Consider the following 124,289-nt stretch of genomic DNA (forward strand, 5'->3'; position numbering starts at 1 on the left):
ATTCAATGTGATCATGCAGAGATGTACACCAAGAACATGACAGAACAAGAACAGTCTTCTTTAAACCCATTAAGAGATGTTCACAGGACAAAATTGTCCTCCAAGAGAGGATACAAACATTTGGGCTGATCATGTGGTTTTGGGAATCTGTAGATTCAGTCACATAAATACTTTTGAAAATCTGGCCCTACGTATATTCAATTAAAGAAAAAATTATTTAGGCTGCCAGAAGTCAAAGCAATGTTTTCAAATGGCAGCTGTTAAATATCCTTGTTCTTTTGGAATTAGCAAGCTCTGAAGAGCTGTACCTGATTCAATCACTAAAATCAGGAGAAATTTCATTTGGGGCCTTTATTTATTTATTTATTTTTCCCCTAACTGCATTTGGTTTTCAGCCACTTGCTTTCACAGACTCTTACTCTTGTGAATAGATCAGTGATCCTAAAGTTTTGGGTTTGCAAGACAGGACCCTAAGTGACTTTTCCAGTCAAGTTAATCCAGCCTACATCGGGTCAAATTGAAGACAAAAGTGAATTTACTGAAGAGAGATTAAAGGTTTGCTGAAGTGTTGGGATTTGACCACCTTCTGGAAATGCGGCTTAGTTCTCTTTGATGCTGAGCTCACCTCTGGGCTGCCTTTTCTCTTGTCTATAAATAATTCAATATAGCCAACCCCAAATCTACATTCTATGAAATTCTGTCTTATGATTGATAAGCCTTTATTCATGGTGCCCAAGCCGATTATTAAAGATCAAAGTATCTCATTCAAACTAGCAAGATTGCAAGGAAGGTTTGGGGTTATTTTTGTTTGAAGTTTGAAGGACAATAGCACTGCGTCAATCCCAAGTCTCAGCAGAGACTTGCATTTGTAACATATATTTCCACCTGCGTCTGACAGGCTGCTCTTTGTTTTATTTTATTTTGCTCTCTTGGTCTACATTCTTAAATGTATAGTGTAGAAGAATTTTAGTTCAAAACTAAAATATTTGAAGAAGAATATTTGGAAAACAACTTCCCCTAGCAATTCCCCTCACAGAAGAGAAACAAAGAAAATACTCTTTAACATACCCCATTTTAAAATCTAACCTATGAATTTGATCTGAATGTTAGAATTAGAAGACAAATTAAACCAGCAATTACATGATATGAAGCTTGTCTGCAATTTCTTAGGGAACCCTGCCACCACCTCCCAACAAGCCAGTCTGTATGAGTACTGAATTTTGTCTTTAGCGTTTCCCTGCAAGCACAAAAAAACATACTCACTGTACCTGGTTCACATAGGAGAGAAGCACTTAACAGAAGCATCCAAGTGAGACTCACTTGAAGGTCCATTTTCTTTGTGGTTGTCTGTTCTAAACCAGTGAAGATTCAGAATTTATACTAAAGGGGTTCTGGTCTAGACCAAAGGTGTGTGCTGTGTAATTTGATCTCCCTGAAATTCCAGATCCATGCCAAGGAAGTGATTTACCAAGTATTTTCATTTCACAGGGTATATCCAGACATCCGGATAAGCAGATCCAGATCACACCGCTGTTCCGGACTGGCTACCGAAATCTTCCCACTCTACTGACACCTTTGCAGGCATGTATTGATGTGTTTTTTTCCAGGAAGCAATGATTTATTTTTGGAGATTAGGCTGTTTGGTAAGGAAAACTTAACTATTTTTATTTTTTTTTTACCATCAGTTAATTTAGTTTCCAACATACAACTGTGCTAAAACAGATTAAATTGATGTGATAATTGTGTCAAAGGATCAGTATCCTAAAAAAGAAAGCCTCAACCAAATTATCTCTGTTTTGTAAGCATTATACCTCTAAAAAGGAGTTTCTACACTTTTCCATATCTCTTTGTGTCCTCTTTAACCTAGGATTCGATCCCTACAGTATGCTCTGGAACTGCAGTCAGTTCTTTCTCACTTGCAGCCTACAGAGCAATGAATCAGCTGTAAGAGATATCGGCCAAGGCATGGTTGAGAGGGACAAACTGTTCTGGGGGTACAGCAGCAGGGCAATTGCTGAAATACAGCAACCAAGGAGAGCAGGATAGGGACAGAAGGTGTTCAACTAAGCTAAAGCTGTGAAAGTCAAAGAATCTGTATTTAAAGGCGTACAGAGAGGCACGACCAGCTGCCATGCCCTGCTGTGGGGAAGACCAGTAGACTCCACTGACAATTTATTCCCAAATTAGTCTGAGATTTTCCCCTTCAAAGGACAAGGAAACGTGCTGTTTGACAGTTCTCTGTGTTACATCCCTCATAAGCTGACTGCACAGAGCCAAAGGAAGTGCAGCCTTTGTGTGCTAGGACTTACGAGACATGGTTTTGGGTCTGTGAGACACTACACAAAAGAATCGAGGCACAAAATAATTTTCAGGTAAAGGGGAGAAACTACTAGTAGGTTTTTATTCCACTAGTAAGAGATATGAGACCATGGGATAAGAGGCAGAAGATATTCTAGTGCTAGTAGAAATACAAATTAGTAGAGGAGTAAGTGAAAACATTAAAATAAATAAATAAATAAATCATTGTGAATAGGAAATATACACCAGGACTTGCTGAAGATAATAGTTTGCCATTTGGTTTCATGCTAACTTTTCAGATTAGGAGGCTTGCATGGAAAAAGGGATTCCCACCTAGAAAGGCCATGCTACACAACTGGAAAAGATTTGCCTCTAGCAAAACCATGAATCCAGCAGGATCCCTCCAGCAACAGTTTTCTCCCTGGCACGAGGTGGTGGGGTCAATACCCTGTGGCTGCTGATATCCCAAAGGATGCCTTCAGCTCTGTCTTACTCAGTACTGGCAAGGAGAAGGTGGGCCTCAGCTAGAGAGAGGGAAAAAGCAAAGCTAGAGGTTATTAGATGATTTGAAAATGAACATCAATTGATTCCTTTGTTCTGTGAATGCTTTTCTTATTTTCTCAGCACACTGTGATGCATTGTATCTATCTAGATGTCCATGGTCTTACTTTTCCACTACCTTCTTGAGCAAAACCAGTCATGTCAAGTATTTAAAATCCCATTTCCGCGTGTGTGGATTATTTTAATTCTGCTGCCATTTCCTGAAGTGACTAAGTGGGTTTATGGTAGATCCTTATCAATATTTCTATCCAAATAACTGTACGCTGGACCTGAACAGTACAGTATATACCATTTTTCTTTCCTAACAGCAATTAAACTATTTTATACAGACATTTCTCAGTTCTGAATGAAAAATTTCAGAAACAGTCCAAAACTCCAACTGAAATCTCATGAAGTTTTTATTCCCAAAACAAAGGAAAACAAATTCTTTATCTCTTGTGATTTTACTCAAGTCTGGATGAAAAGGTTTGGATTTGAACATTATCATATAGAAGACACAGAAGTCTATTACACACATGCTGTTTCAGAGCTCTTCATATTCATCCCACAATGAACAAATTCAGAGTTCGGCTGATGTTGGACTTTCAGTAATCTTCTCCCTAGGAAATGTAGAGGCCTGTAGAAACAGCTAATGCTTCATTCTGGTGACTCAGGCCAGACAGTGTGGAGCCTAGTTAAGAGGACGGGAAGATACGGGGAACGCAGACTATTAGCTGTCTAGCCTGTGTTAGATGCATGACTGAATTAAAGTATCTCAGCTATGAAGAAGCATCAAGATTTGCTTTTTCAGCATTCCTTACGAAGGAATGCTGAAAGAAAGGTCACAAAGAAGCCACTGGTCCCAGCAGACGTGCCTGGGGCTGAGGACTCCACATCCCTGCTCTTGCTCAGAGAAGCTGGATCTTACTGCAGGCTATTTTACGCCGTATGCAAGAAGTAATGGAGGTAGGTACAAATGCTAGCGAGGGCAGCAGGTTTGTACAGCTAATCCATAGTTACAGGTGACAAGGAACAAGCAGCCTCCACATTAAACACTGCAGCCCTTGTCACTGACATTGAAGGTGCCATTAAAAGGAAGTGGTAAGCCTCCAGTCCAAAGCTAAGCAAGCAAACTAATCCCGTGTGGCAGGAAGCAGCAGTGATGACAGTGGGGGCTGACCTTTGTGGTCTCGGCATAGCAGTGCTGTTTCTGAGAAAATCTTCTTAAAGAAATCTCTCAAAATTCACTCTGAAAACAAAGAGTATTTGTTTTCTGTGATATAGTGAAATAGCTTTGTGCTGGAAGGTGGGTGTTAAGCTTTCCTCACAGTGCTGGAGCTTTGCTGCCCTGGCAAAACTACCCCTCCCTGTTCAAAGCTTTTTTCAGCCTTATCAAACTACATTCAATTTTCATGGAATACTGTAGTGGATCTGGTGGACATAGTTTGAGGGGCTAAAAGCAATCAGAAAATGTAAAGCTGTTCTGGAGGCTATTACCACTGGAGGGCAGTGAGGCACTGTCCTTAAGGAATGAGCAAGTTGCTGGATAAGATAGATGGTGTAACGCACAGTACTTTTGTAGGGTCCATAAAGAGGTCTCAATTTTAGCAAATACCTTAAAAAGTAATAGAGACAGCAAAACAGATTGTGCATGAGACAGCTACAAAGAGCAGGACACTTGTTTCCATTCCTCGGCTGTCTTCTGCCAATGTCAGAGGATATTTCTTGGCCAAATGGTGCTCAGGAGAACTGGCCTATTTAGGTGGAGGCCTCAGGAACCTCTTCCCTTGCAACTCTTTACACATTATCACTTATCGAGGCTGTAAACCATGACATTTGATAGCTCTCATAACTAAAGTTTGCAAGGAATTTCTTTGAAATATCTTCGAAGGAATAAACTAGCACCGATTGAATTTCTCCTAGACATGTATTTCTTGTACAAATACTTATTTGTATTTCTTCTTCCCTGACAAAGAAAACACCTGTGTGTGAAGCCAAAAACTGGTGCACAGGTCTATTTTTGTTTTGGGTCACGTTAATAACTTTTTCAGTCAATTGTCCACTGTAGATTACTCACTAATGAAGTGTGCAACTGGAAGAATTTACTGAAATGCCCCACAAGATTACCACTTGAAAGCTGCCGTAATACTTGCCATATACTCATCCTTGACTTCAGTCAGCCTGGGGATTTGGCTGATGTAAGCCCGTGGCCCGGTGTTGCTTCAGGCTGCATTTGAGGAAGACAGCATATTACAGATAAGTGTGCAGCGCTTGTTTATGGTTCACTGCACATTGCTCCGAGGAGAGATGTAATGAAAGATTCCTGCTAACTGCAAATATACTTACTATGCTTTTGAGAACATTTCTTATGCAACAAATCCTGGTTTTCTGCTGAAACCATCACATTCCCAACAGGCTGTTTCATTGGTTTTACCTTCTGTTTCTAAAAGCAAAGAATTATGAACTTCCAAATAACTTTTGAGACCTTCAAGACACATATGTAAATAAAAGTTCCTTATTTTTCTGCATTGAGAAAAACCTTGAAATTAACATAACAGTGAAATAGTGTGTTCACAAGAAGCATGCCCAAGACAATAGCAAGGGACACAGCAGGAGATGATGATGATGATGATGACGGTGACAACGATGATGATGAGGATGACGATGATGATGATGATGATAAGGAGGCACAGGCTTGTCTGGAAGAGACAGGGCTCCAGTACAGCCTGGACTGAGGAGCAGTGGGCAGAAGCTTTACGTGTCAGGAGCTTTTAAAGCTCTCTGCAGGCGTCGTGGCTTGGAAAACCTGCACAGTCTCCTTGTTTGGGTCAACGTCTCTCCCCAGAAGCTTCTGAAACATGGGATGTTCCTTCCATGAGGAGAAAAGTTTGTTGGCTGGTTTGGTTTTCCAAACCAGTCCCTGATGCCATGATAGGGCCTGCTCTGTACAACGAGAGGTTGTACGCTCCTCAGAAGGAGTAATCACTTGTCATATCATGCTGGTTTACTCCTATTGTAATGCTTTTTACTGTCTTTCAGTTGCATGTTTAACTGAAAATGTTTTTTGCACCTTTTATCCCATTAGGAAGCAGTTCCATGTTCTGATCACGTTGAGAATAAAGAACCTTCTCTGAACTTTGACCCTAAATGTGCATGTTATGTATGGCTATCCACTCTCAAATTGACATTGTCCTCTGTCCTAAGCAGTGTCTCCCACACCTCAGGGTTTACAGATTTTACTCATTTCTGACATGTGAAGTTTTCCTGGAATCCTGATGGCACTGAAAGGATTTATCACCCTAAAAATACAAGGGGGGAAAGATGCAGTAGGAAAAGTAACTGAGCAAGGGAACCAGAGACTGTCTTTTTTCTGATTTCTCAGCCTCAGGCCCTGCATCTGCTTCCCTCAGAGGTAGCAGAAATTACCTGATAACAGCAGTCCTTACTCCTGTGTACACACCTATCTAGTGGATAGGTGTGTGACAAGGGATGATGAACAGGTGTTGTGCAGCTTTCTGTTACGATTTACATCTGGAAATGCAATAAGTTTCAAGAAATGCATTCACATCTGGAAATGCAATAAGTTTCAAGAAGTTTCAAGACCCTGAGGATGTGCCTGCTTGCTTGCTCCTAATGAGGCAAGCCCATGATATCATATTTTCACTGCTGCTGTTACCCATTCTGTCTGTATGAAGCTACCATATGGTAGTGTGTGGTATCCTAACATCTGTTGCTTAGCTATCCAGACATATTCTCGATTATAATTAAAATGTATATTCTTTCAATTCTTTCTTTTTTCATGTTTCCTCTCTGCCAGCCTTTCCACCAAAATCAGCTTCAGCAGGTTCTGAATTGCATTTTGCAGACTGAAGAATGTATAGAGAAAAAGGCAAAGCCAAGCTGAAATAGATCACAGCCCTGACCATATAACCTTTAATGGGGTTTCCCACATTTATAGTGAATATCTTGGTAAACCAAAGTGGAAACTTTACACATGAAGTCATCTTCTGTGGACAAAACTGAGTGCAGCACTCTGATTCTTGTAGACATACTGTCTTGGAATAAAGATGTCACCACCTAGTCCCTGTAAGCCCCAGTCCACCCCCATGAGTCCTGTGAGGGAAAATCTTTGTCAGAAATGAAGGCTCTGCCAATGTAAATGGGTATCAATTATTTTGGCTCTGCATACAGTACTACAGTTCATTTCATCCTGTTACCCAGATAATTTAATTGGCTAACGCTCCATGTCAACATAGGTTGCTTACCTTGGCATGTGCTATGTTCTTGCAGCTTTTCCTGCTTTTGATGTTTACATGGACAATGGTATAATCTTAATTAAGACATTTTCTTAGCTTCTTTCTCCATTTCAAAGCATATCCCTTTGATTTCAGCAGGTGCCATAGGTAGGGATCACATAGAGTATCACCAGTGCCTTTTGAATAGTTCTTGCTACAAAAATAGAAGTGATCTTCTGGTGTAATGGGAGTGCCAGGGGGTGAGGTGTGACTGGGACTGCCTTTAAACTTCTTTTACTTAGGTTTTGATAGTGTGTAAAATCATTGTAACAAGGTACATGGATAGGTGATGGTCCAGCCAAATCCTAAATAAATCAAAAGCTGTTTTACTCTAGAAATAAGATCAATTTATGAAAGCTACATTTATTTTGAGAGTTTTATTTCCTGAGAGTTTGGAGGGATCTGAATGATTTCTGACGATTTGATTCATAGACACCTCTAAGTATGAATAGTCAATACACCACTGATTAAAAAGCTGAACAGAGACAATGCAAAATCCAGCACATAAATGGTCAAACCCCAGCCCAATCAATTCCTAAATTAAAGTCATCAAAGTTCAAATCATGGAATAATTGAGGAAAAATTCGCATCTGCTTCTCTGCAGGAAGCACTGGAGTTATGCCTGCATAAAACTCCAGGATTTTTTATCCACGTTTTTATGCCACATTAGAGCTCTGGTAAAGGATCACAACAGGGCCCTCAGATGGCTCCTGCCCCAGTGACACCCAAGGGACCCAAGAGAACAGGTTTTGCATTTTGATTTTCCTCAGGAAATTCATGTAACATTCCTCTGGGTCTTGATTCATAAGATAGCTGTTATTAAACATACCAGGTGCAGGCACAAAGCAGCATCAAATTTTGATACATATTCACTGGATATACTAATGATAAATAGAACTGATGTTGCCCTAGCTTTTCTTTATTAGCTACTAATGACAGATAATGAAATAAACTGTTAACAAAAGAGCAAAAATGAATTACTAGAAAAATGAATAATAAGAATTAATCAGTCTAACTACATCAGCTAATTAGGAAAGCTTTCTTTCCTGCATGAGTCATCAGTGGCTGGAAAGTAAAAGGAAAAACAGGACGTAAAAGAAAAGCGTAGGTTGCTTTTGTTTGTACACTGATTTTTTTTTTCTTTTTTAATTTGACAATGCAGTCATTCACATGTAAAGATATCCTAACAAAGTTGCAGTTGGTGTAGCACCTATTAAGTGACCAACAAGGAGTGTTTCAGTGGGACATGTTGGAGTGACAACTTCTCCCGCCCCATCTGTCAAAGAGAACCACGTTGGGTGGGGGTTGGTTGTGAGAGGCTGGCTAGGGGTGACTCTGCTTTCCACAAGCGTGATGTGGAAAAGCAGGTGTCCTGTTTAACTGTGACATTTGGACAACGAATGCAGTCAGAGTCTTGGTATGGAAAAAAAGAAGGATGAGTAGTAATCAATATTGTGCAATGAAAGCATTTATTACTAATTGGTGATATCTTATTGTCACATCATTTAATATATTCGCCTTAGGTATGTAAAGAAAATATATCTGACTATCCTCAGACTATGTATTAGAGTGATTTGTGCTGATTCTCTGTCACTGGAAATGTTTCTACTAGATCAGGTTGTAATCAGGCTTTGTGTTTATTTGAATGTCTGACTGTTTGCAAGCATGAGAAGAGAATTAATGCACAAAAACGGTGCATTTCCAACAGAATAGGGTGAGATTACTGGAGGAAAAATTTATTGTTAGATGGATTATACAAATATATTGTTTTCTAGAGTGTTTTGTCATGAGTAAACAGCACCATTAGCTAAAGTGAAAAGTATAGAAGGGTAGCAGTCTTCAAACTTCACATCTCCAGAGGATCCTCAGTCTCAACCCAGAACTGTTCTGGTTCCGTGGCTGAGGCCAGCAGCCTGTGATGGATGGCAATGGAGCCATTTTTATCTCTTCAGATACAGGAATCAGAGGCATGGAGTGGTGGGAGAACACCACAAGCACTACTTCTCCGAGGAGCTGTCCTCTCCAAGAGAGGAGACTGTTGTGGACATGGGTGTGCCAAGTAGATCTCTACAATGGAGGAAGGTCATCATCCTTTTCTGACTCCAGACTGAACAAACCTCCTGAGTCAAATCTCCTGTGTCAATTGTGCTGTGTCAAATCTCTTTTGAGACAAACTGTTTGTCTTAAAGTTTTCTTACTGGGTACACCAATCCTAGTGGACTCTATAGAGCAGAAGGAGTAGAAACAGCTTATACATGTATTCTGCTATGTGAACTAAAGGTTGAAAACACGAGTCACAAGAGTCAGCTTTGGGAGTGTCAGGCAGGTAGAAGATGCAATCACTGAGACTTTGAGTTTGCAACAGATAAAAGTGATTGGAAAGAAGCTTTCCTCATTACTCCACATTGAGAAATCCCGTTCTCATGGAGACTTTGCAAATCTGTAAGGTGAAAGTGGCTGCTGAGATTTCTTTAGATGCCTCAGAAATTTGCAAGCGTTAAAGGCAATGCAAATCTTTATCCATTCTGCTTATGCTGCAGGCCCTGTAAGAATGAGCAAAGAGAAAAATGATCAAATGATCTGGCAAATAGCTATGAGATTCATATTTGTTTAGGTCTCTATTAGTCCACAAAAGTGAAGAAAGAAATGATTTTTCAACACGGGCTCAACTGCTAATGATTTTTCAACTATACTTCAAGATGTATCTTATGGGAAATTCTTGAAATGAATAAAACAAAGCAGAAAGTACCTGAGCAGACAACGCTGGCATCTTCATTGTGGCCACAGTTATGTCTTGACCAACCGTTGTGGGAGCATTCCCATAGGTAAAATTCATTGCCTTTGCACTGTACATCATCCAGGAAAATAACTCCAGAGCCTTCCCCAAACTGGGCAGCTCCTGGTGCTGACATGGGCTCGCCACACCCAAGCTGTCTGCAAATGACCTGAGCATCATTGATATCCCAGAAATCATCGCAGACTGTTCCCCATTGTCCTTTGTAAAAAATTTCAACACGCCCCTCACATCGATTATCACCATTCTCCAGCCGCAGAGACATTTCTAGCAAAGACAGAGCAGAAGCAAATTACACACAGCCCTAATTCTAACCTCACGCTTGTGCCAGATGTGGGATTGTGTTACAAAATGACTAGAGAAAAAGCAATTCTGCAGAATGGGGCTGTTCGTGCAGCCTGATGTGCCTTTTGGAGCAGGAAAACCTCCCTCTGATGCTCTCACCATACTCACCACACTTGCACCATAATTAAACAAGGAGATACAAAGACCAGATTTTTATAAAAATGGTGTTAGTGGCCATTTGCTCTGTAGAAGGTCAGTGAATCTTTGGAGCACCAGAATGAATTAAGGAAGCCTGAATTCCCTGAGAACTACTCCTAGAGAAGCTAAGCAGGCACATGTGACTGACATTTTGCTCTTCTGCCATGATGAATTTCTTAAAGTGTGTCCAAGATTTTCCCTCCTGGCATTGTGGTTTGTTGAGTGGTGGGGTAGGCTAGGGGAGTCTGATTTCCAATCAGTAACAAGTTACGCATTACACACCTTATACTGTTTTAAGGTGTTTTCCCAACATTTGAGCCATACATAATCATCTACAACTTCTGAAAAACTAAAGTATGGAATTTGTCCTTCCTCCTCAAATAAATGTTATTTTTTCCCCAAGACTTTCCATCAAACAAAAGCAAAATGTGTTAACAGTACATACCCAGTTTTTAGAATGATCAGTTAAAGAAATGGTAAGACTTACCAGGAGTCCTGTCTCCCCTAGAAGCTGTGGATTAGGAATAAATATGAAAATTTTAAGGTTATCATCTTCAGTTGTATTTCAGCAGAACAAAGATGAAACAAACTTTGCAACGTTTGGTGAGAGTCTCTCTCTTATATTATCTAATTTGTTCTAAAACTAATTTATCTTTTTATAACCTATTATAACCAAGGCAAACACTTCAATTTGCATTGAAAAGTCAAAGCAAGAGTTAATCCTTTAGGAATGGCTTCTGAGATGAAAAAAATAAACCAGTTAAAAATTATGTTCTAGAGAGGCATCCTGGGAAGGGTTCAGTTTGAACATGCTCTGAAATCTGTGTATCTGCGCTGTACCTGCTGGCATCCAGCCGCTTTAGAATACTTATGGGAGAGCCATGCCCATGAAGCCCAAAGTGTGATGTGCCTGCCAAGCCACCAAACACTTCCTCCTCCGGTACCATGTGTGAGACATACTATGCCCCCTTTCTGCCCTCCCATCAATGTCTTCTGAGCATCCTAGACCAGAAGACATGCTGCCCTTCCTCTCACCAGTCCTCACTCCCTGTAACCACCTCTGAAGCATGCAGAGGAGAAAGGAGGGAGGCAGTCAGGCTCTCAATTTCTGCCCTCACTGTGCTTTTCGTGTGTCACACTCCTATAGCTCTGCTGGCTTTGTTGCTATAGCCTTTGCCTAAGGCCGATGATGAGATTTGCAATTTACACAATTCACAGTTTTAATTTCATAAATAAAAACATCCCAAATGTACCTGAGCAACGCACACCAGCATCTTCTTTGTGCCCGCAGTTATGTGTTGACCATCCTCTATGAGAGCATTCCCACAGGTAAGATTCACTTCCAAGGCACTGCACATCATCCAGGAGAATGTCCCCTAGTCCTGGAGAGAAGTAGGCATTTCCCAGTGCAGAGAGAGCTTCTCCACATCCTAGCTGCCTGCACACGACCTCTGCATCATTGAAGTCCCAGAAGTCATCACAGACCGTCCCCCAGCTTCCTTTGTAGTAGACTTCCACACGACCTTCACACCTGTTTCTACCATTTATCAGCCTCAAGGACACTTCTGTGAAAGAGAAGAGAGAGGAGATAAGAGTGACCGAGAAGCAAGGTTCATCAAGCCAAAGCAACACAATGGGACTAAGACTTTCTAATAACTAAATTATCTCTTCTCCCTGAATTTTAATATCACTTAAGGGTTTCTGAGTTTTATTAGAACATGGAAAAAGTTTATCTTTTAAGAGTGTGATGTAGGTCCATCCAACAGGTGGAATTATTGAAATACTGATTTATCTAATACCTTTTATTTTAAAGGACCTTAGACTTAAAGCAACCTAGTCCAGTGAATCCAGTGAAACTCAGAATGTCCTGTCATTTCGGTACTCTACAACAAACAGGTGTACATTTCACCTTCAGTTATGAAATCTCTTTAAAGATTAAAAACCCATGGTTATGTTCATAAAAACTGTGTAGATCAGTATCGCTACTTTCATTATGGTCAAAATACACTACATTTTAAGAAGCTATTTTCATGCATAAACTACTGAATAAACTAAATGAGATTTACATTTTTAATAATTAACAAGAAGTTGCTTTTGCTATAGAAAATTCCAAATAAAAATGATTGAATATGAAATTTAAATTACCAGGTATTTCAGTTCCTGTAGAAGCTGTGAGAGAAGAAAACAGAGAAAAAGAACATTTTAGCCATCAGTGTTTATAAAATTAACTAAATTTGTAGAACATAATACTTCTTTACAAAGTCTACTTTTATTTCAGAAAGCATTCAACATCTAGTTAATTCAGCTGTTTGCAATATGTGCGTTCGAAGATGATAAAAATGATAAGACATGAGATTATAAACTGACTTTCCTTACTAACAACTTGAAAATCAGTGGAGAACAGGATAAGACTTTGAAACTTTTGTTACTATTTGACAGATGTAGAAAAATTTGTCAGGGTTACAACTGGCTGAGTACCCAAGACCACCAGAAGTCTAAGTACATCCTTCCTCAGAGGGATCTGACAGAGCCCTGGTTCCTTCTCCTCCTTGCATCCTGTCCCCCAGACTGCAGAAGAGTCACAGCTCTAAACCTCTGGATTTGGTCCTTAGTATGAAACTCAAATAATTATTCTGCAGACATTCAGTAGAAGCTTTGTCAAGGAAAGGCATGTGGGATTAGGACCTGAGCTCATGAGATGTCTCCTGTGTGAAAACCTGTTAGTGCTGTAAAGGCAGAATGTGCCTCGGGATTGGATTTTGCTGCTCTGCTCTAGTCTGGTGGCAAGCAAATAGGATTGGTTAATGCAGATTGCAGATTATTTAAATAATATGATTGTTGTACAAAAATACTGGATGTACTCTGAGTGACACTGATTAAAATACTCTAAAAGTTTTCACAGCTTATCTGTGCAGAAGTTTGCAATAACTGATTTTGATCAAATTAGGAAAGAGGGAAATTCTCTGTGTAGGAAAGAGCCTTGTTACTTGCAACAGAACCAAAATTCTTCTGAGAAAAGGGTTTTCTAGTTCAGGGGAGCAATTTTCAATTTGACAAAATTTAAAATTAAACTTAAAACCAAAGCGTAGTTTTAAAGTTTAAAGTTAAATGAACTTAAAAGCAAAATTTAAATTAAATTTAAATTAAATTAGAGTATTTCTTATCGTGACTCTTTTTGATAAAGCAAATATATCACTGTGTACCTGAGCAAATGACACTGGCATCGTGCCGGCTGTCACACTTCTCTCTATACCACCCCCTGTGAGAACACTGCCACAGGTAGTTCTCATCCCCTCTGCACTGCACATCATCCATGACAATATATCTCGGGCCGTGAGTAAAGGTGACATTTCCTGAAGATGATACAGCATGTCCACAAGCCTGCTGGTTACAGACAACGTCTGCATCATTTATATCCCAGGAATCCTCACAAATGGTCCCCCAGGTTCCTCTGTAAAGTATTTCAACACGCCCTTCACACTGGTTCCATCCATTCACCAACCTCACTGACAATTCTTTGAAAGAAAAAAGAGAATTTCACTGAACCTGGGATATTATTAATATTATTATTTTTTGCTAAGGAGGAATTAAGGTGGAACACAGCAGGTTAGAGGACAGACAGATTTCCATGCCATGATTATTTCACTAGTTAGCCATGCACACACATTTTCAACCTACCCAGAAACTCCTGCTTTTCAGAGTCCCTGGGGTAAAACCATGCTCCTTAAGCTACTGCCTACCCTATCTGAAGACAGTGAATCCTGAATAGTTCAGTCTCTGCAACACAGGATCCACAGCGCTGATGTTCTGAATAAACTGTAGTTGTGAACTTTCACGTAACTCTGCATGTACAAAGCCATGCCTCATTTATCCAGACCTAACATTTACATGGGTATAAGTTGTGGAAGATCTTGACTTTGTTCCATGTTTCACTCTAACAGAACAAAAATGTTGAGCATCTGTTTGGTACCTGGGCTACAGTGTTGTATTATTTTAAAGGGAAGTCCCTTCCAACATGAAAAGAGCAATGTCCAGGCTTCTTGATTAACATCCATCAGTGTTTTTAGCTCTACAAATTCAGTTCTAAAACATCAAAACTTGTTGATATTAAAGGTAATGACACAAATTTAAGAAGCTTACCTGTTGTTTCAGATCCTGTGGAAGCTGCAGATGAGAAAAAAAAAAAAACACAGTTCATTTTTAGGTGGAATTTTCAGTCACTGCAGTAATAATTGAATCTATTGATGAAATATGAGAAATTGCACATTAAAAATACAGTAATACACATAATAATGTTCCTTTTGTCAGTACTATTACACAGGCCAATAACAGAAGCTAGACCAGTTCTGAGATATATTAGCTTATGATTGTAAGGAAAATATGAATTATAAATTTATAAGGTTGTTAGTGATTAAAAAAAAAAATGTTATAAATGAGACAATGTAATCACTAGGGAAGAACTCCAAGGTAATCAAAATAAAAACAAGGGATTTGATTTGATGTGTTTGGAGTACTACAGATGTTACTAGAAATGTTACTAGAAAGTAGAAATATTCTCAGAATTTGAAGAAGCAGTGATGGCCATTGTTTCTTTTTTTGATGGTTGCTTGCTGGCTTTCTGAAGACTTAGGCTAATGAGGAAGCTCAGGTAGCAGCAGAGAAAAGAGAAAAGCTAAAGGTCTAAGCTATTCTTTGAAGTACAGCAGTGAATCCTATGTCAAGACCAGGGGTTTCTTGTAAGGTGTAAGTTCAGGGTACTAATTTCCTTGTAGACCTGTAACTGACATACATTTTGGTGCGGTATGGGTTGCGTTATTACAGTTAACCAGTAAAGGGTGAGGACGGGCTGTTCAGAGTTCAGCCGATCGATGTCCAGGCAGGCGGTTACTCTCAGTGACTGCGTGAGCCACTGTTTGTACCACCGCTAACACAATAAAAACTTTGTGTTAAAATTTGCAAAGATAAGCTGTGCGGGGTGGCTCAGACACCAGGCTGGACCTGCCCTCTGTGTCTGCTCTGGCACTTCTCCCATGGGGTGGCTCCCTTTGCTGCATGCCGGTTATCAGATAACCAGGCATCAAAGGAACCTCCACATCAGGAGGAGCAGGAAATAATACCAGGTGATATACAGAAGCAGTTAGCTAAATGGTTTTACTGCCCCTGGTAGCTCTGTTGGACCGTTAGCCCATTTTCACTGAAAGATCTAACCTAGACTGAAATACCAATGGGGCATACGTAGCAATTTTTCAATTTATTTAGTAGATTTTTTTAGTTCATCGATGTGGAAATCATTAACAAGCACCGCTGCATAATAAGAAAAAACAGTTATTACACTGGACTGCTGCAGGAGGTGAAAAAATAGCTTCAAACATGCAGGTCCTGCCTGGTTTGCTTGGGGCAGGCAGCAAAGCAGCAGGATGCCCACCCCGTGCAGCTCGGCCCTTTGGCTGGCCATAGCTGTGCACCGGGCAGGTGAGTGGAGGTTCTGGATGAGAGGAATAAATCAGCAGGTTTTTGAAATAGTGGGATGGTTTTTTCTGCCTACATTCAGCTTGTGGTCTGCCCGGTGAGGTAAGGCTGCTAAACACACCTGAGCAAACCACGCTGGCATCTTCCACGTGTATGCAGTTGTGGACCGACCACCCTCTGCTGGGGCACTCCCAGAGGTAAGCCTCGTTCCCTTTGCACTGCACGTCGTCGAGAAGGATCTCTCCTGAGCCTTGACTAAAACTGGCATTTCCAGGGGCAGAAAGAGCCCTGCCACACCCCAGCTGGCTGCAGACGACCTCAGCATCCTTCAGGTCCCAGGAGTCATCGCAGACGGTGCCCCAGCTGCCCTGGTAATAGACCTCGACACGGCCTTCGCATCGGTTCCTTCCATTCACGAGCCTCAGGGACAAGTCTTTGGAAGGCCAAAAATAAGAGAGTTATCTGTGAGGGATGCTCCCACACCACCAGGCTTTAAGTGGGCTGTTGCAAATTTGAGGCAACAATAAGAACTTCTGATAAGTAAAGTTAGGACATTGACCAGAAATATTAACAATCTTTTTTTTTTTTTTTTTTTTTTGAACTGAAACTTGTGAAATTTGACCTATACATTAAAAACTTAAAGAAATAAACTGAATACATTGAAAACTTAAAGATACAGCATATTCCTAACACAAAAGGTTGGGATTAATGTATGATATGATATGTATGATATACTTGCAAATACTCCTCTTCATAAACTCTGTACATATACTAAATAATTATATTAGGCAATTATTTACTTTGTCAGTAAAATCAATTACCAGGAAAATTACCAGGAACTTCAGACATCAAAGAAGCTGGGAAAAAAAAAAAAAAAAAAAAAAGAGAGTGAGAAAGATTAGTTTATAACAAATTGTACTAAACACAGTGAGCAGAAGTTTACCTACATGGCTAGGAAAAAAAAAAAAAAAAAGACAACACAAAACCAACCCTCAATACATTGGGATTTTGTCATTATAAGCTAATTTATAGTTTTAAAATGTACAGTAGTATGTATTTTCACATTCAATAATATCTCCAAGGAAAGACCTTTTTCTACATCACATATGGAAATTGCTAGTTATTTTCTCAATGATTCATAGGAATGACTAATTGAATTTATCCTTTAGGTGAGAAGCAATGCCAATAGCCAGATGGACAACCTTTGAATGGGGCTTGGAATAGGCTATACTCTATCAGAAAAGAAAACATAACCATTCTGCTTCTTATAGCTTATTATTAAAAGATTTTGAATGTGAAGGCTAATGCGTAGGTTACAGTACTCTCTTAAGAAGTATTTGTTGAATTGCAGAGGGGATATCCTGTAAACCTCAACAGTTATTTTAGTAGTTCAGTTCCCTTTCACTGAGCACCAGGACCTCAGTCTGGCTCACATTTATAGCACATTACTGACCACGGATGTCAATAAATCTAGTTACCTGCGCAGATGACACCGGCATCTTCCTGGTGAAAGCAGTCATTGGCGAACCACCCGTCATGGGAGCACTGCCAGAGAAAAGCTTCATTCCCTTGGCACTGCACTTCGTCCAGGAGGATTTCTCCTGTGCCTTCACCAAAGAGGGCTTCTCCCACGGCCGCGGTGGCTCTGCCGCACCCGAGCTGACCGCACACCACGTCAGCATCTCTTCTGTCCCAGGAGTCGTCGCAAATTGTTCCCCAGACTCCGTTGTATAACACTTCAACACGGCCCTGACATCTGTTCTGCCCATTCACCAGCCTCAGGGAGAATTCTTTGGGAGACAAAAGGAAACCAGACCAACCCTTAGAGTAGCTGCTATGCTTCCAGGGACACCTGCAGTCTCAGTCTATCAGAGGAAATGCTTCACAACAGCTTCCCAAGGAGCACATCAGCAAGGGAAGCATGCTCTATCCTCTTTGGCTCACCAGACTTGAGCTCCTACGGGTTCAGAACTGAATTTAAAACATCTTCCAAGGGTGATGCACCTGAGTGCCCCTATGGCAATTGCATTAAATTAGCATTATACTGACACAAAGCCATCACCGTCTGGTGGGGACTCTGGCACGTCATATCGTGTTTCCTCTGACCACAATGAATTAAACAAGGCAGTGCTCAGAATAGCAAAGCAGAGGGTCACTGGCCTCATTATTTCTCTTCTGAAGGAAAATTTGAAGGCACGTGGTCCCTTGGGGATTATTTTTGCACTAGGTACATGCAGTCTGAAGCTGAAGAGCTTCATGAAGACCACCGAGTTACCCCTTGCCACTGAGTTGCTTTCAGTTTATTACCTGCATTTGTTATTAATAGTGTCAAAGTGAACAGAAACCCTCTGATGGATGAGAACCTTACTATAAGGAACAGGTATGGTGGTTTTTTTGTATTTTTTTTTCCTACAATACATTAAAATAAAATACATTTTCTACATCACACTAACAAAACCTTAAAAGTACCCGGTGGCATCATCAGTCCTTCAAGCCCGCTAAACATGCAAGATGTCTATTTGAGGAGGCTTTGCTGCAAGCTACAGATTTTGCCAGCATTGATTTTAGAGGAAAACATAAGCGATAGGGAGGTAGGACTGAGCAACACTGAGCACAGTACCTGATGCCTGCAGACCCCCACCATGCAGCAGTAGCATCCACACAACGGTCAGCATGGGTTTCATTTTAACTGCGCTCCTATAATGCTGATAAAATGTTTCAGAATTTATAAATGTGTAGATATAAAGGGGTGTGTTCTGTAGCTTGATCAGCCTTATTTTTTTTTTCTAAGTACGTTCATGATTTCATACAATGGAGATGCTTTTAACTTTTAAAAACATCCTCCTGATTTTTTTTGGCAAGACTTTTGTTAGCTTGATTTTTTGGTTACCTTAATTATCATTTCAATCCCTTCTCCTTTATGGAAACACTGGCCAAACCCTCCCCTTACCAGACCCAATGGCAGCCACTGGTTCAGGAGGAACCGGCTGCGTGCAGCCAGGGAGAAAATTACTGATACCAAGTGGAAAACAATGGCAGGATTCTTTCACCTCTCAGTTTCTCCCCTGTCCTGAAATGGATGCAGGTGTCTGTTGTGCTCCCTGTCCCCTCATGTCTGCTGGACCCAGGTGTCCCCAGCTGGGTGGCTGTAGCCCCATTGCAGCCCTGGGCAGGAGAGTGCCTGAAAATAAAAGCATCATTGGAGCAATGGACAGCCTTGGCTGCTAGGAAACAAAATGCTTTTTTTCAAAACTCAATGCCAGACATCCCTCCAGAGTGCACAAATTCTAGCCTGAATTTTCAGATTAATTGGGCCTTTGAAAATTGTTAATTTTCAGTCTCGTACTGAAACAGAAGGCTGAGGGCTGAAATTTCCAGCTTTCTTACTTCCCAGCCTTAGGAAAGCATTTCACCTGATGCCTGGATTAATCCGTGCAGGCTTGGCAGAGAGAAGGGCACTTGTCTTCCTCAACAATACGTGCCTTAGAGACATCCAACAAACTCTTATGAAACAAAGGGGACTTGTTTCATGCTGGCATGGCTCAGATCGAGAGTTTACTTTACATGCACAGGGTGCAGCTTCCAAATACAACGCTGCCCAGGAGCTCAAAGAGAAAGTGAAGCAACAGGTTCTTGGCTGCCCTCCTGCATCTGGGGCTTTGCAGTCAGCTTTCTGAAGCTCCAGGATCCAGCATTTTGGAGAGGGTGGTTTTGCTACATTGATATTGTCATGCTCTTTGCATGGGAGAACAGGGCCCTCACAGCAGCCTAATTCAATTCTCATCAGGTCTCATGCAAAAAAGCTCTGCTCGTATCCAGGTTGAGCAATGAGAGGTGGTGATGAATGCCAAAAGGTGGATGCTTTAAGTCAGGTTTTCTATGGATTTTTACCCAATACCTACAGTAAAAAACAACAAGCAGAAATGATGAAGGAGATAAAGCAAGGAGTAACAAGACCTTGACAGGTGTTAGGAAGTTATTTGCACTGCCTTCGAGAAGGGAGAGGAGGGAAGCAAAAGAAACACAAAGGGAAAAAGCCATATGGGCCATCTACTAAAAACATAAGGACTTCATCCCCAGCCTGGTAGATGGGCTGATGTGCTGCAGCTGTTTAAAAAACACATTTTATCTCTTCTGATTAGTGACTCATCACCATAGAAAACTTCCTTACTCTCAGCAGGTTTTTATGATGACAACTGAGGACAAAAAAAAATCGCAGCCCTCATACAGAAAGAGGAGGAAAGGGAAAAGCTTTCTCTTGGAAACTACAGTTTCTGAAATTAGGAAAAAAAATAAAAATAAAAATAAATATTACTGTCATTCAAACACAGTGTGTTCTTTAGTACAGTGGCAGTGCAATTCCTTTCTACTTTACAGCCTGTAACTAATTCATTTATTTGAGAAAGGAAAAAGCTGCTCGGATGGGTACTAATTGGTTCAGGGCAAAAGAGGTAATCCAGGGGTTATTCTAGCAAATGAAAACAAATGCCACTCCCAGTGACCCAGCTGGGTTTCCTCAGCTAAGCAGGACTTTGTAAAAATATGTTTTTCATGTCAGAGTTCTTGAGCCTGAGATAGAAAGTCTCCCAAAATACACAAACTACTGTGAGAATTTCAGTATCTCCTTGTTTGTTTTTTTTTTCCCAGTTAGATTTAAACTGCCAAAACAAATACAAATTAAATTAAAAACAAACATGAAAACAAAAGCAAGCTATCAAAATAAAGAAAAATAAATTGCAAAAATCAGTTCTCCTTGTAACACAAGCCATTTAACAAAAAATGTGCAAAAACTGATGTTTGTGCTCAGAGATGCTTGACAGCAAAAGCCAGCAATTATTCTTATCTTGAAATTGTTGCAGACAAAGGGCAATGGTGAGCTCTCTAAGGAAATGTATTTGCTGTTTCCCCTGAGTTTATTAAGCATAGTGGGCAGGTCAGAAACCCAGCTGCAGCCTCTCTCTGCCTGACCTCCAACTCAGGTTAGATTCTGGTGCAATCTATGAAAAAAAAGCTTGGTTGGTGAGACTGTTATTTAAAACAGGTGAAAGTGATCTCTGCACTATATTCGTTTAATGATTTAATTAGAACATGGTACAAGTGTGGGTATTAAAGAACATCTAAGCTAGAACCCTAAACAGGTTAACTGCTTAGTTCAGTCTGATGTCAATAAGTATCTGCCGGCTTTTGTGGCAAGGCATGGGAAGAAAGAAGTGAAAACAAGAAAAGCTGTGTTTCTTACTCAGACCCTGCAAAAGCAAATTAGCTCTTTTTAGTTTCAGTCTACAAAACATGGGGATTTATTATTAAAAACTGGAAAATGAATCTGGTAGCTATGGGATCCAGAAAAAAAAAAAAAAAAAAAAAAAAAAAACAATGTTTATTTATACCCTATTATAAATATTTTTATAATATGTTCCTGGGAAGGAGGCCTACAGAGTTGAATTATTGGTCCATACTCCAAAATTAGAATAGAAGGATAAGCAGGACAGCAAAGCACAGGAAATTCAGCATACAAACAAACAAACAAGAATTTTGTTTCTAAGACCTGTTTTAACCCCAGTGTTGGCCAAATATGTTGCATGAGTTCACTGGGGACAGCACGCTGGCAGGAACTCACACAGTCTGTCAAATGTCTTTTTTCCCCCCCCCAAAAAAAATTGCATATTTGAAAACAGATTGCTTTGACTCCATCCTGTTTCCATGAAACACCTTCTTAAGAAGTGCCACTTTGGGAGAGTTGTTCAAGAATTTGCAGTTTCATCAGCGTTACAAGCACTTGTACCTTCATGCTGTGTATAGGTTAGTTTTAGTTCAGTAATTATCCCCTCCTGACTTAGCTCATACTACACTGCTTGGCACTTTTAATGGATATTAACATGTTGTTTTTTATGTTCTGGGTAAGTCCTGAGTAGCCAAACTCCTCTCAATCACAAAGCAAATAACTGTGGGGAAAATAATGATAATAATAATAATAATTAATAATAATAATTTCATTGCAATCAGCAACCAAAAGTTTTAAACAATGAACAAAATTCTTCCTTCTGGGAAGCAAATACAAGATTTCTTTTGATCCTTATATGATATCTTGATGAGACCTGAAAAATCTCCTGATTGAGATTCAATCTCTTTAATGAGATTTACAGTTTTTGTCTGGTTTAGGATGTATCCAAAAACCCATAAGTCAGTGTGAAGGCTTCCAATTGATTTGACAAGCCCTTGTATCAGATTATATGGGTCAGCCTTAAATATTGGAAACAGAACACCTTTAACAGCTCAGTGTCTTTTGAATTTGGAAGTATTTAATCTAGAGAATTGGAAATGTACTGGAAAAACACCAGCAAAATGTACCTAAAGAGAAAGGTGAGAAGATTACTTTGCATGGCCAGGAAGGACAGGGCAAGAAGTAAGGGGCTTGAACAGCAACAGTGAAAGACAGGGGAAGGCATTTTGAAAAGCCTTTCCAACAGTGATGCTCATTTCAGTAATGAGCCTTGGGCAGCACAAGGAGAGATTGTCTTGGCTGCAGTGGAGGTTTTAAAGTTTGGGCAGCATCTGCTGGGAAGATGTGGTGGTAGTGATAAGGGTGCACCCTATACAGTTCAGCTCCCTTACAGTACCTTGTAACCACGCACTCAGAGGTACATCCAGCACTCACACGGCACAGAGATACTGCCCTCATCTTCACAGCACTATGTAGAAGTGTTTCATGATACAATGGATGGGCAGAACACAGAATGCTGGAGGGAAAGCTTTCCCTCCAACAACGTGAAGATACACACCTGCACAGGTGTTCATCACGGGCACGCAGTGGGCTTTTTTCCACATACAGTGAAGAGTGAGATAGGTATTTGCAAGAGCCCAGGTTGCAGTGGGCATGGGGGCTGCTTGGGTGGAAGATGATTCTCAGGGACTATGTCAGCCACATGGTTTGGAGGGAACTCAGGGTTGAGGGACATACCGATAGGTAGTTCCTTTGAAGTCCCCAGTGGGTTGTGTAGTGCTTGTATGTGACACTGGGGAGAGGGTAACAGAAAACTCAAAGAGAAGTCATTTCTCCACCAGGCATCACTGATCTATTCTCTGGCTTCCCACGGCCAGAAATTTTCTGTAAATTTGCATGTGCCTGGCAAGTTTTTGATCCAACAGACCACACTCCAACACAGCAAAGCATTCATTAGTATTTTAATCACAGAGATATTCATTCAAAACAAAAAAATAAATTATTGTTTTGTAAACATTCCTTCATTCAATTTTACAAAAGGCACGTATGGGACTGTTGCTGCTGAAGCATCCTGGCGGCTCACAGTATGTGACTGTCCTGTAATCATTTAGCAGATGATACTGATTTTCGGTCTCACATTATCCTCTGCAAAAGCGGTTTCTTCAGTGCAGGTTTCACAAGAAAGCCAGCAAGAACTAAAACGATGATGACCAGGGTGGCAACAGCACCAGTAAGTGGCCCAAGCACATTCCCAGCTGCAGCAGGAACCGCGTGGGGAGGAGACGCGGTAGAGTCCAGCTTTGTGAGGGAAGGCAGAAGGGCTTGGTCTCATGCCAAGGGCCTGGGCTCAAAGAGCAGCTCTGTTAAAAGGGGTGCTCCCTAGATTGCAGCCAGAATTAAGCTAAAGTCTAATTTCATTGCTCTTTGAGCAGGCTTTGTATTAGCAGGGATTACAGCTTAACTATGCAGATGTCATTAGCAGAAGACAACTGAGGGAATTAAACATTTCTGAAGAAGCCTGGGAGCTTGTTTCTCAGGAATAGAGCTGGCAATCACATTACACAATCAGATTGAGCTAATTAGTTCAATGGAGTGATAGCACTATTGGGTTTATATGTGCCCTCTGTTTTGGTGCCACCAAAGCGGTTACCATTATTCATGCATGCAGGTGAAAATAGTTTGCAAGGTGTTGAGAGAAGAAGGATATCATAGACATTAGAGTTAGCCAAACAATGCCTTCCTGTTTACAGTGGAGTTAGCATAAGCAGATTTCAGGGACAGATGTCAGAAACAAACAGAGCTATGGCATTTTTTCACGAAGACCTAAGTAGTCTCAGAGTAAATAAGAGAGAAATTTATTCAGCTTCACCGGTGTTCCTGCTCTGAGCACCTTCTTCTCGAAGCTTCAGAGGTCCGACAACAACATCTACTTTCTCCTGGGTAGGGCTTGTGTCTCTCTTGAACCTACTCAGGCAGCCCTGGTAGCAGTGGGAGGAGTAGTCCCCGAGCCTGCACACCACTAGCTGACACCGCAGGTAGACTAATGAGTAGCGGTTAATGAACTCAAAGGCATTAAATTTGAACCGAGCAAAGTGGCTGTTGGGGGTGTAGTATACGGCATAGGAAGAATCTCTAGCACATCTGAAAAGGAATGAGGAAGAGAATTAGTCACCATGGATTTACACGTGGACATTCCTGAAAAAATGCAGTAGATTAAAACATAACCAGGCACTGAGAACACCAAGGGATAATAGTGCAACTTTCAGAGTATCTCAAAGTATAATTAAGTCCATGAAGAAGCTAGAGCAGAGCTGACTCATTTTTTCCTGAAGAAAAGGACACCAAGTGGTGAAGAGGGGAGAATGGACCCTTTGCTGAATGTCTGTGGCACAAAAAAATGGGCCTGGTGCTTGACCTGGTTCTGGAGGTTTTACTAAAACGTTAATGCATGTGGTAGAATAGATTTCTGCTGCCAGTTTTCACCTCCTAATCTAACTCACTCCCAGCACTTTGAGTTTTGCATATAGGACAAGGATGAAGTTAGTGAAGCAAAATTTTAGTAATGTTTAGGTGTTGTTTCTTATTCCCAGGCTCATAGTGTAAAAATAAATAAATAAATAAAAACCTTTTAACTTTCTATTGATAATGAGATCCAAACCAATTCACATTGTCTCTATTCTCTTAAAATAAATTGTAGAAAGGATATAACAGCTATGCATCTAATGACTTGAGAAAGTTCTTACCCATTCTCGACTATATCATAGGATAGAGTGCTAAAATCCTGAGGATCAGGTGATGCCACACATGTGTCCACAAACAGCATCAGATTTGGGTCAGAGCTGTGAAGATAAGCTTGAAGGTACAAATTTTGGTTCAGGTCAATGTAGTATGGAGAGTCATGCACTGGCTGCAGGAATGATGAGGAATCATAAAACGTGATGTTCACAGCGTATCTTCCAAACTGATTTTCATTAATGTCTGCAGTATCTTCAGCAACATACATGATTTGTATCCACGTGTTTTGTAACATCTTGCAACTGAGGCGTAAGTGAAGATCCTTTTTCCTCTTGATTATATACTCAGAAGAGGTAACTTTGATCATGTTGGAATAGTTGATTGTACCATTGCTTTCCTGTTTAAGGTGTAATTTAAAATGAGGATTTGCGTTTCTGTCACATTCTATATTCTAAGTTTTGACATAGTAATAAGCAATTAAAAATGTAGTTTCATATTAAAGATAAGCTGCATCTTGGAGCTAAGAAGCTTGATGATGGTCTTTTCTGCTCACATGGAAATAAACCTGCTGATATAAAGTATTCAATTAAACAGAAATTGGTGTAGAAAAGCTCTGTTAAATTCAAGGCAGAGCCAACTCATTACATTTCTGTACAGAACACCGATCATTTAATACACAATCATCCCAGACCTGCATGGCACTTAAACTCATGAGCTTCCTCCCTAGACTCTCATTTCTGGTAAGGATGGGGATTCCCTACAGCAAGGAAAGCTAAAGGCATTAAAACCCCTGGGTCTCAATTCACTTCTTACCACTGAGGACCACAATGGTCTCTCTTGTGTCTCACTTCAAAGTGTGCCCTGCAATTCAGTTCTCCCAGTTCAGTTCAGTTCACCCAGTTTAGTTCAGTTCATACCTCTCGTATTGTCCCACAGCTGTCATAGGGAACGCTGAACACCACCTCGTGTGCTGTAAGTGTTGGCTCACAGTGAGTGTCGTTCAGGGTGACTGTCTCTGCAGAGTAGCCTTGTGACTGGAGATAGTCCCTGCTAACCACCGCATGCATGTAGTCTGGCAAGCACGTAAGGGCTGGTAGAAGAAGATACGATATAACAGTTAAATCAGCAATTTGTTAATGATTGAAGGTTTTAATTGAACTAAACGCTGCTTTTTTTTTTTTCTTAATGTAGAAGGTAGGCTGTTCGCATATCAACCCAGCATATTTCGCATGCATCACTTCCTTTCCCTTGTATCCTTAAATACACACATATATTTATTTTGCAAACAAAAACTATAAACAGGCTTGTCTGCTGAGAAACAGAGTTTCTGTTCTGAAGGGGAACTCACCAATGTTGTGATCTGTTGGGATGGAGGAGTAGTGGGCCTGGAACCCTCTAAATGTGTATCTAGAATCGCTGTGAAAGTGAATGCTCATTAGGTTTGAAGACGATGTGTATGTGAGGAAGGAACCAGCACAAATTCTCCCAAGAAGTGGAGAAGAGTGTGGAGGCCCATCATAGACTTCAATGTAGTCATACTGGCATCTGCTGTTCTGCAACCTGGGGAACAAACATCAGCACCTTGTCAACATGCTCCAGAAACTCTGATTTACCTGCCTAACACGTGATAAAATATTTTAACAGCACATGCTTTATTCATTTTGCATGTAGTTACAAGGAGAAAATACTTCACTAACCCAGTGTTTGTTCAAGCCTTCCAGCTGCTAGATGGTATTGAAAATATCTTTAAATTTGTGAAGGCTGCCTATCTCAAATAAGTCTTCAAGTTTTTCAAGTAAGTTTTGACTCTGTTTTTTGCCCAGGGAATCAATGTTCTACTTACGCAACATCTCTAAATGTGAGCGTAACACGGAAATTATTCTCTACTTGTATTTCCCACACACAGTCAGCGTTGTTTGGATAATTTCCAGGGTAGTTTGGACTCTGCAGCATCCCAGAGGAATTTGAAATTAAGCCACCACAAAAATAAGGTGCTGCAGAAAGAAATAGAAGAGAATTTATTTATAGTAACCTTTAAAAATGGTACTTTTGTTGTACATGGCTAATCTGCAGCTGCTGAAAACCAGGTTTCCTGCTGTCCTCAGGTCATCTTCAGTATTACCCAAATCAAAACAAATATTTGGTTTTGCTGTAGGTTTAATTTCATAGCACATGCTGTCACATCTATGGTGTCAGATCACCATCTTCAGGCTGCTCTGGTGTCTCCTTTCTGTAGTTCTGGTTCTGGGACGGGTTATGACAATCAACATGGAAACGCCTTCCTGTACAGACAGTGTCCCCTCAGACTGCAATAAGCACTCCAGGCAGCTGGGCAAAGTAGGAGATATAATATCTCTTGCTCTACCTATGAGAGTGGCTGCAAAAAGTGTTCATATTCCTGCCAGCATGAGTGCTTTCTTATGCTAAATACAGAGATAATCCTAACAGCTTCCTCACAGGAAGGTGGGCATGAGTTCTGAATTTAATCCCTACAGCATGTGACATACAAAGGAAACCCCTTCCCCACCACTACCACCATTTTAAGTTGCTGCAAAACATCATAGCCCAATGCAGCACACTCCTGGGTGGGCTTTTGGGCACATTCACATCCACACTGATTTCTGATGTGAGTGGTCAAGCTCTTCATCTGAATTCTGCTTTACAATGCAAAAATAGCAGGCTGGATATCGTAACACCTCTAATAAAGGCAAAAATTACCGATTGCATGCCACCTCACTGATAAACTACCTGCTACTATAAATACAAATGGGGAACTCTTCAATTAAAACAGAATTGTTTTGGAAAATGGTGTAAGAGCGCTGTATAGAAATCATGACCTAAAGAAAGCATACTACACACAAGCAATTAATGTCAATATAAGAGCACTGTGCGTGTACAAATAAAAAAGATTCAAAGAACCATGGGAGAGCATTACCTTCTGTAGGTGCTGGGGTGGTCATGGCAGCTGTGAGAGTGGAGGAAGAAGAGCCATGAGTGAGATGTAATGCTCTGAAGAAGGGGTCCCGGGGTGCAGGGCACCACGATGGGGATGAAGGGCTGGAGGGGACAGAAGGCCGGGAGCTCCACGTGGAGCCGCTCCCCTACCTGCACAGATGACACCGGCATCCTCGCTGTGGGCGCAGTTGTGCACGCCCCATCCGTTGTGTCCGCAGAGCAGCAGGGAGGCCTCGTACCCATGGCACCGCAAGTTGTCCAGGAGGATGTGGCCACTGCCGGCGCCGAAGCGAGCGTTGCCTGGGGCGGCTATGGCAGGGCCACAGCCCAGCTGTCGGCACACCACCTGCGCCTCACTCAGGTCCCAGTAGTCGTCGCACACCGTCCCCCAGCTGCGTCCATCCCACACCTCCACGCGGCCCTCGCAGCCGTGCCGGCCGCCGGCCAGCCGCAGGTGGGCACCTGGGACATAGCACGGTGAAGGTGGTCACTGCGTGTCCTGCCTCTCCCACCCACCAGCCCGAACTACCAGCTTGACCCCACACTCTGCTCGCATCCTCCCTGCAGACCCTTCTGTGCCGTCAGGTGTGGGAAGGGCGATCAGGGCTCGGCGAGTGACCCTGGGTGGGTTACCTGCTGTGCTCGTCTCTACTGCGGAGGTGATGTCTGCCAACCAGACTGCTGTGGAGGGCACTGGCTCTGTGGAGGTGCCTTCTGGCAATACAGAGGTCATTGTCACTGCAGTAGTTGTCCCCAGAGTGGGGGTCGACAAGGCGGTGCTTGTCTCCATTTGTGTGGTTGCTGGTGGTAAGGAAGTGATCTCTGTTGACAAGGTGTTTGGCATTGAGTTGGTCATCCCTACTGTGGAGGGTATTGGTGTTGTAGATGTCCTTTCTGTGAGTACAGGTGTTGTAGATGTCCTTTCTGTGAGTACAAAAAACATGACCCACATGAGGACTGTGTTTGTGCAGTGGATATGTCTTTGTGTAAGCTGCAGACCCAGTTCCTGGGGAATTAAGTGAAGGTGGGAGAAATTACTCTTTTGGCATACTCCATCTTGATAGGTCAATGGAGAAAATGGAGGAGGGAAACAGCCAGTTTAAAGTTGTTCTTGAAAGTGGTGTTTACAGATGGTGACACCGGAGAAAGGTACTGCTTGGCACCTGCTCCAAGTCACAGACACCATGGGCCAGGTGAGGCTGGCAGCTCTGCTCTACAGGTTCCTCCTAACTACAGGTGCCAAGTAGGAAATAAATGCCACTTAAAATGTAAGGAACCCAACATGCATGCAGCAACAGAGATATCACAGCAAGCTTTTTGGTATCTCAGGAGGAGGACGTCTGCATATCCCTATGCTGACACAGGTATATTGGGTGCAATTTATAGAAAAAGTATTTAGAATACAAAAAAAAAAAAAAAAAAAAGTGATAGCACCTGAACAGACAACACCAGCATCTTCGTAGTGGTTGCAGTTGTGTCTCCCCCATCCTCTGTGTCTACAATGCCACAGGGCAGGCTCATTTCCCTCGCACTGCAGATCGTCCAGCAGGATGTTGCCTGAGCCTTGGCCAAAATAAGCACTACCCGGAGCTGAAATGGCCTGGCCGCATCCCTGCTGCCTGCACACAACCTGGGCATCGGAAAGGTCCCAGAGATCATCACACACAGTCCCCCACTGTCCTTCGTAATAAAGCTCAACACGACCTTCGCATCTATGCCTTCCATTCAGCAGTCGGAGACCAGTTCCTTAGGGAAAGAGGGAATTGAGCACAGAGTCAGACAAATAAGATGGAAGTGACCTTAAGAAGTTCCATTCTCCTGCCCCAGGCTACCATCATTCCTAGGAGGTGTTTTTCTACCTTAGTGTTAAACACCTGTGAGGACAGAGATGATACAGGCAGAGACCCCACTTTTTTTCTTCCTCTCTGCCAGATCTCTAAATCAGCTGCACATATTCCTGTGATATTTCATGCAAGATTTCGACAGAAAACTTAGACAGATGCAGCACAAACTGTTTCAGCAAGAAATGAATATTTTTGATAGGAAAAACACATCAGGAAACGAAAGAAAATAAATTTCACTATCAGAATGAAATGTAGGTAAAACTCTGTTAAGAAAAATAGCACTGAAATTTTTCACATAAGAAAATACATGTGCTTTAGGAACATATATCATGGCTAGGTGTTTCCTTTTTTTACATTGCCATCTAAATCTTTTATGGTAAAGAACAAGGAGATGTAGCCATTTGGTTTGAATCCTACAGGAATTTAGGAAGTTTGGAAGAAATATCAAACAGTGTGCTACTTTGTTTAAATGATGTCAGAATAAGACCAAACGAATTCTCCAGGAAAAATAAATAAATAAATAAATAATAAAAAATAAACTAGAGAACTTTTAGGAAAACAATAGCCATTCTTACCTTTTCTCCTTGATTTATGTGATTTAATTGGGATTTGTCTTCCTGTAAAATTTTTTAAGAGAATTTTAAAGACCTAAGGTCCACACATCGCAAACAAATCCTGTAGTTTTTAAGAGTAATCTTACCAGAATAATTCTGCAAAGTGTTCAAAAGACTGGACAATGAACTCAATGGGATTATAAAAATTTTGTTAGGAAACCACTGGCTTTTACGTTCTTAAATACCTATAAAATTGTATCAGAGTTAGAAATAAAGAAATACTCAATAACCTTGCATGAGTACGCCTGATATCTGCTGTTACAATGCATTCGTTCAAATAAAGCCCATCTGTTTTTCAGTTTGATTAATCTTTTTCATAATTTAGACATTCTGCATAACCGCATGAAAATACCAATTTTAAAAGTTCATTTTTGGTGAAGAAATTTATTACAGACTTTACCCCTAAGTCTAAGTAAGTCACCACATAAATGTTAGTGTAACTTAAGATCACAGAATCACAGAATCACAGAATTTTCTAGGTTGGAAGAGACCTCAAGGTCATCGAGTCCAACCTCCAACCTAACGCTAACAGCCCTCCACTAAACCATATCCCTAAGCTCTACATCTAAACGTCTTTTGAAGACTTCCAGGGATGGTGACTCCACCACTTCCCTGGGCAGCCTGTTCCAATGCCTCACAACCCTTTCAGTGAAGAAGTTCCTCCTAACATCTAGCCTAAAACTCCCCTGGCTCAACTTAAACCCATTCCCCCTCGTCCTGTCACCAGGCACGTGGGAGAACAGGCCAACCCCCACCTCGCTACAGCCTCCCTTGAGGTACCTAAAAAGAGCGATAAGGTCGCCCCTGAGCCTCCTCTTCTCCAGGCTGAACAAGCCCAGCTCCCTCAGCCGCTCCTCATAGGACTTGTTCTCCAGGCCCCTCACCAGCTTCGTCGCCCTTCTCTGCACCCGCTCAAGCACCTCCATGTCCTTCTTGTAGCGAGGGGCCCAAAACTGAACACAGTACTCGAGGTGCGGCCTCACCAGAGCTGAGTACAGGGGGACGATCACCTCCCTAGCCCTGCTGGTCACGCTGTAAATACTGATCTACAGTATTTACACTTTGGAAATCAAAATATGCATGCTGCATATGTCATGCTTTGCATGTCTGCCAAATAGATATTTAGCTTGTTATTAAACTCTGAATAAATCATCCAAAGCAAAAGAATTCTGCAGAATTACCAGCTCCAGAATTTCTCACTGCATCTAATTCATTGTCAAGACAGTATCCAAAACAAATATTTCCCTATTTGTATACATTTAACTGCCAGTTCAAAGCAAGAAGCTACAAATCTGCTCCTTGACTTATATCAAAATTGTTTCTTCAAGTACTTACTTGAAGATGCATATTTTTAGACTATACTTGTAGGATTTTTGAGAATTGGAACAGCAAACCTGGGAAAAAGTCACGTACTGTGCCCAGGGGACAGAGGCAGGGGCTGGGAAATGAAGCCAAAATGGAGAGAAGGACTACAACAGCAAGAGTAGGATGGCAAGCAGAGGACAGATGAGGAAAACTGGATGAGGTGGATGATGGCAACATAAATTAACATAATGATCCTTAAATAGGAATTTAGAAAAATTATCTGTAGTTATTCTAGGATTTACACTTACTTAGCTCAAAACCATCTAAGTCACTTAGGAGATAGAAACTATCATGTAAGAAAAAAGACAATGACAAGAAGAAAGTTGAATGAAAATCATTTCATGTCTTTGATTATTTTTGTCTGTCACTCATTTATCCACAGTGATAGATTATGAAAATTAAGCTCATTATATTTCACTGAATGGTATGTCAAAGAACATTCAAATAATGCAAGCAATATTTTATTCGTAGTGTATGTATGCATACATATAATCTGGAATAATTATACATTTTAGTGAAAAACAAATCTGTTCTTCCATAATTCTTGGATCAAATTTCTGTAACTGGAAGAATCACTCATGTATAACATACTCATAGACACAATTCTAGCAAGGATTCAAGACACTAAGACATGAACTATCCCTCAATTAAATGTTTTAAATCATTATTATCTTTTACACTGATTAAGCACAGTTTCATTCTACTAAAACTGTTAATTTCTCATTTAATTTAATTTCACCTTTAATCTTTTGCCCTAACTGATACCAGCATGAATGCCATTTCTATTTATGGAATCAACAGTCCTTATATTTTATTTTCTATGCCAGTTATATCTATAAAATCAGCAGTCTTTATATTTTATTTTCTATGTGCCCTGGAACAAATCTAAGTGCTTTACCTGATCTGGCCTCCAGAACTGCTGGGCCAAAAAAGAGTAGGCTCATCAATATCATAATGGTACCCATCTTATCAAGAGTTATTGATAGAAAGGACCATCAGAATTTATAGTCTCTATTTCTAAAGGGGAGTGGCTTTATCGGTCTCTTTTTCTACAGGAAGATGATAAAATAATCATGGTACTATGATCTGAAACAAAAATATGTTTGATTTGTTATTCAATATTTTGTAACATCCTGGTTTCTGCATTAAGATAATATCTCAAGAGTAACATTTTCCACTGCCTGGAAGGAAATATTTATGCTACCATAGGTGTTACAATCATCTCATTGTACAAACAAAATGAGCTCTTATCCAAAGATACCTTGTTGGCTGATGAATCTCATATTTTTCTTTTATGGGAAGATTTCTTGGCAGGTCTGCGGAAGGTAGTGGGAGCTTAAAATTGAAACATGCTTCCTCCAGCAAAGTAGTTAGAGAACTTCATAACTTGGTTCCAGCTAGTAAGACAAGCTAGCCATGAATGAGAGCCATGAATGTCTTACAGCTTTGGCATACTTCAAAAATAGTAAGATAACACCATGTTCAAGCATGACTGGGGGGTCTCTGAACATAACCCATGAGAACAGTGGCTGTTACTGAATGCAACGTGATGACCAAGAGACACCTAATGAAAATACTTTGGTCTATCAAAATTGCTAGCTACACCACAACATCAATGCTTCTGCCATCAGCAATAGATCCAACAAGAGGGTTAAGGTTGCCACTGGAAGGGAGCCACTGGTGCTCTCTAGAAGCCCTTGGAGAGGCAACATGGTGGAGACAAGAAGAAAGGAGAGAGGGAAATTAGTGGTCATGGGCTGAGCTACCAGTCCAGGACATGGGGAAAGAGAGTTGATACAAGGAGAAGCAGACCTCAGAGATGCATGAAACCTTGCTTGCTAGTTTACATGATTGGGAACCTCATCCACAAGCAGAGAGGATCTCATACCATAGTGTGCGATACTATGTGGGCAACTATAGTTTGCCATACTATGTGGGCAACTTGCTCCGGACAATTAGAGAGACTGACCCAAGCCTTATAAGCAAATCTTTGAGACATCTGAAGAATCTTTGCAGCTGAAGTGAACACATGCAGCCCCAATATTAACCTATTCCTTTCTGACATGTTAAGTTCAAGTCAAAACTCATACACTGTTCACTGTGGAACTTAGATGGCAAGAAACCGTCAAGAGAATCAGGATCAACAGATAACTTTTTGTGAAAGCCAGGCAGAAAAATCAGTGGATTCTATGTATATTTAGGTAAATTACATAGGTTGCAACTTAAATCTGTTCTTAATTTTCCTTTTATCTTTTGAACCATTAAATGAAAAAAAAAAAAAGATTCAGATCTAAGAATTTCTGTTAATATATTCCTTGTTTAATTTTGCACAGGGACAATTACTTCTCTGTTCTTTGCAGAATGAATCCAAAGCTTTTCCATAGCATAAAATAATGCTTATTTCTCACTCATAATTCTTTTGCCAGCGTGGCTACTTTCCTGTTTTCCTATTTTAATTATTTTCTATTTTAACTCTTTTCCTGTTTTAACTATTTTAAGATAAAAGGCTGATGACTATCCTAAGATTGCAGAGCCAAAATATTGTTCTTCATCTGATTCTTACTTCTACGGCCACCATGGCTTGGATGGCATTACCAGGAGTCAAAATCTGTGGCACAATTCTTGTCATGTACAAATTTATTGCATCCATGGACAGTCATCAAGGAAGAATATTGAAGTCAAGGAGCCCAACAGAATGACCGAGAAGGTCTTTCCACAAAGGCCAGCATTATTGGAATGGAAGAAGGAAGTGCAAAACACAAGAGGCCAAATATAATGTTGGAAGCCTTGAAAGCAAACGTAAATGAAGGGTAAATATATTTATTCTTTATCCAAATAACCACATTTGTACTTGAATGAGGAAATGTACCCAAGACTTCGTATTCACTATTCATATTCTTCTGGTTTTGACAACTTGGCAAGAAGCAGAAAAAATACAGTATATTGGCTGACCAATCAAACACTGCAATCAGTGAAGCAAGAAAAAATGATGGATAGCAATTCTTCTCCAAACTCTTGCAATAACTGAAAAGGCAGGGGAGGAAGGGGAAAAAAACAAATGATTCCCAGATGGCTCAAATGGAAAAAATACCCGTGTAGCTGTCCAGGTAAAGGAACAGCACAGATTACTTATTTCTCAGTACATTCTTCACTAATTAATTCTTTGCTACAAATGTCAAAGATCTACACATTTCTAGAGATCTTAATTATCAAGCAATCTGCACGGTAGGAGTAGATAAATGTAATGTTCATATTAAATTGAATTAATTAATGCAAATACCACACAAAGCATGTTTTCATCCTTCCCATTGGTCTCTTAGGTCTCTTGTAATAATGCATATTTTCTCTGTAGGACCTGTAGGACTTTTCTGGCAGCTTGAAATGTTTTTGTTTTTGGTTTTGGTTTTTTTTTTCAGCACATTAGTCTGTGAAAGAAGATCCATTAAGCTTTGAAAACACTTTCTGTTCTGCTGCCTGTTTCTGCAGGAGACTTCTGCAGACATACTGACTTTTGTGAGGTTCAGATGAAAGCCATTGAAAGGACACAGAAGACTAATCAGCTTTCATTCATGACTACCCAAAAACCATCTACAATGGAATGAGGGTATCCACAGACTTCTGCACAAAGGAACAACAGTCTGAATGCTCAAGTTAGGATCCAGTGAGGTGGCGTAGTTGAATTTATTGGGTTTCTTGATGACCTCTTGGGCTCTGTTGCCTGTGTCACGTGAAAAGTGTCATTATAAATCCGTTTGCATTGGTTTAATGGTGAAGAGGCAAGCAGATCAAAACCATCTATAGGTGAGTCAAATCAACTGGATTTACCACTAGAAGAGCTCCTGAATGTGGTGGGACAGGAGGGATGGTTCTTAGCGGAGGGGCCTTTTTCTAAGCACGTTTACTTTAGAACATGACCTTTTTTATAATACAGGCTGAAGTGATTATTCCCACTGAGCTGCCCACATCCTCCACATCAGGACAGGATGTTACACTGGAGTATAGGTCACTACCTGGTCTCTGGTCCACCTCAAGCATAGTACATTATGTTGCTCCCAACATTCATCTTTCACAGCTCAAAAGAAAATAGGAAAGTCTGAAGAGGTGCATTTCTCAATCGAACACCAGTGACCTTTCCACCATGGTGAGTGAGTTCTTCCAAGCAGGTTCTTCCTTTATCGCTGTTTTTATTGTGTTTTCACATGGGGATAGGAGATCGGTGACACTTCCTTATGGTAACTTACATACACTCTCTCTTCCACCCACCACTACAGGTTTAGAAATGCGTAAGAACGAGAGCACGTATCATTGCTTGGCAAATTCACTTTGTAAGAAATCATGTTCTTCAATCTGAAAATGTTTGAGCTCCCTGCTAAAACACACAGGCGGCGCATTTGCAAATACACAAAATATTGCTCTAAATTTTTTTTTCTCTTTTGTTTTTATTAATTACACGTTTACATAGCAGGTTTGATCTTATTCTATACAAAGGCTCAGAAACGGTCTACATTTTCTCAGAGAAACACCTACGTGTGAAGAACCATGTCCCTCAAAACAGGGAAGGTTGTACTGGAGCAATTCCTTACGTGCAAAGTGTATATTTTTGCTTATGGCTGATTACGGAGATACTTTTACCCAAAATAAATATTTTTCTTGGATTAGTCTCCAGAGTATCTCATATCAGTAAGACACTACCATATGCTTTATATGCATATAAGCACGGCAAAAGAAATCACTTCTTTCTCAAGCCACCCAAATCAGTCTCTTGAGACAGACTCTCAAAGTAGGAGCTCAGCTGAGATGCGCTGTAATGTTCAAATTGCACCCTCCACCAGCAGATGTTTGGTCACCTCTCACATTATCTGGTACGGGGTGGGTTCCTGCAGTTTGCGCTTCAGAAGAAATCCTCCCACAGTGAGGACGGCAGCTGCCAGCACCACGGCAGTCACAGCCAGAGGAACATGAGAGCTGGCAGCAGGCGCTGAGCTCTCAGACTCCCCTCTCTCCTGGGTGTTAGAGGCCAGATCTGTGCACAAGAGAGCAAACAGAGTGGTTTGCATTTTCTTACTGAGCTGGTTAATCTCAAAGTCAGTGAAGCAAAGAGAAATTGATATAAAATGCTGCAATGTGGATCTGATCAGAAAATAAATTGCTTTATCACACATTGTTTAACAAATGATCCTGTGGCCGTACCAAACAAGTAAAGATTACGGCAAGAAATGATAAAGCAACTAAGAATTTATAATGATTACACTTTAAGACCATAAGATGCTATTTCCTGACAGTAGAAACACCAGTTATAGGACACTGGGAAACATTTTCAAGGGGACCTATAGATTGTTCACTAATAAATAAGAAATGTGCAAATCAGGCAGGGACAGCATTGAAAATTTAATACAGATCCTGCAGGTAGATGGATTACATCTCATTTCTCTTCCAGAACTTAATCAATTGCCATTTGACACATGCAGAATAAATAGTTGATCTAAGATAAAAAGGAAACAGTCTGTAAACATTATGAAAAATTTTATATCCACTATGAAAAAAAAAAATCACCCATAATAATTATAGAAGGGTTGTGAATAAACCAGCAAAGGCATATTTCAGAACTAGATTTCTGAACTGATATGCACAGCAACATGGAGAGTCCTGCGTGAAATACAAGTGGAAGTTATTTACCAATACCAGCATTTCTGTTCTCAGCAGGAGCCTCCTGAAGCTGGATAGGTCCAACAATAACACTCATTTTTTCCTGTGAAGATCCTGCATTCCTCTTGAACCTGTTAACACAGCCTTGATAGCAGCGGGAAGAATAGTCATCGTGCCTGCACACCACCAGCTCACACTGCAGGAAGACTGATGGGTATCGTCCAACAAATGAAAATGCATTAAAGGCAAACCGACTGACACTTCTGTCTGGTGAATAGTAAGAAGAATAGGTAGAATCTTTGACACACCTAGAGAGAAATATAAAAGTAACAGATTAGTTGTCTTAAATAGAAACAGTATTACATTATCTCTGTGCAATATGCTTCAGGTTCAGATATAAAACCTTATATATATATATATATATAACTCTTACCTATATATATATATATATATATATATATATATATATATATATATATATAGGTAAGAGTATAAGGGAACTCAAAAGGATTTTTAACAAAAGTATGTTTTTAGCGAGAGAAAATAAAAGGCAAAAATATGTAGCAGTGCCAGTGATTTCAATCAAAATATATACGTTTCATAACTCAACAAAGTTCTTGTAAACATGAATAGCTGAAAAATAACTAGTAGTTCTGCTGCCTTCTGTGTTTAAGGTACAGGTGAGGATCTGTTCTGCAGTTGCTAACAGGGTTACCTGCAGGTTGTTGCAGAAGAAGAAAGGGCCTATTTCTACTCTGGAAGAACAAAACTTATTCTGATACACAACATCATAGACAAGCAATAGGCTCTCTAGTCCTTCGGTGTTTGTAGAGTACTGTGCTCAACACCTGTCCCAACTGTACCTTGCTCAGCACTTGTCCCAACACTTGACAGATGTGAAACATTTCCACATTTCACAGAGCAAGTTGCTATATTAACTTTCTTGTCACTGAGTTTCTCTTCCTATCAGTGACTAGCCTTTGCAATTACCCAAACTAGATCTTGGTCATTCCAGATAAATTTAACAACCGTGAAATGATTCACCCACAGTTGTTACCCCAGAATATTTCAAAGTTGTCATTAGTTACTTTTTTAATCTCCATAAATATTTCACTGTGCTCATTTGCCTAACAAAAACCTTACAGTTTTCACAGCTTATTTTAGACTGCAAGATATCCCAACACCCATATTTATAGATGGATATTGTTGATTTAAAAGTCAGTCAATATATTTCCCTTTGACACAGTTCCATAATATATGAACAAAAACTAACTGGAAAAGTCTATTTGCTCCATCTCCTGTGAGAGTGTCCTGCTCACAAGGCTTAAAGAATATGTATTTTTACAAATAAAAAGAAAAATCAAAAGAAATCCCAACAAGAGGAAAACCTCTCTCAGATTCACATTATGTGTGAAAAGGAAGCCATTCACTTGGCACGCAATAGACACTGGGACATTTAAGCCTGATACACGCTGTAACGTTCCAGCCTAGTGGTAGGTTACTACACTCCTATCTTGCTGAGGTTACCAATATGAACACCCTCCCAGGAGGCAGAAAGATTCAAATCCTACCAAGCACAGGAGGGAAATAAATAAGCATACACCTATCCTTCCTAGAAGAAAATGGGACTCCAAGAGTCACACTTTTATGCTTCTATCTCTTTGTCTGTTTTGCATTCCTTACAAGAGACACGACTGTTTTATCAAAAGTCACATTTTGTAGCAAATCAAGCAAAATGTCCTAGATGTTTGAAATAGCAAGAAAAGTCTAAGGAATTTGCTTTCTTTTTGAACAGACTATGTTGTGTTCTAGTTATCATTATCTAGTTATCATTAACACTATTTGAATAACATTGTTGCTAAACAGCATAACAGAAGGCTCCCGTGAGCCTTCCAATACTTAAAGGGGCCTACAGGAAAGCTGGGGAGAAATTTTTTGTCAGGGAATACAATGATAGGACAATGGGTAATGGCTTTAAACTAGAAGAGGGTATATTTAGATTAGATATAAGGAGGAAATTCTTCACTCGTCTATGTCAGAAACAAGTTCAGACCTCAGTGCTTTACTGCAAATTCTGAACAGAATTTCAATTGTCATATTTAATTTTATTCAGGCTTTGCTAGAAAGTCTTTCTTAGAAGTATATTTGTACTGAGAATTGCAACCAATGTATACTGGCACTAAATTACTTCTTTCATAAGCGAAGCACTTTAAGAACTGTGTACACAGATTTAAAATAATTCCTAAGAAAATTCTTACCCACTTCTGATTAATTCATAGTTCAGTGTTGTAAAATTATTAGGATCAGGTGATGCCACACATGTATCCACGAACAACACCAGGTTTGGGTCAGAGCTGTAAAGAGAAGCTTGAAGGTACAAAACCTGATTCAGGTCAACGTAGTAAGGAAAGTCATGCACTGGCCACAGGAATGATGAGGAATTGTAGAACGTCAGGTTCACATCATATCTACCGTATTGGGTTTCAGCGACATTAACAACGTCATCAGCAATGTACATTACTTGCACCCAGGTGTTCTGGAGCATTTTGCAGTTAATGTGCAACTGAAGATCCTTTTGCCTCTTGATGATGGAACCAGAAACAGAGGCTTTTATCACATTGGAATAGGTGATCGTTTCATTGTCACCCTGTTCAACACATTAGATAAGAGCAAAATTAATACATGTAGTCATGTTCACACTGTGTAGTATAAACTTATGTATGTGACAGGTCTCATATTATTCAGAAAGAACATGCCACAGAATCACATAATCACAGAATGGTTGAGGTTGGAATGGATGTCTGGAGATCATCTAGTCCAACCCACCTGCTCAAGCAGAGTCACCTAAAGAACATTGGACAGGATCACTCCACCACCTCTCTGGGCAACCTCTTTCAGTGCTCTGTCACCTTCACAGTAAAGATATTTTTCCTCATATGTCATACACAAAAACCCAAGGCATCCTGGATGGGATTGTTTGCTCAACTCTATCCTACATTTTCTTCTCTAGAACATCACTCTGAAATAGATACAGAGACTACCTAATACTTGGGAAGGACACGTAGGAATGTTTAACAGACCCTAGCCTCCCAAAATGCATGATTATTTTCTGTGTTTTGAATACCATTGGACCACAATGCCCCTTGTGATTCTTGACAGTTTTCCAAATGTCTATCAAATTTCTATGCCCAGGCCTGGAGACCTCTCAAGAATACATCAACACCCACCTGTCTACGTGTACCACAGCTGTTGTATGGAATGTTGAATATAACCTGAGTCGATGTAATTGTTGGTCTACAAGAAGGATCAGACAAGCTGATGCTCCATGCTGGGTAGCCTTGTGACTGGAGATAGCTTGTCTGTATAACTGCATGCATGTATGTTGGCAAGCACACAAGGGCTAGTGAAGAAAATATGAATTATTAGTGAATTCAGGTAATTGATAATGCTTACATGTTAAAACTTCACCAAATGCAAAAGCTACTACCGTTTAGGGGAGAGAGTTTATAAACCAGAACACTTATTTTTACACCTTACACTTAGATATGAATAGTCTCTTACAAACCTCAGAAGCCTGAGGTTTCTGAGGCTTCAATTTTGCCTTCATCGATAGATAAATGGTGTTGATATGGTGTAGGTAATAGCTCTGCTTGGAAAAGTTGGAGTAGAAAAATTCCAGATAGTCTTTCTAACCAATATTTCTATGATTCTATGAAAATTTGTCCACAAGGATAAAAAAAAAAGAAAAAAAAAAAAAAGAGTGCAAGTAATGAGGTGATAAGAAGAAAGATAAGTTTAGACTGACCATCACAGAAAACATCTAAGGACAACTAATTACATAATTGAAGGTTTTTTAAAGTAAAAAGTAATTGTTTTATTAAAGTGATCAGTCAGTAGCTATTTATGAAATTAAAGAAGGAATATCATCTTTGTGGGAGTGGCTCAACAATGTTAACAAATAATTATCTGGCAAATAAAATCAGGGTATAAAAGCCTTTTAGCAAAGAAAACATTATTAAGCGAAGGAAACTTACTGGTATTCTGATCTGCTGGAAAAGAATGATATTCAGCATAAAACCCTCTACTTGAATATCTAGAGTCACTGTGAAATCTGATGGTCATTAGGTTTGAGGATGATGTGTAGGCAACATTATAACCAGAACAAATTCTTTGAAGCAGAGGAGAAGTATTGGGTGGCCCATCATAGATCTCAATATAATCGTTCTGGCATCCACCTTGCAACCTGAGGAAACAACATGAATATAGGGTAAACACATTTGGTAAACTTCAGTTTGTAAGTGCTGAACAAACAATAAATAAGATACTGCGCTCACACCATTTCCAAATAATATTTAAAATTCCTTTATAAGTTTTGGAAATACGCTTGGGAACTGTGCTTTCAGTTGAGATTTGGGCCCTATTTATTGCCCAAGCAACAAGAAATTTACTTACTGAATGCTTCTAAATGTGAGTGCAATGCGGAAATTATTCATCACTTGTATTTCCCACAAACAATTTGCATTATCTGGATAATTTGAAGGATAAAGAGGACTCTGAATTGTTCCGGAGGATCTTGACAATAATCCACCACAAAAATATTTTCTAGCTGAAAAACAAACAAACAAACAAACAAAAGTAATACAGATGTGATTCACACAGATTTGCCTACGAACAAATAAATATACATTTTATGTACCCAAGCCATAGCAACAACTGGTAAAGTCTCTAGAGAAACTGGATGGATATGCTCTTGTAACTGAGACTACAAGGGTGATTTAATCAAAGTATTCTGACTCTTCTGTGGTACTTTGAAGTTGGTGGACTTAAGACATATATGTGTACAAGAGACAGAAAGAGACACTGGCCCAAATAATATAAGGTATAGAAAAGATCAGAAACAAAATCAACAGAGGCTGAAATCTATCGCCAAAAGAAACTGAGTCATAGAAGAGCAGTGTGTGGGATTCAAGAATAAAAAATAATTATATAGAATAAATTAAAGCATGCAATTCCTACAATTCCAGTCTATGCATTAGTAACTAACACAAAACAAAATACATGCAGAGGAAAATAGTGAAAAATGCAAACACACATAGAGTAATTAAAACTGGAATAAGAACAGAGTTTGAGGTATTTATCCAACCACCAAACTGGGCTATTAAAAAGTGTAGTCCAAAATCACAACGGAGGAGTATTGTCCCTGAAGAGATACATGTTGAGAAACAAAGCAAAATTTCTTGTGAAGATTTCCAATCTCCATGCCTGCAGGCAAGGCACACGACAGCCCCAGGGGCAGCACCATGCCCTGTCCTGGTGCGTGCAGCTCTGAGAACTGCCTCCTCCCCATCCAAGCCAGGCACTGGGCAGTGTCAGACCGCCAAGCTGCTTGGGCTGCTAACCAGTGCTGCCTGAGAATGCACAGAAAGGAGCCACAGAAAATACAGATGTACCTGGAGTTGTGGTGGGATATGGGCTCGCCGTGGAATTTATAGCTCCTGAGGAAGAAAGAGAAAGAAGCAAGTGAGGGACTTTGGGAGGAAGGAGACTGACCAGGTTTTCTACCAAAAATGATGAATTTGCTGCTGCCTGGTCGTGCTGGCAATGCACAGCGTGGGGGTCTCAGCACAAGCATCCAGCATGGGAACAGAGTAAAACAGAAATGGAAAATGTGGCTCTGAACCATCTCCATGTCAGGCAAAGTAGGGGCAATTTATGAAAACACAATGTGATTTATGGACGAAAACCAATGGTACCTGAACAGATAACACCTGCGTCTTCATAGTGCCCACAATTGTGGACACCCCAGCCAGAGCTCCTGCACTCAAACAGGGAGGACTCATTCCCTGTGCACTGCACATCGTCCAGGTAAATGCTGCCACTGCCTTGTCCAAAATAGGCACTTCCAAATGCAGAAACAGCGTAGCCGCATCCCAGCTGCCTGCACACAACCTGGGCATCACTGAGGTCCCAGCCGTCATCACACACCGTGCCCCAGCTCCCATAGTGGTAGATCTCAATGCGTCCCTCACACCGGTTACTGCCATTCACCAAGCTCAGCGAGACACCTAGGAAAGCAGAGGAGAAGGAAAATGTGGGAAAAGCTGCTGGCACACGGGCACCTGCCCTTACCGTTGCACTTCATCACCACACCACTTTCAAGCCACCAGGATCACCACACTCTGCTCTATTAGACTGTGCCTTTTACAGAATCAGAGAATCACAAAATGGTTTGGGTTGTCAGGGACCCTAAAGACCATCTCATTACAACTCCCACACCATGGCCAGGGACACCTTTCACCAGACCCCAAAGCCCCATCCAGCCTGGCCTTGAACACTTCCAGGGATGGGCCATCCACAACTTCTCTGGGCAACCTATGCCAGGGACTCACCACCCTCCAAGGGAAGAATTTCCTCCTTATATCTAATCTAAATCTACCCTCTTGTAGTTTAAAGCTGTTACCCCTTCTATCACCTCTTCTACAACCTGACAAAGAGTCCCTCCCCAGCTTTCCTGCATCACTCTTTAGTGCTAGGTAGATAATGGAAGGCTGTAATAAGGCCTCCCCGGAGCCTTCTCTTCTTCAGGCTGAACAACCCCAACTCCCTCAGCCTGTCTTTTCAGGAGAGATTCTCCAGCCCGTCTCCAGATCATCTCTTAGTGGCCCCTCTCTAGACTTTTTCCTGTACTTCGATATTCCTTCGTGCACTGTGGTCCCACAGCTGAACACAGGACTCCTGGTGGGGTCTCACAATAGCAGAGCAGAGGAGGAGAATCCCCTCGCTCACGCTGCTGTCTGTGCTGCTCCTGGTAAACCCAGGCTACAGTTGGCTTTCTGGGCCGCAGGCACACATTGCTGGCTCATGTAGATGTTCTCATTAATCAGCAAAACTTCTCCTCACAACTGCTCTCAATCTGTGCTCCGCCCAGCCTCTATTTGTGCTGGGCATTCCCTGATCCAGATACAGAACCAAACACTTGGCCCTGTTGAACCCATGGAGGTTCACACAGGCCGACCTCTCAAGCATGCCCAGGTCCCTCTGGACAGCATCCTTTCCCTCCAATGTGTCGACCACATGGCATAGCTTAGTGATATCAGCAAATGTGCTGAGAGTGCACTCCATTTCACTGTCCGCTTTCCCTTGGCTCGGCTCTCCCATCCTTCTATTCTGTGACTCTCGTGCTTCTTCAAAAGGGATTGGGGGGATTTGGTGGATGCGAGCTCAACGAGAGCCAGCAACAGGCCCCAGTTGCCCACAGGGCCAGCCCTGATGTGGGGTGCACAAAGCACCACTGAGCTAGCCGGATGGAAGGAGTGCTTGCCCCACTCTACTCAGCACAGCTGCGCCTGCACGTAGAGTCCTGTGCACAGTTCTGGGCTCCAAGAAAGAAGGATACAAAAAGATTGCAGTCATTCCAACGGGGGCCACAACAGCCCCAGGGGCATCACCATGCCCTGCCCTGGTGCGTGTGGCTCCCAGCACCGCCCTCCTGACCCTCCACACCTGGCACTGGGCAGCATCAGACCGCCAAGCTGCTCGGGCTGCTAACCAGTGCTGCCTGAGAATGCACAGAAAGGAACCACGGGAGATGCAGACGTACCTGGAGTTGTGGTGGGAGTTGGGTTTGTCGTGGTTACTGCAGCTGCAGAGGAAGGAAGAGAGAGATGCAAGTGAGGGACTTAGAACAAGTGAGTTCCGAGCCTTCTCCACGTCAGGCACATAGGGGCAATTTATGAAAATGCAATGTGATTTATGGACGAAAACCAATGGTACCTGAGCAGATAACACCTGCATCTTCATAGTGCCGACAGTTGTGGACGCCCCAGCCAGAGCTGCTGCACTGAAACAGGGAGGACTCATTCCCTGTGCACTGCACATTGTCCAGGTAAATGCTGCCACTGCCTTCTCCAAAATAAGCATTTCCCACTGCAGAAACAGCATAGCCGCATCCCAGCTGCCTGCACACAACGTGGGCATCATTGAGGTCCCAGCTGTCATCACAGACTGTGCCCCGGCTCCCATTCTGGTAGATCTCAATGCGTCCCTCACACCGGTTACTGCCATTCACCAAGCTCAGCGAGACACCTAGGAAAGCAGGGGAGAAGGAAAATGTGAGAAAAGCTGCTGGCACACAGGCACCTGCCCTTACCGTTGCACTTCATCACCACACCACTTTCAAGCCACCAGGATCAACACCCTCCACTCTATTCGAATCAGAGAATCAGTAAGCTTGGAAAAGCCCTCCAAGATCATCTGCTCCAACCACCCCCTACCACCAATGTCACCCACTAAACCATGTCCCCAAGCACCACGTCCAACCTCTCCTTGAACATCCCCAGGGATGGTGCCGCCACCACCTCCCTGGGCAACCCGTCCCAATGCCTGGCTGCTCTTCCTGAGGATAAGTGGCTCCTCATTTCCAACTTGAATCTCCCCTCATGGAACCTGAGGCCGTTCCCTCTGGTCCTATCACTAGATACCTGTGAGAAGAGGCCGACCCCAGCTCCCCACACCTCCCTTTCAGGGAGCTGTAGAGAGCAATGCGGTCTCCTCTGAGCCTGTTCTCTCCAGACTGAACACCCCCAGTGCCCTCAGCCTCTCCCCATAGGACTTGTTTCCCAGGCCCTTCCCCAGCTTCATGGCCCTCCTCTGGATGCTCTCCAGGACCTCGCTGTCCTTGTAGTGAGGGGCCCAAAGCTGAACCCAGTGCAGAGCACAGGGGGCGATCACCTCCCCGGCCCTGCTGGCTGCACCATCCCTGACACGAGCAGGGTGCCGCTGGCCTTGCCCACCTGGGCATACTGCCGGCTTGTGTTGAGGTGAGCACTGACCAGCTCCCCCAGCTCCTTTTTCATGCACAGCTTTCCAGCCCCTCTGCCCCAAGACTGTAGCGATGCATGGGGTTGCTGTGACCAATATGCAGGATCTGACACTTAGCCATGTTGAACCTCATCCCCTGGGGCTCTGCCCATCGATCCAACCTGACCAGGTCCCTCTGCAGGGACTTTCTACCTCCAGAAGATTGACACTTCCTCACAAGTTGGCGTTGACTTAAAACCTACTGAGGGGGCACTTAATTCTCCCATACACATCATCAATTAAGATAGGAGAGAGAATAAGCCCCAACACGAAACCCAGGGGAACACCACTCATGATGCTGGTGCAATCTGGACAGGGCATGGTGCAGCCCTGAGCTCTGAGTTCTCCGAGCCTGAAGAAAGGAGCCAGGGGAGATGCAGACGTACCTGGAGTTGCGGGACTTGGGGTTGTCGTCGTGGTTATTGCAGCTACAGAGGAAGGAAGAGAAAGAAGCAAGTGAGGGACTATGGGAGGAAGGCGCGTGACCAAGTTTGCTGCCAGCACTGGGGATGTCACTGCTGCCCTGTCACACTGGCAATGTAGAGCGTGGAGATCTCAGCACAGGCATCCAGCATGGCAACAGAGCAAAATAGGAATGGGAAAGGTAGCACTGAACCTTCTCCCCAACAGGCAATGTGGGGGCAATCTATGAAAGCATGACATGATTGATGGAGGAAAACCAACAGTACCTGAGCAGAGAACGCCTGCGTCTTCACTGTGTGCACAGTTGTGGACGCCCCAGCCAGAGCTCCTGCACTCAAACAGGGAGGACTCATTCCCTGTGCACTGCACATCGTCCAGGTAAATGCTGCCACTGCCTTGTCCAAAATAGGCACTTCCAAATGCAGAAACAGCATAGCCGCATCCCAGCTGCCTGCACACAACCTGGGCATCATTGAGGTCCCAGCCGTCATCACACACCGTGCCCCGGCTCCCATTCTGGTAGATCTCAATGCGCCCCTCACACCGGTTCCTGCCGTTCACTAAACTCAGCGAGCCACCTGGGAAAGCAGGGAACAAGGAAAACGTGGGAAAAGCTGCTGGCACACAGGCACCTGCCCTCACCATTGCATTTCAGCCCCACACCACTTTCAGGCCACCGCTATTGCCAACCTCCACGCTATTAGGCTCTGCTTTCGCCTGCCTCCGCTCTCCCATCCTTCTATTCTGTGACTCTCGTGCTCCTTCGAAAGGGATTGGGGGGGTTTGGTGGATGCAAGCTCAACGCGAGCCAGCAATGTGCCCTGGTTGCCCACAGGGCCAGCCCTGATGTGGGGTGCACAAAGCACCACTGAGCTAGCCAGTTGGAAGGAGTGCTTGCCCCACTCTACTCAGCACATCTACGCCTGCACGTTGAGTCCTGTGTGCAGTTCTGGGCTCCAGGAAAGAAGGATACAAAAAGATTGCAGTCATTCCAACGGGGGCCATAACAACCCCAGGGGCATCACCATGCCCTGCCCTGGTGCGTGTGGCTCCCAGCACCGCCCTCCTGACCCTCCACACCTCGCACTGGGCAGCGTCAGACCGCCAAGCTGCTCGGGCTGCTAACCAGTGCTGCCTGAGAATGCACAGAAAGGAGCCACAGGAGATGCAGACGTACCTGGAGTTGTGGTGGGAGTTGGGTTTGTCGTGGTTACTGCAGCTGTGGAAGACAAAAGATAAAGAAGCAAGTGAGGGACTACGGGAGAAAGGAGACTGACTGGGTTTGCTCCCGGAACTAGGGATGTCAATGCTCCCCAGTCGCATTGGCGATGCAGAGCGTGGGGATCTCAACACGGGCATCCAGCTTGCGGACAGAGCAATATAGAAACGGGAAATGTGGATCCTAACCTTCACCACAACAGGAAAATTACGGGCAATCTATGAAACCACTCTATGATTGATGGAGGAAAACCAACACTACCTGAGCAGATAACACCTGCGTCTTCACTGTGCCCACAGTTGTGGACGCCCCAGCCAGAGCTGCTGCACTCAAACAGGGAGGACTCACTCCCGGTGCACTGCACATCATCCAGGTAAATGCTGCCACTGCCTTGTCCAAAATAAGCACTTCCCACTGCAGAAACAGCGTAGCCGCATCCCAGCTGCCTGCACACAACCTGGGCATCACTGAGGTCCCAGCCGTCGTCACACACTGTGCCCCGGCTCCCATTCTGGTAGAGCTCAATGCGCCCCTCACACCGGTTCCTGCCATTCACCAAGCTCAGGGAGACACCTGGGAAAGCAGGGGAGAAGGAAAATGTGGGGAAAGCTGCTGGCACACAGGCAGCTGCCCTCACCATTGCATTTCATCACTACAGCACTTTCAGGCAACTGGGATCATCCCCCTCAAGCTATTAGGGCTGTGCCTTTTGTAGAATGGGAGAATCACAGAACGGATTGGGTTAGAAGGGGTCTCAAAGACCATCTCATTACAACTCCCACGCCATGGCCAGGGACACCTCTCACAGACCCGAAATCCCCATCCGACGTGGCCTTGAACACTTAATTTGTTCAGCTTAGAGAAGAGCATCCTGAGGAGTAACCCCGCTGCTGCCTATGCCTTCCCCTCGATGGGGAATGGTGAGGGAGACACCGATCTCTTCCATCCAGTGACAGGACACGAGGAAAGGCCTGAAACGTGCCTCAGGGGAGGCTCAGCTTGGACGTTAGGAACAGGGTCTTCACTGAGAGGCAGGCCAGGCACTGCAGCAGGCTCCCTGGCAAGTGGTCATGGCCCCAGGCCTTTGAGTGCCGAAGAAGCATTTCCACAATGCTCCTACACATGTGCTGGAGATAGACTTGATGGGCTTTGTTATTCACTCCCAACTATGGATATTCTATGGGTGTGGGACTCGGTGGAAGAGTCAAAGCCCACCCTGGCACTCAGTAACTGATGAAACCCAAAGGGAGCGCACAGAAAACACTGCAAAAACACAGACGTACCTGGAGGAACAGTTCCTTGGAAGCCAACTGTGGTTGTGTCTGTCCAATCTGTTGAGGGAGGAAGAGAGAGAAGCAAGTGAGGCACTTCTGGATGAAGGAGCAGTTGGGACAGGGCACGGTGAATCCCTGAGCTCTGCGCTGTCCATGCCTGCAGGCAGGGAGGACCACAACAGCCCCAGGGGCAGCACCTGGTGCATGCAGAACCCAGCACCACCTCCTGCCCATCCAAACCTGGCACTGGGAAACGTCAGACAGCCAAGCTGCTCGGGCTGCTAACCAGTGCTGCCTGAGAATGCACAGAAAGGAGCCACGGGAGATTCAGACATACCTGGAGTTGTGGTGGGATATGGTCTCGTCGTGGATATTGCTGCTGCAGTGGAAAGAAGAGAAAGAAGCAAGTGAGGGACTATGGGAGGAAGGAGCGTGACCAGGTTTGCTGCCAGCACTGGGGATGTCGCTGCTGCCCTGTCACAGTGGCTATGCAGAGCATGGGGATCTCAGCACGGGCATCCACCATGGGAACAGAGCAAAATAGACATGGGAAATGTAGCTCTGAACCTTCACCACAACAGGAAAATTACGGGCAATTTATGAAACCACGCTATGATTGATGGAGGAAAACCAACAGTACCTGAGCAGAGAACGCCTGCGTCTTCACTGTGCCCACAGTTGTGGACGCCCCAGCCAGAGCTCCTGCACTCAAACAGGGAGGACTCATTCCCGGTGCACTGCACATCGTCCAGGTAAATGCTGCCACTGCCTTGTCCAAAATAAGCACTTCCCACTGCAGAAACAGCGTAGCCGCATCCCAGCTGCCTGCACACAACCTGGGCATCACTGAGGTCCCAGCCGTCATCACACACCGTGCCCCGGCTCCCATACTGGTAGAGCTCAATGCGCCCCTCACACCGGTTCCTGCCATTCACCAAGCTCAGGGAGACACCTGGGAAAGCAGGGGAGAAGGAAAATGTGGGGAAAGCTGCTGGCACTCTGTCCCCAGCTCCCAGCTATGGGTCTGGGACTCTATGGAAATGTCAAAGCCCACCTTGGCACTCAGCAACTAATGATACCCAAAGGGAGTGCACAGAAAACACTGCAAAAACACAGACGTACCTGGAGGAACAGTTCCTTGGAAGTCAACTGTGGTTGTGTCTGTCCGACCTGTTGAGGGAGGAAGAGAGAGAAGCAAGTGAGGCACTTCTGGATGAAGGAGCAATTGGGACAGGGCACGGTGAATCCCTGAGCTCTGCGCTGTCCATGCCTGCAGGCAGGGAGGACCACAACAGCCCCAGGGGCAGCACCTTGTTCTGCCCTGGTGTATGTGGCTCCCAGCACCACCTCCTGCCCATCCAAACCTGGCACTGGGCAGCTTCAGACAGCCAAGCTGCTTGGACTGCTAACCAGTGCTGCCTGAGAATGCACAGAAAGGAGCCATGGGAGATTCAGACATACCTGGAGTTGTGGTGGGATATGGTCTCGTCGTGGTTATTGCAGCTGCAGTGGAAAGAAGAGAAAGAAGCAAGTGAGGGACTATGGGAGGAAGGAGCGTGACCAGGTTTGCTCCCAGTATTAGAGATGTCGCTGCTGTCCAGTCACAGTGGCTATGCAGAGTGTGGGGGTCTCAGCATGAGCATTCAGTGTGGGGACAGAGCAAAATAGAAATGGCAAATGAACCATCACTCTTTCTCATAAACCAAGCTGAGTTTCTTGTTGGAAATGCCATGTTTAAAGAGTGGCTACATTTGTCCACACTGGGGAGAAACAACCTCAAGTGAGGAATATTTTCCATGAATATCCCTCATCTATAATGATGCAGTGCAATCTCTCCAGGATCTCTGCACTCTCCATGCCTGCAGACAAGGCACACGACAGCCCTAGGGGCAGCACCATGAACTAGCCTGATGCGTGTGGCCAAGCTGCTTGAGCTGCTAACCAGTGCTGCCTGAGAATGCACAGAGAGGAGCCATAGGAGATTCAGACGTACCTGGAGTTGTGGTGGGATATGGTCTCGTCGTGGTTACTGCAGCTGCAGTGGAAAGAAGAGAAAGAAGCAAGTAAGGGACTATGGGAGGAAGGAGCATGACCAGGTTTGCTCCCAGCACTGGGGATGTCACTGCTGCCCGGTTGAAGTGGCAATGCAGAGCGTGGGGATCTCAGCACGGGCATCCACCATGGGAACAGAGCAAAATAGGAATGGGAAATGTAGCTCTGAACCTTCCCCACAACAGGAAAATTATGGGCAATCTATGAAACCACGCTATGATTGATGGAGGAAAACCAACAGTACCTGAGCAGATAACACCTGCGTCTTCACTGTGCCCACAGTTGTGGCCGCCCCAGCCAGAGCTCCTGCACTCAAACAGGGAGGACTCATTCCCGGTGCACTGCACATCGTCCAGGTAAATGCTGCCACTGCCTTGTCCAAAATAAGCACTTCCCACTGCAGAAACAGCGTAGCCGCATCCCAGCTGCCTGCACACAACCTGGGCATCACTGAGGTCCCAGCCGTCATCACACACCGTGCCCCGGCTCCCATACTGGTAGAGCTCAATGCGCCCCTCACACCGGTTCCTGCCATTCACCAAGCTCAGGGAGACACCTGGGAAAGCAGGGGAGAAGGAAAATGTGGGGAAAGCTGCTGGCACTCTGTCCCCAGCTCCCAGCTATGGGTCTGGGACTCTATGGAAATGTCAAAGCCCACCTTGGCACTCAGCAACTAATGATACCCAAAGGGAGTGCACAGAAAACACTGCAAAAACACAGACGTACCTGGAGGAACAGTTCCTTGGAAGTCAACTGTGGTTGTGTCTGTCCGACCTGTTGAGGGAGGAAGAGAGAGAAGCAAGTGAGGCACTTCTGGATGAAGGAGCAATTGGGACAGGGCACGGTGAATCCCTGAGCTCTGCGCTGTCCATGCCTGCAGGCAGGGAGGACCACAACAGCCCCAGGGGCAGCACCTTGTTCTGCCCTGGTGTATGTGGCTCCCAGCACCACCTCCTGCCCATCCAAACCTGGCACTGGGCAGCTTCAGACAGCCAAGCTGCTTGGACTGCTAACCAGTGCTGCCTGAGAATGCACAGAAAGGAGCCATGGGAGATTCAGACATACCTGGAGTTGTGGTGGGATATGGTCTCGTCGTGGTTATTGCAGCTGCAGTGGAAAGAAGAGAAAGAAGCAAGTGAGGGACTATGGGAGGAAGGAGCGTGACCAGGTTTGCTCCCAGTATTAGAGATGTCGCTGCTGTCCAGTCACAGTGGCTATGCAGAGTGTGGGGGTCTCAGCATGAGCATTCAGTGTGGGGACAGAGCAAAATAGAAATGGCAAATGAACCATCACTCTTTCTCATAAACCAAGCTGAGTTTCTTGTTGGAAATGCCATGTTTAAAGAGTGGCTACATTTGTCCACACTGGGGAGAAACAACCTCAAGTGAGGAATATTTTCCATGAATATCCCTCATCTATAATGATGCAGTGCAATCTCTCCAGGATCTCTGCACTCTCCATGCCTGCAGACAAGGCACACGACAGCCCCAGGGGCAGCACCATGAACTAGCCTGATGCGTGTGGCCAAGCTGCTTGAGCTGCTAACCAGTGCTGCCTGAGAATGCACAGAGAGGAGCCATAGGAGATTCAGACGTACCTGGAGTTGTGGTGGGATATGGTCTCGTCGTGGTTACTGCAGCTGCAGTGGAAAGAAGAGAAAGAAGCAAGTAAGGGACTATGGGAGGAAGGAGCATGACCAGGTTTGCTCCCAGCACTGGGGATGTCACTGCTGCCCGGTTGAAGTGGCAATGCAGAGCGTGGGGATCTCAGCACGGGCATCCACCATGGGAACAGAGCAAAATAGGAATGGGAAATGTAGCTCTGAACCTTCCCCACAACAGGAAAATTATGGGCAATCTATGAAACCACGCTATGATTGATGGAGGAAAACCAACAGTACCTGAGCAGATAACACCTGCGTCTTCACTGTGCCCACAGTTGTGGCCGCCCCAGCCAGAGCTCCTGCACTCAAACAGGGAGGACTCATTCCCGGTGCACTGCACATCGTCCAGGTAAATGCTGCCACTGCCTTGTCCAAAATAAGCACTTCCCACTGCAGAAACAGCGTAGCCGCATCCCAGCTGCCTGCACACAACCTGGGCATCACTGAGGTCCCAGCCGTCATCACACACCGTGCCCCGGCTCCCATACTGGTAGAGCTCAATGCGCCCCTCACACCGGTTCCTGCCATTCACCAAGCTCAGGGAGACACCTGGGAAAGCAGGGGAGAAGGAAAATGTGGGGAAAGCTGCTGGCACTCTGTCCCCAGCTCCCAGCTATGGGTCTGGGACTCTATGGAAATGTCAAAGCCCACCTTGGCACTCAGCAACTAATGATACCCAAAGGGAGTGCACAGAAAACACTGCAAAAACACAGACGTACCTGGAGGAACAGTTCCTTGGAAGTCAACTGTGGTTGTGTCTGTCCGACCTGTTGAGGGAGGAAGAGAGAGAAGCAAGTGAGGCACTTCTGGATGAAGGAGCAATTGGGACAGGGCACGGTGAATCCCTGAGCTCTGCGCTGTCCATGCCTGCAGGCAGGGAGGACCACAACAGCCCCAGGGGCAGCACCTTGTTCTGCCCTGGTGTATGTGGCTCCCAGCACCACCTCCTGCCCATCCAAACCTGGCACTGGGCAGCTTCAGACAGCCAAGCTGCTTGGACTGCTAACCAGTGCTGCCTGAGAATGCACAGAAAGGAGCCATGGGAGATTCAGACATACCTGGAGTTGTGGTGGGATATGGTCTCGTCGTGGTTATTGCAGCTGCAGTGGAAAGAAGAGAAAGAAGCAAGTGAGGGACTATGGGAGGAAGGAGCGTGACCAGGTTTGCTCCCAGTATTAGAGATGTCGCTGCTGTCCAGTCACAGTGGCTATGCAGAGTGTGGGGGTCTCAGCATGAGCATTCAGTGTGGGGACAGAGCAAAATAGAAATGGCAAATGAACCATCACTCTTTCTCATAAACCAAGCTGAGTTTCTTGTTGGAAATGCCATGTTTAAAGAGTGGCTACATTTGTCCACACTGGGGAGAAACAACCTCAAGTGAGGAATATTTTCCATGAATATCCCTCATCTATAATGATGCAGTGCAATCTCTCCAGGATCTCTGCACTCTCCATGCCTGCAGACAAGGCACACGACAGCCCCAGGGGCAGCACCATGAACTAGCCTGATGCGTGTGGCCAAGCTGCTTGAGCTGCTAACCAGTGCTGCCTGAGAATGCACAGAGAGGAGCCATAGGAGATTCAGACGTACCTGGAGTTGTGGTGGGATATGGTCTCGTCGTGGTTACTGCAGCTGCAGTGGAAAGAAGAGAAAGAAGCAAGTAAGGGACTATGGGAGGAAGGAGCATGACCAGGTTTGCTCCCAGCACTGGGGATGTCACTGCTGCCCGGTTGAAGTGGCAATGCAGAGCGTGGGGATCTCAGCACGGGCATCCACCATGGGAACAGAGCAAAATAGGAATGGGAAATGTAGCTCTGAACCTTCCCCACAACAGGAAAATTATGGGCAATCTATGAAACCACGCTATGATTGATGGAGGAAAACCAACAGTACCTGAGCAGATAACACCTGCGTCTTCACTGTGCCCACAGTTGTGGCCGCCCCAGCCAGAGCTCCTGCACTCAAACAGGGAGGACTCATTCCCGGTGCACTGCACATCGTCCAGGTAAATGCTGCCACTGCCTTGTCCAAAATAAGCACTTCCCACTGCAGAAACAGCGTAGCCGCATCCCAGCTGCCTGCACACAACCTGGGCATCACTGAGGTCCCAGCCGTCATCACACACCGTGCCCCGGCTCCCATACTGGTAGAGCTCAATGCGCCCCTCACACCGGTTCCTGCCATTCACCAAGCTCAGGGAGACACCTGGGAAAGCAGGGGAGAAGGAAAATGTGGGGAAAGCTGCTGGCACTCTGTCCCCAGCTCCCAGCTATGGGTCTGGGACTCTATGGAAATGTCAAAGCCCACCTTGGCACTCAGCAACTAATGATACCCAAAGGGAGTGCACAGAAAACACTGCAAAAACACAGACGTACCTGGAGGAACAGTTCCTTGGAAGTCAACTGTGGTTGTGTCTGTCCGACCTGTTGAGGGAGGAAGAGAGAGAAGCAAGTGAGGCACTTCTGGATGAAGGAGCAATTGGGACAGGGCACGGTGAATCCCTGAGCTCTGCGCTGTCCATGCCTGCAGGCAGGGAGGACCACAACAGCCCCAGGGGCAGCACCTTGTTCTGCCCTGGTGTATGTGGCTCCCAGCACCACCTCCTGCCCATCCAAACCTGGCACTGGGCAGCTTCAGACAGCCAAGCTGCTTGGACTGCTAACCAGTGCTGCCTGAGAATGCACAGAAAGGAGCCATGGGAGATTCAGACATACCTGGAGTTGTGGTGGGATATGGTCTCGTCGTGGTTATTGCAGCTGCAGTGGAAAGAAGAGAAAGAAGCAAGTGAGGGACTATGGGAGGAAGGAGCGTGACCAGGTTTGCTCCCAGTATTAGAGATGTCGCTGCTGTCCAGTCACAGTGGCTATGCAGAGTGTGGGGGTCTCAGCATGAGCATTCAGTGTGGGGACAGAGCAAAATAGAAATGGCAAATGAACCATCACTCTTTCTCATAAACCAAGCTGAGTTTCTTGTTGGAAATGCCATGTTTAAAGAGTGGCTACATTTGTCCACACTGGGGAGAAACAACCTCAAGTGAGGAATATTTTCCATGAATATCCCTCATCTATAATGATGCAGTGCAATCTCTCCAGGATCTCTGCACTCTCCATGCCTGCAGACAAGGCACACGACAGCCCTAGGGGCAGCACCATGAACTAGCCTGATGCGTGTGGCCAAGCTGCTTGAGCTGCTAACCAGTGCAGCCCGAGAAGAGTGCACAGAAAGGAGCCATGGCAGACGTACCTGGAAATGTACTTGTGCCCAGAGAGCTTCTTGTGGTAGTTGTAGCTGTGGATTAAGGAAAAGCAATAATTAAGTGAGGGACTTTGGGAGGAATGAGCATTACAAAGCTTGTTCCCAGTACTGGCTTATTCATCGATGTGCTTTCATAGTTTCCAGACTGTGAGACATGATCTTTTATTTGGACATGGGATTCTTTCCAAAAGAGAGAATTTCTCCAGAATTACTCCTTTTTCATTTTTATCTACTTCTCAGCTAGACACTTGTGTATTTGGTATCAATCTAATGTAGAGACTGACAGAAATACAATTTGTAAGCAATTAAAAATAAATCAATAAAAACTATGCAGATTACTTTTTCTAGGGCTATAAATTTCAGTTGAGACAATGGGTTTACTATAGGAAAACAAAATAGCTGGACAAACTTTTTTTCTGAGACACTCAATCCACGCAATGACTGTTACAATAGCACACTGATGCATCTTCTGACAAGACAGACAGGAGAGGTGTGAGGGAGAGTTGCTGAAAATGTGTTTTAGGAAAAGGGTCTGCTGTATATTTTTCCCACCAATATGTTTTAAATACTGGAAGGACGCAAAGGATGTTTTTTTATTCATAGCTGCAGAGAACAACAGATAGGTTTCAGCAAACAGACAGGTTTCCCCAGAAGGAGTATAACACTTTTTTTTTTTTTTTTTTGCCTATGTCTTAAAAGCACATGTGCCTGAATTAAAGCTGGGAAGTCCCCTTGTTAATGCAAACCATGATGCTGACAGGTGTAATACTGCTCAGGAGGTGTCTGCTGAGAATGGCGAGTCCAAGATATCACCCTTGTGAAATATCAATACTCTTTAGAAAGTCCTCGGTGATACGAAATGTTGGTTTCTGAGAAAGCACAACCTACCTGAACACTGTCACTGTTATGATTTGGCTGTGGAAATGTGCAAGGCTGGGTTTTTACAGTCTCTAGGTTTTCTGTCTGTGTGCATGACCATCTCAGTGGCATAACTGGGAGGAAAAGGCATGTCCCTGGTACTACATGATGCCATGCATAAGAGCAACTGTCTTACTATTGTGCTTCAATTAAGTTATATAAAGTTAAATAAGTATTGGGTGATTCCATAAGCATCTAGAAGGTTAACCTTGAATTATTATAAAGCAAGTATAGATTACAGCCAAGGAATGACATTTCTTCTTTATTTCATATTGAAGAACACAGATTTATGCAGTCTTTTATTAGTACTTTCAAGGTAGTTTATTTTTTTCTAAATTTGGTTTAATCTATGCCACAGGACACTACTATAAAAGTTGGAACGATATTGGTTTCATTGTAATAAATTTACTTAAATATAAATAATAATTAATCACAATGTTGAATGGATCATATTTTTAATAAGACAACACAATGCTATCAAATTGTAGACCATTTTACATCCAATCTTTGCACAAAGTTGATAATATTAGCACATGAGTTACATGTATGGAACCACTGCAGAAGCATAAGACATCCCCTTTTTTCTACTTTTTTTTTTTGAAATACTAGTTTTAAAAATTTTAAGTGGTTTACCTGTGGTGGCATCCAGAAGAGCTGTACTTAAGAAGAAAAGCAAGATCTTGTTGGTACCCATCTTGCCAAGAGGTGCCAATAACACAGAGCATCAGAATTTATACTTCTACCCCTGTGAAAGGGTGAGGCTTCCAAGGCCAGTCTGTCCAAACAATAGCTGATTATGAAATATAGTTTAACAGTCATGGCCCAAGTTATGTCTGATTTCTTATCCAATATTTTTATGACTACCTGATCTTTACAGAAAGATAACCTATGTAGAACAAAGTTTCCATTTCCCGTAAAATTTGTGCTGTCGTCACTAATACAAATTATCTTAACTATATATTTGACTTGTGTGCAGGCACAGCATTACCTTTGGAACCAGACTGGTGAACCGATGTGTTTCTTTGCACCTACCATTCCAATTTTATTTATTTGCTGCTTGTAGCTAATGGCTTAATTAAGCAGACTGTAATGCATTGCAAGGTGAGGCATCAAATTCATACCAGGCTTTCTGATGAATCCTTCAAGAAAGAATTCTGGTCTCATATATGTTTATATTTCTGATGGTTTCCTCTTGAAATTACACGCTTGCTTCTCTGTTGCTTGTCAACAAACAGCACATCATACATGCGATTGAGTCTGGTATCAAAAATAAATTAATGTCAGCTATTTGTTAAATACTCTTACTAAGCCTAACCAGGGACCTCTGTTGAGCTTGCTCTGGTTTAGCAGTGTCTTCCCTCAATCTACCACTATGCTCCTTAGCTGAATTTGACAATAAAACTTCCTTCAACCTTTTGAATCATGAAGTTTACCAAAAGAGAAAGAAATATGGGTTGAAGAAAAACCAAAAGTTCTGTTGAACTGGTTTCATTGCTTGGTCTGTGTGAAGTCTTAATGCAGTTTTAGAATGCTTAGGGAACAATAGCCTGTCCTGCTAATTTGTTAGCTGGAGTCACTATATTTCACTTCGACTGTTTCTCCTCATGTGATGAGAAGAAACTCAGGCCAGCTAAAAATAGGACATTTGTTGGTCTAATATTCTGTTCATTGCACTTCATACAGGCTATACTTACCTGTCCATTTTGGCTATGACACAAACACTAATCAAACCACATAGCTGACATAATTCATGATTCCTGATGGTAGACTCCAACCTTCCTCCTGCAGCAAGGCACAGCTTGGGTCTAGAAACAAAGGGGATAAGGAATTCTCTTTCTGAAAAGGTTAACAGCACTAGAATAGAGGAAGAAAGGACAAAAGACCAGGGTCCAGAAACAGAATCAGAAGTTGTCAAAGCAGTCACTGAGAAGAGCAAACAAACTGGAGCACAATGGTAAATACAAGTGATTGTATTCATGTAATGAAGAAATGGAAGCATGAACATTGCTATTCACAGCTCTGCTGTTCCTGACAAAAGGAAAAACAATACCATGTGCTCAGTGGAGTGATCACACATCATGATTCGGAAGGGGCTGTAGGGTCATTTTCCTTCCTCTAAATTCTTGAAAAATAACATTTTTTTACAGGCTGAGGTGCTCAAACAGCTGGAAAGCAGTTTTGCAGACAAGGAACCTGGGGGTCCTGGGGAGCAAATTGATCCCACAATGTGCCCTTGCAGCAAAGATGGACAATGGCATGCTGGTGCCACATTCAGAAGCGTTGCCAGCAGCCGAGGGCGGTGATCCATTGTCCCCTGCACTCAGCACTGGTGAGCATGCTGGTTTCACACCGGTGGCTAACTCAGCTCCACCACACCGCTCTCTTAGTCCCCCTCCTACACAGAACAGGTGGAGAAAATATGAAAACAAAAAGGAAAAAAAACCTCATGGGGTGAGATAGTGACAGGAAGATTACTCACCAGTTACCATCATGGGCAAAACAGACACAACGTGAGGGAGATTAATGTCAGTTGTCGCTTACTACTAACAGACTAGAGCAGTGAGATCTAAAAGTGAACAAAAAACACCTTACCCTCCATCCACCCTCCCCTACCTCCTCTTGAGCAGTGCAGGGGAATGGGGGCTGTGGTCAGTCCCTGACCCTTTGTCTCTGCCACGCCGTCATGGTTCCTCTCTGCCTCTGCTCCCCGTGGGGTCCCTCCCACGGGATGTCATCCTTCCCAAACTGAGCCTGCGGGGGCTGCCCACAGGCAGCAGCTCTTCAAGAACTGCTCCCTCCACGGCTCTGTGCCATGGGGTCAACAATTGGCACAGGTTGCCCAGCAAGGCTGTGGATTCCTCCATCCTTACAGATAGTCAAATCTGACTGGGCACAGTCCTGAGCAACCTGCTTTTGGTGACCCCACCTAGAGAAGGAAGGTGGACCAGATGATCTCCAGAGGTGCCAGTCAGCCTCAGCTGTTTCGTGGTACCATGAATAGAAAATTTATGGATGATGTCAAGGAGGTTCAAGAACAGAAGAGGACTAGAGGTGGAGTGTTTTAATTTATCCACATTAAATCCGCAAGCACAGCTCTTTATCACAAACTAGGCTTTCAGAGTTCTTGCCAGGCCTCACCCTATTCTAGCCTAAGAGGAAATTTCTGACATTTCCAGTCAACATTTTTAAGTTAGCTTAGGCCCTGTATCTTCAGATTTAATAACAGGTACCTTTGATTTACATCTGCTAGAATGCCAGCATCCTCTGTACAAAAAAATCCCTTAGTACCTCTACTTTATACTGCACATACCAAAATCACAGCAGGAAGTCTCCTGTGAAATGACTCCTCACACATTTAGTAGTTGCACAGTGATTACTTCCCAGCACCAACCCACTTACAGCAGGTTATTCAACTTTTATGCTACTTTACAGCATATTCAAACTGTTAAGCAGCAAACTCCTAGAGAAAGCTGAAATTAACCCACATAAATCATTTTGTCTAGAAGATTTTAACCTTTCCAGCTCCTTTCAAGACCATGTTTCCATGTCTTGTTTTAACTAGACAGATTTTTCCCTTTGTTCTCAGAACACGACAACAACAGCTTACTTCTAGAGACTTTCAATGACTTTGTGAACTTGGAAAAACTCATTAAAACTAATTATCTCACCACAACATGGTATCTTTGTCAAGGACATTCCCTTCATCCTATATACCTGCCAGAGCTTGTCATCATCTAAAAATTATCCTGTGATTAAACATAAAAATGCAAAGAAAGAGATGAATTAAGCTACTTAAAAATAATACATTTTATTTGCAGGAAATATTATTGGATTAAAAAAAAATAGTGTGCTTATTTATTTTTTTTTACATGTGGTACTTGAGGAAATTCAAAAGCTAGTAGAGTAAGCATTCCTTTCTGTTATTTGTCATACTAAATTCCAGTCCCATGTCTCATTATATCTCTGTTTCAAGTATACAGATGTGGGGAGGAACACCTGTAGTTTTAAGTGGGGAAAAAAAAAATTACAAATACTTAACTCTTTTGACCCTACAGAACCCAGCAGGACTAACAGTCTTGATTCCCAGAGATAAGTTTACAGTGATGTCCAGCGCTGGTTTTCATTATCAGCCCAGCTTATGTAGGTGTTCCCCAAGATTTCCTAACTGGTAGCTTGCACAGTAGATATCTACATTGTGCTGCCCAGAGCTGTATCTCGTGGATTTTATCTTGTTTCAGAGGTTAAAAAGCAGAAAAAAAGCAAGGGTCATAATGGAAAAGTCCAGATTACTGGGTTTCGATTTTCCCAGCTGAAGGACCCAAGCGTTTAAAAGCTTTCAGACAAGCTCTGGAAGAAGAACAGGGGAGGCTCTCATCCTTGCACATACTGAGCTTCAGCAGGGCAACTGGATTTTTGCCAGGGTAACAAGCCCTACCACCTATATAGACAGAGGTGTATTAGAAAATCCCCAAAACAAACCAGAAAAGCTAGTCATCATGAACAACGGGAAGTTCAATTAAAAAGAAAAAAAAAAAAAAAAAAAAAAGTCTCTTGAGGTAAGGTTGAGACAAAACATAAACTCCTTGCTAACACTTCTCTTCTTAAAAAATCCATGCAATTAGCATTTCTGGTAAGTGCTGACTGAAATGTGAGGTGTGAGGAGGTTGTTTATAGCTATCACTAATCAATAAGCAGATTTCTTATGTTCATGTCACCAAAGCAGCAATATCACCTGCTGTGAAATTGTTGGTGATTTACAGACCTCTCCCAACAGAAGAATGATTATCTAAATTTTCCACAGCTCTATTCTCAATACCATCTTTTCAAAATTGAACTTCTCCAAAACATCCATCTCTTCCAAAGAAGAGCTTGCACAATTCCTGACCTTGTTAATGGAGCCATGCAAGGCTAGGAAGACCACTTGCATGGCCAAGGCATTGTCTTTCAGACTTCAAGAAAGATAATCAAACCTGGTGCTATGCTGATAAGGTGACTGGTACAGACTGTAGGAAGTTTAACGTCTGGTAATACTTTTTAACAATAGGATTTATTAACACATTCTATAATAAGTCACTTATAAATCCTTTGCATGAAGAAGAATTAGGTACGTCTGTTGCAGGAAATGGAACTGAAACTAAAAAACATATCGACCCAAAGCACTTGTTCAGCTCTGGGGCATATCTGTCAATCACCAACAACGATAAATACTTTAAATCAATATCTAGTTAAATAATTCTTGTTAGAAAACTAGATCTGTTCTGAACTTCGGTAAGTGTAATGAAGAAATGCAATGAAAAATATTGTGTTAAGAAATATGACAGCTGAATATGACTGCATTTCTTTTGCAAGATTAACAACAATATAATTCCACTTTAAATGACAAATCAAAGTTGAGTGCCAAAATAACATTTCCCTAAATGTTTGGTTTTACTTCTTGTGGCAGTTTGACTTAGGAATGTGTATTTTTAATAGTTAAAATCGTCACCAATGACTTAGGAATGTGTATTTTTAATAGTTAAAATCGTCACCAATGGAAAAAAAAAATCAATCAATAATTTTTTTTCTTCATATCTCCAATCTAATACTTAGTCCAACATGGCCCTGCTTTCTGACCTGTATCTATTTCTTATTTTCCACTGCATCAGGATGGAGTGCAAAGTGCAGTATGTTCAACTTCTTTTTTTTTTTACTTTCTTTCTTTTTTCACGCCTAACTGTGTGGGTCATTTCTGCCAGTCTGGAAATGTGCTTTTTATAATATGGTAGGTGCCTCACATGTGATACTCTGTGAAGCAACAGGAGCATCGTACTTACTAAATTAAAGGTATAAATACACCTGTTCCTCTCCCCTGCCTCCCCATCACTATGCATTATATAAAAATGTGTAGACAGGGAAAGGAAGTTAACAAATTTCACCACACCTCGTGAAGTCAATTTTGCACACTTAATGCTGCATTATATGTTGCAATACATAATCACAGCTTAACTGGGAGCCAATGTAGGTCATTAAAATTAAACATTACAATTAAAATTAAACATTAAAATTAGCAACAATTTTCTCCTGAAAGTTTTGGAAATACTGAGCATAGTTAAGTGTTTGCCTACCTCTCTGCAAAACCAGGCCTCCAAGATACTTCTCAAAATCCATTATGAAGATGTTTGCTGAAATGCTTATGGCTCAGGTGATGTCCTCGGTTCATACTTTTCACAACGATGGTGCATACTGAGGGCACCATGCTTCAAGATCCTACACTGGAAAACTTCCAAAGGCCAAGCCAGCCTATTAAATGCCTTTCTACAAAGCCCAGCACAACTTCAGCATGACCATACCAATGTCAAGCAGTAGGTTTTGTACGTTAGTATGAAGACAAAACACGAGTGCTCTCAGGTAATTAGAACAAGCAATGGGGTCTAATGGGATCCAGCCTGTGCTTGGCATCACCTAAATAGCAGCCAAGTTTAAAGAAGAGAGCCTAGAAGCTGGCCATAGAATAATGCAGGGCCAAGCACTGGCCAACCACAATTCCTCAGCTGAGTTATGCTCACTGGCCCACATGCTCACAACCTGACGATAGGACTTTAGCTTTCTAACCCAGTCACCTTGGACCTTGCAAGTACATCCTTGTTAGATAAGAATTTTGTATTGCTCTACTTTTCTAAAAAAACATCAGAAGGGAGGGAAAGGTGATGTATGCACCCTAAAATGAAGCGATTAAAATATGTTATGGTTTTCACTGACATTCAGTTTTATTAGATTGATTGCAAACTCAACAGATATGGTCCAAAAACAGTGAAGATCTATAGAATTGTTTAAAACAAATATCCTAAAAGGATTATACTTTGTGTTTGCAAGTTAGGTTTTGCAAGAATCGCATACATCTCGCCCCCTGTAAGGTCTATATTTCTATCCTGAGGATTTAATTGTGCCGCAGCAGCCTTTGGTGTTGCCTGGTTTGTGTGAATACAATAATATTATAAATTCACTCTGTCTTGTCATAAGGATGCATGAATCATCCTTTCAAAAAGGGAAAAATACAAGAGCCACTGACTTATTCCATTGTACGCCTTGTAGCTGCCACCCCATTTTGTAGTAAAATTAGTGAAGTTTTGAACCAAGAACCTGAGCTAAGAACAGTAATAATATAAGTTTTCCTTGAACTGACAAAAAGCTTTGAAAGACAAATAAACATTAACACGAGCCTTTTCAAATAAGCATTAGCAGGGCATGTAAGAATGATTTAAAAGAGTGTAAGAGTAGATGTTAACTATTACCAACCATTATTTGTATTTACTAAGAGAGCTTTAACAACTATACCCTTCACCTAAAATTTGAGATTTGATACTTAGATGCACAAGACATTACTATGAGACTTAACAACACATAACTAAGAAATAGTGAGGAAAACTTCAGATCCTAGTGCAAATAAGTCAGTGTAAATAAGGCTGTAGTGATGCTCATATCTTTTCCATTCATCCAGCAGTATTTAATAGAGGAGGAAATTATGGGGGCAATTTGGTTTGTATTTTAACAAAACCAAAAATTTATTATAGCTCTCTAGCTACTCCATATTCTTTGGTCCTAAGCATTATGTACACATGAATCATCAAATGTTCAACCAGTCCAGTTCACAGTCTAAGTTCCACCTTTTCAATCTCCTTCTCCATCAGAAACCTTCCACGGAAAAAAAAATCCCCTGCAGCACGCAATTACTCTATTTCAGCGGTGAGCCAAAAGACATTGAATGCTGATCTAGGTGTCTTCCTCAGAGAAGTTTTGAACATGCTCCAAAGCAGGAAGGCTGTAACAGAAGCTCAGTTTGCCCATTTACAGCTTCCTCCCCCAGATACACCTAAGCAGGTTAACCTTAGGAATAATAAAAAGCAAGGCTTTGCTCTCTTCACTTTCCTAAGCATCTGAATGTTGCAATAAAGGTACCAAAGGTCGATCGACTCAAAAGGGACTGCCCTAACAGCAGCCGTTAAAGGCTGGTTCTATCTGCCTTGGCCACAGCCCGGAGCCAGCCTCGAACACATGCAATGCAGTGATAAAAGACAAAAACGCATGTTCCAGAGACATCAAACCAAAGTTGCCCAGCAATAAGGGATCCAATGAGGTGCTCCTCACTGCCAATAGCATTGTGCTCTGCCTCTGACACATCCTATTTTGTGCCAAAGTCTCTAGAGGCACAGTCCAGCTCATGCAGGCACCTGCAGGCAAGGAACAAGGAAGTACAGCACTTCTTAGAGTCAGCTTCTCCAAAGATATTCTCAGAAGCTGCCCCCTGATGGGCTAGCAGAGGAGGAACTCCTGGTATCTCGGTCCAACATGTACCATCCACAACATTTATTGCTGCTTGGGAAAACAGGAGGAGGAGACGCCCTAACTGGCACTCTTGGACCAACGCTCTGTTTGCTCTCTTGTGATGGCCAAAATGTTTGTTCCACACTGCATTCTGGGAAGGTCATTAAGCCCCATTAAGCCCTAATGATGCTCATTTGTTGCACCTGCTAACTGTCTTTCCTTCCAGCAGATGAATCGCCACCGTTACATATGGCAGAGCTATGCTGTTACCTAAAAAAGTTATACTGACTTCATTTGACCTTACCCGTTGACAAAGAAAAATAAACAAAGGACTTTCAAGTTGGTTTCCAGAATTGCCTTTGTTTGAGAGTAAAGTGCTAGGCTATAATTTTCCCATTGTGGTAATAGCATGTTAAGGATTTGTATGAGTTTTACAGATGTACCTGTGTTAGCCAGTAAGCCACAGACGTATGACATTACGCAGGGCTTATCTCACAGAAGATCTGGACCAGTGACAAATAAGGTTCTAGACCAGGAAGACAAATAAGGTCTTCCTGGATTTTTCCAGAACCCAGGTATGTCATGTGCCTGTGTTTTTACAGAAGAATCCCATATATACACAGCATGTTGCTTGGAAAAAAATCTTTATTTTACATGATGCTCATTGAAACAGGAAAACTTCTGAGTTCAAATGCAAAGATGGTTGCAGGAATGAAAACAGAAATATCACGCTAGAAACACTGCCTTCCTGATTTGGTGATTACATATTTTATATTGAAAATCAGCCATAATTGAAAGTAGCTCAAATCTACATTTTCTCAACAAGAATCTTCCTGAAGAACTAGTCACAAAATATCCAGACATTATGTATCAGGATCCATATGCAATTGGAAGAATCATTTCTCTCTCTCTTTTTTGTTTTTTTTTCAGTCATGTATGCTTGTCTAGGTATTTTATCTGCATAAAATTTTCTCCATCTGGAATATTTGATTATGCCATGCAAAATTTCATCTCCACCTCAGAAAATCTGAAGTGATAGAACAGGACTTAAAAGGAATCTTACTAAAGTATTAAAGCAATACTTGTATTCAAATATTTTGCCTACTAGCACTGACTGTAGTAGCAACAGAAAACATTGCAGGGAAGCTTCAATAGTCCTACCCTTGCCTGAAGGGTAAATTGAAATATACACATCGCATCATGATTTATTGTGGAGCCTTTCTGATATCTGTTGCCTTTCAGAGGTACTTAGGTAGGTCCTGTTACTGGTTATCATGCAGCACACATTGTCTGATGGACTCACAACTCCCCTGTGGAAAGGAAGGGCTATTGATCTTAATTTACATCTGAGGAAACTAGAAACAAACTCTTGTTTGGTGTGGAGCAAGAATTGGCCATGTGGGTTCCCCACAACCCAGGCTATATTTTTCACTGGCAGAGGCCAGATATCCATTTTGAGAGGAGGAAGCTGATTAAGATGGAGTGTTAAGATTTGACAGCCTAATATTGTAGGTGTCAACTGACTAATTTGAAGGTTGTTACTTGGCTGCAAACCTTTGCTGGTCTTCTGGCTTCATTCAGTGCTGAGTTATGTCAAGTCCATCTCTTCCCATGAGGTTATCTGTCACCACAGAAAGCCTTTAATCTTGAATTGTCGAGGAGATTACTCAATGCAAGGACATTACTCAATCCATCAAATTACTCAACCAATGTGATCTGCTGCAGGTGTTTATCAAATCTCATGTGATCTGATATGGAATTGATTTCTTCAGTGTGTTTCAAAAGAAACCAACAAGAGTGAAAACAGCAGCTGTCAGGGCCATGACAGCAGTAACAAATGGAGTATGAGAGATACCAATTGGAGCAGGAGCTGAATTCATGTTCTCCAGGATGCCAAAAGAGTCTGGTTCTAGGAAGGATGAGAGGTCCTGGTTACATTTGATTCCTCATCTTGTTATTTCCAAAACATAAAAAATGGGGAGAAAATGGCATTCTAGATGTCATTTAAATATTAATCTACTTCTTGCACTCTGATACATCCAAGGTACCTCAACCACTTCCCTGGGCAACATGTTCCAATGCTCAGTCACCCTCTCCATGACAAAATCCTTCCAAATATCCAACCTAAACCTCCCCTGGCACAACTTGAGGCCATTTCCTCACAGCCCATCACTTGTCACCTAAGAAAAGAGACTGATACTCTCCTCACTGAAACCTCCTTTCGGATCTCCCCTCAGCCTTCTGTCCTCCAGAATAAACAACACAATTCCCTCAGTTGTTCCTCATAAGTCTTGTTCTGTAGTCCCTTCATTAGCTTTGTTGGTAGAGTCTGCACACACTTGAGCAACTCAATATCCTTCCTGTAGTGTGGAAGCCAAAACTGAACACAGTATTTATATATAGATCACTTGCATCCTAACAGATGAATCAAGATCTAAGAAAGTTTAGGGGGAAAATAAACATAGATTTCTAGGATTTTTTTTTTCAGTACAGGCTGAAGCTATTCAGAGAAAATATAAATGTGTAAATCTTTTGAATTATATTCCAAATATGTCTAGAATAGATATATTTCCAAATATGTCTAGAATAGATGTATTCTAAATAGATCTTTAAGTTTTAATTTCAGCTTCTAGCAAACATGAAGAACCTTTGTCTCACTTAATTGATCTAATATTAACTATGTGAACGAATAAAAATTTGAAATATGGGCCATCCTAAAATATTATACTAAAATGATCAACTGAAATAATGATTAGTAGAATAACCATACACATGAAATGGTAGAAAACAATAACTGATAAGAAGTTGCATAACTGTTGCTCAACTACAGACATATTTAACTACACTGGATGAGAACTCACCTGCACTATTATTTTGGAATAATCTGAGGGTTTTTGGGAGTAATCTAGTTGTTTCTTCATTATTAAATGAAGAAGAATATGCCCTAAAATTATGAGCAGTAACATTCTCCTCATTGACTACAGCCATGACCAAGCAGTTCCTCTGCCTACTCTCATCCACACACACCCCAAAATAAACTTGAGACATTCCATCGGGGCACTGCCTTTGATGCTGTGCATATGTTCCATCAGAACACAAGGAAACACAGCACTGTGAGGATGACTGAGCAGTGGCACAGGTTGTCAAGAGAGATGTTGGAGTCTCCGTTGTTGGAGACAGTCAAAAGGCCAAGGCATAGTCCTCAGAAACCGGCTATAGGCAACTTGCAAGGGGAGTAGATAAGATGACCTTTAGAAATCCCTTCCAAATACAACCATTCTGTGAGCCTGTGACCCTCAGCAGAGGCAGGAGGTAATCAGAGCATCCAAACCCTCCAAACGTACCTGACGTTGAGGCACAGTGGGAGTCGAGCTGGGACTATCTGGCACTGCAGACAAAAAGCAGCAGGTGAACAAGAAACATTTTGGCTAAGAGCAATTACACTTTGTGTGTCAACACATCCCCAAAGGGGCTTCCAGAGCAAAGAAACCAGAAAACCCCAGTCAGAGCTCTGACCAAGCTGGACTGAGTGAAATGAATATGGTCCCAATAGCCCCAGGACTTGCTCAAGGGCATGGCCACCGGGCTACACAGCACACAATTTCTCTGCCACATTAAGCAGCTGTTACATCCCAAAGGATGACTAGCAATAGCAGTGCCTCCCTGGATACCAAGGAAGTTACCCAGTTTCTTTAACTGCAGCCCAGACCTGAAGCCAGGACACAGAGTACATCGCTGATAAGATGGATACAAACAAAATTCTGCTTACCTTTCATTGGGGGCTCTGTTAGTCATGGGACTGAAAATAGAGAACATGAGAGTGTGAGGCACTCACAACTATGGGTTCACCACAGGGACACACACACCAAACGCACAGCACACAGCAAGGGCTGGCCAGCTTTGACTAACCTCAGACAAACACCACACCAGGTCCCTTCAGGAAAAAACCACCACAGCGTAACATCCTACCTGAGCAGATGACCGAAGCAGCCCCGTGTTGGCATTCGGAGGACACGTAGTCAGAAGGGCAAAACAGCAAAGAGGTTTCAGAGCCGTCACAAGCCACCGCGGTCCTCTGGTACCATGGATATGAATCACTCAAGGGGAAATAGTCCATCACGCTGACAGGTGAGCCACAGCCAAGCTGCCTGCACACAACCTGAGCATCGTTCATGTCCCATTGGAAGCCACACACTTTCGTGTTCATTCCAAAATAGTCGATTTCCACATTGCCTGCACAGCGGTTTGGACCGTCGGTCAGACGCAGCTCCAGCTCTTGGAAAGACAACGAGATGATGCGTTAGGTGTGTGGGGCTCTCGTTCCAGGCAGAGACCTCTGCCTCCTCGTGCACGAGAAAGCAAATGGTGCCTGTGGTCCAGAGGAGCCCAGAGATCCTTTTCCACAAGCCCTTTTCCACATGCCCCAGGAGAGCCAAGGGGGGCCAGGACCACACTGCTGGCCACGTGGGCCTGTGCTCTCTGCCTCCAGCTCTCAGATTCCAGGCAGAGGAACTAAAGGGCACAGGCTCCCTCCCACCTGCATCACAAGCACATCCAGCCCCGAATCCCAGCAGGATCCACCCGCAGCACCACATAGGGTCCACTGCCCCTTCCTAGTCTCTCTGCTGGTGGGTGATGAGGCTGGGGCAGCAGTGGGCATGCACATCCCAATGCACAGGGCCACAGCGCCCTGTCAGGCAGACTCACCATCAGCTATGACTGGACGTGGGGAGAAGCAGCAGCAGCAGGGAAAAAACAGAGAGAAGATTAAAATTAGGATCAATCCCTTGGAAGTTGTCTGCACACTTTTCTCTCCCCTAAGTGAGCCCAGGCAATCCCCAGTCAACAGCACGAGTGGAAGAAGTTCCCTTTCTTTCTGGCAGCGATGCACGCTGCCTGAGGTGTCCAAGCAGCCCCCAAACTCCCGGCGGAGATGGGCATAATCTTTCCAAGCCCAGCCAGCTTCAGTCCCACCAAATCTCCCACTGGATCCTGTGCTCTGCCACCTCTGACCCTGCAGGCTATGAGGCCTGTGCACCCACCAGGGCTGAGCTCTGGGCTGTCCTGCCGGGCTCTGCGGGGAATCTCCTCCAGCCTGGCAGGGAACTGGCCCTGGACACACCCCAGAGCTGGCTCTGCGCGGCCACCAGGGATGCCCCAGCTTGCTGCCTGCTCTGTGGCTCTGCTAAAGGCCCTCTGAATAACTACACGCTCACACATACCCAGCCCCAACAAACAGTGAGCACACAAGCTTCTTCATCGGACAAATTACTGCCCAACAACAAATAGGACTAGAGCAAACTAAAGCCATTGGTATCATTATAAAAAAAAAAAAAAAAAAATCTTATATGTGCTACTTACTTCCATAGGGCTCTGGTGTTGGAACAGGTATAGTTTTTTCTTATTTTGGAGAAGGAGAAAACATACGTGATACTCTATGAGTTACTTGAGAAGGCAAACATAATTCAAAACTTCCCCAAAACGTTGTCCCAGTTAGCATCCCCATTACCAGAAACCTTCAGAAAAGGGAACAGCCCCTTTTCACAGAAGTTCTTTGAAAGCTGCACAGAAAAACTCCCTCACTGGGGCCTCACCACCAGCAGGAAGCACCAACAGGAGCTGTGCAGCCCCAGCCCCTCCAGATGTGCCCGACACCAAAAGCAGAATGAGAGTTGAGCTGGGGCTATCTGGCACTGCAGACAAAAGCAGCAGGTGAACAAGGAACATTTTGACTAAGAGGAACAGGTCGCTGCGAGTCAACACCTCCCCAAAAGGCGTCTGGGACACAGAAACCAGAAACCCCCAGTCAGCGTTGTGACCAAGCTGTACTGAGTGAAACGGATACAGTCCCAACAGCCCCAGGACTTGCTCAAGGTCATAGCCACCAGGCTACACAGCGGACCAGCACACAATTTCTCTGCCACGTGAAGCAGCTGTTACATCCCAAAAGACCACTGGCAGAGGCCACGTCTCTCTGAATACCAAGGAGGTTACCCGGTTTCTTTAACTGCAGCCCAGACCTGAGTCCTTTGCTCTGATGGACACAGAGCACCCCCCCCGATAACACGGATACAAAGAGAAATCTCTGCTTACCATTTTGCACTCGGAATTCTGAATCTGAAAGGAGAAAACCAGAGGGTGTGAGGCACTAGTAGTTAGCAATCCTGGCTTCACCCCAGGGACACACATGCAAACCTGCAGCACAGCACACAGCAAGGGCTGGCCAGCTTTGACTAACCTCAGACAAACACCACACCAGGTCCCTTCAGGAAAACACCACCACAACATAACATCCTACCTGAGCAGATGACAGAAGCAGTCCCGTGTTGGCATTCGGAGGACACGTAGTCAGAAGGGCAAAACAGCAAAGAGGTTTCAGAGCCGTCACAAGCCACCGCGGTCCTCTGGTACCACGGATACGAATCGCTTGAGGAGAAATAGTCCATCACGCTGACAGGTGAGCCACAGCCAAGCTGCCTGCACACAACCTGAGCATCGTTCATGTCCCACTGGAAGCCACACACTTTTGCGTTCATTCCAAAATAGTCGATTTCCACGTTGCCTGCGCAGCGGTCAGGCCCTTCGGTCAGACGCAGCTCCAGCTCTTGGAAAGACAACGAGATGCTGCGTTAGGCGTGTGCGGGAGCCACCCACAGCATCACATAGGGCTGGCTGCCCCGTCCCGGCCTCCCCGCTGGTGGGTGACGAGGCTGGGGCAGCATTGGGCACGTGCTTTGCAGTGCATGGGGCCACAGCGCCCTGTCCGGCAGACTCACCATCAGCTATGACTGCACATGGGGAGCAGCAGCAGCAGCAGTAGGGAAAAAAAGAGAGAAGAACAAAATTAGGATAAATCTTTTGGGAGTTGTCAACACACTGTGCTCTTTCCCGAGAGACCCCAGACAATCCCCAGTCAAAAGAGATCTTGCAGGGGAAGCTCTGGCTCAATGCCTGCTCTATGACCCTGCACAAGTTCTGTGAGGTTCAGCTGGGGGCACTGGCAGTGTTTAGTCTGGAGAGAACAGGCTCAGAGCAGACCTCATTGCTCTCTACAGCTCCCTGAAAGGAAGGTGTGGGGAGCTGGGGTCGGCCTCTTCTCACAGGTAACTGTGATAGGACCAGAGGGAACGGCCTCAAGTTGTGCCTGGGGAGGCTCAGGTTGGGAACCAGGAGCCATTTCTCCTCAGGACGAGCAGCCAGGCATTGGGACGGGTTGCCCACGGAGGTGGTGGCGGCACCGTCCCTGGGGATGCTCAAGGAGAGGTTGGACGTGGTGCATGGGGACAGGGTTCAGTGGGTGATAGTGGTAGTAGGGGGTGGTTGGACCAGATGATCTTGGAGGGCTTTTCCAACCCTAATGGCTCTATGATAAAGGCCCTCCAAATAACTACGCGCACTCACACCTCCCCAGCTCCAACAAACAGCAAGCACAAAAGCCTCTTCATCGGACAAATTACTGCTCAACAACAAAGAGGACTAGGAAAATCTAAAGTGATTGCTATCATTACAAAAAAAAAAAAAAAAAGAGAGAGAGAGAAAAAATAAATCTTATACATGCTACTTACTTCCAGTGGGCTGGATTGTTGTTGGAACAGCTGTATCTATTCCTAATTTTGGAGAAGGAAAAAACAAACGTTACTCTATGGGTTGCTTTAGAAAGCAAACATAATTGAAAACTTCTCCAAAATGCTATCCCAGAATCAGCACCCCATTACCAGAAGCCCTCAGAAAGGGAACAGCCCCTTTACACAGAAACCAGCAACCCCCAGTCAGCATGGACCTAGCTGAAACACTTATGGTCCCAACAGCCCCTGTTGATGGGAAAGCTGTATTTGTTGCTTCTTCTAGAGAAGAAAGAAACATACGTGATACACTATGGGGTGGTTGAGAAAGCAAGTGTAATTTGAAAGTTCTGTAATATACGTCCCCAGTCTCTAGAAACGTTTGTCTGAGAAACTGAGAAAGCTCCAGAATATTTATTATTTTTCTTAATATATATATTTTGTAGACTTCAGGACTTTTTTTCCCCCATTAATTATCAAATTTCTTTGTGACTCCACACAAATTTCTCATGTGCAACTGGCCTGGAGAGTTCCATATGCATGTTAAGTGAAAGGACCTCTCTGAGATATCTGTTGTTTTTCGCTTGATATGATCAGAAGTTGATGGCTCTGCTTCTTCTGTGGGAATAGCCTATGAACAATTTTTTTTCTCCATAGCAAGAAAAAAAAAACACCTCCTTCCAGCACCTTTTCTGGTTTCATCCATATCTCACTGCAGCTGGTGACATAAACTCTAGGTCAGCGCATCAGTCCCTGATAAGGGTTTTGCACAATACACCTTATGGAAAATCCTCCAGGTGGCACCAATAGATCGAGGACAACCTGTGGGAAAGGGGACTGACAGGCTAACAGGCTATCTCCTTCCAGTGCTTCCTTTAACGTGACCTAGAGAGCTCAGCTGTTCTGAGGTAGGGCTTTATGGGGTTACTGAAACCCTGTGAGAGGGACAGCGCGTAGACCACCACTATCCTGCCAGCATCATGGCTGACACCTCTCCAAACATCCTTGGAGAATTGTGATTTTATTTTATTTTTTTTCAAGAATCGCTTCATTCAAATTAAGCTACAGTCTTAGATAATTCTTTAGTCTTGTTAAAGTGAACATGCATTTTATGTACAGGAATATTTAGCAGTGTATTCCAGAAAGGTGTAGGCTTCTGCTGGCAACTGTTTAGAAACAACTCGGGTAACTGGGAAAGTCCTCCACAAAATGCTGTTCTCTAAGCACTGAGAATGCCTATCTACCTGTTGCTAATTAATGTAGAAATTTTTAAGCTTGGAAAACTCAAGCACTTACTAACTATAAACTAATTACTAAATAATTCAGATTATTAATTATTAAAATCTACATGGCTGGATACTATTATTATTAGTCATCTCACTGGTATGCATGCCAATGAAAATCAACAAACATTTCCAAAAATGCATCTGGAATTAAACTCATCAAGCCAACACCAATAAACTCAGCAAGTACCCATTACAGAGTAAATTTTTCCATTTTTTGTGCATGATTTGCATATTAGATTAAAATCTCACCTTTAGAAAAAGCATAATTAACAGAGAAACATTTAAAAGCTTTAAAACAGGTGAGTGTGGCTCTTTAAAAAGGGTTTCCAAATGAATATATTTGTTTTAACGTTTGACTCATTTTAATAATTGTAATTTAATAATTGTCAATTTAATTATTACTTTCAGTTCCAGAAACAAAACTGATTGCCTTAATTATATTGTCACTACATTACTTTGTAAGAACTGAAGTTTTAAAAAAATACTGAGCTGATGAGTCTGGTAAGATGACAGCACAGCAGAGCAAGGAAAAAATTAGGCTATAGGATCAGGAGACAGTAACAATCCTACAATCAAAATTAATTTCACAGCAGTAGTGAGGTCCTGCTCAGTCTGAGTACAAGTCACCAGAAACCAGTGTACAGACCTGTAGTCAGTGAAAATATCTGTCTGTTCAAACTCTGGATAACTTTTCTCTACACATTCAGATACCTTTGTACAGGCTGTTTTTCACATGTCATTTATTATCTTCAGGTTTTAGATCAAACATTGATTTATTTAAGGTAATTGGAGCAATTACATGCATTCTTTCTTGGAGAAGACTGATGTATATATACAGTTATATGCTGAAACTGAAGTGCATGCATATGCTGGTTCTGTATTTGTACATTTCACCATCTGGGAGCCCAGTCTGAAGGGCACCTGCCTATACTGGTAGGGTGACTATGTTTGCTACAACTGGATTAGCAAGGCTTTCAAATGCAAGCATCAGCTTGGAGAGAATATTTAGCAAGGTCAACTCTATGAACATTGTGCATTTTTATATTACTTTTAAGTTACCTGTTGTTGGAGGTATTGATGCTGGTGTCCAAACCGCAGATTTGCAAGCAGCCAACAAAAAAAAAAAAAAAAGTTGAAAGAACAATACGTGAGTTAAGGTAATTAATGTACATGGGAAGTTTGCATGCACAGGATACCCTAGTGACACTGACAAAGGGATATGCTGATTTATAAAGATTAGGTCCAGCTACCATCAGGGATAAAAACCCTGCTCCACGGACAGCCTGATAGTTGGAAATCACCGACTAATACCGTGTACAACAAGACCTGTAACACTGGCCCTTAAACACACAGTTTACGTAAAGTAATTACAGAATGTAAAGGAGGATCCTGACAGGGAGATATGTAATTTATCCAGTGAGTGGGGAACTTTCTGAATTTCTCACCACACTGCTCCTCACACATGCAAGGCTTTAAATCTAAATGAATTGGATGATAATAAAAGGATTAAATGACAACTCAGCATTTTCGAGGTGAACATCAATATTCCAGTTCACTTTTCAGTGTCATTAAATGCACCTCAAATATTTATGGAAGAATTAAGTAAAAAACTGAACCTGGAACCAGCACTGAATGACTATTTCCTTCCACTGTGTAGAGTTGGGGGGTAACACAGAAAGGGAAAATAAGTTTTTGCTTTCAGTTAATCAGTCCAAAGTCAAATTAGTCAAAAAAGTCAAAAAGTCAAATTAAAGACAGAACTTTGCAACTGAAAGAGGAATGGATGGAAAAATAGCAGCTGTTGCAAAGGCTTTTGATCTGTTTCTGTTCCCTCTTCCCGCACAAAGAATGCAACAGCAGCTGCTTGAAAAGGAACAGCCTGTTTCTCACAGCAGCATCCTGGCACTCTGCTAAGCCAGGGAAGCCTCACATGGAAAAGGAGGTGCAAGTGATTTTGGGGCAACCATCCTCCCTCCCATGAGACCCACTGATATTTGTGTAATTGATACCAACAAACTTAATCAAATACAAAATGCATGGTTCAAAGAGCACCTCACATCCTTTAAAATAAACATGCATTTCACCAAGAAAATGCATATTTATCTTTAAATTCATTACTCAAATACAAAGATTAAGAAAATTTTATCACTGGCTTTACAATGTATTTATCTGAATGTCCGTTACTAACCTCTTTAGAAAAAATGGGTGAGAAGACAAGTTGAAATTCACTAAGCAGTTCCAGTAAGTAACTGTTAAAATAATGGACATAACTATCGATTTTCTCACCTGACAGGTTTGATCTGCTCTCAGTTTTCAACTGAGCTAAGAAGTGCTACTAAATTTAATCCTCTTTTCCCTTTAAATCTCAACATTAGCTTGATGTAAAATATAGCCATGAAGTTGATCAGAAGTGGGACTCTTTACCTGCATCCAGCTGCATATGAAGACCCATCATTACCATCCAAGACAAGATCATGGTAGTAGCCATCTCAGAGCTCCTGGTAAAAGCAGGAACCAGAATTTATAGACAGAGACTCTAAAGGGGTGTAGCAGCCCAACGTGTCCCCTCACTAAATCAATATCAAATACATTCCCTTGCTACTCGTACTTCCTTAACACATGACGATATGCTTGATTTGTTACCCAACTTTTTTATAGCTTCCTGGTTCTGCAAGATGGCAACACCTGACACCTTCCTCAGAGAAGGTAGAGATGAAAAGTGCTTCCAATAGCTGCTATCTTTCCATTCCATCCCTCTGTCACTGATGTAACATTCTTGGTTTTGGATGGTATCTGAGCCAAAGTTGCTCTTTAAGTCTGTTTAGTGGATCGGAGTGGTTTTCCTTCCTTTTTTTTTACTGCAGAGAGAAGTGGAAGAGCACGGTAAGAAGCAGTGGAGGGGCTTATGGAGACCTTTCTGACTGGCCTGGCCTCCCTTGGGGAGACATACTCACCTGCTGCTGAGACAACCATCACATCTCTAATTCCTTAAATTTGTTGTGAATCTACAGTTTCAGGGACTGAGTCAAATATCACACAAATTACCATCACATCTTTCCCAAATATTAGTTACATGTTGGTTAACTTTTGGGGAGACTGAAGAGTTTGGAACCAGGGTACTGAGTTGCTTTGAATTCCCTCTAGACTACTTTTGTGAGTATTTTTGTCCTAGTAGATGTCATATAGAAATTCAGTAGAAAGTCATTTTATCTCTTTCTGGTCTCCCCCGTTCATGCTCTGTTGGGCTGTATCTTCACTAGGATAGTGAGACTAAGACAGTACATTTAAGCTTTGCAAGTCATCTACTGCAAATTGGAAACCACCAAAGTCATCTTTTGAATTTTGTCACAAACTCAAGACAAAATTCTCTGGCAGACACTGACTATTGTTAAACTGCAAGAACTCCTGGTTCTGTGGAAAGATTTAAGTCCAGGGATAGAGGTAAGCATAGAAAATAACTGAAAATTCATTCCTCAGTCTCTGTCTCTGAAGCTCTTAAGACTTTACAGACTCCTTTACATAGACCTCACACTAGAATTTGGAACATATTTAAGAAAAAAAATAAATAATGGGATCCAGTGGAACCCTATAATGGATTTTTATGAAGAGAAGCTGTTTTTCAAGCCATGGATGATTCTTCCCTTGACCTGAGTACCCACTGAAGAAACTGCCTTTGCACAGCACTGCTAAATTTGACAATGTTTGATTAGTATATAAAACTCCAGAAACTCCAAAAGATTTGGTCTGGAAGAGGTCTCTGGAGGTCCAACCTGCAAGTCAAAGCAGGGCTATCTTCAGTGGTCATCAAGTGGCTCAGGGCCTTAGTTATTCTTTTAATAAAAAAATCTGAATTTTTATCTAGAGAAGTGTGTGTTATTATTATTATCATTATTTATTATTGTTAATAATAATAATAATGTAAATAAAGATGTGACATGCTGTTTGTTTCTGTTGCTAGTTTTACATACGTTTGGTGTCATCACTGATTGGTGGACATATTACACCTCAAGAACTCAGAAACATGTTTCTCATGTTTCATGAAACCCATAACCTAAATGTCCAGGCATAGAACAGCCAACACCCAACCTGATATAGCAGAGAAGAGTCAAAAGAAAAAGGGAGAAAGGAAGAACAAATGTCACAGCAGAAAGGAGAAATACATGTAAAAAGTTACTTTGTTAGACATGCAAACAGTCCATTGACTCTGTAAATATAGGCAGTTTCTTATTATGGTTTTGCAAGCCAGATGGAAGAAACAGTTACTTCAGAAGAACTGATGGAATTAAGGGAGGTGGCTTGTTAAATAAGCTGGGACAGCTGCTGCATATACCTGAAGAGCTGGTAAAATAAATATTTATTTTTTTTTTAAATAAAAGCAAAGCCAGATTAAAAACATTGAAAAGTCAACAAATGTTGTTAATAGTTCAATGGAGAAGGAGAACATGTGAAATAACTCCAAAGATTAAGCCTTCGGGAATCTAAAGAGACGTCCTGCTCAGGGTCTGGGGTCCATCATATGTAGAGAACAAGGTGGAAAAGCTCTTGGATCAAGCTAAGAAGAGGGAAATCACTTATCAGACATTGTCAAGGGGAAAACAGACTCAGCTTGGGGAAAATTAATTTAATTTATGGCCATTTAAAATTGATTTTCATAGTGAAAAACAGAAGACTAATTAAAACAACACCTGCTTCCCGCTCCTCCCCATTTTCCCCTGCTCTGGCATGGGGCTGTCCCTGTGGATACCTGCTGTGTGGATATCTGATCCTGGCACCTCACCTTGTATTTTATCTGATCTTGGTGTTCACAGGGCTGGTTCTCTCTTTTTTCCTCTCAGCCCTCAATGCCAGGTAGTGTTTTGCCCTTGCTTACATCTGCTCTCCCAGAAGCACCTCCAGCGGGGCAGCCCCGGCTTCTTCTCCTCCCAAAGGTATTGACCCTGCAGCCAGCCACCTGCTGTCAACAGAAAAAAAAAAAAAAAAAACAACAGATGCTTCCATTTAAGGAATATTTATTCATTTAAGGAATATCTGTTGTAACACCAACATTTATTTACCCTTTTAAGATGTTACAAACATTTTATTTTCCCAACATGCACAATCAAAACAATGACAGCATCGAACCTGTACTGGATTGCATTTACTTTGTTTTCCTTGTGTGTTTTTTTATTTTATTTGATTTTCTTGATTTAATGGAATATAATTGAAGTAAAAGAATATAATTATATATTCAACAGTTAACTATTTGCTTTATTATTTTAAACTATTTTTATTATAAAAATAGTTTATTATAAAAATTGTTTTTATTATTAAAAATATTTTATTAAATGAGTGTTTTCATATGCAATGGTCACTACATTCTATGACCACAATTCTGCGTAGTCCCTGATGCTGCAGAAGAAAAATCCAAAGAGCCAATACCAAAAGTAGTCCTCTGATATTGACCTGTATTTTGCACAAAGCTGCCTTTCTTCATGTCGGGTAGGACAGCAGATAGGGTGGAGGGTTGTTTACTGACTCTTGGTTCATTTCCCCAGAACTGGAACTTGATGAACTCATCAGCTTCAGATCCACACTCACTTTCAAAGTCAACTTGAAAGAAACAATGAAATGTTTGTCTTTTGGGTGGGAGAAAGGATACAAGCTGTTCAAGCTTTATTATTATTATTATTACTATTTCCCACAAATTCATTTAAATTCAATTGATACTTGAATTTCCATTGCTTTTCATCCTGTTACAGTAGCATTGATGTCTTTCACCTGGGATGCAGCAAGGCACCCAACAGTCACTTAGCCAAAGCTGAGGTAGCCTCCATGGCCCATGCCTTCTCCTGGTCCCTGTCTTCTCTCCTCTTCATTTGTTCACTGTTCTTGCACCTCTGTCCAAAGCTTTGTTTACACAAGTTTTCTCAAAGCTAATTTCAAGGCTGGACTAGTTTTGTTGCTTAATGAAATTAGCACATGAAATAGTGAAAATTAAAAGATTCAGTCAACAACTGGAGCCAGCTGTGCAGCTTGGACATGGGAATACTGACCTCCTTCCTTGCACAGAGGCCTCCTGGCAACCCCTCTGCTCTACTTGCTCCAGTAATGGTCATTTCTCAGTGACTATTTAGGAACAAATACATATGAGTGGCAGTGCTACATCTGACAATTTGTAAACAAGAGAAAAAAGTCCGGTTGCTGTCCCCAGAGAGCAGAGCTCAGCGCCTGCCCCTCCGCTCCCCTCGTGAAGGAGCTGAAGGCTGCCATGAGGCTTCCCCTCAGCCTGCTCTGCTCTGGGCTGAGCAAACCAAAGCACCTCAGCCAGTCCTCATACGTCTTGCCCTCTAGACCCTTCACCATCTTTGTAGCCCTCCTTTGGACACTCTCGAACAGTTGAATGTCCTTCTTATGTTGTGATGCCCAAAGCCACACACAGTACTCGAGGTGAGGCTGCACCAGTGCAGAGCAGAGTGGGACAATCCCTCCCTCGCCCAGCTAGCCAAGCCATGCCTGACGCACCCCAGGACACAGCTGGCCCTTCTGGCTGTCACTGCACACCGCTGGCTTGCGTCCAACTTGCTGTCAACCAGAACCCCCAGACTCCTTTCTGTGGGGCTGCTCACCAGCCTCTCATCCCCCAGTCTGTATGTCTTTCAAGTGTTTTTCAGTATTTCCCAAAATAATCCTCTGTGTAATTTTAGTAGGCACTGAATCGAGACAGACAGGCATGTAAATCTGCCTTGAATCTTGCCTGGTGCTTGTTGAACGGACTTGGTCTAATACCTGACAAAACAGAAGAAGTTTGATAAGGTTAGCAGCAGCTTGCAGAAGAAGGATGAGTCTGAAACAATCTTTTCTTATTGTTTCCTCCAGAGAAGGAAAACGATTTGTACAATGATCCATTAAACCATAATCCCATAAAATTTCATTGGAAAATAAAAACTTCATGGGAACACAATCGATATTTCTGTAAAAAAAAAAAAAAAAAAAAAAGTTAAACAGAATAGTGTTCCCATGAAGTTTCTTTCCTGTTACATCAACAGTGCTTTAAAAGATTAATGGATAATTTTGCATATACAGTTTAGCCAACTTCCTAGTACATCCCACCCAGTCTTTAATTTAGGGTAACAGTTTAATGAATTTGGTTCAGCTGGGCTGATCACAGCTAGTTCTGAACTGAACAGTTCCACCTCCTTCCGAATATGACTAGTAACTGCAACAAATACGTCTGCCATCTTGACAAAATAAGTAATTCCACAGCCATCCAAAAAGGCAAAGGGCATTTCTACTAAAAAAGGAGAGAAAGACTATAAAGATGTGTAAAAGGTGAGAAAGAAACCACACAAATATGCTCAGTGAGGAGAACAAATATATGACCGGCATGAACTTATAACTGAATTCTGCAGTTGTGTCCTGCTTCTGTATTGCAATCTGCTTTCTGAAATACCAGATAGTATAGCCAGGTGTCCTTCAGCCTATACTCAGCACAGTATTTGGAGGTAAAGCTGACTTCCAGCACCAAATGGCAGAAATTCAGAAACCTAAGGCTATGCCTGGGGAATATCCTATTCATAGAGGCCCAAGCTCTTACCAAAGTCATGAATGACCAACAGCATGCACGTTATAATTAATTCTTAGTTTTTAAAAAGGAGATTTACAAATAGATAAGTGTTTAATACCAGATGTTATATTCATGTGATGGTTATATGATGGTTAAAGATTTACCTGTAGTAACATCTGGATATCATGACATCCAGATTGTGTTAAAATAAACAAAACAACTACTTTATTTACAGCAATAAAGCTTCTATTGCTTAATTTATGTTTAATCTAGCCTAGCACTTCTGTAATAAAGATAAAAAGTACATATTGCTTTGTTTCATCTTCAGATTATCTGTTGGTCAACAACTGAGTGGTATAACTATCGTATAACATAAGTACCTTTGATAATGTTTTACTGCCAAGATGATGTGAACAATGAGAAACGAGACATGAAGGCCTCGCATTTTTCATGAAATCACACACAAAATGAAGTGTGCATAGTCTATATTCTAAAAAAAATGGATTACTAATTTACTATGGTAATTGTATGCAATTGTGAGCTGTATTATGTTATTTCTACATGTCCACATTGCATCAAAACAATACCATTATATTTAACATAAGCAAAATAAGTCTAGTTATAGCAAGAGTTGTGGTTTTTTGTTGTTGTTGTAGTTTGTTTTGTTGTTGTTGTTTTGTTTTGTTTTTAATCCAGATGAAACATACAGTACAAGAAATATCTACTTAGTGCATTTGCTTACTTTTTTTACCCTTCTTTTCTAAAACACCAATAATGCAAGCCCACATGTATCTCCCTTGTAATATAGGAGAATCCACAATGTATCAGAAGTGACAGGTAATAAATCTCCTGGGATCTTTTCCCCTCTCCTAGAGCTGCAGGGCTTCATGCCCTGATTTGTGTGGTGCTAACAGTCAGTGGATATGGTGCCACGGATGCACAGGGTGTGCAAACACTGCAAGCCAGCGCAGCAGCCCCTAGAGAGAGGAATCGGGTGCCTATGCCAGGCTGGAATTTCAAACCCTTACAGGCTGAGGCCAAGGATAAAGAATAAATATGAACATCTGTGGCTTGGGATTTGTTCTTTTTCTGTTTGTTTCTCAAGGACAGAAACAGCATTCAGCAGAGTGCATTGGTGGACTAGCTTTTAATAAAAAAAATATTCCTCTGCTCTTCAGGCAATAAAGTAAATTGAGCAGAGGAAGCCCTTCCAGCTGGTGACAAGGTGCGTAATGGCCCTCGGTGCTTGCAGGAAATTGTTGCACAGGCTGGAACCAACCCAGCAGAGCTTGCTCTTCTGCACAGCGCTCCTCCTCTTTTCCTTCAAACAAACCAATCCAACCAACCAGCTAACCAAACAAATGAACAAAACCCACCTTCAGCTGAGAAGAAATAAAGCAAATAGATTGCAAGAAAGACAGAAGATGTGCATCATAGCTTCAGTACATTATTATTCTTCATGGGCACAAACCAGAACACTGTTCCAACTGACTGGTTCTGTCCAGATATCAGGAAGCATTTCATTTCTGTTTCTTTGGGACTACACCCACAGCTGCATTCAGCAATTCAAACCACACTTTAGCTCTCAGCCTCCCCTGGCCACAGCAGTACCCTTCTTTTCAAGCACGGCACTTGATCTGACCATGCTATCTGATTCAGAGGTGACGAACCATACTTTGACCTCCAGTTAATTACTATGTTTTATTACAGGTTTGTTTTGCACCAAGTGACAGCCAGGGCTTGATTTGGGTGGTACATGACAGCTGCTGGTTGACTTGCAGTTTCTTCTGTAAGAGCAAAGCTGTACAGGATTTTAAACCAGTCACAACATCCTGAAACTGTTCCCCATCTTAAGCTTGAGCTTTCCCCCAGACTCAACTATGGTTTTGAGGTTTTGGCTGCTGGGGGCTTTGGAAGCGGGGACAGCCTGGCAGACACATCAAGACCCCATGGCTGCCACATGGACAGCCTAAGTCACAGCATCCACAAAGGCAACAGACATGGTGGGGACTGTGAACCATTACTACCCATATTTCATCAGAAATAACAGCTAACAGTGATAATTTCCTCTGCAGTTATGATCTTCACCATCATCCCAGTTTTACAGGAGGGGAAACAAGGGCTGTGTGTCCGCTGGAAGCAGCCGTACCGCACAAACAGGAGACAGAAGGAATGCAGCAGCTCCACATCTGCTGTCAGCTGGAGAAACTCTGCAGAGAAGCAAGCAGGACAACGGAAAACTTTGCTTCTTGGGCAGGTGCTGCAAGGGACTCGCCAGCTGGCAAGGGCCCAAGCATACGAGGTTACCTTGGAGTTCAAAAGCATGAACAAGGCCTAAGTCACAGTGCCTAAACTCTGCATGCTACAGGGCTTCAGATGAAAGCAAGGGAGCATGCACCAAAACCACAACGTACAGGATCGAACCCACTGAAATGATAAGCCTGTTTGCTATCAAAAAAAAAAAAAAACAAACTAGTGAATGTGAACAAAAGTGATGAAAAGTTTGGAATGGAGAAGGAGAAGGGAGACTGATCTGATTTTAATAGTAACAGAGAGAAATTGCTTTAATTATTCAGGATAGGTTATTTTATGTATTTGTGCAAGAGTCTAAAAAAGATCCAATCTGTACTCAGAAAAATTAATCGACCACCTTTGGAGTAACTTAGACTTTTCCATAACCACTCTTCATCTCAACTTGCTTTGAAACCATTTCTAATTAGCAGCTGCCATCGCACTGTGCCCTAATCCCATCGCCTGAGGCAGACACGTTCCCTTTTTGATGCATCGATGGCTTTGTGCCCATGCCCATGGAAGATGACAGTTCACACAAGCAGGGTTTTCTGGCAGATTCAGAGAGCTTGGTTATTGCAACTGCTTGGGCTGCCCGAGACAGCCACCAGACGAAGCTCACTGCAGCAGCGGGGTGCTTGGGCAACAGGCGGCATCCCTCAGACACTGACACTACAAACTTCCTGAAAATCACTGTGCCCTCCCTGCATAAACACTGAGCAGAGGAGGAAGGAACAGAATAAATATTTAACTTTCTTCCCCAGCGCTTTATGCAGTATTTCCAACCTACTTAATTATTTATGAAATCGAATAAATTTGACTCCAGTTCTTTAGTTCTGACCCCATTTTCTCTCCAGTCACTTCTTAGTTATAGTCCATTTCATCAGAGACCTTATGGGGGCAGATGCCCCCGTACCATGACTACTGAACTATGAATTTTGGAGGAAAACTTTCCAAAAACTGTGGATAGGTTAAACCAATTAGCTGCTCTGGTGGTTAAACATGGCCTACCCCATGAACGCCTTCTCTACTTTCTCTCTCCAATTAGCTGAATTACATATGCACTGGTTTTATGGTAATTTTGTGCAATCGAGAACACCCAACAAGTCAAGTTATCGCATGTCCACAGAGTACCAGCACAAACTGAAGGAATTCCTGACACCCACTGGGCCCAGCCCCGACTTGCTGGCATCCTGCACGTGAAAAATGAGTCTGGGGCTGGGGAGGAGCAGGGAATAAATCGATCAGGAGTTTGTCAGACATATGTACAGCACAGCTGGACTCATGGCAGAGGGATCCACAGCTCTACAGTGCACATGCACCAAGAACATGAAATTTACCAGTCCCTGCCCCTCCAGATGTAACTTTATCTGATGCTGGCCTGGATGGCAAGTGGCTGAGCTGAGAGTACAGCAAGACCCTCAGCTCTCTCTGCTGGCTGACTCCTTCCCATCTCTTCGGGATGTTTCTCCTCTCAGTACAAAGAAAGCCTCACAACAGCTTGTTGACATTTAACTTCAAAGCCTGACTAAATATCAGCTTAGGGTGAAATGTTGGTTTCCTTTTCCGACAGCTATCAGCATTACTAATGGAAAGGCAGCTAGAGCAACGGGAGTGGGGAATCTGAGTAAGGGATGCCAAGTCACATCCTTATTTTCTGGGTAGAAGAGGATACAGTGGCAAATAATACGGGAATGCTCTCAAATATAATTCAGTCAAGGAAATCCTTGCAACTTCAGGCAAACATTTCTTGATTCTCACTCTGAGGATGAAGACATTCCTGCTGGGACCTACAGTGCAAACAAACACTTGGTGGCACCAAATACCACTGCTCTGGAGTGGTGACTGCTAACCAGCTGCTCATCACCACTGCTCCTCCTGGGTCTTGGCAACTGCAGATTTAATCAACTCTACAGTATTTTTCTGATATGTAATAAGAACAAGGGTATGATCTAACATCTGATGGCCTGCTCACAGTGAGAGACCTCTAGCAATACAGGAAGATATAGTTTTAAAAACATTCTCAGCCTCCTGAATGATATAAATACAAAATAGGTATTCTGAAAAAATATATTCTGGAATTGAAGACTTTACTGCTTGGTGTTTCAGCTACAAAAGCCAGACAATTGTTAGTCATTATTATTTTTTTTTTTCAGTTCTGGAGCCATTTCCCTCATGGAATAAGTGACTGAGCTTTTGAGACCTACATCCGAGTGCAGCCACATGCAGCAATCTACTCAGCATCAGATACGCAGGAGCTCCATTTTCCATCTCAGACATTCCACGTTACTGAAAATCACGCCAGAACACTTGATTTCCCTGATTTAGTGTCCAACACTTGCTAAGATTTCCAGGAATCTGGTATTTATGTGAACTGTGCCAAAGCTATTCTGTACAGTCTTTTCAATTGCACTTTGGAAAGCACTTTGCTGAAGCAGAAGAGAATTAAAACCATTCCAACTCTATAACCAACAATACACCCAAAATATATGCTAATTAATGAAAGACAAACTTCAGTTTCTTGTCTCTGTGTATCAATAATCTTATTTCAAATACTTACAAAACATTTAGAAACAAATTTAAGAAAACATCTGGGTAGCTGCAAATATGGCTGAATACCAATGGAGTAAATTCTGAACATTTTTCAGGAGATGCACGGCTTTCTGGGTATCTCAGGCAAATAAATCAAGTATATACAAATAAATAAATAAATCAGAAAAGTGCTTTCAAACATATGATGAAAAACGACCAGCTGTCTAAGAGATCATCTGGCATCCCACTAGGTGGAGCTATGGGCCCTGGGTACACAGGCTAGAAAATCTGGTCAAGCATTTCATTAATCACTGTGGCTCAGGAAACCCATTTATAGAATTTAAGCTCATTTGCCTCTTCCCTATTCTACGTGCAAGACTGAGCTGTTGTCCTGAGGCATTTCTGCCTCGCAACGGCATCTGTGTGCAGCACAGGCGTAAAGATGTACTGTGCTAGTTGTTATTGCAAGGACATCATCAGGAAACCAAAAGTAGCTAGTTAGAAACCAAGCTAACAAATAAATAAATAAATACAAATTAAAAAATAATAATAATAAAAAAAAAAAAGGAGAGGGGGGAACACAACAAGAAACACTAGGAACAAAGAGAAGCAACCAGCTTTTTAAATTATGCAACCCCTTATTTTGAAATAAAAAGGCAGATGAAACAACTTGTCTGAAATGATTTTCTGACTTCAGGGCTTTGGCTTCACTTTTTAATGGTTAGTAGAGTGAGGTGCAGGAGCAGAGAAGATATGTGAGAGTTTTTTGTGACTACACTATGCACTACACAGGCCCTGGATGTTCTGCAAAACATATTACTACTTCAACAGGAGGCTGAAACATTGATCAGCATCAGTAAAACAAACACTTAACGAAGCATGTTAAAAAGTAGCTCTGCAAGATTATTCTACCTTATAACTTTCATGCTAGAAAGTATTGTAGACTTTCAGCACTTGGCACTGCATTATGCTGGCAGATTTTCAGAGGTGATTTCAATATGCTGTGTGAGTACCCCTGGGATCCAGGTAAGGAAGGTCAGGTTCTGGCATCCAGGGATACAGGGGCTCCCTAAGATTGCACAAGCTGACTGAAACAAAATTGAAACACAGCTGGTGAGAGACTGCCAGGGACCTGGGTCTAGAGGATTTCTTGCTGTACTTGTGCAGAATACAACCCTTGGTTTAAAAACCATAGACTGCCAGCAACCCCGCTGAAGTTTTATTAAGGAGCAGTTTCCAAAAGAGCACATTTAGGACTGACAGTCACTGACACTTGTCGATTGACCTTGCATTTATTCTCTGAAATACATACTTCAACAGGGAAAGGAGAAGCTGCTTATCTTGTTGAGTAATTATTATGTAATTTAATTTAGTTGATTGTTCACCTTGACAGGAGATTATCCCATTCACTCCTCAAGCGTTAAGGGCATCCATAAATATAGATATTAGTCTTCATGTTACAATAATGCCCAATATCCTATCATATGCACACCAGCACTCAGATTATGAATAAAAGAGCCTGTTTTAAAGAGCTTAAGGCCAGCCAGATCTGCAAAGGTTACAGATATCCAACCATCTGAGATATAACAGCATATGCTCTGTGATCCACGACGACAATTTCTGCAGTAGGTAAACAGTATTTCAGGCAGTGGTAAGTCATAATTAAAACAAAACAATAAGGAAAACATACTGACATATGGAAAACAGGCAGCACTGGATAACCAATATGATAAAATTGAGCCAGCCAGGCTGAGAAAAGCAGATGCACAAGAGCACAAATACAAGCCCATACTGAGAACCAAGTGTTTTGGTTTATGCTGATAAAAACGAGAACATCAGAACATCCTTTAGGGCAGATGTGTTGTTCAAAGACAAAACACTCCATAAGAGGAAGTAAAATGACTCACTCACAAAAAGAAGTACTGTTGAATTCTTTTAATAACACTAGGAAAATATCATAGTATTAAAATCCTGCATGGGACTCTCAAAGGGTTATTTTGGTTGGGATTTCTGTGTTTATAAACCAAACTTTTTACCCAATTGTGTTTGTCTTTTAAATCAACTACTTCTTTAAAATGGTATTTCCAGTTAAAGCACAGCTAACCTATAAATACCTGAATACCACAACACACACTGTGTGCGTGGGGGTTGTTTAAATCTTAGCGGAAATAATGGTAAATCTATTCAACACAGGGAAGCAAATGTCGATTTGTTAAGCGGGGATGTAATAGCCAGTAAAGAATACATTGCATACATAATACAGAAGGAAAAATTATCATCTGGAATATGTGAAATTACACAGATTTTTGCACCTTAAACCTATTAGGAGTTACTCTGTTGGCCAAAACTAATCCACTGAAGAAGCAGAATGTTGGTCAGAAGTCTAACGTTTCCTGTACCAGCACAGAGAGAATATAAGCAGTCCAATGCTGTTAAAAGAAAACATGAAATCCAGCTCATGTTTCTGGTTAGGGATCAATTTCTTCAGGAACTACTGTTAACATAACATCTTCGTTACCCCTGCGTACAACCATGTTCAAAGTACTGTCCTTTTTAATAATGTCACTGACATCACTGGCTGAAGTTATCGACTGTCCATTGATGCTTATAATCACATCATTGTCCTTCAGGCCACCACTGAAAAGACAAAGAAGCAATGAATTACTACAATTGCCATTTTATCATCATCACAATATTCTGAAAAGAAGATCACTGGATATTTCTGACTTTCCTCCAGCTAGACAAAGACACAGCAGGCTCACAAAAAAAAAAATAAAAAAAGAAGAGTTTAGTGGTGCAGATCTGCAGGTCTGATATGCTGAGCAATTCACACACAGCCTGGCAGCCACTTCATCCTACCTTCGTATTTTAAACCCGGGAAGTACAACACATGCTGAGATCTAGCCCAGTCACTAGAAATGCATGGGTGTCCTTCTCATCTGCCCGCTTACAGCACCCAGAAAGCCTCCTCCTGACCCGAGCACCAGACACAAACCAAAACCCACCACCTCTGTGCACCACAAGGCAAGAGACAGCAGAAGTGGGGCTGGCACAGCATGGCTCCTCTGCCCAGGGCTGTCGAGACTGTTACCGGGACTGGGAAATGGGGTGTTGAGGGATGCCATCAACCAGAATGTCTTGCCCGGTCTTGCACAACAATCTGGCTCCAAGTCATGGAAATATTAACCAAGAAACCAGATCAGACATGATTCAGCCCTTCAGCATAATCCTTTTTTACAAAACCACAGAGCAGTCATAGGCCTTTTCCGCCCGCAGAAAATGCCTCACATGAGTGCCTCTTGCAAGCAGGATGCCTTGGCCAACGTTTTCAACCCACTAACAAATCTGGTTGCCTACTGAAGACATGACTTTCAGCATTCTCCTGAGAGAATCCATCCCAGATCATCTCAGTTTCTCACACCAGCAGTTTAACAGGCCTCTACTCCTGACTCAGATCCTGCATGTCTACCCAGCATGTCTACATAGGGTACATTGGAGAGAAAACCAGGAGAATAGGGACACCCATGCATAAGGGGACTACAAGTCACGGAGAAAGAGATGCATTTTAATTGCCAGGCCAGCCTTCGGATGGCCATCCTCTCAGTCTCTCTCTCTACATGACAAAATATGCCAGCTCCAAGCACCCGAAGTGCTGGGGCTGATACAGAAACATCCTCGCAAGGTAGAAGAAAAACTTCTCCCTTGCTATCCCACACCAGTGACCTCCAGGGCCACAGGAGCACGCACAAGCGAGCGGCTCTAATTCAGCTCTGGCATTGGTACAGCAGAAGTCTTAGAAGCGATGGATGAGAAAAGAGAAAATTGGGTTTTCACACCCACTGACTCCTTGCCCTTTCAACCGGGAACTCTGACAGGGCTTTGCTGCAATGCGCTGGCATGTCTGCATTATTGCCGATCGGGGACCCAACTAAAACCACAAACTGATTTCAAGCTGACAACCTAATAGCTATCAGATGGTCGCAATTCTGTTCATTTAACATAACCAAGATAGCTAGCTAAGCACAGAACATTCTCTATTGTTACCTCTCAAGCCAGTGGCAGTGGTTTTGAGAAAAATGACTCCAACTTACGCTTCAGCTGGTGTTTCTGGAATTACTTCAATAACATAGGCTCCAGAGACAACATCAGGAAAGTCTTTATGGCGATCCTTCAGCTCTCTAGCTTTGCTGGAAAATGAAGAAACATCCATAAAGATATTTTGCCAAGATGGAGAAAAAAACATGGATTCTCACTTGGTTAATTTACTTAGCATTTACTAGCTGAGGTATTTTACACATATTGATGTGATACCTCACAATACTTTTTAACCCTTAAAAATAATTCAAGTATTATTATACTTTTTGCATACATACAACTTTTTAACAACTATTTCTGGCAAAGAGAATCATTTCAACAGATACAGAAGATCAACTGTGTTTCTTGCAGACATACTGTCCCATTTTCTTCTCGACCCTAGTGACGGCCCAGGACAGATGGTAACAGTAGTAGTGGAGCCCCAAGACAAATTAGCAATTTAACAACAGCTCATACAAGAGCCAGAAGGAAAGGTCAACCATGTAATGGACGCACACAAGAAAGACAGCAGAAATTAGGTGAAAGTTGTCACTGCAACTACAGTGAGGTACATGCTGCTGGCTCCTTTTTCTGCTGGTTTCTGTAGGGTGTTAGATTGATCCGAATACATGAAGTGATCAGAGTTCAGTAAGGTAAAGAATTACCACTTTTACTTACCTAGGTGTTAGAGACATCATTCGTATACCAATGTATTTCTTTTTGGTTATCGCTTTTCCTATAAAAAGGAAAACAGGTCTTTATCAATTGCTTTTATCAAAAAGAGGGCTGTTAGCTTTCTGTTGTGTTACTATCTTCAAGTTTATCTCTTCCACAGCAGTGAAGTACATTACCTTTAGCTTGTCTGTCATGGGATTCAGTCAGGAACTTTTTGATTTTATCAGATGGGATAGCAAATGAGATCCCAGCTGTAACTTTTAACGTGTTTATTCCAATGACTTCACCATCCTGGGGAAATAAGAAATTTTTATTAGCAAATGTAAAATGTCTTGAAGAGAAAAGGACGATTTCTTCCCAGCAATCAGAAGGAAAAATTCGCATAACGCATTTTGTAGCTGGTTTTCAATTTTCCTTTTAATGTCACTTCTCTGAATCACCTACTTGATACAGACAGTATTGTACAATTTTGGAAAACAGATGTGAATATTCGTATTCACACCAGCAGAAGAGAAGTCAGAGTTTGGCAGCTGTCCAGCGTGCATCAGGTTAGCACCATGCTTTACTGTGAGTTTCAGCCTGTTTCTTTCAGCAAGGCTGTCTGCAAAGCATGGCACTGAATGGCAGTTGAGGTTCTGAGTAAATATTGGATAATGATAAATAGAAAAAAAAATAAATAAAGTTTTTCCCAGTAATGTGGCTCAAAGAGAGCTTTCCCTCCAATAGAGGTGTGCAAGGACTGACGAGGGGTTTGCTGTCAGCAACACCACCACCACTAGCCCCACTTCTCTATATACTGGAATAAGCATGAATTTTAAAATAATTTTGTACTGAAAAGTTTCTGGATGGAAAGAGGTAACAGCAGCTTCTGACCTTTTCAACACAAAAACCACCCAATTTTTAAAAACATTTAAAAAGCAGGTTACTAGTGCTGAAGTTGTGCTGCGAGCTGGGTTGAAAAAAGTCACCAAATCCCCAAAGCAGAAAATTTGACGGGCATTCTTCCCATCTGTGCTGTCCCATGCTGAGGACAACTGCCTCTCCTCTGCCAGTCCCCAGCCACGAGCTCTCACACAGCACTTGGGTTTTGAAACCTGCCTCAGTTGTTCTCCCTTGGGCTTATCCACAGCTGCTGTTAAGGAAGCTCTGACTCCTTGCTACAGTACCAGCAAATAAAAGCCCTAATATACCCGTAATTGTGTGGGGTTTTCTACATTGTCAACACAATTCAAAATGAAGGAGTGGATATGTTTTGAACCATTAAACTGAGTTTCAGTATGCAAAAAAAAAAAAAACACACAGTTTTTAGCTGCATGGTACACTGAGTGCAAACACCTCAAATTTAAAATGTGCTTTTTACTTTTTGCAAGGCACAAGCAAATTATTTGGGAATTACACTTGCTCAAAACCATGCAAACTATAAACACCTTAAATATTGAAATGCTAGAGTAGTTTGAGATGTGCCAACATAAACACAGACAAGTGATTAGTAAGAACCATGTGAATTTTGTGTAGTCAGCCAAATATCGAAAGCTCTGAATCACACTTTTGGTGTGCTTGTTTTTGTTTTTAAGCTAAAAAGTAACAAGCTTCACATTAGGCAAACAAACTTAAATAAACTTACCAGATTTACTAAGGGTCCTCCAGAGTTTCCATACTGAAAATAAATATGTCAAGAACATGTTTTAATATCTAATTTTTTTAATCCATGGTAAGCAAAACATTCGAGAAATTTTTGAAACGTTTCTGTACCAGTTTTTCATTGTTTATTAAATACATGCAATAGAACATTTTTAAAATCCCTAACCATCACTTAACATTCCCCCTTTTAGCTGAGCTTTGCACATATTTGCCCTTCTTCTCTTGCCAAAATACATGTAACTTTAGAAATTTGAGTTTTTTCTTTGGTTTTAATAGTACCACACCAGCAACTTACAAGATTTTAATACAGCTCCATGAGCCATCAGTGAAGATCCCTTACAAGGTCAATAGTAGAAAAAGAAGAAAAAAAAAAACACACTATTGTTTTGCCTTAATGCAGAAACAAACTTGAATTCTTAAAGTAAGCTTGGCTTCTTTTTGGAAAGAATGATGGATTTTGAAAAGATACTTATACGCCAGAGAATACTGCCTCCTCCTTTGCAATCTGTAAAAGTTTTGAAGAGAAGGCAGACATTGTACTTGGTGTGGTCCCTTCGGGTTTTTTTTTAATAACAATCAAGCACTGCTGCACCGCAGATGTCCAGATTTCATGGATAAAAGAAAAGCCAGCTCTGCTCACTGTTTTTAAGAACTATATTACTGGTGAAATTTTCAAAGTAACTATTCAAGAAATCTCAGAGGTCAGCAGGACAAGGCTCAAAGCAGGACATACATTGATGATGGCATCTGTCTGAATATAATCCATATCGGAGTTGCGGAGCCCCAGCTCCTTTCCTCCACGCTGCGTGGTACTGACAATCCCCGTTGTCACCGTGTTTTGAAGTGAAAACGGACTTCCAATCGCAACCACAAATTCTCCTGGCCTCAAGTCTCCAGACTGACCAAGTAGAAGTACTGGCAATTTACCCTACAAATGGACAAGAAAAAAAGAAAAAAACTCAGGTGTTGTTAAGACATTACTATGCAGGTAGAACAAATTCTTCACCACCAAGAATCATGAATAAAGCAGAGGAAAAAAAGAGGCTTTTATCCCTTGAGAATTTGGCTTGCTCTTTTTATGTTGGATATTTCAGGTGGCTAGGTGCAGAAACATCTCAATGAACACCTGATCTAAAGAGTGCTCTTTAGGCTGTAGGAGTGCTTTTTCCACAACAGGTACCCGTTAAATCAAAAACAAGGTAAGACCAAAGGAATATTTATGCACTGTTGTACAAAACAAACATTTGATGATACCACGAATGAGTTGTTTCCAACGGTTTCTTGAAGTAATTAGACAACAGATGTTGATGTAAAAATAATGAATTGTTTAAGAGTGAACACTAAAGAGTCATGAAAGCAACAGCCAAAGTGTATCAAACAAACATATGCGTAGTTTAAAGCATTTCATCTTCTTGTAAGACACAAGCTAATGTTTCATCTCCCTTATTGTTCAATGGACTCCCTCTCTTCTAAACAACTACAGTGCCTCCTACATACACTGCGTGTCTTCTTCTGAAGATGTTAGGATTTAAAGGCTTTATAGTATTTTTCTTTTATGACAGAAAGGGATAGTATTATACTTTCCTTTCAAGATCTTATCTCTAAACACTAACTATCGCATTATTAAAGATCTTCCCACTGAGACAGAAAACATTCCTAAATCCAGCAATTACAGCAATTTAAAAAAAAAAAAAAAAAAAAAAAAAAAAAAGCAAAGGTTGGATCTAAACACCTTTGCCAATGCAGCAATGGATCAAGAGAACTCGGCGTTGCTTCTCCAAGACATCTGTAGAGGAACTGCACTGGCTGCTGCTTAACAGATGGTTCACACTAGACCAGAACACCCCCCACCCCAAGAGCAATGATCAGAAAATGGCAGGGAAGTCCCCAGGGCCTCCTGCTCACAAAGTAATTACGGGCATTCTGCAACAGACTGCATTTCAAAGAAATACTTGGCCTTTTTATCATCTGCTTGTAAAATATGCACTGGGCTTCACTTCTTTGTTTCACATCTTTAAGTCACTCTTTACCCCTTCAGCAATGTTGCACATTTTTTAATTCTTTCATGTTTAGCCTAAATGACTTTGATCCTTTCCAGGTATTTAGCCATTGCACTAGACCGCTTCCATTAGTATCAATGGACTATGACATGTATAATTTGAGGTTTCAACTGAAGCATGTTTCAGGATTAGAAAGGTAATGAACCCTAAATCAAACCAGAATTCTCCCAGGGCATATCATTTGCTTGATAGACTTACAGATAGGTTTCCTGCAAGATCTCCTAACTTCGAAATTCTTTCTTTTGCTCAAGAAACCCAGCCCCAAAGAGAAAAAGGCATTAGTATAAACTTCCAAACTAGGCCAGCGATTCTAGATGCAGTGGATGCCCAAGCTATGGATTAGCCCATTCCTGTTCCAGAGCACACAAGTGACGTGCTACAGGCACATAACAGGATCATAAAGCGTACCATGTGCTCGCGTTGCAAAGACACAAGGTGGTATTTAGTATGCCCTGAGTATCTGTACATACTCCCAAGTTAGTCATAACTTTGCTGTAAAAGTTCACAAAAGCTGAATCACTTCTAAATTTTGGCAAACAGTGAAAATATTGCAAGTGTTTAAATTGGAAATCAAGAGCTAGCTCTTCAGTCGTCTTTTGTCATCAGCAACTCAAAAGCATGTATCAATGATTCACCCCTTGGGACAAAAATCCACTCATCTAAAACAAACCAAATGCGCATTGGTTTGTGTTTTTCACCTACAGTTTTATTTCAAGTGTCCTAGGAGATGCACAATGTCCATAAGTAAAAAACAGAAGACGCCAGCCGTGTCACTATATGCTGCTGAAGATCCAGAAGTTACTGCTGTAATATTTTACAAGCCTGGTTCCGAGTATCCTTTATCCAACTTCGCTACAATCCCACCAGCAAAATCTTACTGAGATGAACATGTTGTTTCAATAAAACTCATTGCCAAATCCCAGACAGGATCAGATACTCTGTGGAAACTTCATCTTCCAGTCTCCAGATTAACCAACTGCTTGTTAAAGAGAATCAGTTGGAAGAGAAATGGAATAGGCAATACAGGTAAGAGAAAAATCATTTCCCCTTTCTAATTATCTTTCAAGGAGAGCTTTCCCAAGCAGCAATGCCCTACTATTAAGTAATAATTATCTGTATCACTATCAGTGCCACAGCCATGGATAAACCCATCTAAAGCTGTGGTTTGATTCTGAGAAGGATCTAAGGGCGATACCAAGCTTCCCCACCTTGTTCACTACACAGCAAACAAGCAGCAACATCCCAAGTCAGCTCCTACATCAGACCAGATGTACTCCTGACTCCAAGGCTGCCTCCAGTACAGCAGGACAGAGGCAGCTACGCTAAGCTGTGCTGGGAAGCACGCAGCGTATGCAGCGAACGGCTCCATATGGGTATTGTTTGGACAGAGGGAGCACCCTGGCCCTTCCTTGCCTCCAGATGCTATTAAGCTTACGTAGCACGTGTTTTCAAGATGCCGTCGATCAAGCCGTGCATCTCTTTCTGGCACGGCTTTTCCTTGCTTAATAAAGAAAAAAAAGTGCCTTTTATTTATATGCCAATGCACTGAAAACAAATGCTTTGTAGAGAAAGAGACACAACAAATAAATGAAATGGACAAGAGATTGAAAATAAAGAAAAAAAAAAACACTTTTCTTTCATTAATAGAGATATAAGATCGGTCCCATACAAAGTTAAGATTTATACAGTGTTCCTGAGTTACAAAAACAGTCACGAAGCCAAAATCGCATTTGGCAGCAGAAAGAAAAAACATGGAACAATCTCTGACTAATACAATTATTTCTGATTGTGCTGAGTTTTCAAGCCTGTGCCTATACTAGTCGGGCTTCGGTTCGGAGCCTAGCGCTGTATGGATTGGCGTGGGTCAGCTGTGTGATTCACCACGCCTTCTGGAAAGAGTTAGGCTAACCTCTCGTTTGCTAGCAACAAAAATCTCCTGCAAAAAACTGCCTTGCTCTGCACATCACGAAAATTAGCTTTGGAAAACGTGCTTTCTGTGCAGTGTGCTTCTAGAAGAGACGGCCTTATGCAAAAATTCACTGTCTCAAGATAACTGCAAGCACAGTTATTTGCCATGTGTTTTTTTTACCAAGGCAATGAATTTTTACCCATTGTGTAGCCCCCCCTAGGTGTCTTTGCACACCCCAAAACAAGGAGGATGCTCAGCACACTTCACGAAGAGCTACAGGGCCCAGGAGTCTGTGAGGGAAAGGAAAGGCAGGCGGGTTCACACAGCTTTAGAAACACTTTCTTATGGTATACCTGCACCACGCTGCAAAATTAACACCATTGCATGTAAATATTCAGAACTAAGCTTTCCATTATCAAATATAAAAATAAAAATATAAAGCATTTATTCATTCTGGGGGCAGGGGAGGGGTTGGAAGTGAAATTAGTGCAAAATGCAATCAAACTGCCCGGGTACCAAATGGTGAGTACGTCCTGCGGCCCTTCCAGGGGCCCTGCCGGTGCCCTCACTCGCCTCCACCGCGAGCCCTGGGCTAGTTCTAGGGCTGGTTCAAGTGCCTGGGAGCAGGACCCTTCATTCCCATGCTTCAATGGACACTCCTAATTCTCACACACCACCTGATGGTCTCAAGGGTGACGTAGCTACTGCTACAACTCGTGATCCTCTTCGGTTAACTACAGATTTGCCGCAGCAGTTAATTAAAACCCCGGGCAAGCCAGCATGCCTCGCAGTGCGATGCACAGAGGGGCAGGAACACCCAGCACCCAAACCCAGCTTTCCCAGTGACTCACTGCATGACCTTGGGCGACACATAACTTCTTTTCTTGCCCTCCGTTTTTCATTTGATTAACCCTTGGGCTTCTGCCGGGATCAGCGCTGGCTGAGCGAGACAACTCTGCAAGCACCCAGAAATAGGACCAAACATGCAGAGCCGTAAGTGGCACATGACTCACACTGTTTACACCCAGCCGGAGAGGGAGCCATTAATTAGCGTTAATATTTTAAGCCTTTCTCATCCCGAAGCGCCCCGCACATTTTAATATAGGGATTTGACTCAGGCCCTGGGTAAACAGAACTCCCACGAAAGAGCGAGTGGTTTATCCAGCAACAAAACGGGTGGGTGGGAGGCAGCAGCTCGGCACTGGAGGCCAGGACACGCATGGAAGAGGCCAGGACATGCATGGAAAAGGCCGGGACACGCACGGAGAAGGCTGGGACACGCACGGAGAAGGCGCACACATCCAGCAAGAGGCCAAATATTTGCCTGGTACATGTTATTAGCTACATAACTCGAGTCGGGCAGAGGACCATAAGCAGGAGGTGTTTCTGCTGGAAGCTTTTCATCCTTGAAATACATGGATCTGCCTCTACGCTGGCAGAGAAAGAAAGTAAATCCCTTCTCTGTGTGATCATCCCCTTAGCTCGTGGCAGGAAGACCGTCAATGTGCAGAAAACGGTTTTCAGTTCAATAAGCCGATGGAGACAAAAGTTCTGAGCTCAATTTGTGTTAAAAACTGACAGCTTGCCTTCATGCTTTTTATTTTTAGGTCGAAAAGAAACAGATGTTTGTATGGTACGCTAATTCAGCTGTAAGTAACTCTGGCACAACATGCAGCTTCCCTGGGAATTGCATTTCTGTTCTCATTAATGGAACAGTTTAACTTTCAGAATACGTTATAGCAAGAAAACAAACACAGGCCATGAGCATATAAAAATGCAGAGTGTCACCAACAATCTAGAAACTGCTTGACAAAATGCCAAAGAAAATGAAAACCCAAACTGAAAGCATTACAAGTCTCTGAAAGTATTTCATCTATAGTTAGAAAAACAAAACCAAGTCTCCTTATCTAAACATAGAGCATGGGAAGCTTGTAGAAAAAAAAAAATGAAAAAAAAAAAGAGAGGCAAAGCATAGTTTTGCTAAGTCACTGGAATTTCAATTACCTGGAAAGATGTTGCTGTTCTCCCTTAAAATAAAGTGTAGCAGGAGTAAAAGCTCTGTTTGTCCAGCCATGCTTTGCAGCGGCTGTGCTGCACTCACGGCTGTTTTCAATGTGCTGGGAAGGAAGCACTGTAGCACATCATGAATATGGTAACATTGTCTGTATTGATGATGGAAACTGAAATACTAACACGCAAAAAACTCCTGTAGAGGTGAGAGAGGGGCACAGATCAGGGGCAGGATGAGGGCTGGGGTGCTGGAAAGCAGCAGAGCCCCAGAAGCAAGCACTTTGCTGTAGGGAGCACAGGAGCAGAGCGTCGTCCCCGCGCTGCTGCCCACCCTGAGGAGCACCAAGGAGCCAGCATCCAAGCTTTTCACGTGCTAGCTCATTTCCATGGCTCCTGAAGACTTCTGGAAGCAATAAGAGGGCTTCCTGATGGGAGACTCAAGAGGAAGCAATGCAATATCCAGCGACAGATTTCAAAGTCAAAAGGCATTTGAGAAAAGCCACTTACATCTGGAATTCGAGTAGTTTGGTTTTACAAAATGTGGGCTTTTAAAATATTGATACATAAACAGGAAAGTTTGCTTTCCAGCTTCCTCCAGTTTGTACACACAGGGAAAGAAGCAAATCCCCTCTGACCACAAGGACACAGACGCTGCATTGCCTCACGAAACCACTGAAGGAATGAGGGCAGGTCTTGTTGATTTAAAAGCGTCAAACCAAGTGGTTATTAGTAAGATGCTGGAAAGAAACATAAGCGAAAGAGCCACAAATTAGAGGTCGGTCCCAAACTCATTAGTGCTTTATCGCTTAGGTGCCAAATTCTTTCTAAGATACAGAAAGAAAAATACCTGGTCAGGCTGAGGAGGGAAAACCTCCAGACCTCAGCACATTTCCGTGACACCAGGGCTGTGTCAGTCGGTGGCAAGTGTCTCATGGCTGGTTTTGAAGTGTGCAGGCAGAAGACACACCTCAAAACAAAGTCAACCACAGTGCCCCCTCCTGCACCTGCTACAGGGATCAATCATCCCTGCAGGCAGAGGCAAATTTGGAGGGGTGAAATGGGTCTCCAGAAAAAACCACCTCCACTTTCCCCTGTGGATGTGGGTGAGGGCACAGGTCATAAAAACCTCCCTTTTTAACCCCGACGCTGTACATTAGACCACCCTAAAAGTTTTTCCTCCTCCTCTGGTGTTTACAGTTTTCAGCAGCTGTATCACACGTCGTTCCCATTCGGCGACACGGTAGTTATTTGTCTTAAGACAAATTTCATAATCGAGCTCTGCTAGCTCCACAGCATCTGTCTGCTTCGGAGTGTTGTGCAACACTTTTCACGGGTTTTATGCTCCTTGCAGTATCCCGTGTGCCACATAGGATGGATTATTTCACTATGCTCTGCCTATGCTGCCAGAGTCCTTATTTTACTAGGGAAGCTTTATAAATTTGGAAGTTTGTATCCAAATTGTCTGCAACTGTGCAGTTTCTTTCTATTATTGCAGTTTCCTCAATGCTGCTCACATTTGAAAGGACTTCCCCCTCTGCTGTAGGGTTACATTGCCTTTCAGTTTAACACAGCTGACCCCAACCTTGCTTCCTACTTTAAACACTTTAGCAAACTGCTTTGTTTTGGTGGACACAAGAAATACAGTTTCTCTCTTTTACAGATGGTGAAAATAAACCTACTTTAGAATTAGAAGAACAACCCTAAGATTTCTGTTCCTCATTGACTTCACTATGTTTTTCAATGAGAAGAATTTAATCAGGGAAACTTCCTCCTTACTGGTGCCCAGATCGTCTTTTAATTTCCTATTCTACTAAGCAAAACCAAAGTAGTTCTAGTACTGTCTTTGGCCAGATGTTCACAGCTTAAAGAAAAACAGAGTGCACGCTGCTGCAAAATTTTAACGGTTTTAGGAATACCAGCTGACAGCCTAGACTCATTCTTCAAGCTCAGCTCTGTTCCTAACCACAGTGGCATTCTTCATCCTTTGGATCCTGCCTTAACATGCTACAAAAAAATAGGGGAAAAAAATTTACATCTTTGATGTCACCTTCAAATAATTTATTCACAAAAGAAAGACTTCATCTCTTACTTCAGAAAAAGTGTTAGGGGTGGTTTTCATGTTTTATCTAAATTTTTAAAGGGTTAATCGTACCACCTTCTTTAGTCATCAAGTAAATCTGAGCTTCCAACAGATTATTTTGAGATGCAGTGGGTAGGGGGAAGGGAGGAACAATACAGAAGGTGGAGTTGTGCAACTGATAGGAAACTTACCAAGGCTACAGCAGACTATGGATATAACCTTGCATTGTCTAATTTAGAGCAGAGACAAGATATTTGATCTCCTGCTACCCAGATGGATGTGCTAAGTCGACATCATGTGAGGAAGGCAGCAGGGGCCCACTCACTTCCTTAAGCAAGAGTCCAGCCTCCAGGCATCAAGACACTTCCCAGCGTTCATTAGTTCATTAAAATCAACGCTTTTTCTCACAGAAAACAATGTTGAAGTGCTGATCCCTCCTTCCCCCCAAAAAAAAATATCTAGCTGATTTAGCACATGATGGCTGTAAGACAGAAAACATTCCCTGCCTTAAAGAACTGGCAAGTATGTATGAGTGAACTAGGTTAAAAATGCTCATAATCTGAAGCATGCACTATGTTGGCCAGCTTCAGAAGTCAGAGCATCAAGCCAAAAACACCATCTTGTGTCTTGAGCTAGCAAGTTGTATACAGAGAGTTACAAGTTTTTGAAGTTTTTATTTTATTTTATTTTTTTAAAGAAAAAAAAGGTAAAAGCCACTGCTTGTCAGATCAAAAACCATCTATTCATGTCTGTTCCATAACTGAACAGCACAGGAGGATAATAACCTGGAAAGATAAGCACTTGTAAAACAACCATTCATTGGTGTGCCATTTGCAAAGCAAGGCCACAATTATGTTCGAATGTTAAACTGATGGAATAAGACTGTGACTATCACTTAATTACATTGCTACAATTTTTTAGTTTATTTTTTTAAAGATGAGTCTGTCATCTTGCAACAACTAGAATCACCAATTCAAAAGTCCTGCTTAGCAGTGGTTTCCACCATAGGCAACTAAGCTGGTTGCATTCTCTTTTTTCCAAGTTGCTTCTATTCTTCCAGATTCTCCCTTCCCTCAAGCAGCTGATGGAGCTGCAAAAGTGGGAAGAGGAGAGTGAGAGAGCCAGGCTCTCCCTGGGACAGAGCCCACATGGAGTCTGTAGAAGCCTCCCTGGGTCCTTAAGTGCTCACTGTTTTGCACAAGTGAGGTCTGTTATGTTTTGGGGTTTCTTTTGTTGTTTTGTTTTGAATGTGCTCAGGCTCTTCCATTAGACATTCTAGTGCCAGGGAAATGTTGGAGCAATTTCTTTAGAGTATCAGATAACACAAAACTCTGTCAGTTGTCTTCTGATGGCCTCAAAACAATCTGTTGCATCAGTTCAACGTCTCCTCTCTCTCTCTAACTTAGCAGCTTCTTTTCTCTGAGGTTTATTTTCCTATCACTGTTTAAGCCCTTTTCTTCTCACCTCTCCTTTCTGTTTTCTTTCAGTATTCTGCTTCCAGTTATAAATAATTTCTCCAGCTGCCCCTTCCCCTCCTGCCATGTCCCACTCAGCCTAAAACTGTCAATTCTCATCCTGGGGATCTTTCCCCTTGCTTTGTCAATGTTTTCAACCTGCTGGTCTGCTTTTGCTTATTTCACTATAAAAATAAGGAAATAAACAACTGGTAAATATTTAAATAAGTTGCCTCAGGAAAACAGGAAATATATATATTTATTTTTTTTTTTTTTACCATGCTACTGTTACGCAGCTTTTAAATAACAAAAACAAGACAGAGCCTTTAAATTACAAAAGTAGCAAGGGAGCAGCAGGAGTACTTCATCTCTTGGGTCATCCAAGAGTTCTGCATCAGACGTCTGAGTTAGTCATGAACTCTGGAACAAACACTTCTGACCTCACTGGGGAATAGGTCTGAACTAAAACAACCCTGCAAGATCTACACATTTTTGAGTCACGTGTTTCAAACGGCATATTATTGCCCACTAAATTTGGAGGTTATTAACTAAGTCTAAACAAGGGAAACCAATATGAGCAGAACCTCAAGCAATCACATGCATCTAATTTCATCTACAGCATGCAGGAGTATTTCAACACAGTATTCCACTTGCACTACACTCATTGACATGTGCAGAACAGCATGACAATTTTTCTGCTGTTGCTGAGAGCCACAAAGCCTGATATGGCTGAAGACTATTGTTGGGGAGTTGCATTCTGTTTTGTTCCGAAAACATTCAAACATCTTGAATGTTCAAGATACTTCCTAAGATATTTTCCCATTTCAATATCTACATCTGTGCAGTACAGTCCTTCAGAGGAACAAAATTATCTTCTAAAAGCAATTTGATAACTTCATTATAGGCACATGAGAAAGACTAATATCTCTCTCTACAAGCACATGGAAACATCCCCCCCAAAATTTCCTCTCAGAGAAAGAGAGTTACATTAGCCAAAGCATGTGTAGATCAACCTGTAAACTACGCTGTTGGATTTTATTTTAAGGATGCACACAAAAGTGATAGGTGCTTGCTTGCATTACACAGAGAAGTCAGAAAATAAACCACTACCAATCGCAAAACTGGCTTTTAAAAAATGCACATCCACCCTCTTAGCTTCGAGGTTGGTTAAAACTCACACCACTGAACTATTGCTCTCTCCTTTAAATATCAAAATCAGCCATAGCTTTTAGAAAAGTAGGTTAAGAGGAATAAAATATATCTTGCTCACAGTTCTCACTCACCTGAGCATCTATTTTAATTAGTGCAATGTCAGCTTTTTCATCAACATCTTTAATTTTAGCTTCATATGTTTCACCGTTCTTCAGTTCCACCTTCACCCTGTTTTTGTTGGTGACCACGTGGGCGTTTGTCACTATCAGTCCGTCTTCTGAGACGATGAACCCTGAGCCACTGGCAACAGGAATCTCCCTCTTTGAATAAGGAAGCCTAAAAGACAAGGGAAATAAATATTTTTCTCTGCAAAAGGTTGCAAGATCACGTATAATACCTAATAATACACAGCCAAAATGAATGTGGTGGTTTTTTTTATGCTTTTGAATATCTGCTATTACTTGCTGTCATCAACAAGGTAATGTACATGCATTAGTTTAATTTTTACTTATTTATTTATTTTGCCGGAACTCTTAAATTATCTTTAATTCTTACGCATCCATATTTATCAGCTCAGAAACCTCTGTGCTCTTCCATATCATTAATTAACATTTCTGGCACAAGGTCAGCTGTTTTCAGGAATACAAAATCAAAACCGGGCATCTTGTTTACTTGCGAAACAATTCAATGTGAACCACAGCAGGAGCTATCTTCTCCACCACATCTGCAATAAAGTTGTATTTATGCCGCAGGCTGTTGGGATGTTCTTGGCCTGAAACAGAAACAGAAAGCATGTCATGAGTTCTTCAAGTGACAGGGGGAGGGAAATGGTTTAGTGGGGACTGATAGCGTTAGGTCAGAGGTTGGACTCGATGATCTTGAGGTCTCTTCCAACCTAGAAAATTCTGTGATTCTGTGATTGCAAAACACCTGAATTAAAAACCCGGTGTGGGTGTTTTTCCCACATAGGTATGCCACCAACCCCTCACCCTGCAGGATCCCCAATTTTTTTTCACACAGAAGGGGCAGAAAGCCTTGTTATGCCAGCAGAAGGGCCCGTGCACACCTCTCGTTTCACTCACACATGACTGGGCCACAAATCTGCCATGGAGGCGGCAGCGGGGCTGCAGCACCAGCTGCGTTCGGGCTGCCCCTGGATCAGCACGTGGACAACGAGGCCCTAACCCCTACTGAGCCTCGAGATGGGAAAGCTGAGCACGGGTCTGAGGGCTGTGAGGCCTCTCCCGATGCCACTTCAACCCGTCTCAGATGCCAGGCCTCCACCGGGCCCCTATGGAGCACCACAGGGCCGCCCGCCGGCCATGGGGCCATGGGCTGCACGGGGCAGCAGGGCCCATGGACTTTGGAGTAATCGAAGTGCCCCCGGAGCTGTAAAAATAGATATGGGCACGGAAACAATGGGACCGCAAAGCTGCGCATTCCTGGGCAGTATCGTAACACAAAAGCGCGTGGCCACTGAGTATTCAAGAGGGGTCACTGGGATTTCCAAAAGCAACTGGATCCCAAACTCCTATTGTGGCTGACAGAAAGCCTGTCTGCACCATCGGATGTCTAAAAATCTCTGGAAAAAAACACACAATTGTGACACAGCTTCCCATTCTCACAGGTCAGGGGTAAAACCTTCTTTTTAATGGGGTGCAACTAAGCAATCTGTCCCTCCAAGGAGTTACTTCGTATTTCCCTAGAGGCAAGAACCCCTTCTTTTCACCAGTACTCCCATTTTATCTGACACATCTTGCATTACAAAGGCACACACAAAATCAGTGATTGACTTCCAGATGAGAACTACGTGCTGTGCTGCTCCATCCATCCCTGCCCTTTGGGTTTTCAATCCACAGATTAAAACTGTAAGCAGCTTGTGGATGCTGCAGGTGCCTGGGACAGTGTAACAGGAGGATTTATTTGCAGAGCTGTAGGGCACGTGGGACTCCTCTGAAATCATCCCGCTTTCCATAGCTGAATGACCCGCATTATCTGTTAAAACCAGACTGGAAAAATCCAAAATTGTTTACGTATGGGATAAAGACAAAAACACACTACAGGAGTTTTAGAGGAATGGTTTGGAACAAATCACTGCTGCTCTTAGCAGATACTGGCGTGATTCAGGGGTGAAAACTGGGTTTCAGATGGTTTAGTAACACCAGCTGGCATGTCCTCCCCTTTGGAGCTGGGGGGATGCTCAGCCCAGCCACCACCTGACCACTCACAAATCCGTCTTCTTCCCATTTGTACCCTGAGAAGCACCTCAAGTGCTTTGAAATGCCATCAGTCACGAACAGCAGCAACCACATAATCCACTGTGCAGTTTCAGATCAACATTTGGACACTTTAATCTGCTTTATGACACGGGAACATTGATCAGGAAAGTAGTGCTCTCACCTACTGCTTTCCTCAAAAGTTCTCTGCTTTGTCTGACTTGTGCTTAAGCTACTATCCTTGGACTTGAATATCAGAAAGGCATAAAGGTGTTTTGATTAACAGACTCCTCATCCAAAGGATTTATGTTTTTTCTATCAGAAATACCCAGCATTACACGAACCACATCATCACTACACCTAAATCTGGCAACTAAAACAGGCGTGTTTTGGAAAACTGGTAGGAAGAAGAACCACATTGAGAATGCATTTGGAAGTATTCACTCACATGGAACAGGAGCTTGGACAGATTATCAGATCAGATTAACGTGACATTGGGATAAAACGCCACGGGGCATGAGCGTATCCATCAATACTCTTTTTGATCACTGCTTCTAAAATGATTTTGTCTAAGTTACAGTGCTGCAGACATTTAAAGGTCATATCCTGCCCTTGAAAAAAGAGAGCTGCCACGGATGAGGGAAACCACACTGGAAACACAGGTTTTTTATATCTTCAGTCTTTCTTCTTTTTTTTTTTTTTTGCATTTGTCTATTCAAGAAGAGAAAGGATGCCTAAGCTGTACATGGTGAGACTACTAATACTTCATCTCAGAGAGCTGCCTGCACTTTGAGTCTGCAGCTATGAATGCCAGGATTTCAGAAGCGAGGCTTTTCTGCATATAAACCAGCCTGTGCAGTCCCAACTAAGCTGCACAGCTAAAAGGTCAAAATTTCACACTGCGAAAAAGTTAGATAATAAATACTGATTCATGGCATACTGACCTAAAAAGCTTACCACGCCTGTCCTTTGCTTATGTATCAGGAATTCTTGCATTGTGTAACACAGTTTTGCAACAGCTCTTGAACGACTGCCCACTTAAATGGAAAACATACCTTTTCGAAGCAAATAAACAAAAGTCAAAGTGCTGTTCACATGAATTCATTGATGAACACTAGCAGAAAAAAAAAAAAAAAAAAAAAAAACTAGCAACTGGTCTTTAGCATAATATTGAAATGAAATTTAAAGGCAACAGTAAAAGAATTAATATGTTGAAAAATTCTTCTATAATGGGGAAAAGTAGCAGGGGGGGAACAGGAAAACAGACAATAATGAGACACGTGTACGCATCGCATCCTCTTCGACTGTTAGGCACACACATTAAGCTCACCATAGCTAATTGCTCTTTGGGATTATTGAGCAGTGCACGTGGGAGCTGAGAGGTGTGTTTATCTTTCCTCTGAGCCACCGCCACCAACGTTATCTCAGATTTGAATCACCAGTAGGCACAGGCTACCGAGGTTTTCGTGACATGGCTTTCACTATTTAACCCCCCTGTCTGTGTATTCCAATACACACAACCACCGTGCCCATCCTGACTTACAGGGAACCTGACAAGCAGGTGGACAGCTCTTTAATTCCGTATTTCAATTGCAGATTTCTCGGTTAAAAACTGCTTCTTTGGCATAACCGACGTTGAATCCATGTGAATATTTCTCCACAGTTTTCTGGCTTTTTTCACATATTTTTTTTAAACCACACCCTTCTGGAGTTTTGTTCCTAGTAGATTCATTTTATTAGTTTGTGGGTTTGTTTGTTTGTTTGTTTTGCAACACTGAGGTGGGCTTGAATGAAGCTCCAGTTCCTACATACCCTCAGGCTTTGATGTTCAGATCTCTGCAGACTGGTCTCTGTCTATTTATATGCTGTGATTATTTGCGTTTTGTAATGTTTTTATTGAACTATTGCACAATGCCCTAAATGCCCATGAGCATGGTTAAGAAACTTTCATTAATGGCATTAATAAGATGATTCTTGTGAATTCAGTTAATGACCAAAAACTGACTTAAAAACATAAATAGGTTACAGCATGAAAAATTCCCAAGGCAACAAAATTTTCAAGGACTTCAAAGGTGTGCTGGCTGTCAGCCCTCGAATGAAAGGGAAAATCTCTGCCAACTGCCATTAAGGGTGCTAATATCAGTAAACAAACTGCTGAAAGGAAAGGCTGAACACCAAGTCATGGAAAAAAGCACAAGACGCTGTAAACAACCAAAATAATTTGGTTTCTGAAAGAGGAGCCAAAAAGGCATAGGAAGATCTAGGTTTTGATTAGGTCATGACTCACAGTGGCATTGATGCTTTAATGTTTACATCTCCCACATGCTGCTTCTGGTAATATTTTGAGCTAAACTGAAAGGATGCTTTGGAGATAGCAATCTCCTGGAAGTAACCTCTCCCCTTCAGTTGTGAGAACTGCATCCGCTCACACAGGCAGGTCCGCACCTCGTGAGAACAGCTCTTCTCATCAAGTCGTAGGCACATCACTGATACACGTATTTTAAAACCTGTAACAGAGGATGCTCACGTGCAAATTGCAGGGAGCGCCGTCTCCAGGTTCATCCCTAAAGGCACTTCATTTTGGACAAGTGCAACACCCCCTCCTCCCAGGGGAACCAAATTAACATCCCCTTTGGGCTGCACCTGAACCAGGGGGGCTGCTTCTCCCTCACCCCACTCCTCAGACCTAAGGGTACCAGCCCAAGGGCTGGGATCCCACAGCCTGCTAACATCAGCCCAGCAGAAAATGTGACCCAGATGGGATCCACGGTCAAGCTCTCCTCTTCTGTAGGCTCCGTGATGATCAGGACTGATTTCTGTCCCTGTCACACAGGGTACGACGAGCAGAGCCACTGCAGCTTGCTGCAATTTATGGGCTAGCTAAATGTATTAAGCAGCTCCAGGTGGCTGAAAATAGATGACTGCTTCTTCCTGCGCTGGCTGCTTGCTTAGCACTGTGTCCACACGTCCCAGGTACAGACACACGCTGGGGTCTGAAAGAAAAGCTTGGGTTTCCCTGCAGCACAAAGCCAGCAGGGCTGAGGCGCTCACAGAACCGCTGGGCTGGCAGAATCGGCGACTACTAACACAAACCACAAGACCGTAAAGTTTTCCTTGGAGGACTTCCACCCTCCCAGACGAAACTCCGACCGCGGCTGTTTGTACAAACCCCCATTCATGTCATATAGGAAAACGGCAAACCTCTGACGCTGCTGTGGAAACAAAAACTGGAGCAAAAGTGCTTAGCTCACGCTGAAAACGGTGCTATCAGCAAGCTCCGCTGGAGAGACACAAGGAAAAAGTGATGTATGGGAATCTGCTGCCTCTTTTTTTCTTTTTTTTTTTTTAAGCATAAAACTGCAAGCCTAAATATTCCACTTCCTACTCGAGGATATATTGTGTAAGACACCAAAAAAGGATATTATGCAAGAAAAACACTAAGAAAAGAAGACAACATTCTACATGTTGCAGACGATTTGCTCAGGAACTGTTCTGAGATCAGCGGAGGGAATTTCGAGAGGTCTAAACCGCAGTACCGTGCTAATGAAACCACCATTACATCAGTATTTTTCCTGTATAATCAAAGGAGAAAGTAAAGAAATGTCACTGATTTCTGAGAAGATGGTCTGTATTCCTGTGACATCCCTAACAACAAAAATATTTACATAGCACTAAATAACGGAGCGATTCCAAGTGTCTTACTCTACCAAATAGTAAACCGAACAAACCTGGTAGTCATTTAACATATTTCCTGCAGCGAGAACCACTGCAAGATCGAAACGAGGATTGTAAATGAAATTGACTCTGTTTCACCTTTGCAAGTTTGCATTTGTGCCAAAAAGCAATTTTCATCTCCACAATATTTAGATGATCGATTCATTCTTGGCAGCCTTTCACGAGGATTGTGTCACACGCATCAAAAATCTTGCAAGTATCAGGTTTCAAACTTTGTATTCTCCCTGCTAATATAAAAGCCTGAAGCCATTATTTCTGAGTGCTGATTTTAAAGGTCTGTGTAAAAAAGGTTCCAGTTAAAACAAGGCATCTATACAATGTTCATAGAAGAAAACAGCTCTCAACAACAAGAGCATGCAACAGTTTCCAGACCAGAGTGCAGTTGTTCATAAAAAACAGCACTTTTGAGTGCAAAACTGCATGTGAGTTGCACATTTGCATTGATATCCTCAAGAAAAAGAATTGATTTTGATGAATTTCAGGCAAGAGAGTGTGAAAGAACAAGTGAACCCCACCAGCAACCAGCAGCAGAGGGTCTGCAGAGAGCACTACTCCAGGCTTCTTTCTTAGTGAGAGCCAGACCTCGTCAGCATCCATTTCCAGTGTGCTTCAAGTTTGTCTTTCCACTGAAAATGGTAAAATGTCAATGACCTAAGGTAATACGCCCACAGCTTTCTTGTAGGAAATCCATATATAACTTCAGATATAAAACTTAAAAGTTTTAGCCAGACAGGAACTTTTCCTACCCCTTGGCTAAAAAGCAGAATAATATTATATATATATTATAAAAATCAGGGAGAAATCTGCATTGCAAATCAGCTACTGAATTGCTAGATAGATATCAAATAGTTGGAAAGTTCTGCAGGAGGAGCAATAGCCAGGCTGCGTGCATCTAAGCTGCTTTCCTCAGTCTCTATGCAACTTGCAAAACAGTAATTTAAATCCTCCGTGTCTTAGGTTTATCTTTAAAGTGGGCATAACCCCTATGTTATCCTATGGGAGTAGTCACAGACTGCAGCAACACTTGCAGAGCCTCACACAGGGAGGAAATATGTATATAAAACCTCCCCCAAATGCCAGAAATTCTTCTACAAACCAAGCATGCTGCCCAGTCCCTGAAAAAAAAAAAAAAAGAAAACAAAAAACCTCTCTCACAGTTACAACAGCAGAAATACGAGAGCAAAAGCAATAGGCTCCCGAGCTGGTGAGGATAAAAAGCAGGGGGAAGGCATCCAGAGAGGATCCAGCTCCATCCAACACAACAGGAAACTGCGATTTCTTCTGTAAACACCGGCGGCGAGGTGGGAGCAAGCCCAGCTCCTGCGCAAACAGCCCGCAGGGAACACGCCGTTCCCTGAGCTCGCCGGGCAGTAACATGGCCATATTAATACAACGTGGAGCCCGGGCTCATCGGCGATGACAAATTAGCAGCAGGACGGTGACAGCGAGGCGTTGGGTGGGCACAGTGCGCTGCTGGGGACGGCAGGCACCGCGCACCCAGACCTGCCTCGCACAACAAGCTCAGGGAGGGCACTGGAGAGGAAGAAGACGACGACTAAGAAAAGGAAAATAGGAAAAAGAAGAGCAATTCAGGGCACGGGCAGAGTGCTGGGCTCGAAAACATCGTTAATGGTAGTGCTGGCCGAGCTGGAAGCACTAGGAAATGTAAGTCAGGTAGTTATGGAAAAGAGTCTGCCTTATTTCCGGCAGACAGATGAGAAGAGTATTTCAGGCGACAGGTTAACGCAGACGTGGTATTCTCTCCTCTGCCGAATGCTGAAAATACAGCAGATGAGTCAGGAATAATTTCTCCACTCCTTTTTCCAGCCCAGCTCTCAGTTTATGTCCCTCCCAGCTCGGGTCATCACCCGGCTCCACTTCCCAGCTGCAGGCATCGCAGGCGGAGAAGGGGCAAGAAGTCCACTGAAAAGTCAATGAGGTAACAACGATGTGGTAATCCTGACACCCCACTTGTAACCAGCAGCTGTCTGATCTCAAAAAAATCCTCTTAACATTATAAAAACATTAAAGTCTCATTTTAAGTATGTGAGAAATTTTCGCGATGAGTATCCAGAAAACAGAATTTTAAGAGAGATTTAGTTTTAGCTTCTAGGAACCCTGGTATGAAGGCACCACAGCATAAAAAGTTATTGTTTTTGTTGGTTTTAGTTTGTTTATTTTAAGCAGTTTTTCTCTAATTAGAAACCTTAAAAAAAAAAAAAAAAACTCTTTAGATGCAAGCTCTGCAGCCAGGAGGCCTTGGTTTCACCACTTGGACTCGCACTCCTCCTGTGGTGACAACAGAGAAGGATCAAATCTATAGAAGAAACCTCAAAACTGTAATAAAATGTACATGGCCCATAGCCTGGGGCTTCATAATTGTACAACACATAAATTCAGCATAACTCAAAGGCCACAAAATATCTACGCAGGGAACAAGTCCCACCGCCTCTGTCATTATTCTCTACGCGTGTCTATGGAGTCATTCTAGGAGCATCCACGTTTGTTTTAATGCAGCATCAGCAAACAGGGAGTGTTTGGGAAATGAAACTGGATTGATGCAGGTTGTGCTCCTGCCACCCTATGCAGATATTTACAGAAAGGAGGTGGCACTGAAGATTTCTCGGGTTATTGATAAGCGACTCCTGCTTGCCCATTTGACTGCTTTCAGATGGAGGTCTACATACAGACCTCTGACACCCAATGTGTCAGACACCCAATGTGCAGGCATGCCAAGCTGTGTGCATGTTGTCCTGGAAAAGGGAACGAATCATCCCTTCACCAGCACAAATGTTGAAGTGTGGCAGTCCTGGGGGCTTGTGTTTACTTTCGGGGAGGGATGGTGGAGGGGAGCTGCTTGGGTTTCTTGTCGCTGACGGTGCTCGCTCCACCCACGTCTTGCCTTCTCCAAAATTACTTTCTGCAAAAGCAGATTGACAGATCATCAATGCTGTTTGCAAAACTTTGCCAAAACTGCAGTCTGCAAGTTTAAGAAATAAGGTAATGGAAAAGAAAAGTAATGGAAAATGGAGCAGCTATGCTGGCCAGGGGCAGTAAAATGAGCAGGGACTCGAAAGCTTGGTTTGCGCTCAGCTCTGCTGCTGGCTTAGGGGGTGACCCTGAGCAAAGCCCTTTATCTTCCTCTGCCCCAGATTTGCTATCTGTAAGTGGGGATAGTGACATCGGCCTCTCCAAATTGTTGTGAGATCCCTTTATGCTCTGCTATATAAAACCTTTCAAATTTTAGACCATCAGATAACTTCTAGGCGTAATCAGTAGATATACGATGCACTAATTCATCCGTTGGTTATTTTTCAGTAAAAATATGCAAATCCAACTCAGAAACACGGAGTGATTTTTAATTCTTACCACTGTCACTCCGTATCGTCCCTATTTCTGCAAAACTGGCTGCAGGAGACACTCACCTTGCAAAAAAAAAAAAAAAAGCTCCTGAAACTTCACAAGATCAGGGAAACAGGAGACAGAACGAGAAACCCTGATGGAATTTGACAGGATAAAATGACGGCAAGCCAAGGGCTTCCCAAGTCACCAAACTTTAAAGTAATACCATCAGCAACCTTTGTCCTTTTTTGGAAGTTTAAGATATTATTATAAGTCTCCTGTTCCAGACATGAGGGGAACGTCTTCAGTCAGCGTAAATGAATGCATTATTTTATAGTTATTAGTGCAGGGAAGCCGAGACTTGCCTTTTAGAAACGTTCTTCTCTTTGAGGCGGGCGAGCCAACCTGGGAATCACAGTGGCCTCTATCCAGAAGACAAAACCAAGTTTTTCTTTTTTCCCCTACATCCAGAACACAGTCTCCAAAATAGTATTATATGGAGACTTGGGCCCAGTTATGAGTAATGTGGGACACACGATGCTGCCGAGTCCAGCCAGGCATCCTGGAGGCCCCAGCAATTTATGGGCGCAGGGAATTACTTTATTTACCACAAAAGCTAAGTTCTGCAGTACCCCAGTTTCTATTTGTAACGTCGCTTTCTTTCACTCCAAGCACACATAAACTCACATTTGAAAAATATTTTCCAGCTTCTCCTATTTCTTGGACAGCAGCTTCTTTCCTTCAACCGCTCAGCGTACGCTGCCTCCGTCCCATCCAGGCTCTGTTTAACACGACTCCTCCTGCTTACTCATGGCTTTGAGCGCTCCTGCTCCGTCCACAGGTACCTTCAAATTTCAAAGCCCAGAAGATGAAAGCACTGAACCTTTCCTTGTTCCAAATCTGTGTTTACTAACTTCACTGTTTGAAGTCTAAAGACTAGCAAATGACTCCCAGCTCCCCGGGAAGGAAATCTAGATGTGGAGCAAGGAAAAAGGTGAGCCTCTTCAGACAAACCACTTCTTACAGTCCCCTCCTCTCAGAGCCGAATACTTGGCTTTGGAAAAGTTTTTAAGCCCGCGCTGGGGAATTGGTTCTTTTCTGGAAATATGTTGCTATTTATTTCCACTGCACTTGGCTCCTTTTCCTTCCCTCTCTCCTGTTCTTCCCCTGCCACAAGGGACAGGGGAGGCAGAAGACAACTTCAGACCACCCAGACACAGTAACTTGAGGGAGATGAAGGAGGTTGAAGAAGTCCATGGTGCTGGAGTGCCTTTGTGCATCCTGTTCCTTTCCACTCCATCCTCCCGGGTCACTTTTCCAGGCTCCACACATGCCGAGCAACCTGCAAAGCTCCGAACATTTCTTCAGCACGCTGACCGTGACGTGGCTGTTATGATCTTTAGGGAAACAGCTGAAAGCCTGGTTCACAAAAACAAGATCAACTTTCCTCTTGATAAATCCCTGGCTAATTTCCTGACCTTCCCAGATTTCTCAACCGAGTTTCTCTTCCTGCCCTGATTATTCACTCCTGCAAAGCATACCACTGCCAGACCACTTAGCTCTGAGTACTGCAGGCCGGCAAAGTTAGCCAGTTCCATCTGCTGCTCTTTCCCATTGTTTGCTGCATCAATCTCATTCTTTATATATATATTTTTTCAAAGGGCTGCGAATTAATGACAAATGGTTTATTGACCGCTGAGGTCATTTTCTTCTGCCAGATAATTATAGAGTCACTTGGACGCAATTCAGCCGGGTGCATTTCAGAGCAGTCAGCTACTTCGCAAGAAATTGAGTTTGAGCGATGGATTATTTTTTTCTCTTCCCATCATCTCTGGAGCTACACAATGATAACGTGGTGACAAGAAATAGCAAAACTCATATCCGCCTTCCTGGAACTGAGGGTTACCCCCAAACTCACCTCCTGCTTCCCTCAGTGGAAGGAGCACTTCTGTGACAAAGCAGCATGACCGCCCTGTGATAGGCACCAGCATCCCGAGGGTTGCTGAGGTACCACACAAGTCTAATAAAAATATGAAGGCCTAAAAATCCACCTCAGAAAGGGTCAGTGGAAAGCTAGGAACCGAGAGCACCCGTGAGGAACTTTCTTCCTCTTACTCTGATTAAAGGTCAGAAGATGATCTGGGCCCATTCGTGTTTTATGGGGCAGCTCCCCAGAGCCCGGCATGGAAAGAACAGCACGCTGCCCTCAGGCGCTGGGAGAGGCGAGGAGGGGAAGGGAAACCAGCTGAAGGGTGTGCTGAAGGTCCTCAGCCTACTCCCCTCGGTCAGCAGGGACTCGAGAGCACCACAAACATATTTGCAGAAGAAAAAGAAAACATCCTCTGACACGATGAACATCAGCACGCAAAACACTGAGGTCTCCTTCGCTGACCTCATTCCTGGGAGTGGGACAACGTTTATTTACGTGGCTGTGGCTTCTGCTCAGAGGATGTTCACCTTCTTTTGGTGACATTTTATTTTCAAAGGGTCCTGCGCAGGCCCTTTTTACCTGTGTGTGCTTTGACAAGCCTGAGCGCTCTCTGCCAGCGCCGCTCGCCCTTGACGGGAAGCGAAGGTGTCTTTTTGTTAAAATTCAGGCTACATTTTGTCCCAGCCGCAGCTCAGCAGGCCTGCCCGGCCTGCTGCACAAAGCACACGCAGCCTGCCAGGGCTGCTGGGGCTCGTTTGGCAGCGTTTTCGGTACGAGCAGCAGGGCCACGTCCTCCGCCAGAGGCAAGAGGCTTCGGGAATGTCTGCCTGGGACTGCAGCCACTGCGGAGGCTGCCCACCGCCACCGGGCAGACAGGACAGGGCTGGGATGGGGACAGGGCCCACGCCAGCGGGACGGGTACCACCGGTTACACTGCCCCAGCTATGTGGCAGGAGGATGGACAGAGGCACACACGCCTCCCCAGACGTGGACACAGGCCCTAATGAAAGGGTCAGCAGCCGCCACACAGCCCCAGCAGCACGTAACGCTGCCCGCTGCCTGCCCAGGAGCGTTTGGGCCCTGCTCCCATCCTGAGCATTCACCACACAGAGGCCAGGCCTGTGTTAGCCCCGGCTGGACGCTGCAGCCTGGCCCTCAGCAGCTTATGGGGTTTCTCCAGCCACGGTTCATTTCACCCCTTCTGCTTCTCACCCTGCACCCAGAACCCACCCACTCAGCACCTCAGTGCCACCACCACCCCCTTGCCACAGCTTAACTCCGAGGCCAGTGAAATTTTCTTCAAGCTTTTTAAGGCACAAAATCCCTATCTTGCAAAAGAAAGCATCTCCCTTATGCACACAGACCCAGAGCAACCCCGCCCCGGCTCCTCCTTGCCCTCTCCACAGCACGCCCTGTATTTGGGCACAGGCACAGAGAACCACTAAGGGCAAAGAGAGGGGACTGTCACAGGTGGGAATTGAAAAGGACAGAAGTTTTATTTCACATAACACACAATGTTGTGCTTGACCAACTACTATAGCGATGGGAAGCTTGCTTTCTCTACCTCCCCATTCTCTTGCTTCCCTTGGGCCACTGCACTGTATTCACTAGATTATTTATGAAGATACGTTACTGTGAACATATAAAAACATTTTATCAAGGATAATCCACCTGCAGGTAGAAAAAACACTCTTGAAAACGAACTCAAAATAAAATAAAAAATTAACAACTGTAAGGAGCCACATATTAGGCAACGGCATTTCAAAACACCACGTTCAATCTGCCTCCAGGGAATGCAGCTTTACAGCCTGCTCTCCATTTCTCTTTATTTTGGAGGTTTTCCGCCAACTCTCCATTTCTCTTTATTTTAGGTCCTTTGCATATGAAAAAAAGCTCTGTGTGCAGCACTGTTCACTGTGTACTAGGGATAACCACGTGCTACTGGTTTGCTCTCTAGCACCTTCCTTTTGTCCCTGCTGATACAGAAAGGAGTGCAGCTCCAACCAGAGGTGCATGGGGACAAAACGAAAGGCTGAAGGCACCCTGGTGGTCCTGCAAGAGCTCCTCTGCCAAGCAGAGCTCTGCACCGGGCCTATTTGCCCAACAAGTTCTCTGCACGGCTTACAGCGGATGCACATTGCTCTCCAGCTCAAACGCTGCGAGCATTCAGCGGAAAAGGCTGCAAGGCAACAATATTGGCATCATGAATTGAGAACTGGAAAGAAAAAATAAATCACAAGGCATTATATTATGCTGCAGATCAGGAAACCGCAGTGTGAAAGCTTTGATTGTCTCCGTCACTAAATGCCAGCAATGTTCCACAGAACACAAGGCAGCTTTTAAACCGGGGGGAAAACAGGGGTACAAAAAGGGACTGTACTGATACAAGAGTTTGATTGCTGAGGCAGGATCGGCGTTCTGCCCAAGCACAGCACAAAGCTGCTGTACGATGGGATATTCTTCTGCTGGAGAGGTGAGGGCTAAACACGGAGAAAAGGTTACCGCTGTTTGTAAAGAAAGAAGTGCAGAAATGGTGCAGCCTGCATCCAGAGGATCGGTCCTCAGGGAAAAAGCACTTACCAAAACATGACTACCGCTTCAGAAATACAGCCTTACTGCACTCTATTTTTACGTGTTACCCTCTCAACGTGTTGAGTGGCTTGAAACAAATGCACAGCCTTAGCTTAAAAGACGTAAACCAATCTGTACAAGGGCTTGCAAGAAGACACCTTGTAAGGACCATCCCATGCTTATCGACCTGCACATTTCTGCCTTGCTGTGTCACATCCTGCATGAATTGCTCCTAGAAACGAGGCCAAAAACTTGGCCCTGCTGCCCAAGCTCGGCAGTCCTGCGTGCAGAGGCAGCTGCATAACGCGGCCACGCGCCTTTGCCTGGTGCACCAGCAGTTTGCACCAGTTCCCATCCTGGTGCACGGCATGTTCGGCTGCCTCCAGCTCCACTACAACAACTAAATAATAACCATAAAGCCGAAGGAAAAACACCCTGCTTCTTACTATTACTATAACAGCTTATGCTGTTACTTCTTGATGACCACTCCTGTCCTCCAAAAGCACTGGAAGCCAGCCTCCTGTGCTGCTAAGTCACTAGTTTCCTCCTCTCTAGCAAACTCATTATTAATAAGCAGAGCGCATCTGCTAAGATAGGCAGCTGGTTCTGCTCTGCTGTCACGGACACATCGTGAACTGATTTTAACAGCTTCCATGCTCACAGTTTTTTTCCCTGTGGCATTACTTCGTGATGAAGTGCCCGGATAGCAGCGAGTTTTGCCAAAGTGTGCTGAAGGTGCACAGAGCAGGATCCTTGCCACGCCAACTTTGCAAGTCCTGCAAGCAACTCCCCTGGCTGCAGCCCAGCATCCTCGAGCATCCCTTTATTTTTGGAGGATGGCTGGGTAGAGAAGGAGTGGTTTAAAGCTGGACACACCATCCTCTCCCCGCAGTGCTTGGAAGAGTACAAACCCATATTCTCGCTCTAGTTTCTCACTAGACCCGAGCTCCAGTAGTGTGCCAAGGGGAAGAGCAAGCCGCTGCCACCCGCTGCGAGCCCCATCCTGGCTGCGGGCAGCACCTTGGGCTCCCAGTCCCGACCTCAGCAACACCACCCGCGCCCCCCGCGGCCGCCGCTCCCCACTTTTCCCCCTTCTCCCCCTTCTCCCCTTACCCTGCCCGCAGGCTCCGCGCTGGATGGCGATGACGGGCGGCTGGCGGAGAGCCTCAGCCCGGCGGCTGGCGGCCCGCAGCTGGCAGGGGCTGCCGTAGGTGAGCCCATCGCTGCCGCAGACGGGCTCGCTGCTGGAGCACACGCAGCGCCCGGCGGCCGCCCGCTTGCGGACAGTGCCCGAAGCGGGGACGCCGGCTCCGGCCGCCACCACGCAGCGCAGCCCCTCACCGCACGGGGGGCTGCCTCCGCCAACGGGGGCTGCTCCTCCTGCGGGAACACCGCAGGGCTCGCCCTCCTCAGCCCCGCACACCCGGCAGCAGCCGCAGGCATCGGGCACGGCGCCGCCGGGGCAGGATGCGGGCAGCGGGGGGCAGCGGGAGCGATCGCAGCGCTCCGGGCAGGCGGCGGGGGGCGGCGGAGGGGCCGAGGAGGCGGCGGGGAGCAGCGCCGCCAGCACCAGGCTCCAGGCCCACAGCGGCATCGCGGCGGAGAGAGGAGGAGGAGGAGGAAGGAGGGAGGGAGGAAGGAGGCAGCGGGACGGCGGCGGAGCGGCGGCGGCCGCCTTTAAGCCGCGGGGCGGGGGCGGCGCGGCCGGCGGGGCGGGGCGGGCACGGGGGGGGGACCCAGCCGCAACACCCCCCGGCGGGGCTTTTTTTTCGGTTTTTAGTGTTGTTGGTGGTTATTTATTTACTTTATTCTATTTACTTTGGTCTGTTTATTTACTTTATTCTATTTACTTTGTTTATTTACTTTATTTTTTATTTATTTTTATTTTTATTGTATTTTTTATTTTTATTTTATTTTTTATTTTTATTTTAATTTATTTTTTTTATTTACTTTATTTTTATTTATTTTTATTTTTATTTTATTTTTTATTTTTATTTTATTTTTTATTTTAATTTAATTTTTTTATTTACTTTATTTTTATTTACTTTATTTTTTATTTACTTAATTTATCTATTTATATTATTTACTTTTTAATTTTATTCTTCATTTTCATTTATTTATTTATTTATTTTCTCCCCACACACCCAGAGCAGCAGCCCAGCCCACAGACAATCCCAGAACCATTCAGGTTGTAAAAGCCCTCCAAGATCCTCTGCTCCAACCGCCCCCTACCACCAGTGTCCCCACTGAGCCGTGTCCCCAAGCACCACGTCCAACCTCTCCTTGAACACCCCCAGGGACGGTGATGCCACCACCTCCCTGGGCAACCCGTCCCAACGCCTGGCTGCTCGTCCTGAGGAGAAATGGCTCCTCATTGCCAGTCTAAACCTCCCCTGGCGCAACTTGAGGCCATTCCCTCTGGTCCTGTCACAGTTACCTGTGAGAAGAGGCCGACCCCAGCTCCCCACACCTTCCTTTCAGGGAGCTGCAGAGAGCAATGAGGTCTGCCCTGAGCCACTGGAAAGTGAGCACAACCCCATTGTTAATTAGGTGTTGACTGACCTTTTGAACAGGCTACCAATTTGTAATCATCTAAGTGTGTCTTTATCAGGTACCGGCCAACCAAGGGCCTAAGGAATTTCACCAACCCTTGGGCCAAATGAAACGCTATTGAACTGAGCTGCTGCCAGTAAATGCTCAGTGCCAGCAATGGCTTTAGTACAGAAAAATACAATGGCTTTTCTCCTGCAAACAGTGAAGCAACAAAATCTTAACAAGAATCTTAAAAAGTCTAACAAAATCTTACAAAATCTTAACAAACTGACCACAAAAAACACTGATGTACTCACTGGGATGCTTGGTTACCTGAAGGTAGAAAAGCACATCGACTCCAGCATCCCCGGTCAAATCCCCTTGCGGTTGCTGTTTCCCAGTAACTCCTATGTTGCACAACAAGAGAGATTTCGGGAGAATTATTTGGTTTTTGAAGAGACCAAAATTGTCATCTGGAGCAGTTTGCAGCAAAACTTCCTCACTTGGGTTATTAGAATCGTTACAATGTTTAAAAAAGTCTAAAGAAATTTCAAAAATACTTACAAATATTTTAAATGTATGCATATATGTGCATATATATATATATATTAGATATTTTGGTAAATTATTCACAAGATATTATTTATATATCCCTTGCTTATTAGCTACTTTCGATAAACTTCGGGTTTTGAAATAAAAAACAAGACTTTAAGGGAAGAGGAACAGTTACCGGCACAAACACATTGGCAATACAATTTAGTAGAGAAGACTGCATAAGCACAAGCAAAACACTCGGCAAAGTCCAAGCAGGGAATTCCTATGGGCTGTCCCCACCCAGAAAGGCCATCTGTGTTCCCATCATGTTGCCTCTGATGACTTACAAGAGCTGTTTGAAGCCGTAGCAGCCTTACCTTGGCAGGTAGGATAAAACTCTATGCAGCGTGAAAGCTCCTTGTCCTGCCATCCTCTCTGCCTGGATGCTCATACCCCTGGGCAGGAACAGACCCCAGAGCACTTCAACCAGTGCCCAGCTGACAGAAACACACTCCAAATAATTGTAACTTAGTAAGTCAATGCCCCAGTTCAAAACCCAAACAAAGTGAGTGCCTCCTTACCTCAGGTGAGGGTAAATTGGTCAATGAAAGCACAAAGTGTTCGCTTAACTCTTCAGCTTAGCAAGTTTACAAATCTTAACCCCAATAATGAACTACTTCAAGAACTACTGCAAGTGTGAAGTGTGCTTGCACAAACGTTTGAAACACCAGTTGTATCTGTTTCTTTCCCATAACGTACATTTCTCCACAGGTTGTGCCAGCACTATCAGCCTCAAGCTCTTTTACAGACCATAAGGCACCAGCCAGTATTTTTCCTTACATGAGTAGCACAGAAATGGGAAGTGTCTTTGTTGATGGGGAGCCAGGGAAGGGTTCAACTCCACACCAGAGAAATCAGAATCCATCCAAGGTCCTGCGTGGAAAGCACGAACTAGCAGTTTGCTTTCAAATAAGCGGGACAATACTGATGACTTTCAGCTCTCAAGCTTTTATTTTCATTTTAAACAAGGGAAGGATGTGTACCGAGTATTAAAAACCTAGGTTTTAGTATGTGAATTTTATAGGTTTCACATGGATACACACAGGACTGAAAACACCTTCCTTTCCAGAATAAGAGAGATACAACTCTAGGGGTTTAATATCTTAGCTAACTGACAAATTTCTTAATTACCCATCTGCACCTACCACCCGAAAGGCCCTATACACCTAGAAGTTGTTTCTCCCCCTTATCATAACATTTTCACACGAAACAGCTTTCCAAAGCCAGGAGACACCTATCAGTACTCAGAGGTGCTTACACCTGGGAGACTTACAAGTAAAATTGTGTCAGCTCCTGCTTTTCAAATTGAACTCAATGGCAGGAGACTCCACCCGAGAGATCAAATGCCATGAGATCCTCTAAAGGAGCACAGGCTTTGATCCTGCTGATAGGGATCCCCAATTTGCCCCCAACATCCCAGCCCAGCCCTCGTGGAGCTCCTGTCCCACAGCAAAGCCAGTCCTGCAGGTGACAGTAAGCCTTATCTCACCTATTATGAAAGCAAGTTTTCCTCAACGCCCATAAAGATACTCGGGTGATAACCGAACTGCACCATTTACTGACTTTGAAAGCTCGGTTTTGGGAAGAGCAAAGCACCTCAGGGCAGAGCTGCTGCCTGGGGGCAGCCTGTAGGAAGGAGGGAACACAGGGCAGCAGCTCTCACAGCAGGGTTCCTACACTGATCCTGCATGGGGGCAAGGAGGTGGCTTTGGAGTCAGCATCTGGGAACAAGGAAAAAGAGGTTAAAGGATGAGAAAGTCCACGTGGCAGGGGTTAAGGCTAGAGCAGGACAAAGGGTCCCAGCCAGGACCCTACAGACACCATTTGAGCTTCCTGATGGCTCAATTAGCAGGAGAAAGGTGGCCTTGGGAATGCAGCGTGACAGAGTGGTTTAAATTCTTAAAAGGTGGGTTCACCTTGCATACAGATATGCAGAATGACAGTGTTGGTAGATGTGTTAAATGCAAAGCCCTAAATTAAAATGTCAAAGGTGCCGCTTTGAAGGGCAATTACTGCTACACCATTAATTAACTTTACAAAGGAGTAGTAGTTCCTTTTTTCCCTTCCCACCAGATTCTGCACAGAAAATCTGAAGTGAAAAACCCAAGGTGGACACGTGGGCCATGATTTGGTTGTGGGGTTGGACTCACATTTCACTTTTCCAGCCTTCATCGCTTCGGTGGAACACCCCAGGAGAGCTCCAGCAGCTCGCTGGCTCAGGGCATCAGTGGTTGCATAGATTGTGCTCCAAGATACAGATGGAAATTAAAACGTTCAGCACATCTGAAAAACTGAAAACTTCTCATAGCACAGAGCAATCAAGACGATCTTTTAAATTTTGTTTATGCTTTTAATCTAAAAAATCCCCAAGTTCCCTTTCTTTCACCCCTCTCCTCAGCCTCAAATGAAAAATAGTTGATCTGGCTAAGAACAGTAATATTTGTCCCACAGCTTCAGAGTGAACTTTTTGGTGCTGACTTCTATATCCCTTATAAGGTTGGCTTCCTATAACGCTTAAAATATTAGCATTTGTGTATCAACATATTCCATTAATAGTCACTTTTTATGAGGGAGGATTCTCTGTGATGCAGCGTCTATTTTTAACTTTTGTACCCATTGTTTTTTACCACCCAAAGTCCGTCAGAATACAATCATAAAAATTCAAAGTTGTAAAAACCATAAAGAGTAAAACTAATTAAAATAGCAGCTCAGTAAGGAGTAAGAAAGAAGCTCCAAACTGGCTAGGCCTCGGCCCTCCGCCTGCAGCCCCGATAGCCCCGGCCTGCCCACGCCACACACACCAGGCCACGTTTCCTCGCCTGCTGCCAGCAGCAGACACACCACTCTCTAGCCTAACAGATTGATGCTGTGCTTGGATGAGACCCCTCACAGGTCCTTCTGAGCAACCACAGTGTTTTAACCAGTTTCCCAGCGACATTCTGGAGTTTTTATGCATCAGTAATTGAAGCCAACCAGCTCAGATCGCGACCTCTCCCAGTTCACTGCCTTGCACGGCTAGACATGTACATGCCTTACAAGCACAAATTAGTGGTTTCAAAGTGCATGTTTTGTAGTCATTTTGTAGTATGTTTGCATTTTTCTCCAAAGGCTACTCTTACCAGAGCTGATTACTATTTAACTATTAGCAACAGGCCTCTCCTGAACTGGTTTGTCACAGGGAAGCATGGGTTATTTAAGACCGATGTATTTTGTTAATGCTGCGGTTTGGGTTTTGCTAATTTAGGGAATTTGCTTTTCATACTTGCATAGTTCTTTAATTCCTTCTATTTTTGACTATCTGTTGATTCATATCATTGCCTGGAGTTGCTTTCCACAGTCAGCACCATTGCGAGAAACCTCACGCCTGCACTATTTACTGCACAAGGTCCTAGGCTATTCACGTTGTTCCTATAACATTAAGGCTTGCACAGTTGGTGCTGTGAACAAGTGGGGCAGGAAGAGGGATATTTTGTCTTCAGCTGGTTTGCTGCCGTTGCTCTACTCAAAGCATACCAGGAGAAAAAAGGTTTAAAAGCCTTTTTTCCATGACTTAACAAGTGGAGTTTCAAAGATTTTTAACATTCAGAAATACACTTGAAATAAAAGCCCAAGTCAGATCGCTTTAAAAGCTTGAGTATGACCTCTAGGTGGTGCTGACACCCTGTTGTTACAGGAGTTGAGGCATATGCCAATTAATATTAAACTACATTCAGGACCAGTATGTACATCATATGCCTTAAACGCATTTGAATCAAACCCACCATATTACAGCGAGAAGCTTACAGAAATTTATAGCCATAAAGAATAATTCAATTCCCTCTTCAATAAAGGGACAACAGCAAATTTTTAACAGATGAAAAATGCAAGATAGCCTGTAGT

General features: G+C 43.1%; 3 protein-coding genes across 3 annotated transcripts; all 3 read right to left on the bottom strand.

Moving 5' to 3' along the window:
- Positions 1–9,662: 9,662 nt before the first annotated feature.
- On the bottom strand, positions 9,663–28,646 carry LOC309880100 (scavenger receptor cysteine-rich domain-containing protein DMBT1-like; the record flags this gene model as incomplete). Its single annotated transcript, XM_082764631.1, has 16 exons — positions 9,663–9,676; positions 9,883–10,194; positions 10,898–10,921; positions 11,664–11,975; positions 12,556–12,579; positions 13,614–13,925; positions 14,551–14,574; positions 16,001–16,312; positions 17,358–17,669; positions 23,970–24,241; positions 24,844–25,232; positions 25,753–25,925; positions 26,184–26,395; positions 26,679–26,829; positions 27,941–28,252; positions 28,424–28,646. 16 exons carry the CDS (start codon positions 28,644–28,646, stop codon positions 9,663–9,665), a joined length of 3,378 nt encoding a protein of 1,125 aa, XP_082620757.1.
- Positions 28,647–36,261: 7,615 nt separating this feature from the next.
- DMBT1 (deleted in malignant brain tumors 1) lies at positions 36,262–76,523 on the bottom strand (the record flags this gene model as incomplete). Its single annotated transcript, XM_082764632.1, has 27 exons — positions 36,262–36,636; positions 37,296–37,567; positions 39,518–39,906; positions 40,487–40,659; positions 41,294–41,502; positions 41,712–41,865; positions 43,013–43,378; positions 45,018–45,344; positions 46,505–46,546; positions 46,808–47,158; positions 47,983–48,333; positions 49,044–49,091; positions 49,372–49,413; positions 49,675–50,033; positions 51,300–51,642; positions 51,813–51,860; positions 52,152–52,193; positions 52,684–52,725; positions 52,987–53,298; positions 53,469–53,516; positions 53,808–53,849; positions 54,340–54,381; positions 54,643–54,954; positions 55,125–55,172; positions 71,317–71,340; positions 71,522–71,827; positions 76,496–76,523. The coding sequence occupies 27 exons, from the start codon at positions 76,521–76,523 to the stop codon at positions 36,464–36,466; spliced, it is 4,893 nt and encodes a 1,630-aa protein (XP_082620758.1). The 3' UTR covers positions 36,262–36,463.
- Positions 76,524–88,355: 11,832 nt separating this feature from the next.
- HTRA1 (HtrA serine peptidase 1) lies at positions 88,356–118,924 on the bottom strand. Its single transcript, XM_082764204.1, has 9 exons — positions 118,398–118,924; positions 104,163–104,262; positions 103,622–103,826; positions 93,559–93,753; positions 92,809–92,841; positions 91,361–91,475; positions 91,188–91,245; positions 90,527–90,622; positions 88,356–89,072 (listed from the first exon to the last, which is right to left on the bottom strand). Exons 1-9 carry the CDS (start codon positions 118,876–118,878, stop codon positions 88,904–88,906), a joined length of 1,452 nt encoding a protein of 483 aa, XP_082620330.1. The 5' UTR covers positions 118,879–118,924; the 3' UTR covers positions 88,356–88,903.
- Positions 118,925–124,289: the final 5,365 nt, after the last annotated feature.

This window comes from Aythya marila, assembly GCF_965140915.1.
Source record: "Aythya marila genome assembly, chromosome: 7".
Taxonomy (NCBI): domain Eukaryota; kingdom Metazoa; phylum Chordata; class Aves; order Anseriformes; family Anatidae; genus Aythya; species Aythya marila.

Excerpts from the sequence above, each read along its gene's own strand:
- HTRA1 (XM_082764204.1), bottom strand. The coding sequence starts at position 118,878 with ATGCCGCTGTGGGCCTGGAGCCTGGTGCTGGCGGCGCTGCTCCCCGCC. Across the intron at positions 93,754-103,621 it reads TAATTAAAATAGATGCTCAG|GGTAAATTGCCAGTACTTCT; the intron begins GTGAGTGAGAAC and ends GTCCATTTGTAG. Across the intron at positions 90,623-91,187 it reads ATGATGTCTCTAACACCTAG|CAAAGCTAGAGAGCTGAAGG; the intron begins GTAAGTAAAAGT and ends TTCATTTTCCAG.